The 143,067-nt window shown below is 41.2% G+C and overlaps 9 protein-coding genes across 16 annotated transcripts; 6 read left to right on the top strand and 3 right to left on the bottom strand.

The window, feature by feature from the left end:
* The first annotated feature begins 22,586 nt into the window (after nt 1–22,586).
* On the top strand, nt 22,587–25,039 carry LOC122000615 (stomatin-like protein 2, mitochondrial). Of its 2 annotated transcripts, XM_042554989.1 has the most exons (7): nt 22,587–22,782; nt 22,875–23,121; nt 23,242–23,391; nt 23,784–23,841; nt 23,934–24,011; nt 24,599–24,690; nt 24,814–25,039. In XM_042554989.1, the coding sequence occupies exons 1-7, from the start codon at nt 22,628–22,630 to the stop codon at nt 24,910–24,912; spliced, it is 879 nt and encodes a 292-aa protein (XP_042410923.1). In that variant the 5' UTR covers nt 22,587–22,627; the 3' UTR covers nt 24,913–25,039. The 2 variants fall into 2 exon arrangements, with proteins under 2 accessions (XP_042410923.1, XP_042410924.1); XM_042554990.1 differs by lacking the exon at nt 23,242–23,391.
* A 39,955-nt stretch (nt 25,040–64,994) lies between these two features.
* Nucleotides 64,995–67,272, top strand: LOC122000614 (protein ECERIFERUM 26-like). The gene is made up of 3 exons (XM_042554988.1): nt 64,995–65,248; nt 65,342–65,890; nt 66,313–67,272. The coding sequence occupies exons 2-3, from the start codon at nt 65,459–65,461 to the stop codon at nt 67,141–67,143; spliced, it is 1,263 nt and encodes a 420-aa protein (XP_042410922.1). The 5' UTR covers nt 64,995–65,248; nt 65,342–65,458; the 3' UTR covers nt 67,144–67,272.
* A 1,874-nt stretch (nt 67,273–69,146) lies between these two features.
* On the top strand, nt 69,147–73,312 carry LOC122000613 (vacuolar-sorting receptor 6-like). Of its 2 annotated transcripts, XM_042554985.1 has the most exons (12): nt 69,148–69,526; nt 69,615–70,307; nt 70,400–70,488; nt 70,914–70,983; nt 71,204–71,287; nt 71,367–71,443; nt 71,522–71,603; nt 71,740–71,819; nt 71,903–71,966; nt 72,078–72,206; nt 73,003–73,106; nt 73,207–73,312. In XM_042554985.1, exons 1-12 carry the CDS (start codon nt 69,247–69,249, stop codon nt 73,309–73,311), a joined length of 1,857 nt encoding a protein of 618 aa, XP_042410919.1. In that variant the 5' UTR covers nt 69,148–69,246; the 3' UTR covers nt 73,312. The 2 variants fall into 2 exon arrangements, with proteins under 2 accessions (XP_042410921.1, XP_042410919.1); XM_042554987.1 differs by lacking the exons at nt 73,003–73,106; nt 73,207–73,312 and adding an exon at nt 72,621–72,955 and having other exon boundaries at nt 69,147–69,526.
* Nucleotides 73,313–74,968: 1,656 nt separating this feature from the next.
* LOC122000612 (dihydroneopterin aldolase 2-like) lies at nt 74,969–78,559 on the top strand. Of its 2 annotated transcripts, none has more exons than XM_042554984.1 (3): nt 74,969–75,126; nt 77,654–77,863; nt 78,138–78,559. In XM_042554984.1, the coding sequence occupies exons 2-3, from the start codon at nt 77,667–77,669 to the stop codon at nt 78,352–78,354; spliced, it is 414 nt and encodes a 137-aa protein (XP_042410918.1). In that variant the 5' UTR covers nt 74,969–75,126; nt 77,654–77,666; the 3' UTR covers nt 78,355–78,559. The 2 variants fall into 2 exon arrangements, with proteins under 2 accessions (XP_042410918.1, XP_042410917.1); XM_042554983.1 differs by having other exon boundaries at nt 74,970–75,126; nt 77,642–77,863.
* Nucleotides 78,560–79,056: 497 nt separating this feature from the next.
* On the bottom strand, nt 79,057–85,077 carry LOC122000610 (glyceraldehyde-3-phosphate dehydrogenase GAPCP2, chloroplastic-like). The gene is made up of 14 exons (XM_042554982.1): nt 84,804–85,077; nt 84,395–84,483; nt 84,225–84,292; nt 84,113–84,151; nt 82,746–82,846; nt 82,258–82,370; nt 81,354–81,453; nt 81,109–81,255; nt 80,818–80,878; nt 80,607–80,704; nt 80,393–80,535; nt 79,606–79,689; nt 79,433–79,522; nt 79,057–79,340 (listed from the first exon to the last, which is right to left on the bottom strand). Exons 1-14 carry the CDS (start codon nt 84,903–84,905, stop codon nt 79,280–79,282), a joined length of 1,296 nt encoding a protein of 431 aa, XP_042410916.1. The 5' UTR covers nt 84,906–85,077; the 3' UTR covers nt 79,057–79,279.
* A 3,836-nt stretch (nt 85,078–88,913) lies between these two features.
* LOC122000609 (myb family transcription factor MOF1-like) lies at nt 88,914–96,149 on the top strand. Its single transcript, XM_042554981.1, has 3 exons — nt 88,914–89,148; nt 95,230–95,306; nt 95,416–96,149. The coding sequence occupies exons 1-3, from the start codon at nt 88,998–89,000 to the stop codon at nt 95,713–95,715; spliced, it is 528 nt and encodes a 175-aa protein (XP_042410915.1). The 5' UTR covers nt 88,914–88,997; the 3' UTR covers nt 95,716–96,149.
* A 124-nt stretch (nt 96,150–96,273) lies between these two features.
* LOC122000608 lies at nt 96,274–97,985 on the bottom strand. Its single transcript, XM_042554980.1, has 2 exons — nt 97,706–97,985; nt 96,274–97,188 (listed from the first exon to the last, which is right to left on the bottom strand). The coding sequence occupies exons 1-2, from the start codon at nt 97,898–97,900 to the stop codon at nt 96,673–96,675; spliced, it is 711 nt and encodes a 236-aa protein (XP_042410914.1). The 5' UTR covers nt 97,901–97,985; the 3' UTR covers nt 96,274–96,672.
* A 1,219-nt stretch (nt 97,986–99,204) lies between these two features.
* Nucleotides 99,205–108,474, bottom strand: LOC122000607 (metal transporter Nramp3-like). Of its 5 annotated transcripts, none has more exons than XM_042554977.1 (15): nt 108,348–108,458; nt 108,037–108,178; nt 107,803–107,945; nt 106,486–106,564; nt 106,332–106,372; nt 106,091–106,169; nt 105,902–106,006; nt 104,884–104,993; nt 104,257–104,438; nt 104,104–104,173; nt 103,720–103,893; nt 103,270–103,374; nt 101,125–101,256; nt 100,113–100,208; nt 99,205–99,862 (listed from the first exon to the last, which is right to left on the bottom strand). In XM_042554977.1, exons 3-15 carry the CDS (start codon nt 107,923–107,925, stop codon nt 99,551–99,553), a joined length of 1,608 nt encoding a protein of 535 aa, XP_042410911.1. In that variant the 5' UTR covers nt 107,926–107,945; nt 108,037–108,178; nt 108,348–108,458; the 3' UTR covers nt 99,205–99,550. The 5 variants fall into 5 exon arrangements, with proteins under 5 accessions (XP_042410911.1, XP_042410910.1, XP_042410912.1 ...); XM_042554976.1 differs by having other exon boundaries at nt 107,803–107,925; XM_042554978.1 differs by having other exon boundaries at nt 108,037–108,169; nt 108,348–108,451.
* A 269-nt stretch (nt 108,475–108,743) lies between these two features.
* On the top strand, nt 108,744–110,117 carry LOC121999821. The gene is made up of 2 exons (XM_042554454.1): nt 108,744–108,921; nt 109,006–110,117. The coding sequence occupies exon 2, from the start codon at nt 109,064–109,066 to the stop codon at nt 109,964–109,966; it is 903 nt and encodes a 300-aa protein (XP_042410388.1). The 5' UTR covers nt 108,744–108,921; nt 109,006–109,063; the 3' UTR covers nt 109,967–110,117.
* Nucleotides 110,118–143,067: the final 32,950 nt, after the last annotated feature.

Here is a 143,067-nt window from a genome sequence, read left to right as displayed (position 1 = left end):
CACCCCCAATTCATTTTCTTCTCTACATGGTTAGTTTGCGCAAGCAGAAATGAAACTAAAACAATAAAAGCAATAAGTAAGAACACAAACGCTAACACGATTCCTTTACGTGGTTCAGAGATTACTTACTCTCACTCTACGGCGTGTCCTTGAGGTGTACGAACCCTTGATCCTTCGGTGGATCAGTCCCCTGCAATCTCCGGCTAGAGCTTAATTCTTGGTGGAGTACAACCTCTCACAAAGCACTCTTCTTCTTTTACAAGATGGAGATTAAGAGTAGGAAGAAGAGTATGGCTTGGAAGCTTTGGACAATGACAAAGGAGTGATTCAACAATAATCAGTAACATCCTTCATGTCCCAAAGCTTTCTATAAATAGGAGAAGAGAGTTAATCATCATATCAACTCATCCAATCGACTGGCACTTCTATCAGTCGACTGGTGTCACCATTGGAGGTAGCCAACGGCTACTTCGCAGTGCTAACGGTTACTTACCAGTCGACTCGTAAAAGTACCAGTCGTTTGGTCGCTACTGGCTGAGTGAACAGAATATTTTTGTTCGCTACACTCATCCTTTCCGGAGTTGCCCTTGAAGCCCTCTTCCTCGGCCTTCATCCCTCATATACACCCGAGCCCGCGGCTCCTCTCCGTGCCATCCTTCACGTTGCCTTGAAGTCTGCTTCCTTCGGCTTCACTCAGTTGCTCCTCGTTCGCGGTCCCTCAGATGAACCATCCTTCATCGATTTCATAGACTCGAGCCATAGGATGAGCTTCCCAAGCTTAGCTCCACCAAGATCCTTATGTGTGTTTCACCAAGTCCTGCATTACTCAAACACATATTAAACCAATATGAAAGTCTAACTTAAACTCTTTGACACACACATCAAAACCATGATTGTACCGATCAAACCTAGGTCGATTGCACCAACAGGGTCGACTAGCAGCTTCAAACAAAGACTTGACAGAACAACTTATGCTCTTGTGCGCACTCCGAAAATGTCTAAACGCTAGTCCGACGATGATCAAGCCAGAAGATTAATTTCACCAAGTCATCGGTAACCAATTTCTTTTTATACTATACTTGTATGCTACATCTTGTAATCTGTACTTGTAATCTTCCGCTATTTTAGTGATTATCCATCGAAAGCGACCAACGATCGCGGGTCTTGGAGTAGGAGTCGTCACATGCTTCAAATCAAGTAAAGCCAACACGTGTTAGCGTTTGTTCTTCTTCCGCTATTTTGCTTTCTACTTCCATTGCATCTATTCTATTTTCCGAAACAAGTGGAAAAACCACGAGTTTTATTCACCCTCCCCCCTCTTGCACGCATCGATCCTATAATTAGTATCAGACCAAGCCCGCTCTAAATTGGTGAAACCACCAAACGAGCAAGGAGGTCCTTTTTGAAAAAGAAAATGATATATCATTTTTGTTTTAAAAAATATTCTTACACCTTTCGTTATTCCTCTAAATTTCTTTTTCAAAAAATTCACTTTCATTTTGTCACCTTTAGTAAGAGTTTGTCAAATATTGCATTTAACAAAATTTTGTCATAATATTTTTTTATTATTATTTTAGTTTTTTTTTTCTCAAAATTTGTGTAATACTACTCGAGTAATTTCTTTATCTCCCGCACTACTAATCCAAGACTAAGTCTTGGAATGGCTTACCAAGAAAACTATAGCACCACACACCCATACTCTTCTCCGCTGATAATTTTGGGTACTGGAAAGACCAGATAGAGTATCAACTAAAGACCCAGGTGGAGATATGGATCATGATCCAGATCGGATTTATACTCTCCACCAAAGAAGGTATGTCCATCACCTGCAACAAGTGGGATACACAAATAAGGAAAAAAATCGAGACAGATGCAAAAGCGACCTGTACTCTCCTATGCGGACTAACAAATGAAGAGCATGATCGAGTTAGAAAATTCAACAACGCTAAGGAGCTTTGGGAAAAATTGATTGAGCTTCATGAGATTCCGTCAAAACTAGAAGACCAAGTCGAACCTGAGTTCGAATCCGAGTATGAATCTCTAGAGTCAACCTCCGAAGTAGACTCAGAAGAATCAGATCAAACCAATTTCATAGCACTAATGACCAAAGAAGAGATAGTTGAATCTGAGTTCGAATTTGAGATGACAATAGACAAGGGGGAGAATCCTATCATGGATTTAAAAGGTAAAATTATAAATTCAAATTTTAATTTTCACATAACTTGTTTTAAGTGTAGGGAGAGAGAACACTACAGAAACCAGTGCCCTACTCGTAAAATTTGAATGACACATATGGAGTAGGAGAAATCAATGTTAGGAGTCCGGAAAGGAAAGGACCACATTGAATGTTTCAAATGCAAACCGATGGATCATTACAAAAGTCAATGCCTAAAAAGAAGATCCAAGAATCCAGGGGGAGAAATCAATGTTAGTAAATTTACATTACATGAATATTCAATTTTTGGAACACGTGTCGATACTCTAATCATTATTGCTCTAGTTTAGTTCCCTCTTAAAAATCAAATATGCATACTAATTATGTATTTGGTTGCCTTCCTTTGCAAGTGGTCGAAGTCCCTCAGCGGCTTCCGAATGAGCGATCGGAAAAACTCTCCCTCGGTGAGCTCCTGGGTGAAGGCGTTCACTAATACATCTGATGAGATCGCTGGGATGTCCACGACCACCTGATTGAAGCGCTAGATGTAGGCCCTCAATGCTTAGCTCGGCCCTTGTTTCAATGAGAATAAATTTACGCTCGTCTACTGGTGGCGGCGGCTACTGGCGAAGTGGTGTAAGAACGTCACTCAAAAGTCCTTGAAGATGTGGATTGTCCCGTGCAGCAATCTCTTAAACCACTGTTGTACCGACCCAGAGAGAGTGGTGAGAAAGACCCGACACTTCACCCCGCCGGTATACTGATGAAGTGTGGTCGTGTTGTCAAATTTGGCCAGGTGGTCGTCCGGGTCGGTAGTTCTGTTGTATTCTCCGATCTCCAGTGGGGTGTAGTGTCCAGGCAAAGAGTCGTTCAGAATCCCTTGCGAAAATTGTTGATTGATCCACTCGGGCGAATCATCGTCTGTTGGCGCATTCCCTTTCCTTGCGTCATGAACGGGTGCGTCATCCAAGGAAGACCCCTGATCCTTGTCCGCTCAACCTCGTTCCTCCGATGGGGTCCTAAACAACACCCGATGAAAGGGGATCGACGCATTTACTACAAGAAAATTAGATTTTTACAACACTTCAAAGACAACGCTTTTTTTAAAAAGCGTTGTCGTTTTTTTTAACAACACTTTTAGTGAAAAGCGTTGTCTATTTCTTTATTTTCTTACTAATAGACAACACTTTTTTAAAAACCGTTGTCTTTTAGTAATTTTTATGGGTCAATGACAATACTTCTTGAAAAGCGTTGTCTATTATCATTTTTTTTACTGTTGTCTATTGTTAAGTTCTCGTCTAAATTAAATCTAGAATGATACAAACCGTTGAAAAACCGCTAGGTTTCACTCACTCGCACCCCTCTCACAACTTCGATCATCTCTCGCCTTCTCCATCACTGCCGACGTCCCTCATTCTCTTCCTCTACCCGATTGGGAGAGGACAGGCTCCCTCTTCCGCCTCCATCTCATCTACAGCCGACGCTAACGCACACAATAGGAGCTTCATCCCAGAATCCGCAGGCCATCTCAACTCCTCTACCATCTTCCTCACCGTTGACGGCAAGGTCTTCTCACAGAGCTTCCAGATCTGAAAGCCATCTCACGATGTCTTCATCTTTAGCACACAGCTTCTTCCAATTGGGAGAGGCGCCACCACCGAACTCTACATCACCCTCTCTTGATTAGTAGAGGTTTTTTCGCCACCACTAGTTTCCTTCCACCTCTCCATTTCGGATTTGAAGAGTAAAGCTTCATCACTAGTCAGCAGCCCCTCTCCTCTTCGGATTTGAAGAGGAGAGTTCATCCATCCTTCAACAACCCCTTTATCTTCAGATTCGAAGAGAAGGTTTCATTCTCCATCGACGAGCAGCCATCCACTTCGTCCACAGCCTTCGCCGACAGATTGACCATCAAAGAAGCTCCATCCAGCAGCCCCCTCTCCACTTCGGATTCAAAGAGGAGAGTTCTATTCCGATCCATGCCTACGACATTGGGTTATTTCTATCTATGTTGAATTGTATTATTCTTGTTGATTGTTGAATTGTAACGTAGCTATTCTCCCATGTTTAGAATTGCATGTATTTTGCTTAATTGAATTCTCGCTCGTTATGTGTTTGATGAAATGCCTCTTTCATTAGTTAGTTTCTAAACTTGCATCTTCTTTGGTTTGAATTCTTGTGATGATTAGTTGGTTGAATGTTTTAGGTTAGATTAGATTAGATTAGTTGAATTTTGACAAATTTATTCATGTGGAAGTTTATTTATAATATTTCCTAAATTTTTACGACTCAAATTTATTCAACTTGTCCATTACCTTGTCTATAAACTATGCACTTCCAGAATCATAAACTATGCACTTCCAGAATCTTATTGAAGCTTGTCATTGGGTCGGTCTTGAAGCTATATTATGTTATTTTGGAAAGTTTCTTGGAACATAATCCATTCAAAGAAATTTGGAACTCAGGAAGTGTGGACTTCCATTGCATTTTATCCATACCTATGCTTTCTCTTTAACATCCTCGCGTCTGCTTATGGTTTAGTCACTTTATTGCTATTCACTTTATCCATTCGAAGCATTTAACTCAAATTCTATAAGATAATTTGCTTCCTGTTTTCCCTTAGTTTGCTTGCTCGACGCACATAACACAACTAGATATGTGTTCCATTCTAAAAGTTTTCTATAGTTTATGATTGGCTTCTATATCAATTTATAATTTAACCATATAAGAACTAGTGCGTTTATGGTCAACATGGTTATCCATTAGTATAACTCATTACATGTATTAGATGTTCCAAAGAGATTTTAAAAGTCAAGTTTGGATTCTTAGCTGTTAATTTGGGTGTTGAATATTTGACCCTAACCCAAGCAAGTTTATCCCGGGGCTTTCATTTTTTTTTCATTCGCTTTGTATTTTGGTTTTAAGGACTTCTATCAAATTGACTCATTTCGCTCTAATATGTTTCAGAATTTGGCTCTCTTTGGCACACTATTGTTCTTGGAACTGGAGACCTTCAGACTTTTCCAAAGCGGCACAAGGTGGTCACTTGGACAAAAGTCAGCTGAGCAATGTGTAAAACAAATTGCGTTTGTTTAAGCATCACGATACCACCATGTTGGCATGATTTCCCACCTGCAGCGGAGAATAGGAACAATTTCATCATTGATTATCCGAGTGTAGTTTTGTTTCTGTTGTACCTTGTTTATTAGAGCTGCCTTGAGAACCCACATTAAACTACTTGATCAGAATATGGAGGATTAAGATGCAGAATATAGAAAAATAAAAGTCCATGGCTGCATATATCAAGAGAGAGGTCCGCCATCATTTATCTCCATTTTCTTAGAAAATTGCATGAGCCTAATAACTTTTCTTTTTTTGTTAAAATTTGTTTGAAAGCGGAGAGCTCTCAAATAAATCTAATAACTTTGAGTGATTGGTAAGGATGTTGGATATGTATCTGTGAGAAAAAAGAGTTCTTTAATGAATCCAAACTTACGTGTTGCTTAAGTATTTTTACCTTAAGTTTTTTGATCTTTCACCGATCTATGTTTGTTTTCTTTGATACACAGGTTTGTTCTGCCTTGGTGCAACTTATAGAAGTTCGACCATCATTCCTAGAGGTATGTAAAAAAAATTATTTGGTTTTTAGGTGGATTTGTTGATATTTCTATTAATTGCCCATATTGGTTGTGTGCTTTTGCCATTCTATCTTAGACGAACATCACAATGGGAAAATGTTGTGGAATTCTAAAATAGTAGCATCAACATTTCTGCTAGCACAACCATGACATGGTAGCACATAGTGAAATGTGGATGTTGATTATATAAGATATTGTACATTAAGCCATGAATTGTTCTGCTTTTTTGGTTTATTAATTATGTTGTGTTGGTTGTTGATTTAATGCTAAGTAAATTGTCTTGATTCCTACTTCAGAATCTCAGAGTTTATAGAATCCACTAGAGATATTGTTGTTGTTCCATTTTTGTGGGTCATCAAGACTAACTTACACTTTGTCTTGAATCTTTCATGTGCAGTGCCTTTTCAGATATTTTGAAGGTGAATGGAGGTATTAAAAAATCCAGCTAAATAGCTTGGGTATGGATGATTACAGGAGCAACAACTACATGCTATGTGACACTACATCCGAACCTCATGGGTGTGACTGGGAAGTACTTCGACGAAGAACTATCAAGAAGGCTTTGGGATTTAAGTGAGAAGATGGTTAAAGTCAATGAGTGAAGAACATTCAAGTCAAGAGGATAAGTAGCATCTATAAAGATCCTTTAAGTTCATGCAATAAGATGTAGATGATAGAAGTAGTTTTCAGTGTCTCCTAATTAAAATTTCTTTGTATGCAAGTAATTATACTTGTTATAAAATGTATGGATGATAATTTATATATTTATCTTGGTTGTTTATTTAATAATATGTCGTTGATTGAAGTAGATTTATTTTCATTTATCTTTTATTTGTCTTTGGTATTAAAAAATAATAGTTTAAAACCTCTTGGATAATGTTTTTTTATGTGTTGTGAAACTGTTGTTTTTGCTAAAGAGGACAACGCTTTTTATGCGTTGTCTTTAAAAAAGACAATGTTTTTTATGCGTTGTCTTTAAAGATGACAACGCTTTTTATGCATTGTCTTTGTAAAAACAACAACGCTTTTAAAGAGTTGCAAAAGCGTTGTCTTTTCGACAAACGACAACGCTTTTTAAAACGTTGTCTTTGAGCAGACTTTTAACAACAGTGCTTTTAACAACGCTTTTTCAGTCACATAGACAACGCTTTTAAAGCGTTGTCTATTAGCTTTTTTCTTGTAGTATTGGGCGCTTCCACATACAGCTGCTTGTTCTTCCCTCGAACAGATACTTGGTCCACTCAGTCTTTGTGTTCAGCTGATCGACCTACGGCTGATGCTGCGGCCTCCTGCGCTTGGCACTCGGCCAACACTTGTTGTTGTTGTTGCTCCACTATTTTTATCGCTCGAGCTTGTATCAGCATGTCGAGCTCCTCCTGCGTCAACGTCACCATGGTGAATTGTCTAGTGTTCTCCATTTTCTCATTTCAAATGTAGGCTATGTTCCCACAGATGGCGCCAAAATGATCGGCTGTAAACCTCGTTCCGCTCTGCAAAACAACATCAATGTCGAGCAAGGGAAAAGGCCTCTGGCGTTGGCCCTCCGAGGCTCAAGTTAGTCACCGAAACTGTGGAAGAAAGTGAAGCAACAATAGAACTAGCGCAAACAGTGAATAACGCGTACCTCTGTCAGTGCCTAGACCTCCCTTTATATAGAGCTCTGGTGGGCGATGTACACGCTCCTCGAGCCATAAGCATGTTCCCCAATAACGCGTACCTCTGTCAGTGCTTAGACCCCCCCTTTATATAGAGCTCTGGTGGGTGATGTACACGCTCCTCGAGCCATAAGCATGTTCCCTAATATGTCCTATGAAAGGACATGTCAGGAAAGTGCATCTAACACTATATCTTAACAAGACATGCATATCCCTGACAAGACAGTAGAAGCTTACGCTGTACGATCCGCTTGTCGACCATGCCTGATGTCAACGACACTAACTCCCAAAAGATTGTAAAGAGATACGCCCATAGTCCCACTGTTTGGTCGAGTGGAGTAGTCGCTCGGTCGGGACTCCTCTGCTCTGTCGACATTAGGCGCTCTTCCTTGCAGTGACTGTTGTAGTGACTTGCTCCTCCCGATCGGACAAGTTCTTCGGTTTCCTCAGCGTCCTGCTGTTGTGCACTGAGCGTCTGATTGTCTTATCACATTACCCTGAGCTGGACAGGTAGTCCGCTTGGACACGTCTCTCATCGGTCGGGCACTAACTACCCCGACCGACCATTACAATCGCCCTATGTTCGGCTCTTTAATACCTTAGTGTTGACCACTTTAACTTTAACCTTCAACTTGACAATTAATCATGTATTAAGTAGACCTCCCTATATCACCACATCAACATAATTTTAATAGTTGTAGTGTCGGACCTGAGATTTTGAGACCCGAGGCAAGCACAAAAGATGGTGCCCTCAAAGCTTAATATTTATATATTTTTTATCTATATAAATATAATAATATTTGAAACATGAAATCTAGAAATAAAATATAGACAAATATCATCAAAAATAATGTCGTAAGCAAATATTAAAAAAAAATCCAAACAAATTATAAAATTCATGTTTTGAACTAGTACATAGTCATTTGAATATTATTTGTCTTGCATTTTTTGAATTAAAAGTATTGATTAATCAACTTTCTCAAAATAAACTCCTTTTGGCATATGCAACTGTAACAGGTATAGTCAGCAAAACTTGATATGCGATGTAGCCATTTGGATAACAACATTCATTATTTTTAAATAATTCAGCACACTAATCGCTCTTTTTGCTTCTCCAGGTAATGAATGTCTTATTAACTTTAGTTCTAGAAATAAATCTAATTCATCAACATCAGAACGAATTTGAAGTGAAAATCCAAAGGTTTTTTCGTACTTTTGAAATTGCTCAAACCGAATTTGAAGTGAAAAAAGATCTTGATCAATTATAAATAGGAAGTAATTAACTCGAAAAGATTATTTAGGAGATTGAGGTACCTTTTCACTGTTGATCTTATTAAATTATCTTTTTCTTCGAATGATGTGTTTTTCTCGGAAAATAGGTTCAATTCCTATTTCACTTGCAATATGTTCAACTTCAACCAAGGTTTGATCAAATCTGGATTTTGTGAACTCTTGGAGAAAAGAAATAAGCTCCTCTGTCTCTTCAATGTGAATGTTTGATGAATTTATTGATTTCTTCTCTCTTATTCAATATTTTTTGAATCTGTCAAATTCTTTTCTATATAATTACGTTTAAAACTAAAATATGATATTTTTTATAATATAAATTAAGATATGACTTATTTATCAACTATTACTTATTGGCTTCTTAAAAATAGACTCATGAACATATCCAGCTAATAAGTTTTTTAAAAAAAATTTGGTGCCCCAAAATTTTTTGGACCTAAGGCACTTGCCTCACTTGTTACACTTTAAGTCCGGCCCTAAATAGCTGAGTGGAAGGTCGTTGTTGTACCATCAATCTACCCGCGGAAGCCAAGCAACTCATTATATATATATATATATATATATATATATATATATATATATATATATATATATATATATATATATTACTTCTCGTATTATCATTAAAAATATTTGTTCATAACTTATTTCTCAAGAAGCACACTGTCAAAGAAATCTCATTCGGAACATTCACGGAACTTTTAAAATTACATTTGGCTAGAAAATTTTCAATTTGGTTAAATCAATCTCGCAGTTAGGTTTTCACGAGTAAAATAAGCATTCCGTTAATTCAATCCATAATTTAATAAAACTAATTAGAAATTGATATAATTAATTTAATTTTAATTAACTGAATCGAATTAAAATTTAAAATTGAATTAATTAAATTAAATTAAAAAAATAATTATTTTGTTTTAATCAAATTTATTTAATCTAAAAATAAAAACTAAATTTTTTAATATGAAAATCTAAATTAACTGAACTAAATTTCTGAAATAAATCGATTCCAAATAGCTACACACCTCTATTCGTAAACAGATTGCACTACCGAGAGAGCAAAAAGATGATTTCGATACTGCTTTTTCCTAAGTTATTTCTCAAGAAATATCATTCGAACATCTAATTTAGGAATGGTGAAAATGGAAAATAAATTTTGTATTTTCCTTTCCAATTTAAAAACTAATTATTCTATTATGATATAAATGTGTGCGTCGGAGACACTGTCAGTAAAATCGGCCCATAATTAACGCTCTTTCAACTTACATATTGGGGCTAGCAACGTACTCTCGGGATGGTCTAGTGGTTAGCGCATAAGGTATTGTCATCATAAGGTCTGGGGTTCAAATTTCGATAAAACCGAGATAAAATGTCTCCCTTATGTGCTAATCACTATTTCAAAAACTAATAGTTCAGCTAGTAGCCGTCCGTGATTTACCTCCTCCGTATTGGCCCTGAGACGAATTGACGGAGACGCTAGGAACAAACATATTCACCTTTTATCATTATATTGGAGTCAGCAATTATAAGAGATGAGAGAAGAGGGTAGCTCGAGCTAGCGGAAAAAGAGAAACCATCAATATTTATAAAATTTGCTATTTTATTTTTAAAACTAATTGTTTTTAATTTTTATATTTTAATAATTATACTGAAACGACCTATGAATTTAACCAAAAAAAAAAATCACAGCTATTAATTTTTTAAATTTTTTTAATTTTTGCAGGTATTCCTCTGCTTTGGCAACTCAGTAGCATCAACTCGCTTCATATTGCAAAATAAATTTAACGTATAGAAATAATTCTTTACACATAAATAATATATCTTTAAATGTAGGGATTCATGTTCTGCCTCCAGCAATTAGCCTATATATTTTCCATTGTCGCAATGATCATTGAAAGTGATGAGCTCTGAGAAGCTTCCTAAATTCTCAACTGCTTAGTTGACATAGTTTACTGCTCGTGAGTTTAATTTCCATCATAACATTTAGCATTTAGACATATAGAAATAATACTTCCATTCATTCGTAGGGTTTTAATCCTTTTCCTGAGATTTTCAAAGTGAATTTGTCCAACAGATATCTCGTTTGGACCAACCACTTCCTCCAAATATAGGCTACCCTCCGCCGCAGTCGGCGGCCCAATACTTGTAGGCGTACATCTTCCTCTACCACCACTTTAGTGTTGGATATTGGGGCCTAAATGGACCAATACGATTTTGAGGAGGAAAAATCGGAAGCCATCAATTGTTGAAAGTCGTAATTGACTTCAAAATTGAAATCTACGTTTCGCGTAGATAAATTTAGACTATTAATTTGCTCAAAACCGATTAAGGGTGAATGAGAAATTAATGTTCAAAGTCGGCCCAAAATAACGTTGGTTATTCATTAAGGAAATGCAAGGGAGAATAGTCCCACATCGGAAATTTCCGATGTGCATTCCTTACTTATTAATGATGTTGAGTTATTGGAGTTAACTCAGAAAAGTACCAGGTACTCTCTGCTCAGGGGCGAGCAGGTGCTCGCACCTGTGAGCCCGCCACCCGCCACGTGCGCAATGGGCGCTTTGTAGGCGCACTTTGCACTTCGCACCGTCACGAGGAGCATTGAGGAGCTTAAATTTATGCTCCATGTGACATTGCAATGTCTACATGGCACTCGGGTGACGTGTCAGGCTAGTACCTGACATGGCAGTGCCTATGTGGCATCCTCGTGGGCAAAGGGAGATGACTGGACAGTTGGTTGGGCGAACGGATGGCAGCCGTTGATCAACGTTGATCAAAGAAGTATGGTGGATCGCTTGTGATGCGATCTAGTGCGTTGGATCACAATGAGTCACGATCTGACGGCTTGGGATGAGACATGATCTGAAGCATCGGATCAATGGATCCAGATCCGATGGCTGATAGATCTGAGGGTCACAACTCTTAGATCTGATGGATGAGATTAAAGGGGCTATGTGAAGGGTTATAACTCTTCAGTCCGGACGGCCCAGATTAATCCACCCAAAGGTCACACCCCTCCCTAAAGCCTCTTCCTTCTGTATAAATAGAACCCTCCTGATTGGAATCAAATCACTCAACTTAATCTTCTCTTCCTCAAGTATTCACTCACTCATCTTGTGCATTCAAGAGTCCAAGAAGCCTACGAGAAGGTTCGCTGGTCTCGGAAGTCGGAGTACTACGATTCCGAGACGATTGTCGTCGTTGTATCTTGGGAACGAATTGCAACAATCCGTTAAGCACCGTAGCGGAGCAATATCGTTTACGGAGATAGTGTCGAACACTAGCCTCGACGATCAGTTTGCATACTCCGGAAGTTACCGGAAACAACAGTCGTAAACGATATTCCGCACAAACTGATATGGCTACCAACGACGTTCCAACCGCCATTCCGACCGCCGTTCCGACCGCCGTTCCGACATCCATTCCGCACGGAGAAAAGCCGGAGAAATTCACCGGAGCCGACTTCAAAAGATGGCAGCAGAAGATGCTGTTCTACTTAACAACGCTAAACCTTGTACGGTTTTTGCGTGAAGACCCGCCAGTCGCTACGGACGGTAGCAAGGCTGCTTGCGATACGTGGACGCACGGAGATTTTCTGTGTCGCAACTACATTCTCAAAGCCTTGGACAACACGTTGTATAACGTGTATTGTTCATTGGAGACAGCGAAATCTTTGTGGGAATCGCTTGAGAAGAAATACAAGACCGAAAATGCCGGACTGAAGAAATTCATCGTCGGCCGGTTTCTGGATTTCAAGATGGTGGACTCAAAGAGCGTCTCATCTCAAGTCCAAGATATGCAATTAATACTGCATGATCTGGACGCCGAAGGAATGAAGTTGAACGAGTCATTCGCAGTTGCTGCGGTAATTGAGAAGCTCCCTCCGTCATGGAAGGATTTCAAGAATTACCTAAAGCACAAGCAAAAGGAGATAGGGCTGCAAGACCTGATCCTGAGGCTACGAATAGAGGAGGATAATCGAAAGTTATCCGACTGCAGAGGAACCAAGCGGACTATAGACGATATGTCCAACCTGGTCGAGCCGAACGCTAAAAAGCCGAAACAGTTCAAGAAGAAGGCACAAGCGAAGAAGTTCAAGGGATCCTGCTACAACTGTGGAAAGGCAGGACACCTGTCCAAGGACTGCAGACGCCAGAAGAAGCCAACCAAGGGGCCAAAGGATGCTGCGAACCACGTCGCAACCTCTCTTGAGGACTTGGATCTCACTGCGGTTGTATTTGAAGCCAACTTGGTGGATACCAACCCGAAGCAGTGGTTCATTGATACTGGAGCAACTCGTCATATCTGTTCCGATAAGGCGATGTTCTCCAAGTATACTCCGATAAATGGCAGGAAGCTCTATATGGGTAATTCCACGACGTCGCCAATTGTCGGATGCGGAAAAGTTGTTCTGAAGATGACGTCCGGAAAGGAGCTAACACTCATTGATGTACTCCATGTTCTCGACATCAGTAAGAACCTAATTTCTGGAGCGGCACTAGTTAAGGCCGGATTTAGGCTAGTGTTTCAGTCAGACAACTTTGTACTTACGAAGAATAATATCTTCGTAGGAAAGGGGTACCTAGAAAAGGGTCTATTCAAAATGGTTGTAATGCATGTACTCCGAAATATTGATGGTAATAAAATAAATGCTTCCAGCTATGTTGTTGAGTGTTTTAATTTGTGGCATGATCGACTCGGACATGTGCATAATAATACTCTTAAACGTCTCGTCAAATTAAATTTATTACCAAACGTCAATGTTGACGGAACACACAAATGTGAAGTGTGCGTGGAAGCAAAAATGACGAAACTACCTTTTCATTCGGTGGAAAGGTCAACGACTCCTCTAGAGTTAATACATAGTGATCTATGCGACTTGAAATTTGTGCAAAATAGAGGAGGTAAAAAGTATTTTATTACTTTTATCGATGACTGCACAAAATTCTGTTATGTCTTTCTTTTAAGAAGTAAAGACGAAGCCCTAGAGGCATTTAGAACTTATAAAACAGAAGTTGAAAATCAACTTGACAAACGAATTAAAATAATTCGTAGCGATAGAGGTGGAGAATATGGTGCACCGTTTAATGAATTTTGTTCAGAATCTGGCATTATTCATCAAACAACGGCACCTTACTCACCTCAATCGAACGGTGTTGCCGAACGTAAAAATCGGACACTAAAAGAGATGATGAATGCCTTGTTGATAAATTCAGGCTTACCTCAAAACTTGTAGGGGGAAGCAATATTATCGGCAAATCACATTCTCAACAAAATCCCTCATAAGAAAAGTGATAAAACTCCTTATGAACTATGGAAAGGCCGCGAGCCATCATACAAATACCTGAAAGTGTGGGGGTGCTTGGCAAAGGTCGAAGTACCTAAACCAAAGCAAGTAAAGATCGGACCTAAAACGTTCGATGCGGTATTTGTCGGATATGCCCATAATAGTAGTGCATATCGTTTCCTAGTTCACAAATCAGACATTCCTGATATTCATGTGGGAACAACCATAGAATCTCGCAATATTCTTTGAAAACGTATTCCCAAATAAGAAGGGAAATGTTGAAAATGATAACAACGGAAGTTCAAACGAGAATGTCGTTACCGAACTTAGCTGTTATAAAAGAACTATTGACGATCAAAACAAAGAGTCACGTCGTAGCAAACGGGCTAGAGTTGAGAAATCGTTCGGGCCAGATTTCATGACTTTCATGTCAGAAATGGAAGCAAGAACATTAAGTGAGGCTCTATCTAGTCCCGATGCTCCAATGTGGAAAGAAGCTGTCAATAGTGAGATTGAGTCTATCATGAATAATCATACTTGGGAATCAGTAGACCTTCCTTCTGGTAATAAACCATTAGGTTGTAAGTGGATACTAAAACGCAAGTATAAAGCTGATGGATCAATTGACAAGTATAAGGCCAGACTTGTAGCCAAAGGGTACAAGCAAGAGGAAGGCCTTAATTACTTCGACACCTACTCACCGGTGACAAGGATTACGTCCATACGAGTGCTAATAGCCATTGCAGCACTGTATGACCTTGAAATACATCAAATGGATGTTAAGACTGCGTTCTTAAATGGTGAGTTGGAAGAAGAAATTTATATGGAGCAACCCGAAGGGTTCGTAGCTCCAAGAAATGAGAAAAAGGTGTGTCGACTTGTTAAGTCGTTATACGGACTTAAGCAAGCGCCTAAACAATGGCACGAAAAATTTGACAAAGTAATGTTGTCAAACGAATTCAGAATAAATGAATGTGACAAATGCATTTATGTCAAAGACACACCCAAAGGCTATATAATCGTCTGTCTGTACGTAGACGACATGCTAATAATGGGCAGTAATCATGATGTAATCATGACTACAAAGAAAATGTTGACCAAAAATTTCGATATGAAAGATATGGGTCAAGCAGATGTTATATTGGGAATTAAAATTCTCGGGACATCGAGGGATAGTTCTAACACAATCTCATTATGTAGAATCGTATTGAAAAGATTCAATGCGTACGATCTTTCTACTGTAAAAACACCTATGGATCTAAGTCAACACTTAGCGAAAAACCATGGTGAGACCATATCGCAGTTGGAATACTCTCGGATAATAGGCAGTTTGATGTATCTTACAAACTGCACACGTCCGGATATTGCCTGTACGGTCAACAAGCTGAGTCGTTTCACCAGTAATCCAAACGACGCCCATTGGAAGGCATTGATGCGAGTTCTTAGATATTTGAAATATACTATGAACTATGGATTACATTATGGAAAATATCCCGCTGTGTTGGAGGGATATTGTGATGCTAATTGGATATCAGATACAAAAGACTCCAAATCCACTAGTGGATATGTATTCACGATCAGTGGGGAGCAGTATCTTGGAAATCCACTAAGACGTGCATTGCTCGGTCAACTATGGAATCCGAGTTTATAGCACTAGACAAAGCGGTGAGGAAGAATGGTCATGAACTTCTTGGAAGATATTCCGAGTTGGAAAAACCTGTACTGATCCATTGTGATAGTCAATCGGCGATTGGAAGGGCGAGTAGTATGTATAATGGGAAGTCAAGACATATACGTCGTAGACATAATACCATTAGGCGGTTGATCTCGAATGGAGTGATTGCAATCGACTATGTTAAGTCCAAAGATAATTTGGCGGATCCTCTTACGAAAGGGTTGAGTCGAGATCAAGTATACTGCTCATCAAGAGGAATGGGATTAAAAATCTACAACTGAAAATGATGAAGTGGAAAACCCAACCTTGTTGACTGGAGATCCCAAGATCTTGGTTCAATGGGACAACAAAGTTTCAGAAGTTGTGGTTCAGCACAAGAGATAGTTTATCTCTATCCCAATCCTAGGATAAATGGGTGCTGTCCTACCTCATGAAGTGAGGTTAAGCTTATGCTTTTAGTGACTTCTATACCTTATAAGATGGAGTATGGTAGGATAATCTTGATAGAAGTGTCACCTATGTGAGAGTGAAAACAAGCCGCTTCAATGAAACACTCATGAATCCAAGATGGTGTCCATGGCCAAACGGAACCAACCATGAGAACCTAAAGTAGGTGAGATAGGTCTCTGTGTGGGTGTTATTGTCTTAATATACACAAATAGCTGAGCAGTTCAAGACATCACGTTCACTGCGCAGCCTAGTATACTCGATAGCATTCCACTACGGAAGGTTCAAAGCCACAAGCTACCTCTCCCGATGCAGTGACTTATCGATTGGACTCTTGTAAAGTGTCAGCATGCATACACGCATTACATTAATTTCCATTCATGTGGGGGATTGTTGGATATTGGGGCATAAATGGACCAATACGATTTTGAGGAGGAAAAATCGAAAGCCATCAATTGTTGAAAGTCGTAATTGACTTCAAAATTGAAATCTACGTTTCGCGTAGATAGATTTAGACTATTAATTTGCTCAAAACCGATTAAGGGTGAATGAGAAATTAATGTTCAAAGTCGGCCCAAAATAACGTTGGTTATTCATTAAGGAAATGCAAGGGAGAATAGTCCCACATCGGAAATTTCCGATGTGCATTCCTTACTTATTAATGATGTTGAGTTATTGGAGTTAACTCAGAAAAGTACCAGGTACTCTCTGCTCAGGGGCGAGCAGGTGCTCACACCTGTGAGCCCGCCACCCGCCACGTGCGCACGTGCGCACGTGCGCAATGGGCGCTTTGTAGGCGCACTTTGCACTTCGCATCGTCACGAGGAGCATTGAGGAGCTTAAATTTATGCTCCAGGTGACAGCACTCGGGTGACGTGTCAGGCTAGTACCTGACATGGCAGTGCCTATGTGGCATCGCTTGTGATGCGATCTAGTGCGTTGGATCACAATGAGTCACGATCTGACGGCTTGGGATGAGACATGATCTGAAGCATCGGATCAATGGATCCAGATCCGATGGCTGATAGATCTGAGGGTCACAACTCTTAGATCTGATGGATGAGATTAAAGGGGCTATGTGAAGGGTTATAACTCTTCAGTCCGGACGGCCCAGATTAATCCACCCAAAGGTCACACCCCTCCCTAAAGCCTCTTCCTTCTGTATAAATAGAACCCTCCTGATTGGAATCAAATCACTCAACTTAATCTTCTCTTCCTCAAGTATTCACTCACTCATCTTGTGCATTCAAGAGTCCAAGAAGCCTACGAGAAGGTTCGCTGGTCTCGGAAGTCGGAGTGCTACGATTCCGAGACGATTGTCGTCGTTGTATCTTGGGAACGAATTGCAACAATCCGTTAAGCACCGTAGCGGAGCAATATCGTTTACGGAGATAGTGTCGAACACTAGCCTCGACGATCAGTTTGCATACTCCGGAAGTTACCGGAAACAACATTTAGTACTACCAGCCTCATAAGTATCAATTCTGTGTATCAGATTATCCTACCGCTCTAAGCAGCGACGCTGAAATATAAATTTGGATCTTATCGCAAAGGATTTTAAAAACATAAAATAGTTTTCCTATTTTAATATATAAAGTTGGTGTGATTGTTTTTTCTTTAAAATAAAAATGATATGAAAAAGTATGCATAATTTCTTTTAATGAAAGTCTTTTCGCTAATCATTTGATTTAAATTGTCTCTTTTATTTATATTTGAAATTTAAAAAGAAATTTTCGTAAGTTTTTTAATATATATATATTAAAAAGGAATTTTCTTTTATTATCACTTTTAATTTTCTTTCGGTAAATTAGAGAAAAATCTCTAATCACAATGTTAATGCAATCCTCATGTAAAAAAAAAAAAATAATATTTTCACTCCCTGCATATAAATTTTTATTTGTTTTAACTCCCTCGTACAAATATCGTTACCTGATTGCCCCTCAAATTTTTTAGGTACAAAATCAAGTATATTTTCTATTAAAATTGTCACTCATATTTTTTAGATAAAAAAAATCTAAAAATGAATTTAATTCCTATTAAATTCAGCACTTTTTGAAATTTTTATATCTAAAAAGTTGAGATGACTCAATCAATAGAAGATCCATTCGGGGTAGTTCCTTGAACCCCAATCATACGTTCTTCCCTTCTCCTTGATTGAGGTGGCACAGACTGGAGGTTCCCTGCCTCTTTTCGATCGGGCCATATTAGTTGACTAGTTTCACCGAACTAACCAGAGGCTCTTCACCTTGGCAGGAATTGCACCAACCTCTTCCCGATTGGATCATACTAACCGGATTGCTCTCCGCCTCTCCTCAATCGGTCGCACCAACCAACCACTCCGATGGCACCTCTTGCCCATGCCCAATCGGGTGTGCTCCCTATTCCCAGATGATCAAGCCCAACGAAATGCATCCTTTGGGTATATTGGATAGCAATAGTTATAAAAAAAATCCCACATTGAAAACGCATAAAAAGGATCATGGGCTTATAAGGGAAATATATCTCTATTGGTATGAGGTCTTTGAGTAGAGCTCAAAAATAAAATTATGAGGACTTAGGTCCAAAGTGGATAATATCATACCATTATAAAAATATCTTAATTCTTTTGGTCCTAACATAGCCGACTCAATATGTCTTTATTAGATTATATAATTTATTAGAATTATTTGTTTATAGCTTTGAGGGCAATTTAGTCTTTTACCTTTTCAATTTAGGGTTTGTTCAGATTTTTTCTTTAGACTTTTTCTTGTAATTAACTATATAAGGCCTTGTACCCTTTATCTTTTGATTCATAAATAAAGATGACTACTCTTTTTCTTTGGCGCTAATTTCTACATGGTATCAGAGCCTTTATTTCTATCTTTTTGATAATTTGATTGAATCATTGTTAATTCGATCCACAGTTTTCGCGGATTGTACAGTTTTGATTGGGTTTCTTTTGTTTTCGCAATACTTGGTTTTGTTTGGTGTTCGATTATTCTTGAACACAATTTGTTCTTGTTGGTACGGGAAGCATCCGACGATTGAACTTTAGTTTTGATAATGGCAAAAGGAATTCAAAGTTAAGATTCCTTGTTATCTAACGTGCTTGATTGAGAATGCAGGAAAGCCCTAAGGGTTCTTAGGCAAAAGTCCTAGCTGCGGTTAGGCAAGGTGAAAACCCTAGGGGGTGGTAACCCTAGGTCTTAGGGGGTGGTAACCCTAGGTGGAGGAAAACCCTAGGGGGTGGTAACCCTAAGTCCTAGGGGCGGTAACCCTAGGTGGAGGAAAACCCTAGGGGATGGTAACCCTAGTTCCTAGGGGGCGGTAACCCTAGGTGGAGGAAAATCCTAAAGGGGGGGTAACCTTAGGTCCTAGGGGATGGTAACCCTAGGTGGAGAAAAACCCTAGGGGGTGGTAACCCTAGGCGGAAAGTCCTGTCGGTCTGGAGGACCAGGCTGGCATCAGGTAAATCTCTTGAGCGGAGTAGGTGAGGATGCGTTCCCCGTAGAGGAAACAGTAGGCGTCGGGTCGACCTAGGATTTTCGGTAGGAAATCCGAAATCAGACTCGGGCAGTCCGGAAACTGTCAGACTTTTATATTTATACTATCATTTATGTGTTATGTGCTACCTTTGTGCTGCAGGGTATTTTTATAATTAACATATCTTGTAGGAACCAAAGTGTAAAATTGGCCTCGGATGAACAGTACCGAGGCGCCTCCATGGAGCTTGGAGGCGCCTCGGGTGCAAAACCTGAGTTGGCTGCGAAGAGCTGTTCAAGGCGCCTTGGAGCTGTTGAAAACGCCTTGAACAAGTCGTTGGAGGCGCCTTGGTGAACAGTGAAGGCGCCTTGGACTGGCTGATGAAGGTGCCTTGGTGAACAGTGAAAGGTGCATTGAATAGATAAAGTTTGACCAGGTCAGTTCTGATCCACGCGGGTGATGCGGCCAGCCTGGAGGCGCCTTGGAGGGGTTTAAGGCGCCTTGAACACTCTTTATAAGAAGTGTTCGAGCAGCAGCTCAAGATATCAATTTCCAAGCTTCCCTTCTTCGACGTGCTACCAACGAGACGACCTTGACGTGCTGCGATTTGACACCGACGACCCGAAGCCTCGTTTCTTCATCTTATAGTTGTCGGTATAGTTTTTATTTGCTGCAATTATTGTAATACACAGTTGTAAGTTAATCGAGCTTACAGTTGTTGCCCACCGGAAGCGGTCAACGACCGCGAGCCTTCTAGTAGGAGTCGAGATAGGCTCCGAACGAAGTAACTCCTCATGTCTTTGTGTTTTGTTCTTTTCTTTTGTGTTTCTGCTGCTTTAACTCGAACAATTTACGAATCCGAAAAACGAAATAGCCGGGAGCGCTATTCACCCCCCCTTCTAGCACTTCTCGATCCAACAATTGGTATGAGAGCGGGGTCACTTCGAATGGGTGAAACCACCGTTCGAGCATTTTTTGTGGCTTTTTCGTCTATTTAGGCTAAAAATAAAACCTTACGCCTTTCATTTTTTTCCCTCTTAAATTGTTTTCAAAAAATTCATTTTCATCTTTTCACAATTGATTGGGATTAACGAAATATCGCTTTTAGCAAATTTTGTAATAATATTTTTTAATATTATTTTAATAATATTTTAGTATTATTTTTTCTCAAAATTTGTGAATTTCTATTTCTATCATTTTACCGTACTATTAATCCAGGATTAAGTCCTGTGACAAGTTTTTTGTTTATTTTTTTTTGTGAAAGATTCAAATGGCCTATGAAGATGGATACAACACCGCAAGCCACTTTGGGCCTGATATGGAATGAGCTAATTGTTGGAAAATTACTTCAGGTGTCTAAGAAAATGATGCAAAATGCAAAGAACATATATCCACACAACACACCAATCACAAAAGAAGCCTACTACTACAGAATGATCTTTGAAAGGTTCTTCCCATAGGTATAGAATTGCACTGCAAACCCAATTATGGACTCTCCTAACTATTGCCATGAGCATTGTCGAGATGTTGAATCCATTTGTATGTGCAGAACTCTGCAACATTGACTATGCCTGGGGGTCCTAGTGTTGATTGAGCAGAGTTAGCTCATTCTATATCAAGACCAAAGTGGTTTTTTTTGCCGATTCTTTGATTTTATATATTAACATCTATGAAAAGTCAAAAAAAAAAAATATTGGACACCATATTTGAAATCCTTGGAACATCAGAAATCCGTAGGAACTGAAATGGGTCTAATCGGAGCTCTCTAGGTCCATCAGTAGATTTCGGTCAAAACCCACTGATGGACCTAGAGAGCTCCGATTGGACCCATTTTAGTTCCTATGGATTTATGATGTTCCAAGGATTTCAAATATGATGTCAATTATTTTTTTTTTTTGACTTTTCATAGATGTTAATATATAAAATCAAAGAATCAGCAAAAAAGGTCACTTTGGGCCAGATATGGACTCATATCAGGCCCAACGTGGGCCTGATATGGAATGAGGTAATTGTTGGAAAATCACTTCAGGTGTCTAAGAAAATGATGCAAAATGCAAAGAACATGTATCCACACAACACACCACCACAAAAGAAGCCTACTACTACAGAATGATCTTTGAAAGGTTCTTCCCACAGGTATAGAATTGCATTGCAAACCCAATTATGGACTCTCCTAACTATTGCCATGAGGATTGTCGAGATGTTGAATCCATTTGTATGTGCAGAACTCTGCAACGTTGACTGTGCCTGGGGGTCCTAGTGTGGATTGAGCAGAGTTAGCTCATTCCATATCAGACTCACGTTGGGCCTGATATGGAATCATATCAGGCCCAACGTGGGCCTGCTATGAGTCCATATCAGGCCCAAAGTGGTCTCTTTTTGTCGATTCTTTGATTTTATATATTAACATCTATGAAAAGTAAAAAAAAATAATTGACACCATATTTGAAATCCTTGTAACATCAGAAATTCATAGAAACTGAAATGAGTCCAATCGGAGCTCTCTAGATTTATTATTGGGTTTCGGCCAAAACCCACTGATGGACCTAGAGAGCTCCGATTAGATCCATTTCAGTTCCTACGGATTTATGATGTTCCAAGGATTTCAAATATGGTGTCCATTATTTTTTTTTGACTTCTTCAAATGTATTAAAATGTTATTAAAAGATTCGGGGACTAATGTTATTCATATTTTTTTCAGCATGCCGATAAAAAAAGCGAAGAGAGAGAAGAGAGAAAAAAAATAGTGGAGAAAAGTGGTAGAAAAAGTTAAACTATCATGAGGGTAAAATGAGAAATGTACTTAAAAAGGTGCGTGTTTTGATAAATATTAAAGTAACGTGTTCTTTTTGGTAAATTCAGATCTCTACACGCACCCTTGGTAAATTACCTATATATATATTATCATTTTTAATATTCTTTTCCTAACTTATTTCCCAAGAAACACCATATTAAAGAATATCATTTCGGAATATTTAATGGGTTAAGTTTTTTAAACAGATTCTAAGGCAGACGGAAAGAGGGATGGCGATGCTGCTGATAGCCAAACGCCTTCCGCTCCGCTCCGCCGCTGCGGCAGCTGCCATCGAATCACGCTTCTTCCTCCGCCCAGCAGTTCCTTTAATTCCCATCCGCAAGTACCGAAGCGACCGCTCTCGCCACGACTTGCCCTTCTCTAAGTGTGACAAACCCTCTCCCTTTTTAAGACCCTTGATCTGCAAGTTTTGCTTAGATGTGATTGCTAAAGATGGATAGCTTGAATTTCTCTTAGGTATGAGCAACAGCGGCTGCCTATCAACTGGGGTGTTCGCATCGTGCGGGAAAAGGAGGTTTATGTCGTGGAGAGGCTCGGGAAATACCATAGGACCCTAGACTCTGGGATTCATTTTCTTATCCCGTTCGTCGACCGAATCGCGGGTGTGCACTCCCTCAGGGAGATGGTGATCCCCATTTCCTGCCAGTCCGCCATCACCAGGGACTATGTCAGTATCCTCCTCGATGGGGCTGTATCTGTTAAGGTTTGTCATCTTTTTTTTAATCTGAGATTTTTGAGTCAGCTCTCGTGGTTGTAATGTTATTGGCCATTTGTAATTTTATTTAATTTCTATGTGTTTTTGTTTTTGCTGTGAGTATTTTAGATTATCGATCCGATCCTTGCTTCCTATCGCATTAAGAACCCAATAAATACATTAATCCGGCTGGCAGAGGAGATTATGATTAGTGAGCTGGGGAAGATCACTTTTGACAAAATGTTTGAAGAAAGGAATGCTCTAAATGAGAAAATTATGGTGTGTGTTTCTTTTTCTTCCTATGTAATTTCATCTCCCGTCTGGCAAAAAATTGCATTCCTTCTGGACCTGACTATAATTTTTCTTTGTTGTACTTTTGTTGGATATTTGGATGAATGTTTTTTGCTCCCTCCATACTTGTGGTATTTTACAGTTGGCTATATGCTCTGCAAAGCAAGGGAAGATTATTTTATTTTGAGACTTAAAACATATATTATAGAGATATTTGGGTAGCATCCTTCTTTGAGCTGAAGTAATTTTGTAAATGTTACCTGGTAATAAGTCCATATGATAAGCCTAGGATTACTAGCAGTGCAGTTGTGCTCATGATTGCAAAACTTAAATCAATATTTTTTTGGCTTCATTTTTATCCATATTTTTCCCTTCCACAGAGAGCAATCAACGAGGCTACTTCTAATTGGGGTCTTAAATGTCTGCGTTATGAAATCCGTAAGTTGAAGGATTTATTTGTCTTTTATATTTGTGCTGCTATTGGTTTCTATTGCTTTCTTTTGTAAATATGTATTGCCTTCTTTCTGCAGGGGACATATCTCCACCACCTGAAGTGATGCAAGCTGGAATAGAAAGCAGAAAACGTGCTCAAGTTCTTGAATCTGAAGGTATTTCTGTACTATGTTAAATAATGTTCTTCATCGCAAAATGTTGTTCATAGCATGCCATTTTAGATAGGTTTATGAACAATTAAAGTTCATATTGTCAAAGTAGCAACTTTGTTAGATCTTTGAATTGTTTTGTCTGCCGTTGATTCAATTTCAAGTAAAACACTGAAAACTTATATTTAACGAGAGAGAGACAAGCTCCCATAAATATTGTGGATGGAAAGAAACATTCAGTGATACTACAATTAGAAGCAGCGATGGATCAGGTTAATAGGGCAAAAGGTACTTTTAATAAGTTAACTTTACCCTATTTTCTCATATGAACTAAGTTATCGTGCGATATTGTAAGCAGTAATTTTATGATTTTATTGCCTTTTTGAAAAGAAATATTCTTTGTGTTCTATTGTTGTCATAAATTTATAATAAAAGAACTTTTAAATTTTATCAAAACTCAGACTTGACAGTGGATGTAAAACTTGATTTTGTACAACTGTTGATGTAAGGATTCTCTCCTTTCTTTTTTTTTATATTTGAGATTCGACATTTATTAAGCTTATAAAAGATTCACTTCATTCTCCTCTTATTAGGAGAAGCTGAAGCAATCCTTATTACGGCTAAGGCAATTGCTCAGAGTCTCGAGATATTGTCACAAACCATCAATGCTCAAGGTGGTGCAGAGGTGAGATTATCTTTCCTCATCACATTCAGACTATGTCAAACATCGTGTCACTTAAATTTTGTTCTTATAATTTAAATTTGATCATTCATCAGAACTCTAAAAACGGGCTTTGTTTATCTTCAGGAAACAAGACAGAGAGTTCTTGAGCTATGCGTCCAAGCAATGGTTCACGCAGCAATAAAGCAGGGACGTATAAAACCAAATTTTAAAATAGTTCATTGAAATCCTGTTGCATGTAAGAGTTTTTTATTTACATCACTTCATCTCTTTGCATAGGAAACTAGCCATCAACTTCTGTGGATTTTAGAATTTCTTTCTCTATTATATATTTTGTTATTGCAATATTCAAGCAAATCTTCCATGATAGCTTATGCAGTAGCTATATACAAGTAAAATGATCGTCCAATCTCAACTTTAGAATGTCTCACTCAAGAGCAATGAATTTGGAAGAGTTTGTGAACACGGGGAAATAAAGAGCTGGTTTAACTAACCTTCCCAAGCGGAAGTCATTTGGCGGGATTTAATACCATACCATCTAAACTCACTTGAACCATTCACCCATTAATAAATAAATAAATAAAACCTTTTTCTATCTAATCCATCATTGTAATCCTTCTAGAACAATAACCTTTTTAAAATCTTAGGTTAAGTTGCAATCTCTACACATGTTTCCTTTTCTCTAATCTACATTATCCTTTATTTTCTATATATTTATACCTTTTTTCCTCTTTTGGTGTATTTGCATTTATTATTTATAGTTATATTCCTCTTTTGGACCACACAATTTTATATGAATATGAAATAAATAGAAATTTTAAATTCTCTAGGCACCCATTTTTAGTTTTTCCATTTTTTTAAGATCGTTAAGAAGCCTAAATTGTACAAACAAGATTCATAAATTTTAATTTTACTAGTATAGGTCAAGTTTGGCTGCCATATAATAATTTTGATCAAAATTATTATAGACATAAATTTTATTATTTTTATATTAATATAAAGAGTCTATTTTTTTATTTTTTTTGGGCAACGGATCCCTAAAATCTAGGGTCAACGCTGAATACATGAACCTAGAAGTCCTCAAGTTACATCCACTATAAATTTGCAGGAAGATAAAACGGTAATACTTGATGCAATTTCACATCCATCGCCTCATAAAGTATAATAACACGCTCGGTTAACTTCTACAAATCAACGATTCTTCTTATATGGGTCATTCCAATCCAACGGTAATACTTGAACTTCTTTCCCATAAAATCCTAGATAACGTTGGTTGTTCACACATTGCTTCTCGTCTCTTCTAACATGTTCTTTTCGGCGTTCTCTTTTCCTCTGCACTTCTATGCCTCTACTTCTTAAGCTTTGATGCGACTGATCAAGCCCATATTATTCCAAATACGGGATACCCCGTAACTATTATTATTTTTTATATTAATATAAAGGGTCTAATTTATTTTTTTTTACACCGGATCCCTAAAATCTATGGTCAACCCTGAATACATGAACCTAGAAGTCCTCAAGTTACATCCACTATAAATTTGCAGGAAGATAAAACGGTAATACTTGACGCAATTTCACATCCATCGCCTCGTAAAGTACAATAACACGCTCGGTTAACTTCTACAAATCAACAATTCTTCTTATATGGGTCATTCCAACCCAACGGTAATACTTGAACTTTTTTCCCATAAAATCCTAGATAACGTTGGTTGTTCACACATTGCTTCTCGTCTCTTCTAACCTGTTCTTTTCGGCGTTCTCTTTTCCTCTGCACTTCTTTCTTCTTGCTTTCCAGCAAACGTAGTAAGTTATTCTTCTTTCGTTTAGACTTAGTTTCATCATGACTCAAGAATCCTTCGTCGCCCGGTATGCCTCTACTTCTTAAGCTTTGATGCGACCGATCGAGCCCATCATTATTCCAAATACGGGATACCCCGTAACTATTAGATTCGTCTCCCTTCTCTAGACGACCGTCCTCATTTTCCTCCTAATAACTACATCACATTCTTTTCTGACCAAGTAGTGGCTGGCTTGCGTTTTCCCGTTCACATATTTTTCTCAGAAATAAGTCAATACTTTCATATTCCTCTACAACAATTTGTCCCGAATGACTTTGGATACATGTGTGGAATGATTATGTTGTTTTGCTTATTTGGTATTCCACCCACTCCTCACAATCTATTTTTATTCGCCTGTCCTAAAAAATCAGATCCCAGAACCTTTCTCTTCCAACATCGCTCCAAGGCGTTTTTTTTAAAGAAATATCTTCCTCAATAAAAAAACTGAAAGTCTCATTTCTTTTTCCTGGAGCTGCCTGACCCTGCTACTTGGTCTATCGCTTGACAATCTTTTTTTCCCCCTCTCCCAGATCCCGCGAGGCTTAAACAGGATCTGATCTTTACTTCTTACCTCCCTAAATTGAACAACCACTACAACAAAAATGTTAAAAGACAACGAATTTTATCCATTGTCGTAGAACCTTTAAAATCGTTGTAATTGCCAGTGTTGTTAAATGTGTGGTAAAAGACAACAGTTTAAAACCGTTGTCTTTGAATACAATAGACAACAAGCATGCAACGGTTTTAAAGTGTTGTCTTTTAATACAAAGATAACATTTTTTGCAATAGTTAAAAACTGTTGTAATTGGTAGTTTTACAACAATTTTGATCGCACGCAATAGATACTTTTGACAACAAATAAATACCATTGTCTTTCTTCAAAATTTAGTTTAAAACTATTGTCTTTAAATACTTTTTACAATGGTTAAAAAATCGTTGTCTATCTTGATTAGAAAATGTATTGTGAATAGATAAAAACCATTGTCTGATAATAATCTTTTTTCACACAATATTTCAAAACCGTTTTCTTTGATAAGAAATATATATATATATATATATATATATATATATATATTGTTCAATATACATATACTTTTTGTCCCAACAAAAAACTGTTATCTAAATACACAACTTATATACATTCACTTCAGTTAAGTTTAAAAACTTCTACAATTACTACAAGTATCCCAAGCATGACCATAAGTATTCAATCATGACAACCACAAAAGATGAGACCACAAAATTAAGTTTATACAGAAGTAGACCACAATCATGCTCTCTCCGATCCATTTTATACATACTGATCATCTAATGTAAAATTTCAGAGACTTGCAAACCATGCTTTCTCCCTTTTCTACAAAAAAAAAAAAAAAAAAAAAAAAAAAAAAGATTAAAGTCATAGCAAAAGCTAAGCTAGACTAAGAGATGCTAGAAAGATATTATAGTTTGTCTTTGCCCTTATCGTTTACAATAAATTAAATCATTTATCACAAAAAGACTCAAATAGCATGTTGACACATAATAACACTTAATTTGTATTATTGCTAGCTCTTGAATCCCAAGCAGATCACTTCATACAATTAATTAAAAATAAAACATAACTATTTAAGTCATAATTGAAAATAAAACACATAATAACACTCCGAGCATGATTTTTCAATAGAAAGGTTAGAATCAAAATTCATGTTCATACTACATGAGCAATTATAATAGTCCAAAATTTGAAGATTCAGATAATCAGCACTGTGAAGGTAAGTAAATGAGTAAAATAAGTTTCAATATTAATTTCTTTTTATAAAAAAACAAGAACAAACTAATTCATTAAACCATCTAAACTGATAATCACTTCGTGCATTCCGGAATAGGTTGTTCTAAACTGATAATCACTACAAACTAAAGTGATAATTGAAATAAACAAGCCTAAGTTAATAACTTAATTGCAATAATAAAATGAATGTGGAGAAGATTATAATCATGAATGAAAGTTTTCTAGAAAGAGCACTAGCTGCAAATATCATTATATATAGGTGTTCAAAAGTCTGCTAGTAAATTAGAGAATTATTAGAAACAAAATTTTATTATAAAATGTCATAAAGGAACAAATGATGGATGTTAAGATGTATGCTACTTCAACCTCTTCTTTTCTACACAAATAAGTAGAACATTTCATGGATTCAGAAGTAAAGCATAAATTTCTGATAAGTAAAAACGATAGCAATCAATGTTTGCATAACCACAATCTCTTCTTTTTACTAAAATAAGGAGTCAAAAAGTATTCTACTTTGAAGCTTAAGTTTCTAATATCTTTTGTATTTGTTATGATTTCAAAGTATGCATACACAATGAAAGTTACGATGGCTAGAAATGTATACAATTTTGGGGTTATGTTGCTTTAGTTGCTAACTAGAAAACCACCAGTAGACAATGGACTCAAGTTAGCAAGATGGGCATTGAACACTTTGAGTACTATGTGATAATTAATTGCACATCATTTTGAAAGCCATTTTAATAAGAAAATTTAAAAATATGCTTCACCAAAAATATGAATATTGTTGTATTAGAGTTTGAACATTGCAGAAAAAAAAGTTAATGCTTTTAACCCCAGTATTCACTAGAATTTGGATTTTACAGAGTACAAATTGTAGCATCAAATCAAGTTTGCTGCCTTTGTGATTCTAATTGAGCAAAAATGATCTTAAGCATCTCCAAATTCATTGCAAGAATATAAAGATTCATGACACAACAAAGAATGGGAAATGAGTCATAGATGCTATAATAAAATAAATAGATGTGACTCACCAACAAAGCACACAACATCTCATAAGTTGGAACTCAACCCATAACGATTTCAACATTGAATATTCGTTCTGGTTTGACTTCTTCAAAATGCTTGCAACATGAGGACAAAAATTAATGAATAAGTACCTTTCATTGTAATAATTTGAAAGCAAAATTGTGTTGATGCAGGGAATATCAGATGATCGAATCTAAGTTTTGATTATGGTAAAGGGTCTAAAGTTAAATGTCTTATTATCTATCAAGTGTGATTGAGCTTGCAAGAAAATCCTAAGTGTTCTTAGACAAAAGTCCTAATGGATTCTAGACAAGTGGAGAACCCTAGGAGAAAGTAACCCTAGGTCCTAGGGGGTGGTAACCCTAGATCATGAAAAATCCTTGGGGGAGGTAACCCTAAGTCCTAAGGGGTGGTAATCCTAGGTTATGAAAAATCCTAGGGGGAGGTAATCCTAGGTCCTAGGGGGTGGTAATCTATGTCAACGAAGTCTTGGCGGGTCAAGTATTTTGGGTGAAATTCTAAAGTCGGGGATTCTAGGTGAAAATCTTAGTGGTCGCAGACAAGGTAAAAGTCTGGACAGGTCGTAGAACGGACGTTCAACATAAAGACCTAAAGTCTTAGATGCTAAGCAAAAGTCCAGTCGGTCTGGAGGACCGGTCTAGCAAAAGGTAAACTCTTCTGAGAGGAGTAGGTGAGGACGTGTTCTCCGAAGAGGGAACAGTAGGTGTCGATTCGACCTAGGGTTTCAGAGAATTCGAAAGTCAGAACCGGACGGTCCGAAGGATGTTAAGTTATCTATTTACGTGTTATTTATCTTTAAGTCTAACTCTGTTTTGCAGGAAATTAACATTTTTATAAGGTCAGATTTGGCCTTGTTCGGTGGACCGAATCACTAAGTGAACAAATCATATTCCAGCTCGCGGTGGAGTGTTGACCAAGGGATCGGTTAATCGAACAGAAAGGTTCAGTCGACCGAATGATGGATTAGCTTCAGACTAGGTTGATCAGATCAAATAAGTCAGAGATCATTGGTGGATCGGTCTATCGAATGACAAGATCGGTGGACCGAATGGTGGGATCGGTCGATCGAACAACGTCGAGTCAAATATTGATCCCGAGATCAGTAGATCTGGATCAGATCTAGCTCAGTAAGAAAAAGAGGGTCTATAGGGGATTGGTGGTCGGCTAGAAGAGGGTTGGATAGCTAGGTCACCCCCAATTCCCTTTCTTCTCTACACGGTTAGTTTACGCAAGCGAAAATGAAACTAAAATAATAAAAATAATAAGTAAAAATACAAACGCTAACACGATTCCTTTACGTGGTTCGGAGATTGTTTGTTCCTACTCCACGGCGTGTCCTTGAGGTGGACGAACCCTTGATCCTTCGGTGGATCAGTCCCCGGCAATCTCCGGCTAGAGCTTACTACTCGGTGGAGTACAACCTCTCACAAAGTACTCTTCTTCTTTTACAAGATGGAGATTAAAAGTAGGAAGAAGAGTATGACTTGGAAGCTTTGGACAATGACAAAAGAGTGATTCAACAATAATCAATAATCACCTTCATGCTCCAAAGCTTCCTATATATAGGAGGAGAGAGTTGATCATCATATCAACTCATCTTGGCACCAGTCGACTGACACTTCCATCAGTTGACTGGTGCTACCGTTGGAGGTAGCCAACAACTACTTCGCAGTGCCAACGGCTACTTACCAGTCGACTGGTAAAAATACCAGTGGACTGGTCGCTGTTGGCTTAGCGAACAAAATGCTTTTGTTCACTCCCAGTCGACTGCATAGTCGATTGGGACAGTCGACTATCACTTCCAACAGTCGACTATCACTTCCAACAGTTGACTGTTACTTCCAACAGTCGGCTGGTTCCGGTTATACACTCACACTCATCCTCTCCGGAGTTGCCCTTGAAGCCCTCTTCCTCGGCCTTTGTCCCTCAGATGCACCCAAGCCCGCAGCTCCTCTCCGTGACATCCTTCACATTGCCTTGAAGTCTGCTTCCTTCGGCTTCACTTCGTTCCTCCTCGTCCGCGGTCCCTCGGATGCACCATCTTTCACCGATCTTATAGACTCGAGCCATAGGATGAGTTTCCCAAGCTTAGCCGCACCAAGCTCCTCATGTGTGTTTCACCAAGTCCTGCATGACTCAAACACATATCAAACTAATATGAAAGTCTAACTTAAAATCTTTGACACACACATCAAAATTATGATCGTACCGATCAAACCTAAGTCGATTGCACCGACAATCTTTCTCTTTTTGATGTGTGGCAATATGTTTAAGTTAGGCACAAATAATAACTTTAAAAATTACAACCAATATATAAACATGAAGCGTAAAACCCAAGCTCCCCCTTAACATATGTTTTCAACCTTAATTTTCAAGTTTTGCACACAAGTAGATTTCTAACTTAAATCTACCCATTTCTCTTCCTTTGACTAGAGCCGTCAATTTGGGTTTGGCCCGTCGGGTTGGCCCGCCCTGCCAAACAATTTAAGCGGGTTGGGTTGGAATTTTATCAACCCAAGTCCGCCGTGGGCCGACCCACCTAGGCCCGCGACCCGCGCGGGTCGGCCCGCTCGGGCTTGGGTTGGTCCGCGGGTTGAAAAACACATGTAAGTTAAGTTTTAGGCTAATTTATTATCTTTCTTTGTTATAATTTTGAAATAAAAATAGTACTTTTCATCCCACATAAGTACTCGTTTGTGTTCATTTATATTTAAAATACATGTTTATGTATATATTTAATTGTAGAAAACTTTTTCGAAGTAAAATGTTGAAGATATGAAATATTTTTAAATTTTTTTAAAAATTTTTGATGGGCCCGTGGGTTGACCCGCCAAACCCGCAACCCGCCTTAGAATGGGTTGGGTTGGAAATTTCCCAACCCGCCAAGTTGACGGGTTGGCCCGCCCCACCCCCGCCAAATGGTTAGCCCGCAACGGGTCGACCCGCCCCACCACGGGTTGGCCCGTCTGACAACTCTACCTTTGACACCATCAAAAAGATTGTACCAAATAATCATGCATACCATGACATCAAATGTGACTAAATTAACCAAACCCAACTCTTGACAGTGCTGGAAAACAACTACCAGTCGACTGCCATCTGTTGCAGTCAACTGACACATTGTCAATCCAAATTTCAGTCTTCTGAAGTCAATTTCAGAAATGTATAGAAAATTTCAGAAAATTTGAAAAATCATAAAATTTTGAATACATATTTCTTATAATGTTCTTTAACAAGGAAAAATATGTTTCCATGAAAATTCATCGTATTTTTGAAGTTCTAATAAAAAAAAATTCAAACACCTTGAAAATCACTCAAGTTTGTATCAATTTGAAAACTTGTTTTGAATTCCTATGTTTCAAAACAACTATATCGTAGTAAGTAAAACATAAAATTGTTTTCAAGATATTTAAAATATCCAACTATGATCTATGGACAAGATATCCATTAATTAAACATTTACTTTCCTCATAGTTGGCCTATGATCACTAAAAATTGATACATTTCATAATTCATTAATATATCATAAGCATAAGTGAATTATTTGTATCATCCTATCATCTCATATCTATGTTTAAAAAATATTGCAAGTCATTGTGAGATGAAATAAAAGTAACCTCTACTTAGCCCTCTTTATTATGAATTTCTATCAAGGCTAAGTGCTCCCCTTTAATATCTTAAGTCAACCATTTTTCAAATATTTGAATTATGATTTCAATGATTGACTAACCCAAAATCCTCTAACCCTTGAGGATTGACTTTGGCACCTAATAGAAATTCTTTCTAATTGGGTTAACTAAATATTCCTTGGGAATCCATTTTCTATCTATGGTCTTAGTTTTTGATTGCACCATAGCAAGTAGACAATGATAGGTCTTTTCATTGTTGGATTCATTGTATCCTAACCCATTATTCTTAAAATTTGTCCTTTGACTCCCAATGATCATATTTAAGATTTTGAATCCAGTTTCAAATTTTCTAAGGGCATTAGTAAGGTATTCTACCTTTTCCCTCATTTCCTATTTTCTTCTACTAAACATGAATCATTCGAATTAGTAGAAGAAGCATGCATATCATTACCCCTAATAGGCATGGATTCTAATTTTTCTTTAAGCATGCAAATATCATTTTTCAAAGATTTGTTCTTTCTTTTTGCCTTAAACAAATCATCATTTTTGCTTGAAATAATTTTAATTAAAACATGGGGAGGAAGATTGTGTACCTCACTTACTGAGACGTCTGAATCCGATATTTGACCTCCCCCTTCACTTGAGCTCGCTTCTTTATTTTCACTTGAGCTCTTACCTCCTTTATTTTTGGATGAGGTGGAGGATACATCATCAATTCCCATTAGAGCAAAATGGGACACATGGTGTTCTTCTTCCTCTGATGAAGATGGATCATCCCATGTTGCCTTTAGGGTTTTAACCTTCTTTCTCTTTTCTTTTGTCTTCTTCTCTTCCTTCTTCTTTTTTTCTTTCTTCTTCAAGGGGGGGGCATTCATCTCTCATATATCCTTCTCCTTGGCAATTGTAACAAATGACCTTCCTTGTTCTATTCTTACTTCTTGAATTTTTCCTAGCATGAGCTTTGTTAGTAGAAAAAGTTTTTAAAGTTTTTCTCATCTTCCTTACCATATATGCCTCTTGATCGCTATCCATTGAGGTACCTGACTCCTTAGAATCGGATGATGGTGAAAATAGAGATTTCTTCTTTTTCTCTTTTCCTTTATTTGCCACAAAGGCTACTCCCCTTGATCTATTGGCTTCTCCGTCTAATCCTTCAATCCGAGTCTCATGGAGCTCCATTGTTGAGAAGAATTCGTCTAGAGAATACTTCTCTAGATCCTTTGAAATGTAGAACGAGTCTACAATTGAGCTCCATGTCGAGGTTCTTGGAAAAGCATTGATAGCTTTCATTATGATGTCTCAGTTTGTAAGTGTCTAGTTAGATACACTTATTAGTCCATTTAAAATCTCCTTAATTCTAGAATGTAAAATTGATACATTTTCTCCTTTTTCAAACTTGATATTGGTGAGTTGAGTTCGAAGGAGGTCTCTTCTTGCTAATTTCGCTTCTGATGTCCCTTCATGAAGCTCCACTAGCTTTTCTTATAATTCATTGGCGCTTGAGTAGTTTCCAACCCTTGTTACTTCTTATTGGGGAAGGACATTTAGTAGATGATGTATTGCTTTTGAATTTGCTAAATGTTCTTCCCTTTACTTCTTGCTCCACCTTATTGTTTCGAGTATCTCATTGTTGTGATCCCTAGGTATTTCGAAATCATTTTCCATGATTAGCATAATATCAAAATCAGTTTCAAAAAATATCTTCATTCTCTTCTTTCACCAAGAGAAATTTCCTTCGAATTTTGGTGGGTGAATGTTTGAGCCGGCCATGTGTTGATGTTGCTTTTCTTGGCGATTAATCCATTAAAAGGATCACTCTGATACCACTTGTAGGGGATTGATGTCTGGCTAGAAGGGGGGTTGGATAGCTAGATCATCCCCAATTCCCTTTCTTCTCTACATGGTTAGTTTGCGCAAGCAGAAATGAAACTAAAACAATAAGTAAGAACACAAACGCTAACATGATTTCTTTACGTGGTTCGGAGATTGTTTGCTTCTACTGCATGGTGTGTCCTTGAGGTGGACGAGCCCTTGATCCTTCGGTGGATCAGTCCCCGGCAATCTCCGGCTAGAGCTTATTCTTTCTCGATGGAGTACAACCTCTCACAAAGCACTCTTCTTCTTTTACAAGATGGAGATTAAGAGTAGGAAGAAGAGTATGACTTGGAAGCTTTGGACAATGACAAAGGAGTGATTCAACAATAATCAATAACCTTCTTCATGTCCCAAAGCTTCCTATAAATAGGAGGAGAGAATTAATCATCATATCAACTCATCTTGGCACCAGTCGACTGACACTTCCATCAGTTGACTGGTGCTACCATTGGAGGTAGCCAACAGCTACTTCGCAGTGCCAACGGTTTGCCAACGACTACTTACCAGTCGACTGGTAAAAATACTAGTGGATTGGTCGCTACTGGCTAAGCGAACAAAATGCTTCTGTTCACTCCCAGTCGACTGCATAGTTGATTGGGACAGTCAACTATCACTTCCAGCAATCGATCAGTCTCAGTTACACACTCACACTCATCCTTTCCAGAAGCGCCCTTGAAGCCCTCTTCCTCGGTCTTCGTCCCTCAGATGCATCCGAGTCCGCGACTCCTCTCCGTGTCATCCTTCACGTTGCCTTGAAATCTGTTTCATTCGGCTTCACTCAGTTGCTCCTCGTCCGCGGTCCCTCGGATGCACCATCCTTCACCGATCTCATAGAACCGAGCCATAGGATGAGCTTCCCAAGCTTAGCCGCACCAAGCTCCTCATGTGTGTTTCACCAAATCCTGCATGATTCAAACACATATCAAACCAATATGAAAGTCTAACTTAAAATCTTTGACACACACATCAAAACTATGATCGTACTGATCAAACCTAGATCGATTACACCAACAGGGTCGACTAGCAGCTTCAAACAAAGACTTGACAGAACAACTTGAGCTTTTGTGCGCACTCCGAAAACGTCTAAACGCTACTCCGACGACAATCAAGCCAGAAGATTAATTTCACTAAGTCGTCGGTAACCAATTTCTTTTTATACTATAATTGTATGCTACATCTTGTAATATGTACTTGTAATCTTTCGATATTTTAGTGTTTGTCTATCGAAAGCGATCAACGATCGTGGGCCTTGGAGTAAGAGTCATCATATACTTTGAACCAAGTAAATCCAACACGTGTTAGCGTTTGTTCTTCTTCCACTATTTTGCTTTCTATTTTCGTTGCATCTATTCTGTTTTTTGAAACACGTGAAAAAATCACGAGTGTTACTCAACCCCTCCCCCCTCTCTCTTGCAGGCATCGATCCTACAATTAGTATCAGACCAAGGCCGCTCTAAATTGGTGAAACCACCAATCGAGCAGGGGGTCCTTTTTGAAAAAGAAAATGATATATCATTTTTGTTTAAAAAAAATATTCATACGCCCTTCGTTTTCCCTCTAAATTTCTTTTTTGAAAAATTCACTTTCATTTTGTCACCTTTAGTAAGAGTTTGTGAAATATTGCATTTAACAAAATTTTGTCATAATATTTTTTTATTATTATTATAGTATTTTTTTTCTCAAAATTTGTGTACTACTCAAGTAATTTCTTTATTTCTCGCACTACTAATCCAAGACTAAGTCTTGGAATAAGTTTCACTATTTTTTTTGTGTGCAAGATTTATTTCTTAAATGGCTTACCAAGAATACTACGGCACTGCACGCCCATACTCTTCTCCGGTGATAATTTCGGGTACTGGAAAGACCAGATAGAGTACCAACTAAAGACCCAGGTGGAGATATAGATCATGATCCAGATCGGATTTATACTCTCCACCAAAGAAGGTATGCCCATCGCCTGCAACAAGTGGGATGCACAAATAAGGAAAAAAATCAAGGCAGATGCAAAAGCGACTTGTACTCTCCTATGTGGTCTAAAAAATGAAGAGCTTGATCGAGTTGGAAAATTTAACAACGCTAAGGAGATCTGGGAAAAATTGATCGAGCTGGAAAATTTAACAACGCTAAGGAGATCTGGGAAACATTGATCGAGCTTCATGAGATTCCGTCAAAACCAGAAGACCAAGTCGAACCTGAGTTTGAATCCTAGTATGAATCTCTAGAGTCAACCTCCGAAGCAAACTCAGAAGAATCAGATCAAACCAATTTCATAGCACTGATGGCCAAAAAAGATAGATGAATCTGAGTTCAAATTTGAGATGACAATAGACAAGGGGGAGAATCCTATCATGGATTTAAAAGGTAAAATTATAAATTCAAATTTTAGTTTTCACATAACTTGTTTTAAGTGTAGGGAGAGAAGACACTACAGAAACCAGTGCCTTACTCGTAAAATTCGAACGACACATTTGGAGAAGGAGAAATCAATGTTAGGAGCCCGGAAAGGAAAGGAACACATTGAATGCTTCAAATGCAAACGGATGGATCACTACAAAAGTCAATGCCTAGAAAGAAGACCCAAGAATCCAGGGGGAAAAATCAAGGTTAGTAAATTTACATTATATGAAAATTTAATTTTTGCAACATGTGTCGATACTCTAACTAATCATTATTGCTCTAGTTTAGTTCCCTCTCAAAAATCAAATATGCATACTAATAATGTATTTGGTTGCCTTCCTTTGCAAGTGGTCGAAGTCCCTCGGCGGCTTCCGAATGAGCGATCGGAAGAACTCTCCCTCGATGAGCTCCTGGGTGAAGGCGTTCACCAATACATCTGATGAGACTCCTAGGATGTCAATGACCACCTGATTGAAGCGCTGGATGTAGGCCCTCAATGCTTACTTGGGCCCTTGTTTCAATGAGAATAAATTTAAGCTCGTCTTCTGGTGGTGGCAACTGCTGGCGAAGTGGTGTAAGAACGTCACTCGGAAGTCCTTGAAGATGTGGATTGTCCCGTGCAGCAATCTCTTGAACCACTGTTGTGCCGACCCAGAGAGAGTGGTGAGAAAGACCGAACACTTCACCCCGTCGGTGTACTGATTAAGTGTGGTCGCGTTGTCAAATTTGGCTAGGTGGTCGTCCAAGTTGGTAGTTCCGTTGTATTCTCCGATCTCCAGAAGGGTGTTGTGCCCAAGCAAAGGGTCGTTCAGAATCTCTTGTGAAAATTGTTGATTGATCCGCTAGGGTGAATCGTCGTCCCTTGGCGCCTTCCCTTTCCTTGCATCCTGAACGGGAGCGTCATCCAAGGAAGACCCCCGATCCTTGTCCGCTCGGCCTCGTTCCTCCGATGGAGTCCTAAACAGCGCCCGATGGAAGGGGGTCGGCGCATTGGGTGCTTCCCCATACAGCTGATTGTTCTTCCCTCAAGCGGATACTTGGTCCACTCAGTCTTTGTGTTCAGCTAGTTGACCCACGGCTGATGCTGCAGCCTCCTGCGCTTGGCGCTCGGTCAGCGCTTGTTGTTGTTGCTGCTCCATTATTTTTGCCGCTCACGCTTGTATCAGCATGTCGAGCTCCTCTTGCGTCAGCGTCACCGTGGTGAATCGTCTAGCGTTCTCCATCTTCTTGTTTCGGATGCAGGCTACGTTCCCACAGACGGCGCTAAAATGACCAGCTGTAAACCTCGCTCCGCTCTGCAAAACAAGTAACATCAATGTTGAGCAAGGGAAAAGGTCTCCGGCGTTGGCCCTCCGAGACTCAAGTCAGTCACCGGAACTGTGGAAGAAAGTGGAGCAACAATAGAACTAACGCAAACAGTGAATAATGTGTACCTCTGCCAATGCTTGGACCCCCTTTTATATAGATCTCTGGTGGGCGACGTACACGCTCCTCGAGCCGTAAGCATGTTCTTCAATATGTCCTATGAAAGGATCTGTCAGGAAAGTGCATCTGACACTATACCTTAACAAGGCATGCATATCCTTGACAAAACAATAGAAGTTTTCGTTGTACGATCCGTTTGTCGATCATGCCTGGTATCAACGACACTATCTCCCAAAAGAATGTAGAAAGATACGCCCATGCCCATGGTCCTGTTGCTTGGTCGAGCGGAGTAGTCACTCGGTCGAGACTCCTCTGCTCTGTCGACATTAGCCGCTCTTCCTTGCAGTGACTGTTGTAGTGGCTTGCTCCTCCCGATCGGACAAACTCTTCGATCTCCTCAGCGTCCTGTTGTTGTACGAACGTCTGATTGTCTTATCACATTACCCTAAGCTGGACAGGTGGTCCGTTCGGATATGTCTCTTGTCGGTCGGGCACTGACTATCTCGACCGGTCATTACAATCGTCCTTTGTTCGGCTTTTTAACATTTTAGCGTTGACCACTTTAACTCATTATATATATATATATATATATATATATACTTTTCGTATTATTATTTTAAATATTTGTTCATAACTTATTTCTCAAGAAGCACACTGTTAAAGAAATCTCATTCGGAACATTCAATTTAGAAGAGGTGAAAATGAAAAATTAATGATGTAGTTTCCATTTCAAATAAAAAATTAAAAAAGATGGTTAGATTTCGTACGGAACTTTTAAAATTACATTTGGCTAGAAAATTTTCAATTTGGTTAAATAATCTCGAAGTTAGGTTTTCATGCGTAAAGGCAAACATTCAATTAATTCAGTCAATAATTTAATAAAATTAATCAGAAATTGATATAATTAATTTAATTTTAATTAACTAAATCGAACTAAAATTTAAAATTGAATTAATCAAATTAAATTAAAAAATAATTATTTTATTTTAATCAAATTTATTTAATAAAAATAAAAACTAAATTTTTTAATATGAAAATGAAACAGAACTGAATTAATTGATATTTTAAAAAATAAAATTTAAATTTTTAAATGGACTAAACTAAATTTCTGAAATAAATAGATTCCAAATAGCTACACACCTCTCTTCGTAAACAGATTCCACAACCGAGAGAGCGAAAAGATGATTTCGATACTGCTTTTTCCTAAGTTATTTCTCAAGAAACATGATATTAAAGAAATATCATTCGAACATCTAATTTAGGAATGGGGAAAATGAAAAATAAATTTTGTATCTTCCTTCCCAGCAAAACTAGCCTATATATTTTCCGCCTCCAGCAATTAGCCTATATATTTTCCATTGTCGCAATGATCATTGGAAGTGATGAGCTCTGAGAAGCTTCCTAAATTCTCGACTGCCTAGTTGACATAGTTTACTGCTCGTGAGTTTAATTTCCATCATAAAATTTTGCATTTAGACATATAGAAATAATACTTCCATTCATTCGTAGGGTTTTAATCCTTTTCCTGAGATCTTCAGCGTGAATTTGTCCAACAGATATCTCGTTTGGACCAACCACTTCCTCCAAATATAGGCTACCCTCCGCCGGAGTCGGCGGCCCAATACTTGTAGTCGTACATCTTCCTCTACCACCCCTTTACTACTACCGGCCTCATGAGTATCAATTTTGTGCATCAGATTATCCTACAGCTCTGAGCAGCGACGCTGAATTATAAATTTGGATCTTATCGGAAAGGATTTTAAAAACATAAAAAAGTTTTTCTATTTTAATATATAAAGTTGGCGTGATTGTTTTTTCTTTAAAATAAAAATGATATGAAAAAGTTTGCATAATTTTGTTTTTATGAAAGTCTTTTCGCTAATCATTTGATTTAAATTGTCTCTTTTATTTATATTTGAAATTTAAAAAGAATTTTTCGTAAGTTTTTTAATATATATATATATATATTAAAAAAGATTTTTCTTTTATTATCATTTTTAATATTCTTTCGGTAAATTTGAGAAAAATTTCTAATCACAATGTTAATGCAATTCTCATGTCAAAAAAAATTTTATTTCTACTCCTTACAAAGTTTTATTTGTTTTAACTCTCTCATATAAATATCATTACCTAATTGCCTCTTAAATTTTTGAGGTACAAAATCGAGTATATTTTATATTAAAATTATTCCTCATATTTTTTAGATAAAAAAGTCTAAAAATGAATATAATTATTATTAAATTCAGTACTTTTTTCAATTTTTATATCTAAAAAGTTAAGATGATTCAACCAACGGAAGATCCATTCAGGGTAGTTCCTTGAACCCTAATCATACGCTCTTCACTTCTCCTTGATTGAGACGGCAAGGACTGGAGGTTCCCTACCTCTTTCCGATCGGGCAATATTAGTTGACTGGTTTCACCGAACTAACTAGATGCTCTTCATCTTGGTAGGAATTGCACCAACCTCTTCCCAATTGGATCATACTGATCGGATTGCTCTTCGCCTCTCCTCGCTCAGTAGCACCAACCAACCACTCCGATGGCACCTTTTGCCCATGCCCAATCGAGTGTGCTCCCTATTCCCAGATGATCAAGTCCACCGAAATGCATCCTTTGGGTCTATTGGATTGCAATAGTTATAAAAAAACTCACATTAAAAACGCATGAAAAGGATCATGCACTTATAAGAAAAATATATCTCCATTGGTATGAGATCTTTGAGTAGAATTCAAAAATAAAATTATGAGGGCTTAGGTCAAAAATGAATAATATCATATCATTATAAAAATATTTTAATTCTTTTGGTCCTAACAAGGCCGACTCAGTATGTCTTATCCATTTCCATTTAGCCTCGATAATTTGACGTTCTCCTCCTTAATGGACCCCTAATTTCCGACTCAATTATCTCAAAGGTAGAATTATAAAAAGGGGTCTACAAACGCGGACAAAGGCATATCATAATCCTTAGTTAGAATATTATTCATCTTCCTCGTAGGTTTTTTTATCTTCCCATCGAAATTGATTTGACCATCACAGTGACAACACTTTAACACCCTTGCATCATTCTAACTCTCTATCTCTCCTTACTCATCCTCAGGTTTCGATGAAATTTCCCATTACATTCAAACTCCAACGAAGTTTGTACAACTCTAGTCAACATAACTTCCAACTAAGGACAGGATCAATAGTATTTTCAAGAAAACCTATTGATCTATCAAATTCCAAACAAGTGGCACTGTGTATAAGAACTTTGCCGTCAGGACCTAGTGCAGACAATGGACGCAAGATATTTTTGGTATAATGATCAGGAATCGATTTTCAGGAATTGACGACTTGAAGTTTACCCCATCATGCACTATAAAAAAAAATTGTATTTCCAACGGGAATACCGACGGAATCTTAATTCCGTCGGTATACTTTATTTTTACCGACAGAATAAGTTATTCCGTCGGTAAATCCTTATGGTACCGACGGAAATCTGAATTCCGTCGGTAAATCAAGGATTTTACCGACGGAATAACTCATTCCGTCGGTAAAAATAAAGTATACCGACGGAATCTGAATTCCGTCGGTATCGCTCCCTAAAAAATGCCCTAACCCCTTGTTGTTTCCCTCACGCGCGCGGCCGACAGCTCCTTCATTCTCGCCGATCCCGATCGCAGGTTAGGTTTGGTTTTTTTTTCTTTTTTTTCCGGCGATCGGCATTTTCCTTTAGTAGTTGCCGCCGGCCTGTGGCCACAAGCAGCGGCGCATGCCCGCAGTGGGCTTCCTCGCCCGCAGCGGGTTTCTGCGCCCGCCAGTGGCCGGCAGCGGTCGCCTGCGGCCGCCAGCGGGCTTCTGCGACCGGTGGCGGCCGCCTGTGGCCTTCTGCGCCCGCCAGCGGTCGACTGCGGCCGCCAGCGGTCGACTGCGGCCTTCTGCGTTGGCTACGGCCTTCTGTGCCGACCGTCGTCGGCCGGCAGCTGGCTTCTGGCGGCTGTGCAAGCCGGCAGCTGGCTGTTGGTGCCGCGAGCAACTTGAAAATTATTTTTGTCACAATTTTTTAGCTAAATTTTTTTTTTTTTTTTGTAAATAGATGGCATTTGCTACTCTTCTCCAGTTGACCTACACATCTTTAGGTAAAATTTACTAAATTATATTGTATGTCATTTAACATAGTTAAATTTAGAAATATGTTATGTTAGTATGTTAATTTATAACATAATATAGTCCGTTTGTTTATTTTGTGTTAGTATCTTAATCTATGTTAATTTTTAGTTCTCAATATATTAGTTTTAGGTGAAAATGTCTATGAACAAAGCTGGGATGTACAATCGATTAGAAAAATGATTTATCAGAGATGATTTTATTACTGAAGTTGAACAGTTTGTGAACTTTGCTAAAAGTCACCCTAAATGTATGAATGGTGCTGAGTTACAATGTCCATGCAATCATAAAAAATGTCAAAATAAAGCTTTCCGTGATGAGGATACTGTAAAAATGCATATATGTAGAAATGGTTTTGTGCCAAGTTACTACAAATAGTACTGTCACGGAGAGCCTTATTTATATGAACCAATTAGACCTTCTAGTGGTTCGTCATCTAGGACAACTGTTACCGCTCCCGAAGCATCAACTAATATTGATATTGCAATGCAATCAATGGTTCATGATACGATGAATGCTGCAGTTGATTATTCCAATATAGATGAAACACCAACACCTGAATATCAGCAACTATATGAAATGTTAAAGGCTAGTGAAAGAGAAGTGTGGAAAAACATTCCCTCTGGTCATTCTCAATTATCAGCTACTGTAAGGTTATTAAATATGAAAGCAGAACATCATTTTTCATAAAGATGTTACGACGACATTTGTTAGTTGATGTCAGAATTACTTCCCACTGATAACATAATGACGGATAGTTTTTACACTACAAAAAAATTAATCAGAGGTTTAGGTTTGCCTATGGAGAAGATTGATTGTTGTATAAATAACTGCATGATATTTTGGAATGAAGACAATGATCTACATGAATGTAAAATCTGTACACACCCTCGTTATAAGCATGGTACTCGCATACCAGGGCAGAAGAAGAAAAAAATAGCTTGGAAAGTGATGTATTATTTTCCGTTAACTGCTAGACTTCAACGTTTGTATGCATCTGCTGCTACAGCTTGCCATATGACGTGGCATCATGATGCATGAGCACGATGGAGGTATAATATGTCATCCTTCTGATTCACCTTCATGGAAACATCTAGATGTTGTATTTCCTTCTTTTGTAATGGAACCACGTAATGTGAGATTGGGACTTTCTGCAGATAAATTTCAGCCATTTGGACAATCAGGGCAACAATATTCATCTTGGCCAATTATATTAACACTGTACAATTTACCGCCATGGATATGTATGAAAGATGAATTTATGTTCCTTACAGTACTTATTCCTGGTCCAACCAATCCCAAAGAGAAGATAGATGTTTTCTTACAACCTCTGATTGCCGAGTTAAATGAATTATGGAATGTAGGGTCGGTGATTTATGATGTTGCAAGCAAAACTAATTTTAGATTGCATGCTGCATTATTATGGACGATCAATGATTTTCCAACATACTCAATGTTGTCGGGTTGGAGCACGACTGGTAAATTAGCATGTCCACACTGCATGACTGATTCTGATGCATTTTCATTACCTTACAGTGGGAAGGTGTCTTGGTTTGATAATCACCGTAAATTTTTACCACTTGATCACTCTCTTAGGCGAAATAAGAAAAATTTCTTAAAAAATATTGTAGCCAGAAAACCCCCTCCACTCCATGCTTCAGGTGAACAAATCATTGAGCAAATTGATAGTTATGGATTTCTACCAGTATCACAATCTGGTTCTGATGAGATAAATAAATATATTGTTAGGATGTGGAAGTGTGGCTGGAAGAAAAGGAGTATTTTTTGGGAGTTACCGTATTGGAAGTATCTGCTTATTCAACATAATTTAGATGTTATGCATTTTGAGAAAAATTTCTTCAATAATATCTTTAACACTGTGATGAATGTGCCTGGAAAAACTAAAGACACTGCAAAATCACGCGAGGAATTAAAAGAACTAGTCAATAGACCAGAGTTGCATCAAGATGAAATTACTAATAGATTTCCAAAGGCTTGTTATACATTAGACAAAGATGGCAAGCAAGTTTTATGTAATTGGTTGAAAGAAATCAAATTTCCAGATGGTTATGCCTCAAATATGACTCGATGCGTGGATATGAATAGATTAAAGATGTTTGGAATGAAAAGTCATGACTGTCATGTATTTATGCAAAGACTTATTCCAGTAGCTTTCCATGACTTACTTCCTCAAAATATTTAGCAAACACTCACTGAATTGAGTCTATTTTTTAGAGATTTGACAGTAAGATGTATTACGATGGATGATATGCTTCGGCTAGAAACAGACATTCCACTCATATTATGTAAACTGGAGCGCATATTTCCACCAAGTTTTTTTTATTCAATGGAACATCTACCAGTGCATTTATCATACGAGGCACAAATAGCAGGTCCTATGTAGTACAGATGGATGTATCCATTTGAACGGTTTTTGAGGAAATTAAAAAATAATGTTCGTAACAAAGTAAGAGTTGAAGGGTCAATATGCAATGCTTATCTAGTAGAAGAAGCATCTTCTTTCTGCTCATATTATTTTGTTGATAGTGTGCAAACAAGACATCGTAAGTGTCTTAGAAATTCTGATGATACTTGTCAGCCGATAGATCCATCGATGCTTTCTATTTTTAAGTTTTCTGGTAAGTTAATGGGTGCATCGCTTGCTAGATGGTTAACCGAGTAAGAATATCATGTTGCAAGAACATATATACTCTTAAATTGTGAAGAGGTCAAACTATACATAAAATAAGTAAACTTCTTAAATCAAACATTTATCCTTTGTTTAATTATTGCTTGATATCCCAGTTTTAATATAATTACTTATTTTCTTAGCTTATACGAACAACAATTATATCTACAAAACCTATCAATTGGTGCAAGTGAGGTAGCTACAAAATTAGAGACCGAATTTGCATTATGGTTCCAAATATATGTAAGTTAGAAAATTTGTGAAAATTTTTGAGTTCATGTCTATTAAGAAGTGTACTAACATATATGTTACTTATTTTTATAGGTGAAAGACCATAGAATATCAAATGTGCAAGATGATAGGATAATGAATATTGCATTAGGACCCCTTCGTAAAATAAAGGTGTATTCTGGTTACTATGTTAATGGTCTTAAATTCCACGTGGCACAACGAGATTCACGGAGATTAACTTATAATTCTGGTGTTTACGTCAAAGGATATGTGGACAACAATAACACTAAGTTTGATTACTATGGTAGACTTGACGAAATCATAGAGATTGAATATCCTGCATTACCAATAAAGAGGTGTGTGTTGTTCAAATGTTCATGGTATGATCCGACCCCAAGAATAGGTACTAGAATTCATATAAATTATATTTTAGTTGAGGTTAATGCAAATAAAAGATTCAACAAGTTTGAGCCTTTTATTTTCGGAATACAAGCGGGTCAAGTTTTCTATCTTGAATACCCTACGAAGAGAAGAAGATCTAGTGAATGGTTATCTGTTTGTCGAATCAAGCCTCGCTCAACCATAGAGATGTCGAATACAATCACTGCTCAAAACCATGATGCATTTCAGAATGATGAAGTGGAGATATATTCAGTTGATTTACAACACCAATCTACTTCTCAATTACTTGTAGATGCTAATGACATTTATGAAGAGATAGATGATGGGGAGATGTCCAACAGTGAGGATGAAATTGAACTAAGCTCATCTAGCAATGAGGACATAGAAACTGTTAATGTTGATTAGATAGATGTTAATGATGATTAAATATTAACATTATTATTTCCATCGGTAAGTAATGTTTCCATAATGTTTTGTATTTATATTATCATGTTTTTAGACCTTATTATAATGTGTTGCAATGTTATTTTGTAGATATTATCATGGCAGAGCAGCAGCCTGTGGCACCCCGTGGCCACAAGGTCCTTACCGTTGTTGGGGACTCGTAAGTATATTGTCTTATTAATTATTCAAGTTTATATATAACATTAGTTATAATATATTTCTCATAACTGAATATTATTTTGTGCAGGTTCACTCCAGATGGGCACAGAGTTACCACATATATCACTGCAAAATTCAAGGAACGAGTTAGTGCGTCTGGTACTACATGGAGGCATGTAGACCAGGAGATGAAGCTATTTTATTATAATGAATTTGTGGTAAGTAAATTTAATATATTTCACATTCTATAATATAGTTATCATTTAAACTAAATGTTTAACTTATAATTACAGAAAAGATATACATGGGTGGACGGGCAAGAAGATCACTTTAAAGCTACATGGAATACTTACTGTGTCAAACTCTACAGAGATCATATGTATTACATGAGAAAGAAGGGCACTAGGCCTGCGTATGTTTCGGAGGCGATATGGAGTGCATGGACGGATACATGAGCTGCAGAAAGGTGGCAAGCTAATGCCGAAAAGGCAAAAGCAAATAGGAATACAGAGTCAGGTGGCCCGAGCACCGGAACCGCTCAGCATACGTCAAGATCTAGATCTATTGTTGAGCATACCATGGATCTGGTGAGTATAATTTAAAATTATACTTTGTAACAAATTTTGTATTTATTACCAACCTTGTATTGTTGAGCATACTAATTTTTTCCCAAATTTTTTAAATATAAGAACGTGAGCTTGCCCGACAGCCTACATGTATGGAAATTTTTTTGAAGACCCACAAGAAGAAGGATGGGTCATTTGTTGATTCTCGATCTCAAACTCTATATGTAAGATTATTAACTTTATTTCATTTGTTTATTTCTATCTTGATTAGTAATTAGTAATACAAATCAAATTGGATATTATATTATTTTTTATGCAGCAACAAATGACAGAAAGGGTGGCTCAGGCATCTCAGCCATCAGCAAAGGGTGGAGAGTCACAGTCTTTATCCACCGACGATCTAAATGAGATTTATTATTGTTGGTTGGTCCTAGGAAGATCGTATCAGTTCCACTGTACAAAAATTTTGTACAAGTGTCGAACCTTTCCTAAACAACCTATTGTGTTCTTTAGAAGTTAAATAAGGAATCGCAAACGGAACTTAACATTATTGATTCCAAATTTAACATATTTGTTCTTAATGATCTAGATTTGGATCGCAAGCGGAACTTAACACTATTGATCCAAATCAACCTATGTTATAAATTCAATTAAATATTAATTTTCAAAATTGGCTTCCAGGACTGCATAGCGAGGCACATGGCCTTCTTGGGTATGGGAGCATCCACCACCGCCTAGACAAAGCCTATTTAATTTCTTTATATAACTCTAGGTTTAACCAAAAAGAACAATCGAATCATAAATTTGAAAAATAAAAAAAAAACACAAACTCGAATAACAAATTCGAAAAACTAGAATCTAATGTCTCTTGTGTTTGGAATTCTTACAAAGAAAAATAACTAGTATGATGCGGAAAATAATTGCTAATTATACCTTCTCTTTGTATGCTAATAACCTCGAGATCTTCTGCAGTATTCCTCGCCTCGCCTTGGACGTCGTGTGGGTGACAATCCTCCAAGATGAACACCACCCAAAGAGCTTCTCCTCCTTCTCTAAGTTTCAGCCACCACAATCATAAAGAAGCAAAAGAGAGCAAAGGGAAAAGAGAGGGAGAGAGGGTCGGCCACAAGAGGATCACCAAGCAAGAGAATAAGAATTGTTATCTCATGAGGTCTCTCCTCCCCTTCTTTTATATTACTTACCCAAGGCAAATAAGGAAAGACTTTTTACAAAAATTAAAATCTTCCTCTTGTTTTTCCTTTTCCCTTTTTTATTTTTCTTTTTCTTTCCTCTTGATTGATTCAATCACCAATCATGGATTGATTGGTTTGATTGGTCGGCCCCTTGCTTCGGCACCAAGCAATAAAAGAAAAAAATCCTCTTATAAAATTTTACAAGCTCTCTTTCCTAAAGTGGATGTTAAAAAAGGAAAGTTTTAAAAAATTAAAATCATGCTTTAAAATTTAAAACTTCTCTTCTAAAATTTCCTTTTTTAACATGGTTACAAAAAAGGAAAGTTTTAAATTTTAAACTCTCTTTTATAAAACCATGAGGATGGTTAAATAAGGAAAGTTTTAATACTTTTAAACTTTCTTTTAAACCATGTGGCCTAATTCAAATAAAGAAAGTTTTGTAAATTTAAAATCTTTCTTTTAAACTTGTAGTTTTCTACAAAGAGAAGATTTTAAAAATTCAAAACACCTCTCCTATTTGAATTAATCATGGTCGACCCCTACTTGCTTGGTCACCAAGCAAAAGGGCCGGCCCCCATAGAGGAGGATGTGGTCGGCCCTTGGCTTAGTCACCAAGCCTTAGGTCGGCCCCCTTCTTGGACACCAAGATGGACTTTTCATGGGTGGATATGAAGCATTAATGAGGCTACGACAGTGACCTAGAGGAGAAATTGGTTTTGACCTTCCGACAAGCTTAAGTATCCCGTGTTCGTCCCGAGCACACAACTCAAGTTCATCAACAATAACTCATTCCACTATAGAGTAATTGTTGCACTACCGTACCAATCCCAAATTACATTATGGACTCATTCTTATCATGAGTGTGTTAGTCTCCCTATGTTTAAGATATCGAATGTTCATTAATTTAATGAGTTACTGACAACTCATTTAATTAATATCTATCTCCGAAAGTAGTACCACTCAACTTCATTGTCATATCGGATTAAGTCCACCTGCAGGGTTTAACATGACAATCCTTATGAGCTCCTCTTGGGGACATTCTCAACCTAGATAAGTAGGACACAGTTTCCTTCTATAATCAACAACACACACTATAAGTAATATCATTTCCCAGCTTATCGGGCCTATTGATTTATCGAACTAAATCTCACCCTTTGATAAGTCAAAGAAATAAATATTAAATATATGTGCTTGTTATTATATTATGATTAAGAGCACACACTTCCATAATAACTAAGAACTCGTTCTTTTATTAAGTCAGTATAAAAAAAAACTTGTCTTAATTGGTCCTACTCAATACACTTAGAGTGTACTAGTATAATTTATTAGTCAAGATAAACTAATATCTAATTACACTATGACTATTCCAACGGTTTGTTCCTTTCCATCTTAGTCGTGAGCAACTGTTTATAATTTATAAAGAACTGATAACATGTGTTGGAACCCCAAGGATGTTTTGGTGTGATCAACAAGTTAAGTTAGGTCATGTGTGTTTCTAACCTTGTGTCTAAGTGTGCAGGAACTTAAGAGCGCAGGTACTCGAGCGGAATACGCAGCTAGTGAGAAGGATGGCACGCGGTGCATCCGAGGGACGAGGTGCTGCGGAAGAGTACCCCGGTGGACAAGAAGGAAGCGTGTGGTGGTTCCGAGGGACGAAAGACAGAGCGGAAGATTGCTCGGGGAGCAAGAGACGCAGCTAGCGAGAAAGTCAGCACGGGGTGCGACCGAGGAACGAAGACTGCGGATGAGTACGCTGGCGGACGAGAAGGAAACACGCGGCGATTCTGAGGGACGAGAAGCCGGAGTGGAATACTGCTTGAGAAGACCGGAAGTTGGGTTCGGGTGAGCCCTTTTCCGGATGGCAGAGATCACCCAAGCAAGTGGATCCAGAGCGGAAGACCCGGAGTAAAGGCGAGCTGAACCGGAGCAGAGAGCCCGGACCAAAAGTCATCCAGAAGTTGACTTTGGGCCCGGGCACCTGGAGTTCCATCTTTGACCAGAACGAGTCTTTCGCTCGTTTAAACGTTGGGGAATAAAGTTTTATCCCCCCAGGTCGCCCGGGACCCTTCGGGGTGCCCCGACCAAGGCTATAAATATAGCCTTGGTCCAGAAGAACTCATTACTTGTAATTACAACGCTTGTGTGCTTTAGAGTTAAGCTTCTGTCTCTGTGCTTCAACGTTGTAAGAGGCTTATCCACCTGAAGGAGTATTCTAGTGCACTTAACCTTCCTTGGATTAACAACCACATCGGTTGTAACCAAGTAAATCTTGTGTCTCGTCTTTTTAATGTTTTATTTATCTACTTTGTTTATTTTACAAGTGTTATCTTAAAGAGTTCGAGGAAGGGTTGTTCGTTTTTGATTTTGCAGGATATCCAACAACCCCCTTTCCAGCCGACCGCAACAGTCCTACAAGTGGTATCAGAGCTGAGTACGCCTCAGAAAGACTAACTGCCGTCTGAAGCAACAAAACGATGGCCGGAGCTAGCGACTACCCACCAACATTCTTGGGGGAGTTTGCCGTTTGGAAACAAAAAATGGAGGTATATCTAAACTCAGATATTGGTATTTTTCTAATAATGAAATCTGGTTATGAAGCTCCAAAAACAACGAATGGAGAAAAACTCGATCTACGTCTCTGGAACAAGAAGCAACGTGACGAGTCAATGACAAACGGTCGGGCAGAATTTCACATTCTAACGGTAATACCAAATGAAGACCTCGATAGAGTCGGAGAATACAAAAGCGCGAAAGAACTTTGGGAAAAGTTCTTGAAACTCTACGAAGAACAAGTCGAGGCTAAATCCAACACCGATCCGTCATCTGAAGAGTCCGAAACCGAGATAAGTGCCGCAACAACCCCAACAGCCGAAGTACATCTCAAGGACACAGAAAACCCTTCTTCACTGAGCATCGATGAAGGGAGAGAATCTTCAGAATAAAGTAATTCAACAGGGGGAGAACCAACGGTCGACGAGGTAAGTAAGGTATGACCTCTACCCTCTGGACAATTGGTACAATTAATCGAAAAATTACCTAAAGATTTTTGCGAATTAAAAATTGAATCATTGAAAGAGTTTTTCGTATTAGAAAATCAATTGTCGAACACTTCTTGCAAATTAGAAATATTATCGAAAGAATTTTTCGAATTACAAAATGTTTTGACGAAAGATTCTTGCAAACTAGAAATATTATCGAAAGAGTTTCTCGAATTGCAAAAAGTTTTGACGAAAGATTCTTGCGAATTACAAATTATTTTGTCAAAAGAATTTTTCAAATCAGAAATATTGCCAAAAGATTCTTGCAAGTTACAAAATATTTTGTCGAATGAATCTTGCAAATTAGAAAAATTGTCAAACGAATTTTTACCAATTATTTTGTCAATACAATTTCTTGCATGTTTAATAATTGTTGCTTTAAAGCTAAAAGAAATAGCCTGTCGATTAAAGTATCTCGACAAACTATTAACAGAAATTAACATGATATAATTCTTCGCATGTTCAAATTTTCTTACTTCAAATTTGAAAATTTGTAATAAGTTAAAATGGAAATTTAGAACTTTCTGATAAAAGTATTAAAAAAAATAAATAAATAAAAATAAAATTAAAAATAAATGCATAGAATTTTTTTAATTATTTTACATGTTCTAAAAAAAAAATTTATGCATAAAGTTTTCTGCTGAGAAAATTCTTAATTTTGATGATGAAAACTTAGAAATTTTTCTTGACTTAGAAATATTTTCCAGAAAATCATTGAAATAGAAGAAAAAAGGGGGAGAAGAAATATTTTCCAGATTTTTATAATTTTTCTAAGCGTCAACCCTTAGATTTTTTTTTACAACCTCATTTTTTATGTAATCAAAGGGGGAGAAGAAAAAAATATAAGTCTAGGGGGAGGTAGAAATTGACAATTAAAATTTTTGAAATTTAATTTTTCTATCTTGTTGCACGTGATTGCAATATTAAATTGTTTAATTTTTATATCTATTTTGTCCCTAACTTAATTTGGGTTGATCACATCAAAAAGGGGGAGATTGTTGGAACCCCAAGGATATTTTGGTGTGATCTGTTGGTGCAACCTTAGGTCAAGGTTGACCTGGTTGACCCGACTCGAGGTGACTTGACTCGAGTTATATTTTGATGTTTGACTTGGAAGATTGTCGGTGCAACCTTAGGTCAAGGTTGACCTAGTTGAGTTGCATGTCGATGTTTGACGAGAAGAGAGTTGTATTCTTGATGTTTGACAAGAATAGGTGTTTGGGAGATTGTAGGTGCAATCTTAGGTCAAGGTTGACCTGGTTGACCTGATTCGTGAAAAGTCCAAGTATGGAGACTTGGCACTGGAAAAGTCCAAGTACGGAGACTTGGCACGGGGAAAAGTCCAAGCAGGTAGCTTGGCACGCGGAAAGTCCTAGTGAGTGAAGCCAGGCAGTGGGAAAGTCCTAACTGGGATGTTAGGCAGTTGGAAAGTCCTGGTGAGTGAAGCCAGGCAGTGAGAAAGTCCTAACTGGGATGTTAGGCAGTGTGGAAGTCCTGGTGAGTGAAGCCGGGCAAGGGAAAATCCAGATGGATCAGGGATGATCGGACTTCTGGTGTTGGAAAGTCCAAGTAGGTCAAGGGAGTGATCGGATACTTGGCACGAAGAGGAAAATCCAGATGGATCAGGGATGATCGGACATCTGGTGTGGAAAAGTCTAAGTGGGTCAAAGGGATTGACCGGACACTTAGCGGGGAGTGCTAGCAGGTCAAGGGAGTGACCGGATGCTAGGCATGATGTACCAACAGGTCAAGGTTGACCGGATGTTGGTGTGGAAGCCTTAGGTTTAGGGCTGAGAAGTTTGGATCGGGCTGCAGATCGATCCAATGATACATGGGTCATCTGATCGGTCTGGTGACCGATCAGTGACCGATCAGTATGCTACTGATGGTTATCTGATCGATCTGGAGACCGATCAGAAGGAGATCAGTGGCAAACTAGAAGAGAAGAGAAGCCTGATCGGTCTACGGACCGATCAGAAGGTTCCCTGATCGGTCTGTGGACCGATCAGGATGTTCCCTGATCGGTCCATGGACCGATCAGGGACGGAACAGAAGCGAAGGCTTCTTCCCTGATCGGTCTGCAGACCGATCAGGATGTTGCCTGATCGGTCCACAGACCGATCAGGGTTCTAGCCGTTGTGACGCAACGGCTAGTTTCTTCGCTGTTTCTTCTTCGCAGGTATAAGAAGACGAGGGCATCTTCTGTGCAATCTCTCTCTTTCTTTTTCCTTGCTAGAACTTCTGTTCTTCTGCTGCTGAAGCTTCTGCTTCAACTGAGCTTTGATTGAGCTCGCCTCCGAAGCTTCGCGTGAGCTTCCAGTCGTCGACCAGCTGCTGCGTTTGGGTTGTGAAGTTGCTGCTTCACCTCCAGTCGACAAGAAAGCAAGCAATTGGTAGAGTGTTATTGTATTTCATATTGTATTGCTTTTCTTACTGTTCTTGTACTCTTTGTTTGCTGTTGCAAACGTTTGTGGCGAGGTTTCTCCACCCACAAGGAGTATATTGTATTAGCCGGTTCTCCGGGGACTCATCCACCGACGGATTGACTGGACTCGTCCACCTTACGGACACGCCGAGGAGTAGGAGCCCTAATCTCCGAACCTCGTTACATCCTTGTGTTAAGGTTTGGTTTTCTTCTCTGTCGTTTCTTTGTATTTTCCGCTGCGCTAACACGTTTTGTAGAAAGAAACGACGATTTGGGGTCGGCTATTCACACCCCCCCTCTCTAGCCGAGTACGAACGATCCTAACAAGTGGTATCAGAGCAAAGGTTTGCTCTTCATCGGATTAACACCCGGGGAGCACGAGCTAGAGGATGGATCTACTCGGAGAAGATGTCACCATTCCACCATTCTACGAATGCGGTGACTTCGCGTATTGGAAGGTAAGGATGAAGTACTTTCTTATGACTAACATAATGAATTGGTTTTGTGTACAAGAAGGTTTTATTCCTCCGGTGGATAAGGAAGGAAAACCACTTGAGAAGAAGGAGTGGACAAGAGAACAAATTCACAAATCCGAAATCAACGAAGAGGTAATGAGAATAATTGAATTTTCATTGCCTACTAACATCTTGTGTAAGATAGGTTACAACAATGCCAAGGAATTATGGGATAACTTGGCCAAGTACCATGAGGAGAGCTCCACTTCAAGCCATGAAGAGGAGCCTAGTGAGCCAAGTAGCTCACATCATGGAGGGAGCGAATTGGGAGTTGAGGGCTACTCAACATCCAAGGAAGAAGAGGAGGAGAGTTCCTCTTGTTCAAGATCGGAGCAAGAAGAAGATTCTACCTCCGGAAGGGATGAAGAAGAAAGCTCATCTCCATCCACAAACCTAGGTAACTCAAGCTTTTTAATTCCTAGCAAATTACACATAATGTGCTTTGAGTGTAGGGAATTTGGGCACTACAAGAGTAAGTGTCCAAAGAGGGTTAGGAAGTCTCCACCGGCGCCAAAGGTCAAGAAAGCCGGAGTCCCGATATGCAAAGGCAAAGAGCACGTGGTGTGCTTTCAATGCAAGCGAAGGGGACATTATCGGAGTCAATGTCCGAGGGGAAGGCAACCCCACAAGGACAAGAAACCGAGCACATCAATAGGGGGGGCTAAGGCAAACCCTAAGGTAATCTCTAAAGTTCATTATTGCAATTCTAATAAAACTCATGCTAGTAGTTTTGTTGCAATTGTTAATAATGATAAGCATGTTAACTGTAGGAACCAATACATGTGCTTAGGAGCTAAACATGTTAGCCTAGGTAAGGATAACACTAAAAATACCAACCCTAGGATTAACGCTTCTAAAGTTAAGGAAAACCTAGGTAGAAATCCCAAGAAGACTAGACACATGCCTAGGAATATCTCAAGAGAAAATGACAAATTAACACTTGAGGTATTAGAGAGGGAAAATCAAGTCTTGAGGTCAAGACTTGATAATTTAGAAAAGGCTCTTAAAAACATGGAGAAGTCATCTCTAGGGTTTAAGAGTCAAAAACCCAAGTCCAAGGACAAGAAAGGTTTGGGTCACAAACCTAAGTCTCAAGTGGTCAAGCCCACTTATCATAGTGTTCCATTCGATTATGGAACAAAACCTAGGGCTAGGAAGACCACCACCAAGGTCACAAGGGGAGTCACCCCTAGAGTTGATCTTGATGAGTCCCAAATGACCAAGGCTTCAAAGCCTAAGAGGGTCATTAGGAGGGTTGCTAGGGAAGTCATCCCTAGTGAATATTTAGTGAACCCAATGAGCTCACATAGATATTGGGTTCCTAGGAGCATCTTCTCTATCCCATAGATGGGTTAGAGAGTGTCAACTCCAATTAGAAGGGTAGTTAACCCAACTTTGAGGAAATTGACACTCAAGGAGCATTTTCAAGGTTTTGATAACCTTTGAAAATGAAAAGGAATTATTATTTACTCCTTGAAGAGTAAATTGTGCCATATTTGAAAAATATCGATTTTAATCTTATTTGGCACAATTTAAGAAAACCTAGAGAAATACCATAATTGGGATTTTGGTTTTCTCTTAGGGATATATGGGCAATCTAGGGTTAGATTTTAAGTTAGCTAAGGCTAAGGATACTTAGATAGGGAATTTAGGTATTTTATTTGTGCTAACTTGCCATGATTGGTTGCCATATGCCATGCCATGACATCATATTTATTTTATTATCATTTGAAATGTCATGATAATGCTTAGGCTAGTTTTTATGTCATGCTTATTTAAGGTTCAAACTTTATGCCATGACATCATGACATTGACACATGTTTTCATTTATGATACCATTTTATGTCATGTCAGCATCTCTTGCATTAGTAATCAATTGAATTGATTTAAGGATGAAAAACACATTTTGATATTGAGATCAAATTTGTGTTTAGAAAATGCATGAGACCTTAGTCTAAGATACCTAAACTCATATCTCACATCAAAATTGACATGGATGTGTTTGATACACTTTAGATGTGTGTGAGATATTAGGATCATGAGTTAGGATCAAGGTGCATAGTTCTTGTACCTAGATGAGCCTAATTCAAGAAATGGAGGATCATAGGGAAAACTTGTGTACAAGTCATGTACATATAGTCCTAAGATTATGATCCTAAATTAAAGGGTTTAAAATCATTTCAAAATTGATTTGAAAAACCTTGATGAAGCTTTCCTAGTGATTGCATTCATCATTGAACATTGTGATACAAAATTGAGTTAAACTTGAACTATTTCAAAGTTTTTGAACTTTGTATCAAGATTGAAAAATGGAAGTTATTTTCATAGAAAACTATTTTTCCATGATAGTGTATGATATGAGGAATGTATCCTCAAAGTTTCGTAATTTTTGGAATTTTCTTGAATTTATTAGGAGTTTCTGATTTTCCGGAAGGGGAAATCAGAAGTTCTGATTTCAGTAGCTGGATCGGTCCGGGGACCGATCCAGGGAAGATCTGATCGGTCTGCGGACCGATCCAGAGTACTGTGGATCGGTCTGCAGACCGATCCAGTGAGTTCCAGTAGCACGAGTGCGATCTGGTGAATGGCTGATCGGTCTGGGGACCGATCAAGGCGTGCCGAATTTCTGATTTTTCAGCTGTTGTCTGAAATTTCAGTTATGGAGTTGAGTTTCGGGTTTCTAAAGGTTTGAAACTCTCCAAGACATTGTTGGTGCAATGGTCAAGGGGGAGTTGACCTTTAGGGGGAGTTTTTACCTAATTATCAAGGGGAGTTGACTTTTTGGGGGAGTTTTTACTCCTTAAGACTTTTGAGGATTAGTGATATGGGATTATCACTAAGTTGATTGTTGAGTTTAGTGTCAAGGGGGAAATTAAGAGTTTCAATGAAAGGTATGGGACTTTCATTAGGAAGAAACTCTTGACCTTGATACTCTCCTTTTTCTTTTTGATGTGTGTCAAAAAGGGGAGAGTGTTCATTGGAGAATTATTGGAGAACCCAAGTTAGGTTATCGGGTTAACCTAAGCCAGGGGAAGAATGTCAAGGAATGTTCGAGGAAGAACATTGGAATTCTTTTTGATGTGTGTCAAAAAGGGGGAGAATTATTGGAGAACCCAAGTTAGGTTATCGGGTTAACCTAAGGGGAGAATGTCCAGAGAATGTTCAAGGAAAGAACATTGGACATTGGAAGATGGTTGGAAAACCTAAGTTAGGTTATCGGGTTAACCTAACTTGATTATGGGTTTTGTCAAACATCAAAAAGGGGGAGATTGTTGGTGCAACCTTAGGTCAAGGTTGACCTGGTTGACCCGACTCGAGGTGACTTGACTCGAGTTATATTTTGATGTTTGACTTGGAAGATTGTCGGTGCAACCTTAGGTCAAGGTTGACCTAGTTGAGTTGCATGTCGATGTTTGACGAGAAGAGAGTTGTATTCTTGATGTTTGACAAGAATAGGTGTTTGGGAGATTGTAGGTGCAATCTTAGGTCAAGGTTGACCTGGTTGACCTGATTCGCGAAAAGTCCAAGTATGGAGACTTGGCACTGGAAAAGTCCAAGTACGGAGACTTGGCACGGGGAAAAGTCCAAGCAGGTAGCTTGGCACGCGGAAAGTCCTGGTGAGTGAAGCCAGGCAGTGGGAAAGTCCTAACTGGGATGTTAGGCAGTTGGAAAGTCCTGGTGAGTGAAGCCAGGCAGTGAGAAAGTCCTAACTGGGATGTTAGGCAGTGTGGAAGTCCTGGTGAGTGAAGCGGGCAAGGGAAAATCCAGATGGATCAGGGATGATCGGACTTCTGGTGTTGGAAAGTCCAAGTAGGTCAAGGGAGTGATCGGATACTTGGCACGAAGAGGAAAATCCAGATGGATCAGGGATGATCGGACATCTGGTGTGGAAAAGTCTAAGTGGGTCAAAGGGATTGACCGGACACTTAGCGGGGAGTGCTAGCAGGTCAAGGGAGTGACCGGATGCTAGGCATGATGTACCAACAGGTCAAGGTTGACCGGATGTTGGTGTGGAAGCCTTAGGTTTAGGGCTGAGAAGTTTGGATCGGGCTGCAGATCGATCCAATGATACATGGGTCATCCGATCGGTCCGGTGACCGATCAAGTGATACGATGGATCTGGAGACCGATCGGAAGGAGATCGGTGGCAAACTAGAAGAGAAGAGAAGCTGATCGGTCTACGGACCGATCGGAGTTTCTGATCGTGCAGACCGATCAGGATGTTCTGATCGGTCCATGGACCGTCGGAAACAAGCGAGCTTCTTCCGATCGATGCGGACCGATCAGATGTTACTGATCGGTCCACGCATCGATCAGGTTCTAGACGCAAGCGGCTAGTTTCTTCATTGTTTCTTCTTCGCGGTATAAGAAAGCGTCTTCTTCGTGCAATCTCTCTTTCTCTTTCCTTGCTAGAAGTTTCTGCTTCAACTGAGCTTTGATTGAGCTCGCCTCGAAGCTTAGCGTGAGCTTCCGTTCGACCAGCCGCTGCGGTTGGGTTGTGAAGTTGCTGCTTCACCTCCAGTCGACAAGAAAGCAAGCAATTGGTAGAGTGTTATTGTATTTCATATTGTATTGCTTTTCTTACTGTTCTTGTACTCTTTGTTTGCTGTTGCAAACGTTTGTGGCGAGGTTTCTCCACCCACAAGGAGTATATTGTATTAGCCGATTCTCCGGGGACTCATCCACCGACGGATTGACTGGACTCGTCCACCTTACGGACACGCCGAGGAGTAGGAGCCCTAATCTCCGAACCTCGTTACATCCTTGTGTTAAGGTTTGGTTTTCTTCTCTGTCGTTTCTTTGTATTTTCCGCTGCGCTAACACGTTTTGTAGAAAGAAACGACGATTTGGGGTCGGCTATTCACACCCCCCCTCTCTAGCCGAGTACGAACGATCCTAACATGATCAACAAGTTAAGTTAGGTCCCGTGTGTTTCTAACCTTGTGTCTAAGTATGCAGGAGCATAGGAGCACAGGTACTCGAGCAGAAGATGCAGCTAGCGAGAAGGACGGCACGCGGTGCGTTCGAGAGACGAGGTGCTGCGGAAGAGTACCCCGGTGGACGAGAAGGAAGCGTGCGGCAGTTCCGAGGGACGAAAGCCGGAGCGGAAGATTGCTTGGGGAGCAAGAGACGCAGCTAGCAAGAAAGTCGGCACGGGGTGCGACCGAGGGATGAAGATTGCGAATGAGTACGTTGGTGGACGAAAAGGAAACACCCGGTGATTCCGAGAGACGAGAAACTGGAGCGGAAGGCTGCTCGAGAAGACCAGAAGTTGGGTTCGGGTGAGCTCTTTTCCGGATGGCAGAGATCACCCAAGCGAGTGGATCCGGAACAGAAGACCCGGACCAAAGGCGAGCTGAACCGGAGCAGAGAGTCCGGACCAAAAGTCAACTAGAAGTTGACTTTGGGTCCTGGCGCCCGGATCAATTCCGAGCGCCCGGAGTTCCATCTTTGACCAGAACGAGTCTTTCGCTCATTTGAACGTTGGGGGATAAAGTTTTATCCCCCCAGGGCGCCCGGGACCCTTCGAGGCGCCCCGACCAAGGCTATAAATATAGCCTTGGTCCATAAGCTTTTTAACAAACTCATTACTTGTAATTCCAACGCTTGTGTGCTTTAGAGTTAAGCTTCTGTCTCTGTGCTTCAACGTTATAAGAGGCTTCTCCGCCTGAAGGAGTATTCTAGTGCGCTTAACCTTCCTTGGATTAACAACCACATCGGTTGTAACCAAGTAAATCTTGTGTCTCGTCTTTTTAATGTTTTATTTATCTGCTTTGTTTATTTTACAAGTGTTAGCTTAAAGAGTTCGAGGAAGGGTTGTTCATTTTTGATTTTGCAGGATATCCAACAACCCCCCTTCCAGCCGGCCGCAACGGTCCTACAACATGATCTTCTGTGTGTGACACCACACACCATGTTATCTACGATATAAATTAATTGAACAACTACATTTATCATAAATGTAGATATTATTGACCAAAAGTGATTCTTTATTTCAAAATAAATGTTACAAAAGCTAGGCTTTTAGTATACACTCTAACAATTATGATGTTGTCGGTGGAAGGACAAAAAACCCCACCCTCTACGGCCTTGGCTCTCAGGCCAAAGTGGCATTTGATCGTTTGAGGAATCCAGTAGGTCGTGCTAGTTCCTCTTCTTCTAGTGAGATGCAATTTTTAAGACGTGAAAATCAAGAACTGCGTTCTCAAATGAAATCAATGGATCAGAGGATGGCTGATATGGATCAGTGGAGAGCTGATGAGGAGAAAAAGAGAGCTGAACGTGACAAGAGTAATGAAGATCTCATGGCCCAAATGCGGACGATCGTGGCTTCTTTCACCCAGGCATTACAGGGTTCTGAGTCACAGGAGACTCAAGATCCATCAGACGGTAATCGTTAGTTTTTTTGAGGTTTGTTCAACTACACTTTAGTTTTTTATTTATTATATAGAACGTGAGCCTGTTTTGATATTATAACATGTTTATTTCTAAAGGTTTTATTACTATATGTTTCAGGAGTCACGTTCAGTTCTATTTACATATTGGCTCTTCACTACATCATTTACTCATTTTTGTTCAGGTATTATCATTTCATATAAAATTCGTTATACATATATATGCAAACTGTTTATTTATATATCATTTTGTATTTGCCTTTCTACAGGATTTTTTTTATGATTTCACGTTCTTGTATTATTTGGACTACATTCTAGTTCGGTATGTATTATGCAAACTTGACTTTAGATATGGATATGTGTGGAATATATATTCTGTAGATTTGGTTAGCTGGATTGTATGGAAAATGTTTTTTTTGGATTTTATTAGTGTGTGATTGTCATATGATATATCTATACATGTGTGGATTAAATTTAATGTAGATTATAATTGTTATGGATTGTATTTGTTGTGTGGATTGTATGATACCATCGATTGTGATGGTTTGTTTATATATTTAGAAAATGTATATGGGAACAGCGTGTAAACAGGATGAACCTGCAGATTTTTTTTTATTTTCCGTCAGAATACCGATTGAAAACGTTCCATCGGAAATTATCGAAATCTAGTGGATTTCGATAGATTACTGACGAAAAAGTTGATTCCATCGGTATATTTAAAATTTCCCGACAGAATAGTATGCTCCGTCGGGAAATTTACAACATTAATCAATCAAATATTTTCTACTAATACCGACGGAAACTTAACTCTGTCAGTATATTTACCGACGGAAATTAAATGTCCATCGGTAATCTTGGGCCGGCGGATATTTTACCGACGAAAAATATTCCGTCAGAGGTCTGTCGGTATGGGCATATACCGACGGAATACCGACAGATATTTCCGTCGGTAAAACTATTTTTTTTTGTAGTGATGTACCTATAGTCTATGTACCTCCCTCCATATCTATGAGACCGATACTAGAAGACTGCTAAAATAACGGATCTACATTTTTTCAAGGGCAATCAAGAACTTGCATCTTTTTAAAAAAAAATTAACCTTATAAGCCTACTAAATTTTAAATTATAATATATAAAAATTAATTATAAAATTATAAAATTAAAATCGAACCTAGTTGAACTGGTATTACAATGTATAGCATAATATATAATTAATTATATGTTTTAAAAAATAATTATACAAATTTTTAAGATCCATTAGGAATGATATGGAATTCAATTTCTTTTAGAATTGGAATTGAATTTCATGTTTTGGAATGATTTTTTAGTTAAGAATTGATATGGAATTCAATTCCAATTCTATCAAACAAGGCAAAAGTAAATCACACCTCTTTATGTATGATTTAGGTAGGGAATTCAATTCTCCATATTATGTCCATTGTACCCTTATTCTCTCTTCTTTGTAAAAAAAGAAAAGAAAAAAGAAAAAAGGATAAAATGATAAAACATAAGAATTCCATAACTTAAGTTGCAATTTATTCCAAACATGAGAATTGAATTCAATTCCTTATGAAATTCAATTCATGACTTAAGTTATTTCCAAACAGGGTGTAAATTATCTTTGTTTCAAGTTTCATGGTTACAGTATATTAAGGTCTCCTTGGGATTAAGGTAGGGTGATGTTGTCTTCATTTAATCTGAGATTAAATCTTAGTTAGTAGTTAAGTATTTGTCCTTTTTTATGTATTATTCAACTATCCAAATTTATTAATTATTCATATTTTATCTTTCGTGTTGGTATGAAACGGACTGATAGAGATATTGGATGAGCGAATCACTTTTTCCCTTAAAAAAGTAACAATCCTCCCTAGTCCCTATGATACGAAATTATATGCAGTAAGAAATTATCAAAATTTTGAAAGAAAAAAAATAAATGTAAACAGATTAATTCGTATCATCCATTTCATGTTACATTTTTGCTTTTTTTTATTAATTATATTTTAAACATCACATCAACTAATTAAATTGTATCCACTATTGAAAACTTTAATTTTAATAAATCGACAGATCAACCAATTTATACGGCAGCTCATACAAGTTGCCTACGGTTTAGTCCATCATAAATCGAATCAAACAAATGAATTGAATGAATCCAAATCAGATATAACAAAAATAAACATATTTTCATATTAATACCTTGATTGATTGATCTGGTCTAATTTTAAAAATATTCGGAGATATTGCTTTAAGAGGATTGAAACTGAACTTTCTGCCTCTTCTGTCTCTCGTTTTTAAGAGAATCAATAGTTAGTCGTTTACAGATTTTTGTCTTATCAATCAAGTCAATAAAATTCATATTAAAACAAAATCCAAATGTACTCTAATTTTCTAAAAAAAGAACAAAATTATTGCACTAAGCTTTCAAGCCTTGCAAATCACTAGCTGAAGCTGTTAACTGTTGTTATCGCGCACTGAAAATCTTCGCATTTGAATCACACTGAATAGACCGATATATGGCGCACATTTAGAGTTTGATCAGGCATGAGCTTTTTATTATGTGATTCAGAATCTCAATTCAAAAAAATCTAAAACTTGACAAACACAAGTTTATATATAATTATATGAATCAGGTTGGGCAGAATCAGGTTGAAATAGTGATAGTGAAAAAGGTAAAAAAAGAGTTGCAGCGAAGCTATCATGGACTCTGATCCGGTCCGAAAATCATGAAAAATACTAGTTAAGATGTGACTTCTAGGTTGATCGTGTATAGATTCTGTTCCGCTTTGCAACACAAGAAATATTCCTGTCGGACCATAGAAGGGGTTCTGATGTTAACCCTCCGACATTTCAGTCAGTTATCGGAATAGTAGAAGAAAAAAGAGCAACATTAAACATAAGCATGAATAGTGAATAGCGTTGTCCCCAGGGCGTAACACAGTTGGAGGTGCATGGTCTTGTGGCCGAGAGATCCAGGGTTCGATGCTCGGGGTATTATGGCCTGGGGTTAATGTCTCTGACATGCGCTTTCAACTGTGTACTTGCATTTACCTCTCTCCATATCCGTGGGATCGGCTCTAGGAGGCCGCTGATGTAGCGGTTCCATATTATTTTTTTTTTGAATAGTGAATAACGTGTATCTCCACCGGTACATGGACCCCCCTTATATAGTGCCTCAATGGACGACGTGCACACTCTTCAAGGCGTGTGCACTTTCTCTAAACTGTCCTATGAAAGGACATGTCGGAAAAATATCTCTGACACCATACCTTAACAGAGCATGCAAATCCCTAGCAAGACAATAGAAGCTTCCGTCGTACGATCCGTTTGTTACCCATGCCCTCTTGTCAGTGACATTATCTTCTAAAGGGATATTAAGAGATACGGGAATGATCCCACTGTTCAGCTGAGTGGGGTAGTCACTCGGCCGGGACTCCTCTGCTCGGTCAACCTCTGCTACTTTTCCCCCATAATGACTTGGTTCAGTAGATTGTCTCCGCCCGATCGGACAAACCCTCCAGTCGCCTTAGCATTGCTCCAATCCCTAATGAGCATCTGATGTTTTTGTAGTAGTGCTCCTGGTCAGACGGACGATCCGCTCAAACAAGCCGCTTGGCCGATCGAACAATTCATTCCTGATCGATGATTGGAGTCGCTTTCCACTCGGTCATCTTTGATGGAACCGTTGACCGTCGTTAACTATCTTAATTTTAACTTCCACGTCGACTGTCATCTCCACCTTTGACTCACGCTTGATGAACCCCTTTTATCGCCATATCACACTCCATTACTGCAAGGATGAGCATCTTCGAAAACAACTGCCAATCATAGTCTTAACTTAAACCTACCCCGAAACTTACAGCATTCGAATCATAATGCTTAACTTATCATCATGCATAAGAGACATGTCTTCATCTTAGCTGAGGCCCATGACAACTCGCTGTGTCTGATTAGGTGTACCGTTACAATTATGGATAGATGTCTGTCACTACTCATCGGTCACGTAGACAAATGAGCTTTTAAATGCTAATTATATCCCCTAATTCTCCCAACTACCACTACTGTTTCCCCTTTTTTTGCGTGTGTGTTTTCTTGGCTTTGGGTTAGTTTCAGTCGAATCACACTGCAAATTTCCATGACGAAGATGAGAGCGGTGGAAGTTCTTTCCAAAAGGAATTTTGCCTAAGAAGGCCTAAAGCAACAGCTAACAGAACAGAGTATGATGTTTCATAATTAATATTCACGAGAGTGGTTCCTTCATAAAGATTGGCCCCCAACTCTTTTTCATCTCTTTCACGCCATAATTGGAGTAATCTACAGAGTGGCAGGGAAAAATTAATGCTGAAGCTTGAAGCTTGCTGTTTCATCAACTTTATGGGCGTAAGATTCTACTGCTTTCCGTCCATTTTTAAGCAATTGACGATTTTACATCTTGGAAGTTAACGTTGAGCATCATCCATTTCTTACTTGAAGTTTCCAGGTTCTGTCAAAAGGTTTCTTGCCATCGACCGCTCCCTCGCGTCTCTATAAGTGCACCACTCTTTCTCTGGTATTTGTATTCTATTCTTTGTAAGAGCTACGAGCCAAGCCATGGGCGTCGAGCAGGAAAAGTCGGCGGTCTACGGCCACATGTTCTCCACAGTCGTGCCGGGCGACGTCACCGGCGAGGCCGTCGTGCACGAGCTCGCCGACATGGACCTCGTCACGAAGCTCCACTACCTGAGAGCTGTGTACTACTTCAGTCAGAGTGAGGTCGTCGACGGGCTGGCCATTACCGACCTCAAAAGGCCCATGTTTCCGTGGCTCAACGTGCTGTATCCCCTCGCCGGGAGGATCCGGCGAGCGGAGGCCGGCCGGCCTTTCATCAAGTGCAATGACTGCGGACTGAGGATCGTGGAAGCCAGTTGCAGTAAGACGCTGGAGGAGTGGCTGGACGCGGAGGACGACCCGAGGTGGGGGAGCCTTGTGCCGGAAAAGATCCTCGGTCCAGAGCTGCCCTTCTCGCCCTTGGTTTACATCCAGGTGATGATTTCCAGCTCCTCTTTGCTGTTAGCAAATCGACTGCCTCTAGTTTAGCTTAATTTCTTAAAGTAAGACATAGAAACACATCGAACAGAGTCGATATTTCAGATTTGATTACTGGATTGCAAATAGTAAATAGTAAATAGCAACGCAAGCGCATTCAGTGGAATCTAGTTCCAAATTAGGTGACCAACAGTCAACCACTGCACTGTGTGCAGTGTGTGTGTGTCTGATTCTGTAATAATATTCGTGGTCCCTGCGTGAGTTTGTACAAATCAATTAATAATCGACTTGAAGTTGCTCGGTGGGCTTGAATTTTTGCTGTTCAAAGTGTCGTAGTGACTGCAAGATAGTTTTTAAATCAGTTTTAAGCTGATACTTATCGAACAGGCTTACTTTTGAAACTGCTACTTGTCGAACAGTTTACAAGGTTTAAATGTGGAGGGATGGCTATTGGATACAGCTGGTCTCATGTTCTAGGAGATGCAGCGTCAGCCACAAACTGTATCAATCTCTGGGGAGACTTTCTGAATGGCAATGATCCACCCACCAAACCTTTTCAGCTGAGCAATATGCAGAACACTGCACAAGACTATGCACCTCAGAAAGCACCAGCTTCAGTTAAGCAAGTTGAAATAGCTAACGACTGTTGGTTGTTTCCTAACGCCTGTAAAATGGCAACACATTCCTTCAAGGTCACAGAAACTGAGCTTGACAAGGTGCAAAAGGGGCAAAAACTCCAGTTTGAACTGATCGCAGCTCTCTTCTGGTTGTGCTTGTCCAGAATTCAGAGTGGTAAGGAACTCAAATTGGCAACCATATGCAGACACGGAACTCAAGCTAAATGCAGTGACATGCTCAGCAATAACATCAGAACAAGCACTGTCAAATTAGACTCTTCGGCTGCCAGTGTTGGATTGTTTAGACTAGCAAACCTCATCGTTGAGCAGGACATGGATGAGTTGGAGTCAGTTGAACAATTGGTTGACAGAAATAGTGGTAAGCCAGATTTTCTACTTTATGGAGCAAATCTCACTTTTGTAGATATGAGAGGAATCAACTTATTTGGACTAGAGCTCAAGGGTCAGAAGCCCGTAAAAGTGGACTTGAGCATCGACGGGGTCGGCGATGAAGGAGCAGTTTTGGTGCTTCCCTGTCCTCAGAGAAGTGATGTAACTGTGATGGTTATACTGCCAGAAGATCAGATACCGAAGCTGCGTCGCGTTCTTGATAGTGAATTTGGCATCGCGTAAGGTTTGTTGTTGAACTTTAAGCCTAGCGTAGCTAAAATGTGAAGTGAAGTGAATGTTGCAAAGTTACTAGTTCAGACACTTGTTTGTCTAAGTAATCCAATGTGTCAACCTACATGTTGGCTTCTGTTACAGTTCATTGTGTTATTAGTTTTATGTATGCTGTCATTTAGCTTAATTCACATTCTGATAGTAAAAAATGAGCACTTATAAGGTTTGGAAGAACTAGATTAGTACAGTATTATGAATATATAATGAATTGGAAGATGAACAATTACTGAACTGGAAAGAAAAGTTCACACTGATTGTCGCTGAATGTGACTTGCACTCATGGACACCGCAGCAATAAATAGCTGCAAAGAAGATGGAACGGCATGACAAGAAAGGGCTTGTGATAAGAGATGTTCATTGTTGTAGATGATGCTACGATCATAATGAATGTTTGAATATATGACATTCTACCGCAATATGAACCAAATACTACAGCGCCTAAAAGGGGTTGTTCGCATATATAGAATCGATGAAAAATGATCAATGAACAAGTTACAGCAAGTTAATTTCGAATTGAAATAAAGAAGGTGATCTACCATTGATTTGAGCTCTTCCTTTGTGCTTATATAAATCCATCCAATCAACACAATCAACTGAAACATTCTAGTCTTAACTACTTAACAGATCCAATCGGTTCAATCCATCCAACTCTATCGAACCACTTGATTCAACCAACAACTATCCCACTCTATCATCCATCTAGTCAATTTTTAGAAACTTACAAGTATGACCCTAAATAAGTCAAACGAAGTATACATTTAGTATCTTTTTTTAGAAGATATTATATTTTTATTTTTTAAAAATAAAAAAATAAGATTATATTAAGAAAAAGTTAATAAGTAAATTTATTTAAAAATTATTCATGAAAAATAATAAATCTCTAATATATAAATTCATTTGGTATTTAAATTTATTTATTAATATATTTTATGGTATTAAACAAATAATTTTTATTTTATCAACTTAATATCAAACTTATTTACAGATATTTTAAATGATTAACTAGGCTGAGTAACATTGAGCTTAGGATGATCGACCTAGTTTCATAAAAAATTTTCATCGATCACTGGAATAAATCAGAAAGCACTTATAGCGGGTGGCCCAGAAGCCCCAACATCCCTTAGTTGCGAGTCTCATTTGGAGGAAAAATCCCTATAAATATATCGTAACTAGAATTAAACTGTGGATGTCTAGGAGACAACTAAGCGTCCTTACAAAAATGATTAACCGGGTTGGGAATGTCGAACCTAGGGTGATCGGCTCAGCACTACGAAAGTTTTCCATCAGCCATCAAGATAAATTAGGAAACATTTGTAGTAGGTGGCCCAAAAACCTAACATCCCTTAGTTGCAAGTCACGTTTGGAAGAAAAATCTTTACAAATACGTTATACGTTCCCAAAACTATGGTATAGTGGTAAGGGCGCTCAATGGTCTCTCATGCATCTACAGTTCAAATCCTAGCTACAGTCTATTTATAGGATTTTTTTCTCTAAATGAGATTTATAACTAAGAGATACTAAACTTTGGGTCGCCCACCGCATGTAATTTTCGAATTAACCTCGTGATCGGTGGAAGTTTTTCGTAAAATTAAGTCTGACCACTCTAGACTCGATGTTACTTAGTCATTTTTAATTTGGCTACTATACTCATAGCTAATACTCACTCTAATTTATCTCTAAAAAAGATAGATCTGCTACCTTAACGGCTCCCCTAGTGCCGACCCCACGGATATGCACTCTAATTTATCTCTAGACTCGATGTTACTTAATCATTTTTAATTTAACTACTATACTTAATAGCTAATAGTCACTCTAATTTATCTCTTATGTATTTTATGTTATTAGTCTAAAAATAAATTGACAAAAACTGCTAGAACGAGCAGATCGTCTTTTTTGTCATGTTATTTACGGATATTTTGTTCCTTTTTATGGTCCGGATAAATTAAGAAATCACCATCACTCACCAACTCCACTTCAATCATCTTCCTTCTGAGTTTAACCCTTCTAAGCAAATACTTACCGGAGAAGAGAAGAAGGGAGGGGACGCTCGAGCACATGGCCGACCTCCGTGCCTTGTTGGTCGTCCTGACGATGATCAGCTCAGCGTCGGGGCGGTTCGTGGTGGAGAAGAACGGCGTCAGAGTGATACGGCCGGAGCACATCAGGGGGCGGCACGAGGGCGCCATCGCCAACTTCGGCGTGCCGCACTATGGCGGCACGATGGTCGGCGCGGTGATGTACCCCGAGAAGAACTCCACGGCCTGCGACGCCTTCGGAGGCACCCCCTTCAAGTCCAGGACCAGGCGCCCTGTCATCCTTCTCGTTGACCGAGGAGGTACGCAATTCATGAGCTGTTTCTTGCTACTATGGCACTGTTCAATGATCCTGACGTAGCGTTCCCACCCACCTGAATCCTGATCCAGATTGTTACTTCGCTTTGAAGGCATGGAATGCCCAGCGAGCCGGTGCAGCTGCGGTTCTAGTGGCTGACAACGTCGACGAGCCCTTGCTGACCATGGAAGACCCAGAGGATGCTCATGCCTCGGAATACATCGAGAAGATCAATGTTCCCTCCCTCCTCATAAACCGTGAGTTCGGGGAGACCCTCAAAATGGCGCTGACCGAGGGGACTGACCGGGTTATCGTAAAGTTGGACTGGAGGGAGTCGATGCCTCACCCCGACGAAAGGGTCGAATACGAGTTCTGGACTAACAGCAATGACGAGTGCGGCCCTCGCTGCGACGAACAGATGAGCTTCGTCAAGAACTTCAAGGGCCATGCGCAACTGCTCGAGAAGGGAGGGTTCGCTCAGTTCACTCCCCGCTACATCACCTGGCGCTGCCCTGAGGCCTTCAAGCTCAGCAAACGATGTAAGTCTCAGTGCATCAACAGAGGCAGATACTGCGCACCTGATCCTGAGCACGACTTCAGTGAGGGGTATGAGGGCAAGGACGTAGTGATTGAGAACTTAAGGCAGCTCTGTGTTCATAGAATCGGGAATGCAACAGGTCGGCCCTGGGTCTGGTGGGATTTTGTCACTGATTACCACGCCAGATGCTCGATGAAAAACAAGAGGTATAGCAGAGATTGTGCAGAAGAGGTCGTCAAATCCCTTGGCAAGTCTATCAACCTAAAACATACCATTCCAGTTCCTTGATCGTCTTGATAGACAAGGCTTTTTCTCAGATGGCTCAGCTTGATGTATCAGGTTTGCCTCTGGACAAGATTGACAAATGCATGGGGGATCCAGAAGCAGGTGTCAGTAATGACGTACTAAAGATAGAGCAGGAACTCCAGGTACTTCAAACTGAAAATTAGTCAACACAGATTTACCATTAAACTAACCAAGTAACCTATGGAACTTTGATTAAACTGAAAAAGAAGACCAATAGGGCATTTTACATTAAAACTGATGGAAATTTGATAAGGATATCTGTGCATTCGTCGGAAGCATAACATTTCATCAAATGTGCAATAAAAACGATCCAACAGTTTTTTGAACCTGAAGTTTTAGGAGTTCCAATCGCATGGTGATTAGATGCTCAGTTAAATTAATTTATTGCATCCTCAATTTCTCATGCACTTTGACACAAAAGCAAAAAATTGTACAATGAGACTTGCTCAATAATCACACAACACGAAAGTACTGAATTAGCGGTGTGGACAGATTACTGCATCTTTCAAGTAGCCTAGCTGATATGCTGAACATTTTCTTATGGTAGCTTGGGCATGGTTCTCGTGGAGATATCACTATTCTACCCACCTTAGTCATAAATAACGTTCAATATCGAGGTATGACTTATGATCCCTTGTCTCTCATCTTAAAACATCTGAATTTCAACTCATAATACAGTTTATATTTTGATGCCTAAGGTTCTATTGGATTTGATTTAAACTAAGCACATGTCTAGAAAGGTTTTGTCATTGTTATTAGCAAATGACTAGTATTAATTAAAAGCATTTTATAACATTAGTGCTAATAACAAGACTATACTTTTCTGTCCACAAAAAGGAAAATTAGAGAGGAGTGCTGTGCTGAAGGCTATATGTGCAGGATTCAAGGAGTCTACTGAACCTCCTGTGTGCTTGAGTGGAGGTTTGCATGACTATTCATTTCTACTGAACTGCATGCCAAAACGAGTGGGTGGTTCATGCTTGCTTTATTCTTTTTTTAGATATTGAAACAAATGAGTGCCTTAAATCAAATGGTGGTTGTTGGCAGCACCCAAAATTAAATATCACAGCCTGCAAGGTACTTTGTCATTAATCACATTGTCTATAGGATTTGAAGTTGCATTTTAGATAAATTATGTCAATTTCAATTCTTTAGGATACCTTCAGAGGTAGACTCTGTGTATGCCCTATAGTGAATAATGTCCCATATCAAGGAGATGGGTACGCATCCTGTGAAGGTAACTACTGCTCTAAAAATAAAAATAGTTGTTCCTTGACAGCCTTCTATATTCTCAACCATCAGCAAGCAGAATTTTAATAGTTTATTAGGTCTGCTCATGAATTTCTTCTCCATTTTGTATAATGGATATTCAGCGGTTGGACCAAGAAGATGTACCATGGGAAATGGAGGCTGCTGGACAGAGACTCGAGAACAAACTTATTCTGCTTGCTTGGTAGCCTAATATATTCCTGAATTTTCATTTTATAATTTTGTCCCTCTTAGCTAAACCTATAAATTTTGATCTTCTGCTTGAAGGATTCAGAGTTGACTGGTTGCCGCTGTCCTAAAGGATTCCAGGGAGATGGCTATAAATGTGAAGGTATTTTGTCAACTGTCACATTTAATTTTCAGAAAATGACTCCTAACATTTCCATTGTAGATTTCGATGAAAGTTATAAGAATAATTGTATATGTTTACTGTATGTGATAGATATTGATGAATGTAAAGAGAAGCTTGCTTGCAATTGTCCTGAGTGTCATTGTAAGAATAAATGGGGTGGATATGACTGCAATTGCAAGGGTGACTTGTTGTACATAAAGGAGGAGGACGCATGCATAGGTATGAAAAGCTATTAATGAAAACAAATTAACCATAAAAAGTTGTAGATTTATATCACACAAATGAATCTTAAAGATCTATCAATACTGTTGGTGAATATGATACTATCTATTCTCAAAGTTCTAAATGTGCCTTTTATGAATCAGAGTATCTAAGTTTTTAGAGTGGTACATTTCTGAATGAGTATAATAGTAAAACCTTGCATTGTAGTTACTAGTCAATTGGTAATGAACATTTGAATTTGCAAAATATGAAACTTCACATTAAACAAGATGCCCACTCTGCATTCCTATAGACTAAGTCTTAGATCATTATACTTTGGAGTACTTATCCTAGGAGGTCTCTAATTAGGAGGCCATCATCAAACTCTCTGTTGCTGTCATCTCTATTGACTGGGGAACACTCTTCCTCTAGGCCAGGGTGAGCAGTTTAAAGTTGCAAAAAGAGACGAGGAAAAAGAGTAAGAGCGGTCAGACGGAATTGGAGTAGTTGGAGATGAGGTGAGTGGACTCCATAGTCCCAAACAAGTCAGAGTAGATGGGAAGAGGGTGAGGGTATTTTCATCTATTTAGTGGAGGCGTCTTGTTCCAGAAAAAACAACTTGGGAGCTCTCTTTAGCAACTACTGATTAGATAAGATCCCTACTAGGGTAATTGCTCTTATACTTTTCATCTTTCTCATATTGTTTTAGATTTCACTTTATGGAGAATCACCTATCTACTTGGTATCTATAATAAACTTTCTTCTTTGGGCCTAACAAAATCACTAACTATGTTAATTTTCTGTTGCAACACAGTTAGGAACAGGCTGAGGTTTGGATGGAACTTGGCAATCCTAGTAATATCATGTGTAGCTGGTGCTGGACTAGCTGGCTATATATTTTACAAGTATAGACTCAGAGTAAGTTTGTGAATCCCAACTCGACTCGAAAACAAACCCAGCTAAAATTTTCTCTGATTAATAGTTGAAACTTTGATACTGTAAATCTTCTCTTTTGCAGTCTTACATGGACTCTGAGATAATGGCTATCATGTCTCAATATATGCCACTTGATAACCACGCCAATGAGATTGAATCTTCACAACAACATTCAACAGCATTATAAGGTTCCTAGTTATAGGTTCATCCTGTTGCTTTCCTTGAAACATTTCTAATAAGCTTTTGTTTCATGTTTGCAGAAGAAAATCAGATGTATACTCGCAACAAGAATAGTTCAGGAAGAGAAATTATAGTGTTGTGTTCCTAAATTTTCTTGTCAATCAAGGTTATATTTTGTCAGCTATTGATTTCATAAGGAATAGATACTTGTTATGGAAAGTGAATACAGCCACACAAAGGCTTCGTACAACACCAATCACCATCTCTTGTTGGTGTGCCAATAACAGCTTTTCTGTGTATTTGTTTCTTGTTTCTAGATCCCCAGTGAAATAGACCATGACAGTGAAAGGAAATTTTATGGAACAAGAAATTGCGTGTATTCAAGTAATTCAACTATTTGTCAACTTAAATTGCATCTTGTATCTCAATCATACGCACTCTAAGGCATCAGGGTTCATCATGCCTTGAATCCAACTAAGGTTTGGCCCTCTCTAACATCGACAAGTTAGGTCATAGTTAAATTACTATCTACAACTAAGAACTTGGTGAGAGTAAAAGATTATGGTAACAAGAAGCCTCAAATTTCAGAAGAAACTTGGAATTTTTACGTGCATCATTTTCAACCTGCAAGTCTCTATATTTATTTATCTGATCGAAGATTGGAAGTAGGTGAAAAGAAGCATCTTAAAATGAACGGCATTTGGACCAAATCGACAGAGAGTTTGCTCATTTACCTTTAGTTTTAGTTCCATAATATGCGATCTGGAAGAGGAGAACCTTCCCAAGGAGTATGGTTGTCGAGAACGAAGAACCAAATCGAGCTAGTGGTTTGTTTGCATTCAATCTGCGGCAGAATGGAGACGATGCACACGATCTGGGAAGAAAAAGAGAGACAATTTTGTGCCATCCAATTGAGTAAATCACAGTGATCGAGCTGCTTTAGTGGCAATTAATGTTATAAATGAGTTGACTTGGTAAAAATTTATTTGTGTTCGTTTAGTACACATAAGATCAATTAAATGAATAAATTTTAACGATTCGTTAAATTAAACGAACAAACTTGAATACATATGTATTTTGTTCATTAATATTCATGAACAACTTTCGTGAATAGGGTTCGTGAACACCGTTCGCGAATAATTTTCGTGAACAATGAATAATATTTGTCTAACCATGTTCATAAACTATGTTCGTCAATGAAAGTCATATTCTCTAACACGGAAATAAAATAAAAAATGTTATGAATAAACAAGTTTGTATCATCAATCTCAATAACCAATCAACAAGTTTAAAACGTAAAACTTTTAAATAATTAAACAAGTTTAAATTGAGAGATCGATAACATCTAAATCAATCAAATTCAACCTAAGCTTGAACCAAGCACATAAAAAAAATAAGTCAAATTTGAACAATTATTTTAACAGATTGACTATAGGCTCTGCTTGACTAAATTTAATTTAATTATCTTATCAAATAAACTTAAATATAATAAAATTTAATTCAACTTGACTTATTTATAATCTTAATAATAATCATCTATTATCCAAGTGCTAACTTGATTATGCGGAGTGTTCATGGTTAATTACCAATGAAAACCAAGGCTATTGTTGGGCCTGGAACTAGTATAAGGCCCATTATTGCTGTGCCTATAAAAGTAGAAGCAGCGCTCCAGGTAGGGCACATTTAGCACAGCAGCGCTCCAGGTAGGGCACATTTAGCACAGCAGCGCCTACGCGTAAGCAATTCGCCACCCAAAAGATCAGCTGAACGCAGTGAGTTCGCCGGCGGCTATCGGGACGTTGTCAACGCAACAAAGTCAAGCGTACGCCTCCCTCCCTCCCTCCCTCCCTCCCTTCTCCAGTTAGTTGTGTTGACTTTTTTCATCTCGTGCGATCCGTTTGTTGTTATGCTTCCCTGAAATTTTTTATTGACGGAAGAATTAAGAACAAGAATGCAATGCTTAAAAAGATCTGTGACCAATTAAATCAGATTTTACAATCGAGTATACCTTTTTAGCTTGTCTTAACAGTGAACTGATGAATTCATTACAAGGCAATGCAGTAGATTTGACACCCAGCTTTGGATTAGAACTTTTAAAAAGTATTTTGAGGGGATTTTTTTTCACCTTATGAAGCTTTCTCGAGCTGTGGAAGTGCCTTGGGATACATGGAATGCCTAAGAGCATGTACAGAGAGAGTTTTGGTTGTCAGATGAGTGTCTGAGGTTAGATTTAGTTTGCTTTGTCCATTTATTTTGAGAGAAGAGTATGTACAATGACAATTGAGAGATTTTATATGTGAGGTGCAGGTAACAAGTTGTTTGGGTTTCTCTATGCTTTTTTCCCCCTATCATATCATATAGATTTGAATTGTTTTCTTGAAGTTAGCTTAGGTCGAACTATATTGCAACATTTTTGTCGCTTTTGGTATCGTTGTTCCTATCTTGGTGTGTTGGAGGAGATTTTTTTTTTTTTCTAACTATACATAAGGTGTTTGGCAGGTTGCTTTAATATGATAAATGAAGATCGTGTCTTTTGATTTTTTTAGTGAAAGTGATTGTGTCTTTTGATTTTTAGTAAGGCTCAAAGTAATCTGTAAGCACTGCCACTCATTTTTTTGCCATGCCAGTTGTGTGCCTTGCAAAATTCCCTGCAATTCTCCATTTAGAATAAAGTTGGGTTTGTGTTGTCCATAAAACACCCCGAGACTTCCCCTACATGGTATTTCAAGACTCTCCTTAGTTCAACAGCATCAAAGTCATCTCCCAATGAAGCATTTAGTTCCATGCGCTACTAAGAATTTGAAATGTTGGCATCCATGTGAGTTGTTGGTTCAGCCACACTCCATTCCATAGCCTTGGCATATACTTGGACCCAAGATATAATTCTCCGTGGCCATTGTATGGAAAATCTAGCTCTGTATTGCAGACATGCTCATTGCATCATTTCCAGATCAACAAACAGGCAGCCTGAACAAAGTCACACAGTTCACTCTTAGAAGTACCTCAGTTGGATGCTGCAAATTCTTCATAAGCCAAACCTTGTGATTGGATTCACTTAAAAATAAGTATGCTATTATACCATCATATCCTGCAAGTGCAACATATGTGCTACCGTTTCTTCTTCCTTCGGGCTATAAACACGGCAATTGTGCTAGAAATGTGGAGCTTACATCATTTAGAATTTGTTAATAAACCATCTTTGTAAATTTTCCAAAAGAAAAGATGGATTCTGTGCGGCCATGCCATTTCTAAACTCATTTTCAATCATCGCTGCCAACTGAGGATGAAACATTATCTTGGTTCTCAGAAATAGGTAAGCAGTCTTTACAATGCTCATTACCAATCTTTTGTCAGTAGTGCTGGTCCCGCTCTCCTTAAGAAGAGGCCACAATGAGAATTTAGCAACCTGTGTAATAGGAAGAAAGGTAGCCAATCCTATATTAGTTCCCACCGCCATGTCCCATCTGCTCGAACCATTGAAGCTACTGTCATCTGCACATGTTCGGCTGAATTTTCTGTCATTGAAGAATTCTATAGCAGCACATCCATTTCCCCACTGATCAGTCCAAAATTTAATCAGTTAACCATCTCTGAGCTTCCATGCATAACCACCATGCAGTTCTCTCCAAGTGGAAAATACATTCCTCTGAAATATAGAGTAGACTTTTGTCCATGAAATATGGTGTTCTTCCTCTTCCATAATTGTCAACGACCACTTGAACCCAAATTTGTCTATTATCTGAAATGATGATGTTGCATAACTTCCCAAGCGAGGTTAAAATTATGTTCTTTCGTTGATTTGATTCAAAACCCACCTGCATATCATAGTATCGTCCCATATGAAAGTCTAACATATTTTGTCCAACTCTCTACATTCATGTTGCAACAACACGAGTGTGTTGCATATGTAAGAATTGCATTGGCTTCTTTCGTTTATGTCACATGTCTGGTCATGCTGGCCTTGGTTAATGTGCATTTTTTTTCCCATCCTGACAGTTTCTTGTTCATTTTATCTATGGCATCTGAATATATATGTTGGGAACCTCTCCTTCTTGATAGATAAAATCCAATATCTGACAGGTTTTTTTGGTGACTGCATAAGATTGCAAATATCTGAAGATAGATCTATTTGTAAACCTCGAACCAACATTTTTCTAGAGCTCAGTTTTGTGATAATGATGACTTAATGAAAGCATGTTTAAGTGAAGTATGGTGGTGTTTCTTCTGGCTGTCAATTCGTGATTGAGTCTGATACTTCTTATCTTTCTGTCATTATTATACTCGTTAACTAACATAACAACTAAATAGTTGAAAATGTTTGATTACATTGAGTGAAGGCATAATCACAGTTGCTAGGTAGTTATGGATGAATCTGATTTTGTCGACAAAGACAAGCTGATACTGCGAGGTTTACTGTTCCATGGATTTCATGGTGTGAAACAAGAGGAAAAGACGCTTGGCCAAAAGTTCTTGGTGGATGTGGATGCGTGGTTAGATTTAAGCAAGGCTGGTGAATCTGATGATTTGCGTGACACTGTCAGCTACACTGATATATACAGGTATCCCTTACTTTTATAATTCAAATTTTAATTTGCAAAAAAATGTAATCGTTGATGTTCATATTTACTTTAAGGTGGGAAAAAAAGGTGATACTTCCTCTATCGTTCTCCCATCAAATTTTGCTAATTCATCTTTTAAAGGTAGAGAGAGGGGAAAAAAAATAGAGAATGAGTATCATGTGCATTGCAACTTACCTGCAATTTGAAAATACCTGTTGCAAATTGGGTACTGGGCTTCTGGATGACTTTAGATGCATACATTATTGTGGTGCAGGATTGCCAAAAAGATTGTTGAGGGTCCATCCCTTGATCTTATTGAGTCCGTGGCTCACCTGATCGCAAAAGATACATTGCTTGGTTTCTCTCAGATCTCCGCGGTTCGGGTAAAGGTTGTGAAACCCCATGTAGCTGTTCTTGGCACTATAGACCATTTGGGTGTTGAGATCACGAGATTTAAGAAGCATGATTGTCCAAGCCAGCCTCGAGCATAACTCGCACTCCACAAGAACGTCATTTATATCAAGGATCCATGACTGCTAGCAAAACTGTATCCGACTTCTTTATATGCATTTAGACCGTATTGATGATAAAGTATTCTGAATCTGTAACAGATATTATGTGTTTATGGCACGATCAAGTTGTTCCACCACTTGTGTTTCCTTATCAATGTTTAAAATCGTAATTTATAATTTGTTATTTAGTAGGCTTGGATATTTTGCAGTGACATTCTGGAATATCAATTAGCTTACAAAATGAAATTAGAATTGTATAACCATACTTTTTAGGGGTCGTTAATTAGATCATACTTTAGTACGACCGAAATTCCTTTCAATTAAAACCATCTTATTTATAAACTTAATTTAATTGTTTCTGAAGATAAATTATTATAATATTTTTCTTAGGAAGGAAAATGTCAAAGACTAACCCCGGGCTTGGTATTGATTGTAAAGGTATGGTAGTTTACTTGTAGTCGACAGGGTCAGGGTTTGAGTTCTAGGGAATGCATTTCCTGTGTTCGTGCTCTTGTTGAACCTCCTATCATCTGGCTAAAATGCAGATAAATCTTTGAGGTGGGGTTGGAAGATCAGTCCCACCTGAAAGATTGAGATCAATCTAAGAATATAACACCAAGAATCCTGAAAAATGATGACGTGACAATCTGAAGGCTCTAACAAAACAACTAGATTGCATTATTTGAGTAAACAATTCGATCTGTGAATTTGCTGATATCAAAAGTTTTGTTTAAACATAGCAACTAATATTTTAAGAATACCAAGGACAGTACATTGAACTACCAGAAAGAATATATTTGAGTATTTAACATCAACACAAACAAATGGGGTGCTTGGTCCATATATATTGTAAAAAATTGAATTAGCAGCAGCATCTCTATACGTCCGGGTTGGATAGCACATTTTAGTATTTTGCTTTTGCATTCACCAGGGCCATATGCTCTATTAGGTCCAGCACTCGGTTGCTGAAAAAACCCAGCAAATTTAGGTTTCTGTTGTGAATTGTTGAGATCAAATCGGACTTTAAATTTAAGGTACAGAGTGTCATAGTCCTAACCTGTAGCCCCACTCGTTGTCATACCATGAAACGAGTTTCATAAAAGACGTACTTAGTCCAATTCCAGCCTTGGCATCAAAAATGCTTGACCTGGCAAAAAATAAATGGTATTTATATCATCCGTAGTGATTGGCAAAGTCTAGAACACCATGAAACAAACTCTTTTTTTTTACCTTGAATCACCTACAAAATCATTAGAAACTACATCCTCATCTGTGTATCCAAGTATGCCTTTAAGTGGACCTTCTGATGCATATCTGAGACATTCTCAAATATCAGCATGTCCATCCCATTGTAGAAAAGAGGAAGACAGAAAAATGCATACATAAAATATATACATAACTGAAAACAAACAACCTTGTTCCTATATAAAATGTGTGCTCAATATTAGTTTTCAGAGAACCAATTTACACAATGCTCTCTTCCCACTAAACATAATTTTTTATAGGAGCATATAAAATAGTAGCCAACTTCTAGGGGAAAAAAAAATCAAACTCCAGTAACTAGTTTCCATTGCATTCTATCTGTATATCAGGACACTGGGAGCAATTTTCTCTACAAACGAGCACATATCTAGTTAATGACCCTATTAGGCCCTTGTCTAACATTGGATGTTCACAGTTAAAGAAAGACTAACACTCAATGGGCTCAGCCTTCATTTTACAAACTATAGCCCAAGTTGGTCAGATAGAACCAGAGTATAAAACATGTAAAACAGCTGGAAAAAAATCATGATATTTATGAAAAATACAGAGCTGATAAAAAAAACTAAGTCATTTGCAGGATTTCAAATGTAATCAGATATCTATTAAGAAAGACACCAATAGTAAACAGAATGCCCCCATCTGCATTTTAATTAAAACATGGCATCCCATAGTGATACTCAGTTAATAAGCAACTGAACTACAACAAACAGCAAAGACAATGACAGAAAATTATCTAATTCTAGCTATCACTTACTTAATTGCTGCCTTCACATCCTCATATGAAGCACTTTTCTGAAGCCGACAAGTTAAATCCACGACAGAAACATTGGGTGTGGGAACTCTAAAAGCCATCCCAGTCAACCTCCCATTTAGCTCAGGAAGCACTTTTCCAACAGCCTTAACACGAGGATGGAAATTATTCAACATGAATGTTACAAAAAAATGTTGCAACAAACTTTCAATCACACCTTTGCTGCACCAGTTGAGCTAGGGATAATATTTTGGCCAGCACCACGCCCCCCTCGCCAGTCTTTATTTGAAGGGCCATCAACTGTCTTCTGTGTTGCTGCAAAATAGAGAGGGAAGACATAAATAAGTGAATAAAATGTATTTCATTCTGAAAAGATTATGAAGCATGTTCTGATAATTATGATCATTCAGCAGCTGAAGAGAAAAAACCTGTGGTTGCATGAACAGTTGTCATAAGGCCCTCCACAATGCCAAACTCCTCGTGTACCACCTGTAAAAAGTGAAAATTGATGGAACTGATTTATCAAGAGAATAACAAACATACATCACATTATAGAATTGTAGAGGAATCACATATCAATAAAAGACAATTATCAAAGCTTTACAAATTGCATAGCAGTTAACATTAGCTTTAAAACTTACTTGTTACAAGGACATGGCTCAGTTTTTCATGAAGTAGGAAAAAGAGTAAATGGCCCCAGTTTTCTAGAATAAGCGTACCTTGGCAAGAGGAGCAAGACAGTTTGTTGTGCAGCTTGCATTAGAAACAATATCCATGTTTGGTGTGTAATTCTTCTCATTCACTCCAATGACAAACATAGGAGCATCAGCAGATGGGGCTGATATAACCACTTTATTGGCACCAGCCTAAAAGGGAAAACAACCAGGAGAATAGTTTGGTTAAATTTGGACAGAAAAATGCTTTATAATGAAGTTCAGTGTGGAAAAAACAGAATCAGGCAGACCTTCAGATGAGCTGATGCTTTATCCATTGTTGTAAACACACCAGAAGATTCAACAACAAATTGGGCACCAAAATCACCCCATGGAATTTCAGCAGGATCTCTGGGACAAAAAATATTTGGTCAATGCTGACTTCAGGTTACACTACTCATTGGAAGGAAACCAACAAAACACCAATTGTTTTGATTAAATTTCCCTTTAATCATTTTATATGCATTAGCCTATGCATGCAATTACAGCATCAAATTGCCTGCAACTACTTTCAAGTTTCAAGTCCTAAAATAAAAACAATGTCCTTCTGACAAAGTAAAATTTGTATAAGAAGTTAATAATGCTGCACATAAAAACTAAAGTTCTCTAGTGTAAAGTGGATTTAAGACAGAAAGCAGTCAAAGAAGTTAAGCTGAGTTAAGATCAAATATAGCTATTTACAACTAGATGAGTTGTCCAGCAGAAAAAATGTATGTCAAGCTTGTTAACAGAAAGAATAAACCTCTGATAAGATGCCCATCTCTTTTGTTGTTTTACAATACATTTTAAAATGTTATCAAGGAGTTAAGCTTCAGCCTCAAAATTTACACCTTGCCACCTTCAAAATCGTAAATGTTATTATCACATTACCATTCCTTATTCTGTCATTTACAGGTCATTCAGGTTTCAGTTAGCTATAATCAAGCATCCCATTCGTATTGGTTTGCAAAATACAACCTTATCAGTCATTTCACAGTTTTACTAAATTATATTAGAAATTTTAACAGAAAATGTTCATTAAACAAAAGACAAATTAATTCCTATAATCTAACCATATAATATGAGAAAGTAACAACAGGAAGAAACTGTTTAAGAGAATACAAAACTGTGACGACATTTTATATAGACCAATCTCAGAAATAACAAATGCAATACCTTTTGTTTGTAACTGCAATTGTTTTCCCATTGATCTCTAAGGTGGAAGTATCCACAACCTTAATTGTTCCCTTGAATATGCCATGTGTTGAGTCATACTTAAACATATATGCCTGAAAAAAAAATCACTCTATTAATTAATAATACATACTTACTAAAATCTGTATGATAAATATGCCTGTTTGTTCTGATAGATGGAAGAAGCTTCTACTCAGATATAGTTTTAAATATACATAACTAGGCTAATGTAAATCTTGGCATGAGGGAGGTTAAAAGATAAACATTACACTTGGAAAAACATGCAAAAATAAGAATGGCTTCCAAAATGATCTCTTTTTTTCATTCTTCTTCTACATTAGTTTCTTGTAACAGATGCAAATGAAGTTTTGGATGGATTCATGTTGAGGGCTGATAAAATGTAGATGCATTTTGCTAAGCATAATTGTTACTTCTGTGGGTTTTTCATAAATATTGCTGACAGTTCTTACCATATACTTAGCGTCAATGAATGGATCATTTACAGCTACTACTTCAATATCATCTCTGGTAGTGGCAATACGCAATACAAGCCTTCCAATACGCCCAAAGCCTGACAAAATACACTTCAGATGCTCAATGCGATAGAGACTAATTGCAGCAATACTTCAAAATATATCAAAAGAAAGGTTCAGTAAGGAAACTCAAACTCCATATCCAAGAATCAAAGTTGTCTAGTCAAATATTGCCGCTAGAATACACGAGATGAATGTATTAGATGTTGTCACAGGCATATGAAAAAATTATTTCATAAGAATCATTTACTAGTGAGTAGTGACTACTTTCCCATTCAAAAATTCTATAGTGCATTAATGATGGAGATTTAAGTTAGGATGGATTGCTCATATGAAAATCTAAGCTATTCCAACGGCTGAGCTACACATTTATAAGCAAACTAGCAGCTTCACATGTGAGCAGACTGGAACTAGCCTAGCATGTGATTTCTATTTTAAGTTTCAGGTATTTATTCTTAATAAACATATATCATGATGCTAAGGGCATCTCCAATGCAAGGTTTTTAAAGAGGTTTGAAAAATGAAAAAGATGAACAAAAAGGTTTTAACTATTGTGGATGCAAGGTTTGAGCTTTGTATTTTAAGAACAGTAGTGAAATTTCAAAGCTGCTTTTTTCTTTGAAATTTATGTAATATGCATGTAGCCATGCAATTACATGTTATTAATTAGACCACTTAAAAATTATTTAAAACTTTTTAGAACTCTAACTATTGGAGTTGTTTCAATAGGTTTTTAGAATGTTGATGTGGCATGATGTGGCATATTGGAATCATAAAAAAAGCTTTTGTAGAATTTTAACCATTGGAGATGCCCTAATAACTTCCTTGTTTTAAAAGACGTGTAGTCATATCAGCCCAATAAGGAATTGTTTTATGCTATCTGTCCATCCATCCACTAACAAGCATGCGATGCAGTATCATCCTTGGAAATGTCCACTCCACGGAAATCATTATCTTTTTTAGGAGCATGGCATCACAGTTTGCTCATATTACCCACGAGTAATAAAAGAAATTGAACCTACATTAATCATTCCCTAAACCCACTAGTTGGTAGTAAAACAAATCAAAGAAGATTTAGTATGTTTGCTGAAATCAATGACGACAGTATGCAATAAATACTTTTGTCAACAAACTTAATGGAATCACAGAGCAGATGACAAATGTGTCTTGCCATATGCAGTCTTCATATTTTTATAATGAAAGTAAATTCTGTCTCAGATACAGGAATTAAAAATTTGATCACTTGAAGCCGAATGGAGATAAAGTAAATGACACCTAAAGAGCTAAAGCTTAACTGAACTAACCATTAATGCCAACTTTTGTCTTGCCACCACTCGAAGAACCTAAAAATAAAATGACATAAGTATATAAACAAAAATACAAATTTCTTTAACAAGTAACAGAGACACAACTTACTTTTAACGTAAGGAGGGGCCTCAGTTGCTGTGGCCTCGATAGGCTGATTTCTTCTCGCACCAGATTTCCTGAAAGCGTGAGAAAATCCCTCTTACACTCTTTTTGAAGGGAACAAAAAAAAAATCATTCAAATTACTACAGGAGGAATGTAAATCGGGAGCGGAACTTACTTTAACGAGCACACCTCCCCCGAAGGAAGTGAAGAACCGAAAATACTCGAAATGCTGTCTGTCGATTTAGAACTCCGAATACAAGATACCTGGGAGAACATGAAGCTAAGCATCAGTAAGCGAAAGCAAAACACAAGTTGAAAACGAAAATTATGAAATGGTCAGTCAACTAAATGGGAAAAGAAAAAGACTTGGCAAATTTCAGATCTTACAAAAGCAATGAACAATCGACTGTCAAAGTAGATAAAAGGAATTAACTCGGGGATTCATCTCGTAAAATGAATATAATAACAAAGCCTAGCGAAGCAAGACGAGGAGAAAAATCTTTTCAAAAAGCAAAGAAAAGAAAACGAACAAACAGACGAAAAAAAAATGGAGACAAGCAAATGGAGGAATTCCGGGATCGGACCTTGAAGGAAGATTTGCTAGGACTTCCGGAGAGAGGGATGAAGCGATCGTTAGATCCTCCAAGCGCCGGAGTTGCAGATCTGAGAAGAGACGAGAAGGCCATCGCAGAGGTCGTCCTCTTTCACCTCTTCTCTTTTCTTAGCTTTAGGGAGAAACGGAGGCAAGAAAAGCAGCGACGTCGGCGAAAACTCGAGAGTTCTTCGTCTATTCCCCTCCGCCGGCTCGAGCGGCGCCCTTTTTACGCCTTCAAACGGAACGCCTACCAGTTACCTCGGCACGGCACCCACTCTTCGAATGGCTTATCGGATCCTAGTGGAATCGAACCCGCAACCAATAAGAATATGCGAATCTTCCTGGATTCGTCCATCATTTCATTGTACTTCGAAAAGAACTAAAATTAATGAATTCGATACCCGAACGAACCCGACCCGTGGGATGAAAGCAACTCGCCGAATGCGGCTGCGAGACACCGAGTGGGTCCCGTTCCAGGCGACAACGAACCAAATGAGGCTAGCGCATACACAAATTCTAATATATTTTAATGATACATTTGTAACCATTGCTTGTAAGGTCTTTTTTTTATAGCTAGCGCGGTGTTATCATCATGAGATCTGGGATTTGAATTTCGGTAAAATCGAGATAAATATCTCCCTTATGTATTAGTCATTATTTCAAAGGCTAGTAGTCATCCATGATTTACCTCCTCCATATTGATCCTGGGACGGATTAATGGAGATGCAGACAAAGATGTTCCACATCCATCACATTTCTATAGCGTAAATTAGAAATGACATCACTTAATCGTTGGATGTCTCATCTAATTGACCAACTTATCTTCGGACTAAATATTGCAATGCCGAAAACAATTTGTAATTGTTGTTGGCTTCATATCAAATTTCCAAGTCATGCTAGCAAAATCAATAGCATTCAAAATATTATTTTTTTCAGGATTTAGTGTATTTGCATTTGAATACAGGATACAAGTAATCTCTAGTGTAATTCATAGGTTTGGATTAAAATTTGAAAATTAATGAATATTTATCACAATTTTCACTTTTAATAAATTTAAATATGCTAAAAAAATGCCATGAGAACACACATAAGTAAGTGAGTGATGTATAGAGATGCAAAATGGCATGAGAAAACATAGAGCTGTAAATAAGTCAAGTCGAGTGGAGTTTTAGGATGTTTAAGCTTGTTTGATAAAGTAATCAAGTCGAGCCAAGTCGAGCTTAAAATGAACCAAGCTTTTGAAATGAGTGTTCGAGCTTGACTTGGTTTATTTTTATGAGCTTGAGTTTGTTTGAAGCTTGCCTTGAACTTGGTTCATTTTTTAGCTTGGTTCAAGTTTGGCTTGAGCTTGGTTCGAAGTTGATTCGTTTAGATGTTATCGAGCTCTCAATTTAAGCTTGTTTGATTGTTTGAAACTTTTAGTTGTTTGATTTGTTATTGAGCTTAATAATTTAAATTTATTTTATTTTATTTTATTATTTATTTAACATATTTAAAAGGATTTTATTAATAAATATGATTTGTGAACATTGTTCGTGGACGTTGTTTACGAACATTATTCATGAACGTTGTTCACAAACGTTAACAAGCTGAACACATATGTGTTCAAGCTTGTTTGTTTAGCTTAACGAGCTGTATTCAAGTTTGTTTATTTAATTAATCTTGTGTATATTGAATGAACATTAATAAGTTCTTACTAAGCCGAACACCAAGCTTGTTCATGAACGTCTAATTCATTTAAATCAACCTAATTAAATCTAAATCATACTAAACATTAATTCACTTGAACTTACACGGCATGTCCAAATTTCCTCTTTGCAAATTTATTCATATTTATTGTAATTGTCATTTGTCAATATCATGTATGAACTATCCACCTAGATTTTCTTCACGCGAGTTAATTCATATATATCTTTTGACTTATTCTTTTCAAGCTATATGGTTAAATGTCTTATTCTTGATTCTTTACGTGTTGACAAATTTGTTTGATGCAATTAATAATTGAATAAATTCCAACTAAGACGCAAAAGGTAAGAAATCTAAAGGTCAACTAGTCTATAAATAACCAAAAAAAAAAAAAAAGGACTCAAATCATTTAAAAAGCGTGTGGCTTCATCTCTAAATTAATGACAAGGAAATGCAAACGAAATTGGTTGGAAAGGAGGAAATTAATGATTTTGCTAAAGTCATATTTGAGTATTTGATGGGTTTTGTTTTGTCAACATCTCACCATTAATCTTGCACTCTTATGGAAGCCCGAATGAAATCGTTTGGCCATTTTTCTCCTCTTATCAATTGAAGAAAAAAAAATCCTTTATTTTTAAAGAACTTGTGTGATTTGCACGATTTCATTGATGAGAATTTTAAAGAACTTAATTAAAGATGAACTTGGACAAATGGAGAGCCGTTTAGAGAAGGATGGAGTAACTCATCATCTACTAAGTTTTATCACTCTTGGAGTTGAATTTGATGTAGATATATAGTTGAATTTTCAAAGATCACAAAGAAAGATGACAATCTAAATGATCTCCTTGAGTTATCTTCCTTCCAATATGCATAGGATAGTTTTGGAGGAATTCGAAGGTGAGGGTTATCACCTTTTACTACCGACAAAGAAAGATGACAAAGATGATTGACAAAGATCAATTAAGCTTTCTTTATCTCGAATGGAATTCATTCTTTTTCTTAATCTACATAAGCTTAGGATATTATTTTGCTTACAAATTCATAATTAATCTATCAATTTTCTTAATAAAACCTTGAGATTCAAAGTGATGATCTATTAAACTTCACTAATATATTGAAGCATATGGTTGGATCTTGAGAAAATAAGTGATAGTATTTATATCCATTACACTAAAAAAAAATTAGAGGGTTTATATATGGTACCTTTAATTCATAAAGGTGAAAAAGAAACGTACAGAATACAATAATCACTCCTAATTAGGAACGCAATAAAATACGATTGAAAATAATATGTATTATTTAATTAAGCTAATTTATTTTTCATGTTTATATTTAGTTTTTAAAGATGGTTTAATTAATAAAGTGTAAATACTCCATTTCTCTATCTAGCTCACTTAGATAGAGCACCCACTTATATTTAAAAATTTTATCTTAAATTTTAGATAGGATAGTTAAAATATTTTTAAATTAGTTACCCTATTCATTCTATAAATATTACATTTATGAATATTACTTTTCTAAATTTAGGAGATAAATTTTAATCCCTAAACATTATAGAGAAGAGAATAAAAAAGAAAGGTGATATATGATGTAGTGAAAAATGGATATCTAAATTTAATAGTAATTATTTTTACCATAAATTATATATTTTGAATATATTTAGGATAAAGAAATCGACATGGGTACTCTAAGTCTAGATTACATTGCCTAATAACTCTTCCCAATCCAACTAAATTTGTCTAATTTTCTGGATCAAGTAGTGCTTGTTATCAATCATTCGATTGGATCAATATATCATATCTAGCTACCTCGTCCATCTTATTCAACTCATCCCATGTAGTTATCCAATTCACTCTATTTACCTAAATTGTTATTCGTTCTGACACCGATTAATAAGTGTGGCAAAGATGAAATCGTCATCTTGACGATTCCTCTAGGATGGCCTTACACTTTTTAGAAGAGGATAAATCACGAAAGATTTCACCTAATAATAGTAACGGATGCATACAGATGAGTCAACAAATGAGATATTTTGTACCCGTTAGGAATCCACCTTAGAGATATCTGTGGCAACAATACCCCTTATGAAATATTGTGGCAAAAGACGAATACGTTCGCCCCCAACGCCAACTCATCTTAGGACCAACACGGAAGAGGTAAATCACGAATAACTACATGCACTACGTGAGGTCATGGGGCAACACTGATTAATCAAAGTCCAAGCCTTCATCTCATATCAATTATTGTGCTAAGTTTTGGTAAAGAATTGTTCAAACATAGAATTTAAGGTCGAGAAGCTTATTAATTATTATATATTTTCCTCTATAGATATATGACTACGCTTTTCTCTAACCACATGTCTATATATATAGAGAGAGAGTTGCCTTCCTTTAATTTTCCACCCTTTTGGCTTTGATTGTCTGAAATATATATATATATATAGGAATGAGCCTTCTCTTCATCCTTACCGAGTGATCATACGCTTTTGAAGAAGAAGATGGAAGAGGATTTGATGAGGATGCAGAGGACATTGATGGAAAGAAGAAGGGTGAGACAGTACAAGAAATCTGATGCTCCGAGGATGCGATGGACGGAGGAGCTTCATCATCGCTTCGTTGCAGCAGTCGACTTGCTCGGAGGCGAAACCAGTAAGTTCTTGCTGTTTAGTCTTTCTCCGAGAGCCTAAGGAAACGAGAATTATATTGTCTCATCGGATATGATAGTGAATTTCGATAAGCTTCTTTCAGTTTTTTTTTTTTTTTTTTCTGTCGATTGGAAAATCGAGGGGGAAGAAACACTTAACATTAATTATATGAATAAGAAATGAAAAGAAAATGTGCAAGGAAGAAGTCAAAACTCTTTAATTGTGTGCACAACTTTGACTTTCATGTTCAGTCGTTTTTTGCTCTTTAATATAATTGACACCTAGCGTCGAAGAGTCAACCTTGTGATCTGGTGTTGAATTAATACGCAGAAAAACCTGGAAGAAGCTATATATATATATATATATATATATATATATATATATATATCCGATAATTATATATATTGATATATATATATAGATATCCGATAATGATGGAGATAACGCATTATGTCATTAACTGAGAGAATACTACGAAGAAGAGATTGACACCTGATTTTTTTTTTTTTTAATGCATATCGTAAAAAGAATAAAGGATAACGTTAGAATAAGGATAAAGAAGGGTTCCTAGTATAGACATTCCGATACTCAATTTAAAACAATAGTCGAGCAAAAAGTTGAGAAAAAAATAAATAGTAAAGTGGATGCGTGCGTATTTTTAGCGTGGAAGGATGTACTTGGCCAAAGGAGATGACTCCTTTTTATACTAACCCTCAGAACCCTCATAATTATGAGGTGTCAGAGAATGTTTGGTATCAGAATATGTCGAATAATGAAATATGTACAACCATCATTCGAGAAAGGTTATGTTTAATGCACATGAACTATCTTTTGTAACTCTCATATTAATGAGGCGACTAAGAATGTTTGATATCAGACTATGCTAAGTAATGCCAGACAATGGAAGTTGTATAGTCATTCTCAGAGAAAGATTCTGTTTTCTGTATATGATTTGGTGGTGAAATATTCTCTATTGAGTATATTATTCTCTGATTGGTTGTTGTGATTCCCTGATAATGTTGTCTCCTGAAAGTAGTCCGACCGTCCTAGTAGCTGATCGACTATATGCTAGGAGGCTTGTACATGAGAAGTGAGAAACTAATCCCCGAAGACCTGACAGGCTTCATAGTCGACCGACCATATATAGAGTGTCTTGGCGCTTAGAAATGGGGAACCACGTCCCGGAAGTCTGACCGGCTCTTGGACCAACCGGCTATATATTGAGAGTTGTATCATAAGAGTGAAGAGCTAAGTCCATTAAGTCCGACCGCCTCTTGAGTCAACCGACTATATACTGAGAGTTGTATCGTAAAAGTGAGGAGCTAAATTCTTTAAGTCCGATCGGTTCTGAGGTTGACCGACTATATACTAAGAGTCCAGTGCTTGAAGAATGGGAGGCTAAACTCCGTAAATCCGGGCGGCTCTTAGTCCGCCCAAATTAATGCCAAGAGTTTTGCTCATATGAAGAATGAAGAGTATTGAGTGGAGCGCTGAGTCTTGTATATCCAGCCAGCTATTGGTCTACCCGAGTTAATGCCAGGAGTTCTTCTCGTATGAAGAATGAAGAGTATTAAGTGCCGCGTTGAGTTCTGTATGTACAACTGACTATTGGTTTGTCCGGGTTTATGTTGGGAGTTATTCCCATAAGATATAAGGAGATGCGCCCCGTAACCCCGGTCAGGTTCAAGTCCGCCCGGATTTATATTGGGGGCCTCGCTCCTGAGAGGTGGTTCACCCGGATACGTGTATCTTTACTTTGACAGCCACCTCACTTTGACTGTCATATCATATTAACCATTGATTTGACATTATCTCTGGGTCCACTCACAACATCTATATCACTAGCCTCCCCTTCAAGTCTAGTTAAAGAAAGTTCGTGACCGATTGATTATACCTGAGTCTTGTCTCCACTTGCTCGTCTGACCAACTGGTTTGATTGACTAGCCACGCATCTGGTCGCCCATTACTATTACCATCAATTGTATCTTTCTTGGAAAAATGCATATCAGAAGCTGTATATGCTAGGTAGTCTTTTTGTTCCAATCACACCCCAAGATAATTTTCTTTAAGAAACTGTCTTCCTTTAATAAGGGATAGAAATCTCATTTGGCCAACCGAATGGTGGTTGGACCTTCCTCCTATTCCCAATCTAGGAGACTACAAACATGATCTCGATTTTGTTTTTGCTTCGGAGAGGATGATCAGCCTACAATTCAATATTCCTCAACTGCTACATGAGAGATTCCTCTACTTGTTTGGATTGAGCCCAGTCTGAACTGCACTTCTCTTTTCCTTTTGTAAGGATTAATAACTTAACCTTCGTGTCGGTGGACATATTTTTCTTGGCTCTAACTTCTAAATCTCTACAGCTGGAGGAGATTGAGTTGAATCTGTAAGAGCAACTTCTTTTAGCTGAACGGGAGCATCAATCAGCCGGTCCTTTTGGAGAGGCGTCCGATAGCCGGACGGGTGATATTAGTGAGGCTCTAGCTATGGAAGGAAAGTTGCTCTTTGATCCTCCAATATTACTAGAAGAAATTCCTCCCGTCGAAGCAGAAGCACCAGTGAGGCTTAGATGTAGTCTCATCCCTATCACACAACCCCTTCCGGAGCGGAAATCTCTTCCTATTGTGTCTTCCCCCCGACCTACGTCCACGAGGGCTCTAGCTTCATCGTCCGAGCAGACGCCTTCAGCTCTTCCTTCTGGCAACCCGATTTGAGAGGAAGTAATCTTCCACCCAAATGAATCTCTTGCCGCCCTTGCTCCTCGATTGCCCTTTGTCCTACCAACCACCCTGTCTACAAGGGCTTCCTCCAACAGACCAAAGTGCAACTGTCAGTTTTCGGTTGCTTATGACGTGCCCTTGGCTCAGGGGGCTAGTGGGTAATCTCGCCTTCGGATCCATCACTAGCCTATGGTCGGATACTAGAAGGGGTCATTAACAGAAGCTTGGAAATTGACAATGACTCGACCGATGGACCACACTACATTACAGATGACAGATGGGTTTGCCTAGGATTTACCACAATAAGTTTCTGCTGGCCTACTACCTCTTTACTAAAATATTACTAATGCTAATGATGATTTTTCTCTAGTTTTGGAGAGTCGGGATGAGCATAACCTAAGCCCTAGTGGACCTGACCCGAGAAAAACAAGTCGTTGAAGGGGCGGGTAACACAATTTGAGTCATTTCTAGTCGCCACCCTTACCGGCCAACTAAGTGAGCTAAAAAGGAAAATTCAGGAGGCTCAAGAGTTGGTGAGGGCTGAGGCGGTGAAGGCATAGGAATTGGAGACTATCTTGAAAACAAGTGAAGTCAATCTCTGATTGGAAATGTAAAGGACAGCCTAGATGGTTGAAGAGAAGATTCTTGAAACCCAGAGCCTCTTCGACAAATTAAAGGAGATAGAAACGCCCCATGTATCCGAGTTGGAGGTGATAGAAACTTAGTTGATGATCAAAACTCTGCTGATGTCTGAGCAGTAAAAGAGCCTAGACTCTAGAGAGTAGAAATAGACTCCTAGCAGGTGAAATTGGAGGTTGCACGATCCGAGCTGATAGCGTCCAAATCTGAGTTAGCAGGGACCACATATGAGCTGGTGGCTTCCCAGGCAAAGCTGGAAAATTATTAGTAGGGAGAAGACAAGCGTTTTGAGGCTAGGAAGATGACCTACTTCCAATCCCACGATTTCAACATGCAACTTGGCACCTCCATCAACAAGATATTTCTTTATGGAGCAAAGGGAGCCCTTGAACAACTTTGGAAGATTGGTTATCTGGCGTCTAAACTTCTAGCTCGATTTTTGAATCATCAAAAGCTTTTAGATGAGCTTCCACCAAGTGTCTTTCCAAACTTTAAATGATATATCTTGTACTTTAACTTCTTCTGTGGGATAAGAAAGAACTTATGCATGCAATTTGAATTTATTCAAATTTTACTTGCCTTATAACTTTTCGTTGTTATTTTACTAAGTGTATATAAGTACTTTGCATGTTTGAGTAGTGGGATGACTTAGTCTTTATCTTTGTATTTACCGAACGACTCATAAGATCGAGCGCACCCGTACGAACACTAGAATGCTAGAGCTTCGATCAATCCTGAGATTAACTGAGCTTAGGAGAACGACATGCCAATCTGTTCGGAAGAGCCACTAGGATCTTGAGCCTTTCCCTTTCGTGGATCTCGAATGAGAACGTCTCCGGAAAATGATTCTTGAGGCCTTTTTAATGAGCCCATCTCCTCAAAAGGAATGCAGAATAATGTACGATGATATGCAACGAGGGATGGTGGCACAAGCGACAAATTGATTGGTTGTGCAGGTACTTGTATGAAGTCAGCCGTTAGTGGGGGAGGGACCGACGAGAACGCAATTGCACCTTCTATTCGGGTCCCTTGTTCGGTGTGAGAGCCCATCATCAATGCAACCGGATCATGAGGCAAAGGATCGTCGGCTGCCTCTTGTTGTTGTTGTTGTTGCACTAACTTTTAAGCTCAGGTTGCTATCAAAAACTCCAAATCTTCCTGTGATAAGGTGATTGTAGTGAATTGTCTAGTCTTATCCATCTTCGCATTTCAAATTCATGCGAAGTTCCATTGACTGTGCTAAATTTGATCTTGTCTGAAAATGATGAAGATGACATGTTGGATAGATGACTCTGTCGTTAATTGGAAGAAGACTCTAAGATGAAAAAGAGATGACACCTAAGACTCCTTCCCGACACTCCTTCCTGTGCACACCATAAAGAGAGCAAAGGGGAGTATTAGAGCAAGAACCATGGAGGGAGTCCCTGGTGGAGATACTTCGACACTCAAGTTAGAATAGTAGTCGAGCTAAAAGTAGAGCAGAAGATGAATAGAGAGTGGATGCGTGCGTGTTTTTCAACATGTGAGAATGTACCTGGTCAATGAAGATGACCCCTTTTATACTGGCCCTCAAAACCCCCGTAAATATGAGGTGTTAGAAATGTCTGATATCAGAATATATTGAATAATGGAATATGTACAACCACCTTTTGTGGAAGGTTCCGTTTAATGCACGTGAACAATCTTTTATAACTTCCGTACTAATGAAGCGACTGAGAAGGTTTGATATCAAACTATGTCATGTAACGCTTGGCAATAGAAGTTATACGACCATTCTCGGAGAAATGTTTCGTTTCCTGTATATGCTTTGTTGGCGGAATATTCTCTGATGAGTAGCTGTTATTTTCTTATAGGTTATTGTGATTCTCTGATAATGTTGTCTCTTAGAGGCAATTCGACTAGCCTAGTAGCCGACTGACTATATGCTAGGAGGCTTGTATATGAGAAGTCGGGAATTAAGCCCCGAAAGTCCAACCGGCTTCATAGTCGATCGACTGTATATAGAATATCTTGGCGCTGAGAAATGGGCTATTGGGCCGATCAGTTATATATGGAGAGTTATATCGTAAGAGTGGGGAGCTAAGTCCCTTAAGTCCAATTGACTCTAGGGTTGATCGACTATATATTGAGAATTGTATCGTAAGAGTGAGGGGCTAAATTCTTTAAGTCCTACCGGCTCTGGGGTCGACCGATTATATACTAAGAGCCTTGTGCTTGAAGAATGGGGGGCTAAACCTAGTAAATCCGGCCAACTCTTAGTCTGCTCAGGTTAATGCCAGGAGTTCTACTCATATGAACAAAGAATGTTGAGTGGGATGCTAAGTCCTATATGTCCAGCCAATTATTGGTCTGCCTAGGTTAATACTATAAGTTATGCTCGTACGAAGAACGAAGAGTGTTGAGTGGGGCACTGAGTCCTATATGTCCAGCTAACTATTGGTTCATCCGGGTTTATGTTGAAAGTTATGCCCATAAGATATAAGAAGTTGTACACCCCGTGGCCCCAGTCGGGTTCAAGTCTAGTAAGATTTATACTGAGGGTCTCTCTCCTGAGAGGTGGTTCACCATGATACGTTCACTCTTATTTTGATTGTCATCTCATTTTGATTTTAATTGTCATGTTATTTTTGACCATCGATTTTACAATATCTCTAAATCTATTCACAACATCCCATATCATTATGTATTATGTTGACATACACTTGTTCTTCTCTTTGCAGGAGCAACACCAAAGAGAATTATGGAAACAATGGGTTTAAAAGGAATAAGCATATCTCATGTTAAAAGCCATCTACAGGTACGTACCCTTACAGGAATTCTATGATTCACAAAGAAAGATCAATCTATCCTAATGATAAAAGTTGAATGTTTTAATCAAAGTTGGGAACTAATGCAATATCTAACAGATGTACAGAAGTTGGACGAGCCTTCACAACATCCCTGATCAGTGGCAACCACAAGAACATCCTTGGCACGAACTGGTCGCTCTCGCTCACACAAGGCCATCCTTCGAGGCGACTCTTCGAGGTCGCGCAGCAAGGAACACCATCCCCAGCGCTATTTCAAATGTCAATAGCCTCGGTCAGCGTTGGAGTAGTTTAGGAAATTTTGCAACATCCCAGGACGAGAACGACGAAGTAGTATTGAAGAAGCAGCACCAGTACTTGAACCTAGAGCTGACCATCTCGTTACCATGCAGCTCTTAATTAATTCGAATACACAATATGTCAAACAAAATTTTCTGTCCCAAAATCCTTTCTGATGATGCATCATCCAGATAGATTTTGGAACGGAAACTTCTGTTGGGCCATGCTCTATGGATTGTACAAGACATGAATGAGTTAGTGCAGTGTAATTTATGAAATATTTGAAATAAGCAGACTTTATAACTTGGCCCAGCGCTGCGATCGCGGGGCAGTCCGAGCAATGCGGCGTTGTGAAATGGTTCACGCGGGGGAACAAAACAAAAGCGAGCATTGAATGCTGCTCCAACGTCGCCTATGGATCGACGATGCTTGGGCCACAGCCAATCGCATTGAATGCCGGATATCGACACGCCACATTAATGCTCGATGGGGGACGTGATGCAGCAAACCATTAATGCGCAGCGAGCCGCATATACACATAGGCACACGCAGAGCAGGACGACGCCATGAATGACGAGCGAGGCCCTTTTGACCGCGCGTGCCCATGCCCAGATTAATTAATGTTTTTCCTTTAATTTTGTTGGTTTGGTTTTCAAACCACATCCACATCCGCAGTGAAACTGTAAATGGACTGTTTATTCTCTTCAGCAGTAGCCGTAGTCCTCGGGAATATCTGTTTTACCTCATTTCTAAACATTTAATTTATTACCAGGAGGAGGCTCTCTGCATGCTGCATGCACCGCAATCACGCAGTGTGGCACCTGCGAGAAGGGGCAAGGACATCCAAAAATCGCCTGCGAGGGGCGGCGGGATTAATCACTCCCGGAAATGGTGGCTAAACGATGCCAAAAGCTGGTGTGTGTACGTATTTATCGGCGAATTTTCCGGCAGCAATTGACACACTGACGTGGGATTTTACAGCAAAACTGCAAAAGCGAGCTACTGGAGAGAGAGGCGGTTTCCTTTGTTGCTCTTCTTCGTGGATCCGTGGCAAAATTTGAGGAATTCGGTTGGAGATCATTCGTTGCGTTCGGTCTGGAAGGAGAAGTTGAGGTCGATACGGGGCTTCTTGTTGGTGCCATTGACCGGCACGTGCGCCGCACACCTCGGGCACCGCGGCTCCACCTTGCAGATGAGCACGTAGAGGAGGCACTCTGGGCAGGCCGCCGCCGCCATCGCTGGCTCGCCGTCTGTTTCGTCGGGTTCGTTCGGCCGCCGCTTGGCGGAGGAGGAGCTGGTGGTGATGGTGGTGGCGGGGGCAGAGGACGAGGAGGACTGGGAGGGGGAGGGTGGGGAGGCGGAGTCTGGGAGTGGTACTGGAGCTCGGCCGTCAGCGGCCAGGCGCGACTCCCTCTCCAGTGCCGATTTTACCTTTTCCAGGGTGCAGACACTGTGGTACGCGGCGGCGGTCGCGATCGGATGGGGCTTTCGGCTGGGGGATGAGGCGGAGAGCCACGACGGCGCGAGACTGAGGTCGTGGAGGTGAGGAGACGCCGGACTGAGCTTCGTCTGTTGATGGGGTAGCATCGCCGACTGCGACCATGGAATTAAACAAAAATTATTTGAAATTCTGAAAAGAAAGATCTCTCACTCAAAAAAAAAATGATGATTTAACTTCAAATAATGTACGGCGGTTGGGAATTCTTGGAAGAACGAGAGATCTGAGTATAGAACAGAAATCGAAGGTTCACAATTAGGATAAAAAAAACGCATTGGTATGAACAACTCTAAACGAAATACTTGGTGATTCATCGACAGGAAATTCATACGAGATGAATGAATATAATTCGTGGTACGATCGACGGGGGTTTTGTAGCCACTAATCGAAGAGGATTGTCGCGTAGAATTGATGAACAAGATCATCGATCCGTCCCCTGGCAAATTTGGGGGAGAAGAAGGAAATTTATCCCCTTGTTCTACATATTCTCACGAAACCGAAAGATCCAATTCTGCGGAAGCCCACGAGGAGCCCGGGGGATCGAATCTCAGCAAACGGCGAGCACAAGGGAAACAAAGCGAGGTCGATTAAGGTATGGACAACGAGGCGTACCGACGTAGCGAGGCATATGTCGCCAGAGGCCCGGATCTGAAGCTCAAGATTCACTTCAGCTGCGGCGACGGCAGTGGCGGCATCGTTGTCGCCGCAGCTACCGAGCAAGTCGAGAGTGACGAGCTCCGTCTTCCCCTCTCCTTCGTCCTTGTAGGTATCCACCATTCGAGAGAAGGAGCTCACCTCCGCCACCATCTCCACCTCCTCGGCCGTACGATTTCTTTCTCCGGAAACAAAAAGGCTGCACTCTGCGGACGATGGCAAGCGAACAGAGGAGATGAATGACGAAAAAGGGCGTGAGGCAAAAATCATATATACCTCTTCATAAAAACTTTGTGGACATTTTTGAAAAATTGTCCAGTTTTTTCCTGTAATTTTTACAAATTGGGACGGAGAGTAGGTGATCATCGTTTGACGAAATTCCAATTTGATCCGTGGAGGTTCTCTCAATTTAGAATTTACCCCTGGTACCTTGGTACGGCCTCGGCGGGACAGGATAGAAAAAGGGAAAAAAGAATGGAAAACATTTATATTATTAGTAAATAATTATAATTGAGGGGTGAATTTATTCGTTGCGACTCGATCGTTGATGAATGGCTGTTATGATTATTAGTAGTAGTATTGGTACTAATCTGTGTATTTTAGTTCATATTTTAAATTATTTTATTTTCAAAGATATTATTTTATTTCACCCATCAAATAAATAAATAAATAAATATATATATATATATATATATATATAATAAATTTTGAAATGAAAAGATTTTGGAAGTTATGGGTTGGATGGTTTAAATGGGTAGGAGCATTAATTGAGAAAGGCAAGTGGATTGGGATTGATGATGCTAGTTAATTCAGATGGATCAATTCAGTTATGATTTAGACGGGCTAAATGAACCATGCATAGTAATAACTTGATAATTATAATTTTTCGATTTATCTTCTTACGGTGATCATGATACATGATCAGATGAAATTGATCACGTAGAATCATTGGGATGACAGATTTTATCTTTACTACCATCGATAAGTTCGTTGAACTAATTGCAACAGATAAGCCTAGTGGGCAATTAGGTTAGTAGAGTTAAGCACTCAAGGTGAGAATGCATTTATCTAATTGGTTGGACCATGTGTCTCGATCATGTAAGTCCAACTTACTTGTCGAGTAGGTTAGTCATATCAAATAGATCAGTTAAATTGAGAAAGTGATCCAATTAAATAATTAAACCAAACAAGTCGAATGTCCCAATTTGAGCAAGCAAATCGAAATGTCAATTGAGTCAAACAAGTCAGGTTAGTCTATCAAATTGAGAAAGTCAAATAGGTTGATCTAACATGTAGGCCAGATCAGGTGGATTAGTTGCATTGAAAGGATTAATTGAATCAAACAAGTAGGTTGGATCAATTAAACTCCACGAAGAGAGCTATACGATTTAATTGACCATTAGTACCACAAAAAAATTCATCCAATGGGTTGTCAATTAGTACGACAAAAAAAATAATTATTTCTAAAAGGCAAAAAAACACCTTGAATTCACCGAATTTCTAGAGTAGCACCAAGTATTACAAAGTGAAATCCTATATATATTTTTTCCATGCGTATAAAAATACTGTTAAAGTTTTCAAGCCTACTACTATCATAGGTTGAGGCTTGAAACGAGCTTGACACTATCACTTCATAGAATGAAGCAGACAAACTTCAGATATAATTCCTCCCTTCTGTGTTAGTTTGCTGTTTTCTTTCACATTTAGGGCTAAAAACTGCAGTAAAGAAAGCAGAAATATCAGTCCACTAAATTCAAGAATGTTGAGGCACACTTTGCTTGGCTGGAAACAGCAGGAAGTTAACTAGTCCAGATCCTGTGTGGATCTTTTCTGTGGAAGTTGCATATTTGCAATATCCTCTCGCGGTAAATTGTACACGGAATTGTTAGCATCGTCTTGTAACAATGGTTGAGTTGAGTTCCTATTTCTCCTGAACACCAAGTACAATATTGCAGCTATGTAAATGAGCATGGCTGAGAACCCAAAAACTCCAGCAAATACAATGCATACTGTTTGCAACCCACTGTCCAAAAGCAAATTAACAAAACCAGTGACGAGATAGTAGGTATTGATGATTACAATCAATGAGCTTATTAACCATGCGAGTAATGCCACCTGCAGCAACAGCAAAAATAAATAAATAAATATGACGTCTATGAAAGTTGAATAAAAAAGAAAACCAGATACTAGCTTTTCTATGCATAAATATTTTTTTAAATGCTTTATAAAAAAAGAGTGAAGTTTTTTTTTTGGTCTTTGAACCTACAAAAACTAGTTAATATATAACTGGACAGTGATTTACTGGAACTACAATCACCATCTTGGTTCATATCTTGTGACAGTAATGAATGCGGTGAAAACTTACCCCAATAGAATTGGAATATGAACCCATCTTGGTCTTACTGTTGGTAAACTTCAGAAGTGGGATTAGAGCAAAAGGAAGCTCAAATGATAAAATCATCTGCAAAAAACTGACTACATATTAGGTTGATTAGAACATAATCAAAAGGATAGAACAGGCATGAAGACACCCTTTCACACATGGCCATACAAAGGGGTGCCTGTTTGTTTGCATAAGAATGTTTTGGATTTGTGTATGAATATTAAGTCACTATTTTTTCCCTTAATAATTTTGTAGCACCTAAATTACAGTTTCGTATCACCTAGATACAATTTAGTGGCACTTATAATATAATTTAGTAGCACCCATACTAAAATTTAGTTGCACCTGTAATACAATTTGGTGCCACCTATAATACAATTTAGCAGCACTTATAATACAACATGGTAATAGCTAGGGTATAATTTTGGTAGAACATATAACATAATTTAGTAGTACTTATAATATAATTTAGAAACACCTATAATAAAATTTAGTAACACGCCCAATATAATTTGATAGAAAGTACAATACAACTACAACATAATTTGGTAGCACCTTAAAGATTCTTATTTCAGTTTCCAGATTTCATGTCTATGAGAATTCAATGTTTTTCCTAAGAGTGAATGATAATTGTAAACAATCAATGACTGGTCTAAAGGATAGAATTTAGAACAGACGCAATGTGAGGAAAAAACTCTATTAAAAAAAAGAGAAAAAAAATCAAGTAAGATTAAATGAATAAACAAATTTGATGTTATTATACATAGTATCATCAGAAACTCATAAACCATACCATGTTCCACATAGATTAATGAATGACATTTAATTCATGAAAGAGATTTTGTAGTTGCAGAAATAGATTCTGTTGAATTCATCTGGTCAGTATTAGTCTGCTATCTCACCATTCTTTGGTTTCAACTTAGGAGTACTTTGGTTTTACCAACTATATGTTTTAGTGGGGTGATCATTATGGAAAAGATAGTAGTTCATATACCGAAGAGATGATAATCAATTTTCCAGCTGCTGCAGATCCACCAATTAAAGCAACTATCAGACTAGGCACAATTGCCAAGGATCGGGTCAAAAGGTTCCGTATCCATGGTGGGATCCGCAGATCAAGGAATCCCTGGAGAAGGAAAACGAATTTCATTTAATACTAATATAAATCAAATACATAGCTATGATTCACTTGCATATGGAAAGCACCAACTGAAAATTTGGAGACAGTTCAAATTTTCATATCATTACGCGAAATTTCTACAACGGCAAAAGCAGAATGTTTTCCCCCTAGGATGCTTTCAGTTATCAGCAACTGAATGCCTGTAAGAATTGTTTCTGCATGCTACTATATATAGATAACGGTAGGAGACTTTCCTATTTAAGACAGATTGGCAGGAATACTTAAGACAGGTTGGCAGGAATTGGATCGACAATGACAAACATTAACTGTGTTCTTGCAGGGTTCAGATAGAGATGACTAAGCATCTGTTTCAAATGAGTAACTACACAAGGCTGGGATGGTATTGTATTTCCATCTGCTGTGATTTACCTATGTCTCAACCAAGGTTTAAAATTTCAACTTGTGCCAAGGTTTCGGTCCCAGACCAAAACGATATGGTTTCGATATCATATTGTGCCGATACAGTTTCAGTATTTTTTTTATTTATATATAGTAATTATTAGATAAATATGTTTATTGTGTATAATTTAAAAATAAGTTGTATATTGATTTTATATAAGTTGTTTGAGCAACTTAATATGGTTAGAAAAAATAATTAAATATAGTTTTATTTAAAGATGTATTAATTACTCGAATTAAAACTGATACATCATAATTATATAAATTAATTGTTTATTCATTTAATTAATTATTAGTTTAAATCTTATATATTTAAAATAATAAAAAAACCAAAATATCAATTAAACAGAAAAAAATATAAAATAATAATAATAATAATAAATTATCATAATATAAATATGATTTATTCGAATTTTTTTATAATTTTTAAATATATTTAAAACAGTAAAAAAGAATTTTTTATAATATCAATTAATAAATTATTTTTTAAAATTTTAAATATATTTTTATATATATTATAGGGATAATTTAATTAGGGTTTATAAAAGCATATTCAAAATATCACATCTCCAGTTAGGAATTGTTTAAATTAATTAATTTTTTTTTCTTTTGCACAATACGTGTACTGACACCGTGATCCCGCGAGCAGTGCTCGCATGATGCTTCTGCCAACGGCGGAGGCGTCGCATGACGCTTCCGGCGGCGTGAAGGCGTCGATCACGGACAGATGACGAAGGCAAAATTTGTTCGCCTACTATGCCGGTTTCGCTTCCTCACCGGAACGGTAAATTCCGACGGTTTCGGGCGGCAGGGCTCGGCACTTCAAATCCTAGTCTCAACATATCAGTATATTTGAGGTGAGCCGAGGCAGTAAAGAATTCAAGAAAATATTACCCATCTTATGTTAAGCATGGATTAGGACCATATGGCGCAAAAGAAATGACATCATTTTTTAGAAATGATAGATAGGACTCATTGTCAATTTCTCAATAGATGTAATTACACCAATCTCTGGTCTTGCAGGCTGACCATCAAAGATATACACAAAGCTGAAAATTTCCTGAAGAAACTGAAAATCGGAGGATATATTTGAATCGGCATCAATGAAGCAACATCAACTGTTCCACTGAACACTTTAATTTTAGCGATGAACCAGTAATGACTACTTTAATACCAGTATCAAAAACAAGCTGCCATCTTCACATTTTGTTTGACTCAACAAAATTTCACTCTTCTTTTGGAATAGCAAATTGCAATGCATACTTCTTATTTGTTCCTTTATCTTTCTATATCTTTCATATTTCTCCCACCAGCTGTCTCTCTTTATGAGCTATTTATCTTGAAATTAGCATTAGGTCAGCCATACTTGGCAAAATCTTGTACTTGTAAAATTAATTAACCATAAGTAATCCATGAGACAGAAAAATGGTTTGCCATTGTGCTTACAATTCATCTATTTCACAAGATAAAAAAGGTTTTTATATTATCACGATATAATCATGCATTGCTAAGTAAAAATTTTAAAAATGCCAATAAGTTGAGTGATAAGAGAGTGATCACCTGCATGACATATTGTCCAGCATATGTTCCTGTTATAGTAGAACTCTGACCAGATGCCAGTAAGGCTACTGCAAATAGCTTGGAACTCCAGTTTCCAAGAACATTCTTGATGAGAAAAAAAAATGTGTAGTCAGCTTATCTTACACAATCACAGTTAACTTGAATGACGAATCACCTCTAACATGAGGCAGACAACAATAAGTGATAATTCAAGCTTGGATATTCCAATTCAAGTGAATAAGTTATCAGTTTATACGCAACTCACATTGCAGTACATTGAACCACACTGTTGGCAAGAATATTGGAAAATAAATAATGTTCAATTTTGAGTTTAAAGGCGCTCTTACTCTATTCTTGTTATATCAAAATTATAGAATTGCATTTTCATGCTCGTGATAACAAAGAACTGGTGTCCAGTATACATTCCAAAACAGTGTTAGTCATGTATACCTTCAAGAGAAATGATGCTTTATTGAGGTCAAGGTCATTGCAGTTTTGCTGATCTTCAGGATTTAGATCTTTAGAGCTACAAATAGAGCCACTTACAGAAATAACAGATACATTAATAAGAAAGGTCACTGCAAGAGCAAATGCACTTTCGATATTGTAAAACCTGCATGCCTCCTGTAGAAGGAAGACATGATAAGTGATCGATGATAGTTGAGAATTCTGATAAATATATAAGATAGCTATACTGGCAATTCCTACATATATGTTTCCAAATTTTCTAACTTACAAATGAATTTATCTTCTACAACTTGTACAGCATATGAAACTAAAAAATGGATGTAGGAAATAGAAGAACAATGGATAGGAGACAAAGATAGTATTCACCTTGACCCCACGAACTGAGCGTGGTATTTTCCTGGAGAGTACCAAAGCTGAATGTAGGAAAAGGTTGTGCCTGATATCACATATCATGACCTCAAAGCTGCATCTGACATAATATAAGATAAAACCCTGTTGTCTAGAGAAAGTGAAACTTACGGCATCACCATTGCACCAAGTAGTGAGATAGCAAGACCTGTGGCACCATTTCCTTTAAGCTGGGGGACAAAAAGTCCCTTCAAAATTTCTGAAGACTTTGGCTTTGCATAAGTAAGTTCAGCAAAGAAACAACCAGCCATTGTGAATACCAGAAACGCTATAAGTAATTCTAGTTTCCTCACCTGCAAGATGTTTTAGAGATACATTGCATAAAGGTGTGAAGGACCAAGTTCAAGGGAAAGTCATGTTCATTTGTAATGTAGGTATTCTGCTAATTTTATTCTGCAATGATGAACCAAATTTCAGTTCCACTTCATTGGTGACTGCTTCTTACTGAAAATAAACTTGGTGGCTACCCAACAAATTCTGATATAAAATCTTTTGTCAAATCGAAAAATGACTACACTAATTAACTATAAAGCATCAATTTGAGGTTTTTGATATAAAAATTGAGAAGGTTTCTTTAAAAACTTCTGAATACAATATTTAAGAAATATGCACATGTAAATAAAAAGAGGATAGTCCATTGTAGCCAAGGAATAGTAGAAATCCCACTGATCATAAAAGTAGGCTTGTGAATAAAACCACTGTCAAAAAATACTAGTGCAACTGTTAAAGTCACCTTACCCCATACTGTTGCAAATATAGCAGTAGCAAAGTACTCAGCCCCGTGATAAGAACACCACACCATACAGGTATCTTGAAGAGCATATTCAAAGCAAAAGCCGTTCCAATAACTGCAAAGAACAAGGAAAGCAAGAGCATACAGGCATTAGTGTGGCCTTCAAATGAAGTTGGCTTATCAAAGGTGTGACTTAGGCAAGTGACTCAGATTTGGCACTGGGGCTAGTGGGGAAGCATTTTGCCTGACTCAAAGCTTGTATCATCATCCATAAGTCTGCATAGCAGATCAATTAGGCTACTCTCATTCAATATGTTCTAATATTTAGAATCACGTCATATATGAAATAGTGCCCATGTAATATATCATAGAAATTTATTTACAAGCAATCAAAATTTTGACTTGATTGGCCGATCTACAAAGTACAAACTTCATCCAAATCAGGTTTATGAATGTGCACCCAATTTACATGGCCCATTATAGCATTGTTGTCATTATTACTCATGTTAAATGACAATTATTTTGTTGTAGTGATTATATTCAGCTCAAAGTACTTATAATCATTTTAGGAATAAGTATCATGCTTAGTTCCCTAGTCACTTATAACCACTTTAGGAATAAGCATCATGCCTAGTTCCCTAAACAAGATAGGCCTTTGGCACCACAGAACACTTAGCAGAAGCACCACTAATAAACTGAGGAAATTGTCAAGAAATATAATGGTTGAATTATAAATATGAGTGACAATGCAACAGAAAAGCACTTCAATATGTGGGAGTCTCAACCATTGTACAAAATACTGAATATTGCTTTGTAATAAAGCAAATACGCAAAGCCCCTTCTATTATGCATACAAAAATGAACCTTTGAGAATAGTAAATTTTAACAAACTAAACTTTAGGCTATACATTTGAAAGGTTAGTTCTTTAAAAATTTGCTAGATTAGCAACATGAAATTTTTAAAAAAATATATCAAGGTGGTCTATGAAAATATTTGTTTCATGGCATGTGAAGTGTTAATACCTTCAGGAATATCACATGCAACAACTGCAAGTTCAGCCAGAATCCACAGGATAAAGTTAGGAACCCTTGTGTATTCAGCTCTACAATGCTCAGCTAAATGCTTCCCTGTGAGTGGAGATTTCTTTTGAAATTTGAGAGATACTGAAGCATGCACAACAAGGAAATTTGGGACCCTCTATGACAACAGACCTGTCACAACTCCTAGCTTGGCTGCAAGTGACTGAATAACCAAGGCAGAACAGGAAGCCAAAAGTATGATCCAAAGTAACTGGACGATAGAAACAAATACTTATTATTTTAACACAATAATTTTCAGATGAAAATGGCTTCGGTTGAATCAACAAAGTTATTAGTCATTGCAAAATAGGACCTTGAATTTGAATGCAACAAACGTAGAAATAAACTATATCAGCTGAGGAAAAATGTGCACCTCATACTTGAACTGTGCACCTGACTGTAAATCTGTCTCAACTGTATACCACAAAACATTAAACAATGGTTAGCTGCAGAAAGTTCAGCCTGGAATATGATGGAATACAAATAGCATATGTGAAATAATAAGAAATAAAACCAAAATAACTTACAGTTTCCAGGATCAATATATGCAATAGAAACAAGGAATCCTGGGCCCATATATGCAAACAAAGATTTCCAACTTTTTCTCTAGAAAGCAACCATGCAGAAATTACACCACTCATACATACACATGGTTTGATAAAAAAGAAGAAAAACTTTTATTAGCATATCATTATTTTGTGAAGGTTTCCATTAAGAGTAATATTCTAGAACCATGACCTTTCTACTTGAAAGATACATCTTGTTGATAAAACATAATTTCTTCAATTTGGTGCAACATATCCAATTGGCAATTAGTGATGTCACAGTTTTAAAAAATACAAAGATCAAAGTTGATATTATATGCTCAAGTGTCTGCATTAGATCTTAAACAACCTTACTGATATCAACTAAAACAACCCAAAACTAAACAACAACATCAACGACCAATATTAGTCCCAACTATTGGGGTTGGGTACATGGATCTATCTCTTTGTCAAACTCTATGGAAGGTTATATTACTAGTATTATCTTATTTAAATAAGGATAAGATGGATGGTCACGAGGTAAACATATCTAATTGGCAATTAGTGATGTCACAGTTTAAGAAAATAAGAAGAAAATCAAAGTCAATATTATATGCTCAAATGTCTCCATTAGATCTGAAATTTCTTCCGTTTAAGACAGATATGGTCGATGAATTGATTACATAATCCAAACATACTGTTGTCAATTTTTTTTTAAAAAAAAAACTTGAATTAAAATTGTGAAGTTAACATAATAATATTATACATGGATACTGTAGTATAATCTGACTGAAGTCCAAATCATATTGCACTTGCACCACATATAATCTCTTTTTTTTTCCGAATATATCGATTGGATATAACCAACCAGATCTATCTCTAATCCATTGCATTCTTAATGGTGGTGACTTGATGAAAGGTGATATTGCAATATGCAAAGAACTTACTCATTAAAATTTATTATTACCCAACCTTACTGATATCAACTAAAACAACCCAAAACTAAACAACAACATCAATAACCAATATTAGTCCCAACTATTGGTGTTGGGTAAATGGATCTATCTCTTTGTCAAACTCTATGGAAGGTTATATTACTAGTATTATCTTATTTAAATAAGGATAAGATCGATGGTCAGGAGGTAAACACTTTTTAAATATAATTTGGCCGTCAAGTATAGTTAAACACAGCCCTACTTTTACCAGGATTTAGGACCGGTTTGGTGTTTTGAACTGAAAAAATCTGAAACCAAAATACTCAAATGATGAATAGGTATTTGAACAAAATGATTGAGATAATCTCTCAAAGTAAAGTTATACCTCAGGGACAATGACCTGACCCGTCTCAATACTCTCGATGAGAGGTAACCCATTACCATGAGAAACACCGCCATTTCCAATGCTCGTGATAAATTGTGAAGGTCGGGAGCTACTGATCTCCATCTGTGATGATACAACCGGCCCTTTGAGAATACCAATCGACAATGCATCAATATATAGTAAAGCACTCAATCCAATTCAAAGAATAACTTCCATCAGATTAGTGTTGACAACCTTTTCAAAAGAATGGCGTAGATCACAGAATAACGAATCGAGTGCCACTCCAAATAAATGTAATAAACCAGCATAAAAACAAATCCAACACAATCCTCAGATGGGACGCCATTCCTTTAAGCAACGCAAAGGACTGTACAAACTAGTTTGGAAAACAAAAGGGACGCCAATCAGTTCCAAGAAATGTACCATGAGCCAAGGCAGGAGAACCGCATAGCATTCGACGACGATGCCAAACAAAAAGCAGATTAAAAGAAACCACTTGGAAGCGCGGTTGGAATCACGAAAAAAGGAATACGAATAAATCAAACCTTGGGTCCTCGAGGCGTGAGGTTGAAGGCAACCGAGAATGCTTACCATCCCTCCTTACAGCGCCTGCTAAAGGGATTTCGTCGCTCTGCCCCTAGCAACCGACTCTGCTCTACGCTAGAGTCTATAACTCACTCCGAGTAAAACGAACCGGGTTTATTTGCGATGGGTTGCGATCCGGTCCGTCGCAGTTCGATTTAGCCGAACCAGCGCATGAAATGAAAAGTGTGAACTATCTAAAAAATATTGGGAAATGAAAAGTGATTTTAAATACGAAAAATGCAATTGGATAATTCTTTTACGCGTTTCGCCCCAGAGCATTTCAAGTAATTATCGAATAACAGAAATAAACGGACACGATTCAAACTGAGAATAAATAAAAAAAAACGCCCGTAATCATAAATATTAAACTGTTCGAGAGCGACCCTCGTTCCACCAACACCAATTTCAATTAACACGTTCTTTTCTTGGCAGTTGAACTTGCGATTGAATCAAATTAAAGAACAAGTCTTTGGTTTTGATAAATTTTCAAGAAAAACTGCCAAATCCTTATTTATGTCCATAGCGATCCCAAAGGTGAACCACTTTAATCATCATCTGTTCCATCTTTTCGCACCTCTGTTTTTTTGGTTTTTTTATTTCTTTTTTGCCCTTTTCAAGTTTTCCGTCCACAGAATCACGCAATGTTTCAGCAGATCGATAGCTTTCTAGCTTCACGATGATAGACTGGACCGCCGGTTGCTTCGGCTCCAACGATGGCGGCATCGTCGGCGGCGGCGGCGGCAGACGGCAAGTGGTTCGGAATGTTGTCACTTGCTTCTACGTGACTAGTCTGTCGATGAAGAAGAAGGAGGTGCTCATCATGGTCACATGGCAGAAGAACAACGGCGACGAGCCCTCCTCCGTCACCGTGATCGTCGACGACGATACCTCCGCCGCCGCCGCCCACTTCGAGCACCCCCGGTGCAACTCCCAGATTCTGCGGAAGAAGGGGAGCCGCTCCTTCTTCTCCGGGGACTCCATGTTTCTTCTCCTCTGGGATATCTCCGCCGCCAAGTACGGGCCAGGTTTCTCGTCGGAGCCCACTAAGGACTTCTACCTCATCCTGGCGGCGGACGCCGAGCTCGTCCTCCTGTTGGGCGACAAGGGGAAACATTACGTCGACAAGTTTCCGACGGCCCCCTTCTGGATGTACAGCCGGTACGAGCAAGCGGTGGTCCCGGCCTCGGCGGCGGTGCACTACTCGACCAAGGCCCGATTCCGCGACGGCGGCCAGGAGCACGACGTGTCGGTGATTTGCAGAGTAGATGAGCGCGACGCCAGGAACGGAGAGCTGTCCATCGCCGTCGACCGGAAGAGGGCGATCCACGTGCCGAACGTGGGGTGGAACTTCCGGGGGAATCAGGCCATCACCGTCGACGACGGGTCGGCGGTCGTCGACGTGCTCTGGGACGTCCGCGACTGGTGGTTCCACGACTCGTCCGGCGGCGGCCTTACGACGTTCCTTTTCCAGGCGAGAAGCTCGCCAGAGAGCGAGCAGCCGTGCTGGTTGCCGGAGGAGGCGGCCGCGACGGCCGCGCCGCCCCCCTTCACTCTATCGATCATAGTCTCCAAGAAATAGTGAAAGGCTGACGGCGCACTGTTATTTCTTCCTGTTAATATCATCATCATTTTGCCAACAACTTTTACTGCAGAAATGGACTTAACTCTCTGTTCATGTTCTACCTTTGTGAAATCACAGACTTCAAAAGGCTTTTGGCTCAATCCATTCGATTCTAACTTGATATCTTGACTTGAAACACAAGGATGAAGTTAGAAAATTAGATAAAGATTAGGCCATTTGAATTTGGGAGAGATAAGAACAAGAAAAGAAAAGATGGTTGCACAAGCAATTAAAGCCAGCCTTTATATCTGTTTTTTGTGGTCCTTGAAAATAAATCATCACAGTGGGCTGTCACATGTTCCTGTTTGAAATAACTGGAAAGTAAGAGGATATCTGACAATGATCTCATTCAACCTTTTTACTAGTTCAATGAGTCTTTTTTTTACTAGTTCAGAGATTGTCCAGGAAGATTCAAGTAAGGCTGCTTCTTTAATGCTAGGCAAAAGGATGAGGAATCTGCTTTTTTTTTTTTTTCTTGTTTTTTTACTTCTTTAAAGGGCTTTTCAGAAGGGAACCTTCCTTGGGCAATGATTTTTGTTAGCTTTTTTTTATAAAGCTAGCATAAGCCCTTTAGCCTGATTAATTATAGAAATAATCAATACGGTTTCATTGAAATTTTTTATTAATCATGAGGTTAAATCCGGAAACATTTATAATAGAATTCATCCGATATCCCAGATTTATCTAGCGAAAAATATAGTGTAACATGTCATAATTAGGAATCAAACAGGTGGCATAGTCCTTCGGCCTGATTAATCCTAGAAATAATCAATTCAATTCCATAAAATTTTTTCATCTGCCATCGATCTAAGTCCGAAAGTATTATAACAAGCGGCTATCCAATATCTCAGATTTATCATTTCACTAAAAAAAACATATTCTATTGATATGGATATATGGTAGAGGGGTAATTAAGTAGAGATGGGAGGACATTTTGGTTTTTTCGCGGGTTAGGGTTTTAAGAGAGGAAATGGGTACTGGGGGGGGGGGGGAGGGGCGTTCGGGGTTTTCTCTCCGTCGTCAGGGAGAAAGTTTGGTTCCCTCTTGCTTCTCGCCGGCGCCAACGCCGACCTCCACCACTGCTCCTCTCCCTCTCCTCTTCGTGACATCGGCGACGACCACTACTCCTTTCCCTCGCCTTCCTCTCGATGCCATGGCTGCAGTCGTTTCCTAATCCACGTCGGCGACGACCGCCCCTCCTCTTCCTCTCCCTCTTCTGGCTAACGACACCGACGACGCCCAGTAGCATCTCGGCTGCTTCCCTCCCTCACCAGCGACGATGTCATCTCCTCCTTCGAGTTCTCTCGACCACCGCCAATGAGCCCCTCTCATCGCATTCACCCTAAGCCCGGACGTTGTGAGGTTCTCCATTGCATTCCCTCGCCAACGTAGGCACCTCCTCTTCTCCTCTTCCTCTCTCCTTGGCGACTACCAGCACATCCAGCAACAAAGCGTCGCTCCCCACCTTGTCTCCTTCACCGTCTGCACCTCTGCGCGCTATATCCGACCATCTCGACTTGCTTCAGCACTTAGGGGTGCCACGGTTGCCCACTACAACCATGCCTTTCACGTTGCAACAGCTGCCCCCTTCGCGTTACGGCTGGTGGTTGCCATCGTTAACACTCGGACGCTCATCCGGTGTAGCTTTCTCCTCGTCATATGCCCCTGACCTGTGTGCCGTCATTGTGTTCCAACCTTGTGCCGATCTGGCTTGTACACTGTGGTCCACCCTAGCGCGGTTCCTATCTGTGTGTTTTGTGTCGAGTCCTCTTGTTGTTGTTATTTTCCGGCCTGTGTGCCAAGATTCTATTTTAGCCTACACACCGATATTTTAGCCCGGCCTGCGTGCTGATATTTTAACCCGGCCTGCGTGACGAGGTCACATATGATTTCGTGCCGCCCCTTCCAGCTCCATGACGCATCCGGCTCCGCTTCATCAGATTCATCTCTTCATCCAGTTTATCCATCTACTCTTCCGGGACACGATAACTCGACCAGCGTCCCATCCGAGGGCGCCCCTTGAGCCAGGGTACGTTTTCCGTACTCACCCCTCATTTATTTCACTATTGTATTATTAGTCTGTTACTTATATATTCGTTGGATTTGCCTCGAGCCTCTAAGTATCAGAGACCGGGATGACCCGGTCGCTGGCTACAGGTAGCATTGACCAGAGGACTTCTGGAGACTTGGCCAACACAGAAGTCATCTCAGCACACCCCCCCCCCTCCGGGACACCACGACTCGGTCAACATTCCATCCACCTCACCCGCCGGTCCATCTGACTCAGCTTTCGGACGGGATCAAATTTGGTGTCATATGTGGGAATCTCCTTCACCTGTTCTGGAACGTGAAGATGGACGACGTCGAGAGGTTCTCTGCCATTATCACAGTCCCGGAGGATCCCGACAGACATATTATCTTCTACCCTCACTCCACGGGTATTCGGGAGTTGAGGGATCGAGCGGAGTTTCAGCTGGCCGACAGGTTAGTTTTTCCATTATGTTTTTTCCCTGACTCCACGGGTATTCGAGATTCAAGGGACCGAGACAAACCCTTAGCCGGTTGGCACGACTCCCCGATCAGGTACGTTACCAGCTCTGCTCCCTTTTTACGGTTATAGGAGCTGCTATAGCTCCCTGTTAAGAGAGTAAGATCCTAGTACTTGATCAAAGACTAGGGCCTTCGATTTTTTATCGGACACTAGGGGCCCAGCTCCCCACTCATACACTAGGGACACAGCTCCCCGCTCTTACACTAGGGACATAACTCCCCGATCATTGACTCACAGTATGACTTCCCGATCAGGATCTAGGGGTCTCACTCTTTGATTACAGACTAGGGGTCTTACTCTCTGATCCTGTCCGAATGCTGAATCAACGGACGCTGGGCACGTGGCGCTCTCCGAGTCGCTGATGTAGATCTCCGGCTAGTCGTACGAAACTCCGGCGAACTTGCACAGAAGTCGGGCCGGGAAGGGGTTCCCGGCGGCGACCCTCCGACGCTCAAGTCAGGCAAGCAAGTAGTGAAAAAGTGGCTCCAAAGATGTCTTTCGCGTACCTCCGGCGAAGTATGAGGCTCTTTATATAGAGCGGTGAAAGAGCTCCTGCACGTCCACCGAGGCGCATACGTGTCCGTAGCCCATACCTCGGTATGTGTCTGTCAGAAAGCTTACCTGACGCCATACTGCTACAGTCCAAGCACGTCGTCGATGGGACAACAGAACACCCTGTTGTCAGACTCGTAGTACGCCCTAGCCATAGGACTTGACAGCTGTCATAAGATGTTCTTGTCCTTCTCTACCGACCACAGGCCAGGGCGTCCGGCAGGCCGGCTGGACGGGGAGTCCGTCCGGCCAGCCCTCATCTTACGCGCCGGCCGGACGACACTCACATCACGTCCGGCCTGCCGTTGGCATAGATATGCTGGGGATATTTTCGGTAGGGTGCTATCTAGGGACTTTTTAGCAATATGTCACCTTCTTTTAGGCCTTCCGCTCGGCTCTTTGCTACTGTTCCATTGAGCGTCGGAACCCTGACTTCTGTCGGGGTGACTTTTGTCATCGGCTATTCACCGGTCGGTCGGCCGGGAGGTCGGCCCATCCTTCTCCGGTCGGCCACCTGGCCTTTTGACTCCCGCGTGGCATTGACCCCTCAGAATGGGGGTCCCCTGTTCTAACCGCCGGATCACTTGTCTCCCCCTCAAGTCTAGTCGAAGGAGGTGAAGTCCGACTGACTGGACTGCCGATCTGACTGAGTAACGACCGATACATTAGTCCGCTCGGCCAGGCTCAGGGATGCTCATCCGTTCGACGGTATCTTGCCCGTGCCTTGTTTTGCCTTGGAATTTATGCCGAATCTTCTTCTCTACTGCCAACCACGTGTGTTGCGTGTGATACAGGGCGCTCATTAAATGTAACCCGTATCTTGCTGACACGTGGCAATCTTTCTTTTGTCAGGGTATGGCGGTGGCGTCACCTCCGATGGGACAGCCGCCGTTTGAAATGAACGGCTGGATGATGACCTCGTTCTTCATGACCTAAATCGGACGGCTAAGGCCATACGGGGCAAACGTTATAAATCTTGCGGCCCCCTCTCTCCGCCGCCTTCTTCTTCATCGACCTTCGACCCCCTGCTGTTGTTTCTGCTCCGGCGATCCTTATTCCCCGCCTGTTTGGTGCGCTCGCCATCTTCTTCCTTTCCTCGATCTTTCTCGTACCCGTAAGCCTTCCTTTTCAGCTCCCCTCCTCCTGTATTGCTTTCTTTTTCATTCTGTCGGCATTCTCTTTTAGTTTTTCTGTCAATATCTCTTCTGTTTCGACCATGGCGAGTACTTCTACGCCTACAGTCGGCGCTCCTAGTCTTTGGTATACGACTATGGAGAGCCGATTCGATGAAGAAGACGCACTGGGTCTCATTCAAACGTATGAAATTCCGGCGGACCATGAGATAGTTGTGGCTACTCCTTCCGATCGGCTTAATGATCCGCCGCCCGACACCATTTGCTTCTTCCGTGATCAATTTTTGGTCGGGCTGCGCTTTCCTCCACATCCGTTTATCATCAAAATATGCAACCACTTTCGCCTCCCGCTCGGCCAATTAGTCCCAAACTCGATTAGGTTGCTGAGCGGGGTGATAGTCCTTTTCAAATTGAATGATATCCCCTTGGACCCCCAAGTCTTTCACTATTTCTTTTACCCTAAACAATCCGAGTGGGGGACCTTCATATTTCAATCTAGGTCGGGTTTCGTCCTATTTACCAACATGCCGAGCTCCAATAAGCATTGGAAGGAGCATTTCTTTTTTATGCGTCTCCCCGAACGGCCGGCCTTCCGAACGAAGTGGCAGACGGCGGTGCCGAATCAATCGGGTCTTGGCAAATTCAAGAGTCATCCAGCGTATCTTCATGCGGCCAACCAGCTGGTCGGCCAACGTTACGATATCGACAAGTTGCTCCTTCCAGGAGTAATGTACATATTTGGCTTGTCTCCCATCCAAGCCGATCTGCCTTGTAGCATGAGTAAGCGATTCTTATCCCCCTTTTTCTTTTGTTCTAACTGATTTATTCTTTGTTTCTGCAGCTGAAGTTATGTGGCGTGCTAAGGCAACCGAAAAGCTCAAGCTGAAAGCCGCCAATATTGAGGCGGTGAAGGACAAAGAGGTAGCCGAACGGGGTTTGGTTCTGGCCGGCTCGACAACTGAAGGGAGCGAGGGAACTCAAGTTGCTCCCGAGGCTTTGGCCGCCCGCGTCTCCACTGACGAGGTCGCGGCCAATATCACAACATCGCCCAGGCCGAGGATGAAGGCCGATCGGCTGACGAGGCACCTTTAGTGACTCGTAAACGCCGTCGGCTAGAGCAAGCCGCTCAACAACCTCCACCAGGAGAGCAGCTTTCCGAGCGGAGCTATGATGCTCATGTGGTTTTTGAGGCGGTCTCCTCGGAGCACACTCCGACTCAGCTTGACTTGCCGCCGACCATCACTGAGGCGCAACCTTCCACCTCTCAGACTCTACGTCGTCTTAGGCGACTGGGCGACTACCCGGTCCCGATCGGCAAGTCCTCTGGCCATGCTGCTGCGTCTCAAGATGATTCGAACGGCCCGAGGGTGATTAAAATTGTCCTCAGATTTCCCTCGGAGGAATACTTACTGGCCGCCGATCGGCCATCTGTTCTCGAACAGCAGATCACCCTCACCGGTCCACTCGCCAAAGTTTGGGAGGACGCGCGCGTACGCGTCGCGCTCATGTCCCCCAGTCAGCTAGGGGACAGTAACCTGCAGCAAGCGACCGGGGTATGCCTTTCTGCTTTACTGATATTTTTTATTTTAGTTTTTAACTTAACTGCCTTTATTCGCAGAGTTGGGTAGAGCAGATCGCAGTCATCAATCGACTGGCTGAGCTGGAGGAAGAAATGAAAAAACTCAAACTTTCGGAGGCAAACCAAGGGCAATCCACGGCTGCTTTGGAGAAGAGCAAAAAGCTTTTGGAAGTCGAACGGAAACGTGCTTCCGATCTGGCGAGCGAGGTCGCTCGGCTTGAAGCTGTGGTCAAACAACGGGATAAAGAGATTAAGACGGTGACCACTCGGAAGCGCAAGGCCATCGATGACATGGACCTAATGAAGGTGGAGATCAGAGGGCTAGAGCAACACATCAAGGATCTAGATGCCCTTCTGGCCACCGAGAAGGAGAGCCGCTCGGCCGATCTGCTTAAATTTGAAAGAGACTTGAAGGATCTCCATGCCACCAACGATGCTTCCCGAGCCGCGCTCAAAGAGTATCAGGAGGGGGAGTCGGCTCGCTCTGACGAAGTGAGGAAGGCATTTGTCCGCTCGGACGACTTCGGAGAGAAATTCACTGACAAGATTTCCCTCACTTTCGAAGAGGCGATTAAGGCGGCGGTGGATTACTTGAAGACTAAAGGTCACCTTCCCGCCGAGCTGACCATCCCCCCAGAGGATCTGGCTACCGTGATGGGCGTCATTCCTGATGCTCTTTTTGATTTTGACGCGTGAGGAGTGTTTTTTATCAACTTTTTTGTATCCTCGCCGTTCGGCAAAACTTATTTTTGCTGTAACTTCTTCTGTTTGTCCAGTGTTTGACGTAAATAGATCATCTTTCCGTTCCTGTAACTTTTGTTTTGGTAAGAAAATTTTCTTTCGTCATGTTTAAAGTGTTCTTTAAAACTCCTCCGCTCGGCTTCATACTCTAACATGGACTAAAGTCGATTGTCTTCAAAAAACGTCTTTCGCCATGCGACTGCGTAGCCGCTCGGCGCGCGAACGTCACTCGTTCACGTGCTCACATCTTTAATTCTTATTAACCATCTTTTGCTTTGCACCTTACCTTAAAGGGGTTTTCCATATATTTTTGCTAAGCGAGCCGCTCGGCCGTATTTTGGCCTTAAATAACAGGCTCTGTCGTCGGTCGGCTCTTACTGCTAAAATGTATCACGTGGATGGCTATCCGCTCGGGGGTTTTATAGACGCCGGTTCGTCTCTCGATTTTTAACATCGGAGCTCGACGGTCTTCCGCTCGGACGTTTATAGACGCCGGCTCGTCTCTCGATATTTAACGTCGGAGCTCGACGGTCTTCCGCTCGGACGTTTATAGATGCCGGCTCGTCTCTCGATATTTAACGTCGGAGCTCGACGGTCTTCCGCTCGGACGTTTATAGACGCCGGCTCGTCTCTCGATATTTAACGTCGGAGCTCGACGGTCTTCCGCTCGGGAGTTTATAGACGCCGGCTCGTCTCTCAATATTTAACGTCGGAGCTCAACGGTCTTCCGCTCGGATGTTTATAGACGCCGGCTCGTCTCTCGATATTTAACGTCGGAGCTCGACGGTCTTCCGCTCGGACGTTTATAGACGCCGGCTCATCTCTCGATATTTAACGTCGGAGCTCGACGGTCTTCCACTCGGGAGTTTATATACGCCGGCTCGTCTCTCGATATTTAACGTCGGAGCTCAACGGTCTTCCGCTCGGACGTTGATAGACGCCGGCTCGTCTCTCGATATTTAACGTCGGAGCTCGACGGTCTTCCGCTCGGACGTTTATAGACGCCGGCTCGTCTCTCGATATTTAACGTCGGAGCTCGACGGTCTTCCGCTCGGACGTTTATAGACGCCGGCTCGTCTCTCGATATTTAACGTCGGAGCTCGACAGTCTTCCGCTCGGACGTTTATAGACGTCGGCTCGTCTCTCGATATTTAACGTCGGAGCTCGACGGTCTTCCGCTCGGAGGGTTTATAGACGCCGGCTCGTCTCTCGATATTTAACGTCGGAGCTCGACGGTCTTTTTAAGGCTAACTTTAATATAGCCGGTCGGCGAAGATATTAGCCATCTTTATAATTTTGCTTCCTGCATTACAAGGGCATAGGCGACCGAAATGTATATAAATTTACATTTAGCGCACCTTTCACCCAACTCGGATAACGTACTCCCGGCCGAACGGCTCGGGGTCTTCTTTGTCGAGCGCTTGGCTCAGGTACTGTACTCTTGGCCGAACGGCGCGGGGTCTTCCTCGTCCAGCGTTTGACTCGAATATTATACCTCCGGCCAAACGACTCGGGGCCTTCGTTATCGAGCGCTTGGCTCGGATATTATACCTCCGGCCGAACGGCTCGAGGCCTTCGTTATCGAGCGCTTGGCTCGGATATTATACCTCCGGTCGAACGGCTCGGGGCCTTCGGCATCGAGCGCTTGGCTCAGATACTATACCTCCGGCCGAACAACTCGGGGCCTTCGGCATCGAGCGCTTGGCTCAGATACTATACCTCCGGCCGAACGGCTTGGGGCATTCATTATCGAGCCTTTGGCTCGGATACTATACCTCCGGCCGAACGGCTCGGGGCCTTCGGCATCAAGCGCTTGGCTCAGATACTATACCTTTGGCCGAACTAGACCCGACCCCGGGCCGGGCCCGTAACCGGGTCAACGGGCCGGTTGCCCGTTGACCCGGTTCGCCGGGCCGGTTCCGGTTCATTAGGTGTAAAAACCGGCGAACCGCCGGTTAACCGGCGGGTTGAACCGGCGGTTCAGCCGCAAAAATTTTTTTTTTTTTTTTTTAAAACGGCTTGAACCGCCGGTTAACCGGCGGTTCGTAGCCGTTGGGAGGGTTTTTTTAGGTATTTTTTTTCAACGGTTAGGATCATTTGACCGTTTTTTGATCAATGGTTATGATTTAGTGTCCGTTACCATCAAAACTCTATAAATAGAGAGCTCATTTCATCATTTTTCACACACATCTTCTCTACTCTTAATCTCATTTTCGTATTCTCTAATCTCTACGCGCTTTCGTTTTCAATTACAATGGAAGGAGGCCGCGGAGGTGCATCATCTCGAGCTCGGAAGGGAAAGCAAATAATGAATCCGCGGGAGGAGGACCCCAACATTCAATCTACCGATGATGAGATCGAGCATCTTCCGAATCCGACACCCGAAACACAAGGAAGTACCGATGCAATTACTTCTAAGGTTCGGGAACTTCCTCCTCTAAAGTCTTCTATTTTTACTAAACATTTTGAGAAGGTCACTCTTCCGTCGGGAGAAATGCGTGCAAAATGTAAGCACTGCAATGCTTCCTACAAATTCCAAGCCGGCGGCGGCTATGGGTCGTTGAAACGACATGTAGAAACGAAGCACCCGACGGAATATGGACTCGACCGTTCTCAAACACAATTATCAAGATTTTCTTCAACTAGCGGTAGTACCGATTCCGGTTTATTTTTATATTCGGATAATAAATTAAGAGAATCATTAGCTAAATTTGTTTCCGTAGAACATCTTTCTTTTAGTTTTGGATCTAAATGCACATTTGAAGATTTTTGTAAAGAATCTCTTAATCCATATGCTAAACGTGTTCCTAGGACGACACTTACTCGTACAATTAAAAAATTAGTAAAACAAGGAAAAAAGAATTTAATTGATGAATTTAGTAAATTAGATAATAAAGTTTCTTTATGTTTCGATATTTGGAGTGATCACTGGCAAACACATTCGTATATGGGTGTGACTTGCCATTGGATCGATAACTCTTGGAACCTCCAAAAAAGATTATTAGCTTATAGAGTTTTTGATGAATCACATAATGCTCATAATATCGCACAATTATTATGTTTAATTTTAGAAGAATATGGTTTAACTCATAAAATATTTTCAATATCATTAGATAATGCTAGTTCTAATACCGCTTGTATAGATGATCTAAAATTTGTTTGTCAACCTATTTGATCCTGTCCGAACCAGGGGTCAACGAACGCTGGGGATGTGGCGCTCCCTACTAGATCCTCAGGTGCTCCGGCGAACCTGCAACAAAACCGAGCCGGGAGGGGTGTCCCGGCGACGGCCCTCCGACGCTCAAGTCAGGCGAGGAAATAGATGAAGTGGCTTCAGAGATCCAGACGTGCGTACCTCCGGTGAAGAAATGGAGGCCTTATATAGAACCATCGAAAGAGCTCGGGCACGCCAATCGAAGCAGTCATCTGCTTTAGACCATACCCAAGTATGGGTCTGTCAGAAGAGCATATATGAGGCCATACTGCTACTGTATCCACCTCTCCCTGATGTGACGGCGAGATCTTCCATCGTACAATCTTGTGTACGGCCTAATCATCAGACATGCCTTCTCTGACATCCCATATCCCGAGACAAGCGCATAGGCCGCTCGGCTACCTTTGTACCCTCGCCCTTATCTTGGCCGAACGGGCAACCCGCTCGGCCCTTCGGTCCCAGCCGATCGGGATCCCGCTCGGCCCTTCGGTCCTAGCCGATTGGGATCCCGCTCGGCCCTTCGATCCTCCTGCCTTAGCGTCGGAAACCCAAGCCCATGGATGAGTTATCTCTAGCTCCGCTCGGACCATTACCCGCTTGACCAGCCTTCCATCCGTCCTTAGGCTGGGACCCTTCAGAGGGTGGGCCCCCCATTCTTACCGCCGGATCACTTGCCTTCCCTTCAAGTCTAGTCGAAGGAGGCAGTGAGTCCGACTGACTGGACTATGTGTCCGAGCGGGCGGTCGCCGCCTTTCAGTCGCTTATAATATCCCTGGGGCCGTTCGACCCTTCTGCCAAATTCAGCCGCTCGGCTCTTAGTTATGGTTGTCTTGTCGCTCAACGTGGATGTTTGCTTGTCTAAATCTTCTCGAAAATCACGCAAATCCTCTTCATTAAGGCGAAGCGTGAGCGGTATGGGCGCATTAATTGCGCTTAGTGACAGAACGCCACGTGTCGACCATTGTGTGGCGGCGGCGTCACTTACGATGGGACGCCCCCGTTTAAAATGGACGGCCCGATGGCGTCCTTGTCTGTTGTGACCTGGATCGGACGGCGTAGGCCGACTGATCCCGGCTGTATAAAGCCTCAATTCTCCTCCTTTGCCGCACGCTCGCTCGTGCTTTCTCCTTCTACCTCCTCTACCGCTGCAGCCTCCGGCGATCCAGTTCCACTTTCTGGCTGCTACCTTCTCCCCGGTGATCTTTTCCGTCCGTTTCCTTCTCAGTGAGTCTCCTCCCTTCGTTTACAAGGTCTTCCCAACTTGTTTTGCCTCTTTTGCTCCCATTCCTTCGATTCCTTGCTATCTTTTTGCTCCTTCGAGATGACAAGCTCCTCCGAACCCGCTATTGGTGTTCATGGCCCTTGGTATCTGACCATGGAAAGTCGGTTTGATGAGGAGGGTGCTCGGCGCCTTGTTCGGACGTATGGGATTCCCGATAACTATGAAATAGTTGTAGCCGACCCGACTGACCGGCCCCATGACCCCCCGATCGACACCATTTGTTTTTTTCTAGACCAATTCCAGGGCGGCCTTAGATTTCCTACCCATCCCTTTATTTTAGAGGTTTGTAACTATGTGCCGAATTCCTTTAGATTGCTGAGCGGGGTGGTCGTCCTCTTTAAGCTGCACAGTATCCCTCTTGACCCCAAAATATTCCACTTCTTTTTCTACCCTAAACAATCCGAGCCGGGCACTTTTATCTTCCAAAGTAGAATAGGCTTTAGATTTTTTTGATAATATGCCGACCTCCAACAAACACTGGAAGGAGTTTTTCTTCTATATCCGACTTCCCGAGCGGCCAACATTCCGAACCAAATGGCGGATCATTGCATGACTCGGAGCTCGGCAAGTTCAAACCCAAATTTATCTTCATGCGGCGAATCGGTTATCCGGTCGGTGATACAAGATCGACGATTGCTTCTCAAGGGGTGTTGTATATTTTCGGATTGTCTCCGTTCGCAAATCTCCCTTCCGCATGAGTAAGGATTATTTACTCTCTTAGTCTTTTGTCTAATTGATTTTAATTTCTTTTACTGCAGTCATGTGGCGCTCCAAGGCTACCGCTCATTTGAAATTAAAGTCCGTGGAAATTGAAGCGGCCACCAAAAGAGAGCTCGCCAGCGGGGTCTCATCCCCAGCCGCCCGGCAGCCCCGAAACAGAAGCTGCCCCATCCGCTTCAACGGAGGTTGAGGCGGATCTTGTTTCCTCGGCCCCTGCCGAGTGGGCGTCCCACAGGTCGGAGATCCACCATTGGAGGTTTGGCGAAAGCGTCGAAGAGACTCCAGCCTTCCGCCGAACCAAGAGGGGCAACCACAGGCGCCGATCGGCGTAACCGCCTGCTCGCACGCCATCACAGATCGGGACCCCGTGGCCGCCTACCGCACAGCCTTCCGGCTCTCCTCCCGGACTCGTCGTCGCCTCGTCGGTTGGGCGAAACTTCCACCATAGGGGAGTCCTCTCGCCAGGCGGCTAAAGCCGTCCGACCATCCGACCATCAAGACTACCCTCCGATTCCCATCGGAGGAATATTTACTGTCCGCCGATCGGCCCTCGAGCCCTGTTCACGAAATAACCTTGACGGGTCCGCTCGCCAAGCTTTTTGAGGATGCGCAGATTCAAGTGGCCCTCATGACGCCCAAGCAGCTCGGCGACAACAACATGCAGCAGGCCACTCAGGTAAATTCATTTTTCTTCCCGCACCATGCTACTGTTTGGTCCCTGATTTCATTATTTCCCTTACAGCGTTGGGCTGAGCAAATCGCCACTAGCCATCGGCTAGCCGAGCTGGAGGAGCTCCTGGAAAAACTCCAAGTGTCGGGAGGTCCGTCTGCTGAGCGAGAGGAACAAGCCTTCGAGGCCGAACGGAAGAAGTCTGTCGACCTGGCTACAGAGGTGGCTCGGCTAGAGGGCCAAGTCAAGAAGCGCGAAGCGGATGCCAAACGCGCTACTGCCCGGAAGAAGCGAGCGGTAGCCGATTTGGACAAGATGAAAGTAGATGTCCGTGCGCTAGATCAGCGATCCAAGGATCTGGAGGCCCAGCTGAACGCCGAGCGAGAGGACCGTTCGGCAGAACGCACAAAGGCCGAGGTGGACTTGAAGGCTGTCCAGGATACCTTAACCGCTTCCAGAGCGGCACTTAAAAAATATAAGGAGGGAGAGCCGAACCGCCTAGCAGCAGCGCGCCAAGAATACCTCCGCTCGGAGAGGTTCGGCGCAAAATTCGGCGGCAACGTCTCTTCTACTTTCGCCGAAGCGGTCAAAGGTCACCATGACGTACTTGAAGAAGGGTGGCCACCTTCCCGAGGGAATGCATATTCCCGCCTCCGACCTGGCGGCCATGATTGATGATATCCCGGACGCCTTCTTTAATTTTGAAGATCCGGAGTGAGGCGAGTTCTTTCAAGTGCTTTCTGTATTTCATCCGCTCAGCGGATGCAAAAATTTTTGTACGTGTCGTTCGGCCTCCTTATGTTCCTTTGCTTGCATTTTTTGTTTGCCCTTCATTGTCTCGTTTTAGTGTGTTGCTGCTTATTCGTAGAATCAGTTGGACTCCCCTAGCTTCCTACTAAACGACCGATCGGGTTAATCAATTGACTTGTTTCCTCAGAATCGTTTAGCGCTTGGCTATGCTAATTGCCTTTAGTGAATGCGAAGTGTTGGTAAACCGACGGCCGATCGGCCTTAATCAGTCACGATGTTTAACGACGGGGCTCGTCGGCGCGGATGTTTATAGCCGATCGGTGCGGCTCTCGATCTTTAACGACGGGGCTCGTCGGCGCGGATGTTTATAGCCGATCGGCGCGGCTCTCGATCTTTAACGACGGTGCTCGTCGGTCTTCCGCTCGGGGATTTATAGCCGATCGGCGCGGCTCTCGATCTTTAACGACGGGGCTCGTCGGCGCGGCTCTCGATCTTTAACGACGGGGCTCGTCGGCGCGGATGTTTATAGCCGATCGGCGCGGCTCTCGATCTTTAACGACGGGGCTCGTCGGCGCGGATGTTTATAGCCGATCGGCGCGGCTCTCGATCTTTAACGACGGGGCTCGTCGGCGCGGATGTTTATAGCCGATCGGCGCGGCTCTCGATCTTTAACGACGGGGCTCGTCGGCGCGGATGTTTATAGCCGATCGGCGCAGCTCTCGATCTTTAACGACGGTGCTCGTCGGCGCGGATGTTTATAGCCGATTGGCGCGGCTCTCGATCTTTAACGACGGTGCTCGTCGGCGCGGATCGCCGGCTCGTCTCTCGATTTTTAACGTCGGTGCTCGACGGCGCGGTTATTTATAGCCGGTCGGCGCGGCTCTCGATTTTTAACGTCGGTGCTCGACGGCGCGGTTATTTATAGCCGGTCGGCACGGCTCTACGGTTTAACGTCTGGGCTAGACGGCCTTGAAGGCTAACTCCTTACCAGGTCGAGCGACCTTGGCCTTCATAACTTATCTCGCGCTTGGACAGTCTTTGTGCCCGGCCGAACGGCACGGGTCATTTGATTGCGAATCCAATCGGCTAGGAGGCCTTTACTATTCGGGCGCTTGGTTCGGATAATCCATATGCCCTTTTCAACTAGCTTGGAGAACGTACTCCTGGCAAAACAGCTCAGGGTCTGCTTCGTCCGACCGGAAGGTACTGGGTCTTCGATCTTCGAGCGCTAGGCTCGACCCATTTACCTCCGGCTGAGCGGCGCGGGGCCTTCGTTCCTTGATGACGATGCCTTATATTTGTTCTTTTGATTTTTCATTTCTGCATTTCAAGTATTCAGTCGAAAAAAATACACAGGATGATTTACAGTGATACACCTTTCATCCCGCCCGGTAAGGCTGGAGGTGGTTTGCGCTCCACGGCCTATCTAGCTGCCGGCCGTCCTCATCCTCCAAATAATACGCGCCCGAGCAGAGCTTTTCGATGATTTTGAAGGGACCTGCCCACGGAGCCTCAAGCTTGCCGACGTCGCCGACCGGCTTGACTTTCTTCCAGACAAGGTCGCCGACTTGGAATGATCGGGGAATGACACGCCGGTTGTAGTTTTGCTTCATCCGTTGACGGTATGCCATCAGCCGAACGGATGTCTTGGCACGCTCTTCGTCAACCAAATCCAGCTCCATATTCCTCCGCTCGGCGTTGCCTTCATCATAACACTGGACCCGGACGGACTCGACGCCGACTTCAATCGGAATGACCGCTTCACCGCCGTATACCAGGTGAAAAGGTGTAACGCCCGTTCCTTCCTTAGGAGTTGTTCGGATGGCCCATAAAACGCCCGGCACTTCATCCGGCCAACTTCCTCCCACGTGGTCGAGCCGAGCGCGCAGAATACGGAGAATTTCCCGGTTGGCTACTTCGGCTTGACCGTTGCTTTGGGGGTAAGCCACGGACATGAAGTGTTGTTCAATGCCATAGCTTTTGCACCAATCCTCTAGCACCTTCCCTGTGAATTGCCGCCCATTGTCGGAAACCAATCGGCGAGGGATACCGAACCTACAGATGATGTGTTGCCATATGAATTTTTTGACCATCTGTTCGGTGATCCTAGCTAGTGGCTCGGCTTCCACCCACTTGGAGAAATAATCGACCGCCACCAGCAAAAATTTCCTCTGCCCGGTCGCCATCGGAAATGGACCCACAATATCCATTCCCCATTGATCGAACGGACATGAAACGGTTGATGCTTTCATCTCCTCTGCCGGTCGGTGCGAGAAGTTGTGATACTTCTGGCACGAAAGGCATGTAGATACTGTCCGAGCGGCGTCTATTTGTAAGGTTGGCCAAAAGTATCCAGCTAGCAAAATCTTCTTGGCTAGTGATCGTCCGCCCGGATGTCCTCCGCACGATCCTTGATGTACCTCCTGGAGGATGTAAGCCGAGTCTTCCGAGCTCACACACTTCAGCAACGGGCGAGAGAAAGCCTTCTTGTAGAGCTGATCACCGATGAGTGTGAACCGACCGGCCCTCCTCCTGAGCAGCTGGGCTTCTTCCCGATCGGCCGGTGTGGCTCCCGAGCGGAGGAACTCTATGATGGGTGTCCTCCAGTCGCTTGGAAATGTGAGGCCTTCCATCCGGTCGACGTGCGCCACCAGCAGTACTTTTTCAATTGGTTGCTGAATGGCGACCGACGTTATAGAACTTGCTAGTTTGGCCAACTCATCGGCTGCCTGGTTCTCCGTTCGGGGAATCTTTTGAATAAGGACCTTCCGGAAAGTGGCTTTGAGTTTTTCAAAGGCTTTAGCGTAGAGCTTAAGCCGAACGCTGTTGATTTCAAAGGTACCAGAAAGTTGCTGAGCGACCAACTGTGAATCCGAATAGAGTGTCACCCGACCGGCTCCTACATGCCGTGCTGCCTGCAATCCGGCTATGAGAGCCTCATACTCTGCTTCATTGTTGGTGGCTTTGTAGTCCAGCCGGATAGATAAGTACATCTTTTCTTCTTAGGGTGAGAGTAGCAGTATTCCAATCCCACTTCCGAGCCGAGTGGAAGACCCATCCACATATATCCTCCACATAGCTTCCAGCTCTGGCTTCTGCACTTCGGTCACAAAATCAGCCAAGGATTGCGCTTTGATCGCCGAGCGGGGCTAATATTGGATGTCAAATTCACTTAGTTCTGTCGTCCACTTGATGAGCCGTCCGGACGCTTCTGGATTCAACAGCACTCTTCCTAGTGGACTATTCGTCTGAACGATGATGGTGTGAGCCAAGAAATATGGTCGAAGGCGCCGAGCGGCTAGAACTAAAGCAAAGGCCAACTTCTCGAGCCCGGTGTAACGAGATTCAGCATCCTTCAAGATGTGACTTAGAAAATACACCGGCTGCTCTTCGCCGCTCGCCCTCACAAGTGCCGAGCCTACAGCATGCTCAGTTGACGACAGATACATATAAAGTGACTCACCCCTGATCGGCTTGGCAAGTACAGGCAGAGAATTTAGATATGTTTTCAATTCTTCAAATGCTCGGTCACATTCTTCATCCCACTGGAACTTAGTAGCCTTGCGCAGGATCTTGAAGAATGGTAAGCTCCGGTCGGCGGTTTTGGAGATGAATCTGGACAAAGCGGTTATCCGACCGGTCAACCGTTGCACTTCCCTTGTATTTCTGGGAGGCGGCATGTCTTGCAGAGCTTTCACCTTGCTGGGATTGGCTTCAATTCCCCGCTCGGTCACTATATATCCCAAGAAACGCCCCCCTTTTGCTCCGAACAAGCATTTTTGGGGATTTAACTTGACTCCATATTTGCGTAGCGTTCGGAAGGTTTCTTCCATGTCCTTGAAGAGATCGGCCGCTCGGACGGATTTGATAAGAATGTCGTCCACATAGACTTCCAGATTACGCCCGATCTGCTCCTTGAACACCTTGTTCATCAAGCGTTGATAGGTGGCCCCGGCATTCTTCAATCCGAACGGCATCACATTATAGCAATATGTGCCTTCGAAGCTTACTTTTTCTTGATCTTCTCGAGCGGCCCTGATGATACCCTTGGTAGGTGTCGAGCATACAAATTAATTCGCAGCAGAGTCCACCAATTGATCTATCCAAGGCGGGGATAAAAATCTTGGGGCATGCTTTGTTTAAGTCCCAAAATCAATACAGACTTGTTGCCCGGCTTGAGACTAATACTACGTTAGCCAACCAACCTGAACAGATTTCGATATGGCGGCCTGTCGCTCGACCTCCGCTGATGATGGAGTTCGCTCACCGAAATCTCTTTTCTCTGCTTTATCGCGCGTCCGGTCGGACATGCAACTCATGTTGTGCTATGCTCGGCGAGATTCCGTGCAATTCATGTGTCGACGCATTTAATACATCATGATTTCAAGGCATTGGATCGCCTCCTCCTTCGCCTCTCCTCCGGATCGAGGCAACAAAAGTCGTGGCCTCCGATCGGGTCGGATGAATCTGCACCTCCTCTTTTCCTCATAAATTAAAGCGGGTGGCTTTTTAGTGATAGCATTTACCTCGATTCGAGGCGCCTTCCGAGCGGAGTTGGATTCTGCCGGACCATCTCTATGTAACACCGCCGAGTTGCTAACCGATCTCCCTGTACCTCTCCCACCTTGTCTTCGACGGGAACTTCATCTGGTGGAAGGTTGAGACGATTGCTCGGCCGGTCGGCCCAAAATGACATTGTAGGACGAGGAGAATCGACCACCACAAAATTTATTGTCTGGTCCTCCGAGCGGTTCCTCTCCCAAGAAGGTAGCCACCGGATCTGTCAACAACTCATATCTGTGAAACCCAGAGCGGGTTGTCATGGGAAGCTACTCGATCAATTTGGTCAAACGCCTTCTTGAATATGATGTTGACCAACTCCTGTGTCAACAAATATGCGATGAATAGTGTAATTTGCTATTATTAATGAGCGGGCGTCGTGGGGCACTTCGACCTTCTAAGTCCCCGGCCCGAAAGTGATTTCCGCCCACTTGCCCGCTCTTGGCCGCAACCGACTGCGTGGATCCGAGGCTGTGACTTTCTTGCTCGGTTGGAATCTCCTCGGCCGGCCCACCAGCAATAACGTTGATCTCGCCTCGCAATATTGCTCCTATTCTCCTCTTCCCGAGCGGACGGTCGGGACCGTTCTCGGACGCCTGGCGATTCTCCTGTGCCGGTCGGGCGCCTGCCGGTGGTGCCGCTCGGTGCGGGTCCGGTCGGCTTCATGAGTCCTTTGGCTCCTGTCGGTGGGAGGTGACCGTCGTTCGACCTTCCCGGGAACGGATTGGCCACGAAGGGAAGACTTGACAATCCTTCGTGTTGTGCGATCCGTCTGGAAGGAGCAGAACATAGGGTCCACCTCTTCTTTGGCTTGGCGAGCGGCAGCCACTTCTTGTACGTGCGATGGGGATCGGGTTGCTTGGCTCTAGGTCCTCTAGGTGGTGCTGAGCGGCGGCTGCTTCCGCTCGGCATGAATAGGTGCCCGCTCGGTAGTTTCCTTTTTCCGGGCGGCTTGTGCTTCTTCCACGTTTATGTATTCGTTGGTCCGATGTAGCATATGATCATAATCTCGGGCGGCTTTCGGATGAGCCGGAAGAAGTCCCCATCCACAAGGCCCTGCGTGAAGGCATTCATCATCGTCTCCGATGTGGCCGTTGGGATATCCATCGCCACTTGGTTGAATCGCTGGATGTAGGCTCGAAGCGATTCTCTCGACTCTTGCTTGATGGCAAACAAGCTGACACTTGTCTTCTGATAACGCCGACTGCTAGCGAAGTGGTGGAGGAAGGCTGTTCGGAAGTCCTTAAAGCTAGTGATGGATCCGTCCGGCAGCCTCCGAAACCACCGTTGAGTCGATCCCGAGAGAGTTGTAAGGAAGACGCGGCACTTTACTCCATCTGTATATTGATGGAGTGTAGCTGTGTTATCAAACTTACCCAGATGATCATCCGGGTCTGTTGTTCCGTTGTACTCGCCGATCGTCGGAGGCACGTAGTGCTTGGGTAGAGGGTCTCGTAGAATAGCCTCCGAGAATTGGCGATTGATCCGCTCGGGATATGAGTCCGCCCGGGGGGCTTTCCCTTTTCTGTCATCCCGCCTTGGCATTTCGTCTGAAGAAGAGCCTCTATCTCTTCGAGCTGGTGCGGCTTCAGGGGTGCGGAATAAGGCCCGATGGAACGCGATGGTGGCTTGAGGTGCTTCCGCTCGGCCACCCGACGCAGATGTTGCTTGTTGCTCCCGCCGCTCAGCTGCCTCTTTCTGTTTCTGCTCCACAAGTTTGGCGGCCCTCATCTCGACCAGAGCGTCCAACTCTTCTTGTGAGAGTGCCACATTGTGTATCCTTCCAGCCTCGTCCATTGTCTCTGTTCGGATGCAGGTGCGTTCCCACAGACGGCGCCAAATTGATCCTGTCCGAACCAGGGGTCAACGAACGCTGGGGATGTGGCGCTCCCTACTAGATCCTCAGGTGCTCCGGCGAACCTGCAACAAAACCGAGCCGGGAGGGGTGTCCCGGCGACAGCTCACCGACGCTCAAGTCAGGCGAGGAAATAGATGAAGTGGCTTCAGAGATCCAGATGTGCGTACCTCCGGTGAAGAAATGGAGGCCTTATATAGAACCATCGAAAGAGCCCGGGCACGCCAATCGAAGCAGTCATCTGCTTTAGACCATACCCAAGTATGGGCCTGTCAGAAGAGCATATATGAGGCCATACTGCTACTGTATCCACCTCTCCCTGATGTGACGGCGAGATCTTCCATCGTGCAATCTTGTGTACGGCCTAATCATCAGACATGCCTTCTCTGACATCCCATATCCCGAGACAAGCGCATAGGCCGCTCGGCTACCTTTATACCCTCGCCCTTATCTTGGCCGAACGGGCAACCCGCTCGGCCCTTCGGTCCCAGCCGATCGGGATCCCGCTCGGCCCTTCGGTCCCAACCGATCGGGATCCCGCTCGGCCCTTCGATCCTCCTGCCTTGGCGTCGGAAACCCAAGCCCATGGATGGGTTATCTCTAGCTCCGCTCGGACCATTACCCGCTTGACCAGCCTTCCATCCGTCCTTAGGCTGGGACCCTTCAGAGGGTGGGCCCCCCATTCTTACCGCCGGATCACTATTATTGGAGGTTTATTTTTTCATATTCGTTGTGTATGCCATGTTTTAAATTTATGTGTTCAAGATGGTTTAAAAAATTTAGAAAGTTATATTAAACCAATTAGAATTGCAATTTCTTATTTATGGTCTCATCCATCTATAATGAAACAATGGGGTAGGTTTTGTAAAATTAATGGAATGAGACCTAAAAAATTTCCACGTGATGTACCAACACGTTGGAATTCAACATACCAATTATTACAAGATTCATTTCAATATAAAGAATTATTATGTTCATTTTTTGCACAAAACACTAATACTAATATATATTTATTTTCACAACAATGGAATATTTGTTGTAGTATTTGTGAAATTTTAAAAGTATTTAATGATGCAACCGAACAACTTTCCGGTGTTTATTATCCCACTGCTCAATTAGTTTTAGAAAATTTTTCTAATATAGTATTAGTTTTAAATGAACATATTAATAATGAATCTTTATCTCCTTGCATCTTAGCTATGAAAACTAAATGGGAAAAATATTTTTATTTAATTCCTGAAATTTATTTAATTGCATTTGCTTTAGATCCTAGATTTAAATTAGAAGTTTTACAAGAAATGTTAACTTTATAATATGATGCTTTAATTCCAATTAAAAATTCTTCTTCCCCTGATCCAGTTAATATTATATATAATGTTAGAATTTATTTATATGATATTTATAATCAATATTATGCAAAATATGGAACACAAATTAATATTTCTGAAATTCAACAAACTACTAGTAGTAATTTAAAACTTACAAAAGCACAACTCTTATTAAAAGAACGGACAAAACGTCCACGGGGATCCTCAAGTTCCACACAGGAACTTGAGAATTATTTTACGACTTCTTTTGATTTTAATGAAGCAGATAGCGAAAACTTCGATATCTTAAAGTGGTGGTCACAGAAGGCTCAGAGCTTTCCCGTTCTCTCCGTGATCGCAAAAGAAATTTTAGCTTGTCCAGTGTCAACTGTTGCTGTGGAGCAGACGTTCAGTGTCGGCGGCAACATATTAGATGAACGACGATCAACTTTGTCTCCCGACTCCTTGGAAGCCCAAGCATTACTAGACGATTGGACCAGAGCGGAGAAAAGAATCCAAGGAATGCAACTTTCAGATGACGAAGTTGAAGATTTTGATACTGAAGGAACAAATACGACAGGAACAGGAAATGGAAGTGAATGAAAATGTAAAAGGATAAAAAATGTAAAAGAACTACGTGGGCTTTGATTCCCCTAAAGGGATACATGGGCAACTTAAATAAGTGCAAGCCCTTTGTTTAATAAATTTTAATTTCTAATTTTTAATGTTTAATTTTTAATTTTTTTAACATATTAATCTTGAACCGTGACGAACCGTGACGAACCGTGAACCGAACCGTGAACCGGCGGTTCTGAACCGTGAACCGTAACCGTCTTGGGCGGTTAAGGTTAAGGGTCGACCTGCCTGGAACCGTCGAACCGGCGGTTCCGAACCGTCGAACCGTCGGTTCCGAACCGTGGTCAGGTCTAGGCCGAACGGCTCGGGGCCTTCATTATCGAGCCTTTGGCTCGGATACTATACCTCCGGCCGAACGGCTCGGGGCCTTCATTATCGAGCCTTTGGCTCGGATACTATACCTCCGGCCGAACGGCTCGGGGCCTTCGGCATCGAGCGCTTGGCTCAGATACTATACCTCCGGCCGAACGGCTCGGGGCCTTCATTATCGAGCCTTTGGCTCGGATACTATACCTCCGGCCGAACGGCTCAGGACCTTCATTATCGAGCCTTTGGCTCGGATACTATACCTCTGGCCGAACGACTCGGGGCCTTCATTATCGAGCCTTTGGCTCCGATGATATACGCCTGGTCGAACGGCACAGGCCTTCTTTCGGAAAATTATGATGAATTCTATTCCCGAAAGAAACTATATCTGAAAGACAACCTGCCGATCAGCATAAGATCTGACTCAATTTCTCAACTCCCGAATACCCGTGGAGTGAGGTGTATACAATGTACTCGTCGAAATTTATCAAGGCCAGGAGGATGGCGAAACTTCCCGGTCGGTCCTCCATGGCCGCTCGGCCCCCCCAGAGGTGGAGGCGGCCTGCTGCGTTATCTTTTTACTTGAGCCTTCTGCTCCTGTTGCTCCACGAGCCTAGCTACTCTTGACTCTATCAGAGCGTCGAGTTTCTCCATGGAGAGCGTCACCGTGTGCTGTCGTCCAGCCTCGTCCATTGTTTCCGTTCGGATGTAGGAGCGTTCCCACAGACGGCGCCAAATTGATCCTGTCCGAATGCTGAATCAACGGACGCTGGGCACGTGGCGCTCTCCGAGTCGCTGATGTAGATCTCCGGCTAGTCGTACGAAACTCCGGCGAACCTGCACAGAAGTCGGGCCGGGAAGGGGTTTCCGGCGGCGACCCTCCGACGCTCAAGTCAGGCAAGCAAGTAGTGAAAAAAGTGGCTCCAAAGATGTCTTTCGCGTACCTCCAGCGAAGTATGAGGCTCTTTATATAGAGCGGTGAAAGAGCTCCTGCACGTCCACCGAGGCGCATACGTGTCCGTAGCCCATACCTCGGTATGTGTCTGGCAGAAAGCTACTGCTACAGCCCAAGCATGTCTTCGATGGGACAACAGAACACCTGGTCGGACTTGGAGTATGGCTTAGCCATAGGACTGTCATAAGATGTTCTTGTCCTTCTCTACCGACCACAGGCCGGCTGGACGGGGAGTCCGTCCGGCCAGCCCTCATCTTACGCGCCGGCCGGACGGCACTCACATCACGTCCGGCCTACCGTTGGCATAGATATGCTGGGGATATTTTCGGTAGGGTGCTATATAGGGACTGTTTAGCAGTATGTCACCTTCTCTTAGACCTTCCGCTCGACTCTTTGCTACTGTTCCATTGAGCGTCAGAACCCTGACTTCTGTCGGGGCAACTTTTGCCATCGGCTATTCACTGGTCGGCCGGCCGGGAGGTCGGCCCATCCTTCTCCGGTCGGCCACCTGTCCTTTTGACTCCCGCGTGGCATTGACCCCTCAGAATGGGGGTCCCCTGTTCTAACCGCCGGATCACTCTCCAATCAGGGACCAAGGGCCCAGCTCCCCGATCAGGTGTACTACAAGCTTTGCACCCTTCACCATGAGGGTCTACATCCTCTTACTGCTACAGGATCTGCACCCTTCACCATGAAGGTCTGCATCCTCTTACTGCTACAGGTTCTGCACCCTTCACCATGAGGGTTTGCATTCTCTTACTGCTACAGGATCTGCACTATTCACCATGGGGTTCTGCATTCTTTTACTGCAATAGACACTCCACTCTATTATTACTATATGCTCTGTATTCTCCACCTGTTTTGCGTGCTTTTTATGTCTACAGGCTCTACTCCCTTCACCCGCGGTGCTCTACTTCCTTCTATTGCTACAGACTCTGCTCCCTTATATGGCTATGGACTTCACTCCCTTTGACGGTCGAGGCTCAAATTATTCTTCTCCCTAACTCCGTGGACCTTTGAGAGTCAAGGGATCGATACTATTTCTCTTACTAACTATACGGGCATTTGGGATTCGAGTCAGCCGGTTGACATCACTTCGCCATCAGGTATGATAAAGGCTCTGTCCTCTCATATTGCTATGGGCTCTACTTCTATGGATTTCAAGGCTTATCCTCCCCCGGTCGGGGTCGAGTTATCGCCACTGGTCTCGGACCAGAGTATCACCACCGACCGGTCTCGGATCAGAGTATCGCTAACGATCTCTCGGTCGAGCTTCCAGACTAATTCCTGGTCAGGTCTCCAGATCAAGTCTTGGTCAGACCTCCAAATCAAGTCTGGGTCAGACCTCCAGATCAAGTCTAGGTCAGACCTCCAAATCAAGTCTGGGTCAGACCTCTAAATCAACTCTGGGTCAAACCTCCAGATCAACTCTTGATTAGGCCTCCAGAATGTTTCTTGGTCAGGCCTTCGAATTGTTCTCTGGTCAGGTCTCCAGATCAAATCCTACTCAGATCTCCAGACTCTCGCCCCAGTGCGAGTTATAAGTGAGCATGCTCTCACGCCTCCAGACTCTCGTCTCAGTGCCAGTTATAAGTGAGCATGCTCTCACGCCCAACGACCGGCAGGTCGAGTCCCAGTCTCTCGATTCAGTGCGAGTTATAAGTGAGCATGCTCTCACGCCTCCAGACTCTCGCCTTAGTGCGAGTAATAAGTGAGCATGCTCTCACGCCCAACGACCGGCAGGTCGTGTCCCAGACTCTCACTTCAGTGCGAGTTATAAGTGAGCATGCTGTTACGCCTCCAGACTCTCGCCTCAGTGAGAGTTATAAGTGAGCATGCTCTCACGCCCAACGACCGGAAGGTCGGGTCCCAGACTCTCGCCACAGTGCGAGTTATAAGTGAGCATGCTCTCACGCCTCTAGACTCTCGCCTCAGTGCGAGTAATAAGTGAGCATGTTCTCACGCCCAACGACCGGCAGGTCGGGTCCCAGACTCTTGCCACAATGCGAGTTATAAGTGAGCATGCTCTCACGTCTCCATACTTTCATCTCAGTGCGAGTTATAAGTGAGCATTCTCTCACGCCCAACGACCGGCAGGTCGGGTCCCAAACTCTCACTTCGGTGCGAGTTATAAGTGAGCATGCTCTCACGCCTCCAGACTCTCGCCTAAGTGCAAGTTATAAGTGAGCATGCTCTCACGCCCAACGACCGAAAGGTCGGGTCCCAGACTCTCACTTCAGTACGAGTTATAAATGAGCATACTCTCACGCCTCCAGACTCTCGCCTCAATGCTAGTTATAAGTGAGCATGCTTTCACGCCCAACGACCGATAGGTCGGGTCCCAGACTTTCGCTTCAGTGCGAGTTATAAGTGAGCATGCTCTCATGCCTCCAGACTCTCACCTCAATGCGAGTTATAAGTGAGCATGCTCTCACGCCCAACGACCTCCCGATCGGGATTCCAGACTCTCGCCCCAGTGCGAGTTATAAGTGAGCATGCTCTCACGCCCAACGACCTCTTAGTCGGTGCTCACTGCTCACTTACAGCTCTGCCTGACACTCATCACACTTGATCCACTTGCCACCCGACCCCGCACTCTCAGTTCACATTTTCACTCACCACTGTTGCTTGGTCGGCACTTACTGCTCACTTGTCGCTCTGCCCGACACTCATCATTCATATTTTGCTCACTGTTGTTGTTCGCTGTTGCTCGGTCGATACCCACTTTCCTCCTTGGTTGGAATTCGCATAACCGCATGATTGTTCTGCTCCCGTTCGCACTCCATCCACATGCTCTACTCGCGCTTGCGCCTGACCTACATGCTTTGCTCTCAGTCGCTTTCAGTCTCTAAGGATTTGCGCCTAGCTTGGCTCACAGAGCCTTCACTCCCATTCACGCTCGATCCACGGGCTCTTCTCCTATTTTCATTTGGTCTCAGGCTCCGTGTCTAGTGTCTACCCAGCACACAGGCTTCGCACCCACTTGACATTCTTTCGATCACACGACCGATCTTCTCTTAGTCGACCGACCAGCATCGCTTGGCCATCTACTCGAGCGTTCGCTTTGCACCACTCGACATTGTTCGATTGCCTGGTCGTGATTGATTGTCGCTCAGTCGACATCTTATCGGTCACGCATTTGATACCGCTCATCGTCTTTCGACCCGCTCAGCATTTTTCGATTGCTAGATCAACATTTTTTGATTGCCCGGTCGCAATTTTACTGTCGCTGTGTCGATATTTTCCCGGTCGCGCTCACGGTTGTACGCGTCGATCCGTCTCTCTATTGCCAGGTCGCGATTTACTGTCGTTCAGTCGGCACTGGTTCGGTCACGATCATGACATTACTCGTCCATCATTCTCTCTATCGCCAGGTCACGAATTACTGTCGCTCGGTCAACATTTTCTAGGTCACGCTAAATGAGTCTTTTTTACTAGTTCAATGAGTCTTTTTTTTTTACTAGTTCAGAGATTGCCCAGGAAGATTCAAGTAAGGCTGCTTCTTTTATGCTAGGCAAAAAAGGATGAGGAATCTGCCCTCTTTTTTTTCTCCTTTAAAGGGCTTTTCGGAAGGGAACCTTCCTTGGGCAATTATTTTTGTTAGTTTTTTTTTTTTTTATAAAGCTAGCATCAGCCCTTTAGTCTGATTAATTATAGAGATAATCAATACGATTTCATTAAATCTGGAAGTATTTATAATAGCATCCATCCAATATCTCATATTGATCACCTCATTAGAGAAAAATATACTGTAATGTGCCATAATTAGGAATCAAACATAGGCATCATAGTCCTTCAGCTCGATCAATTCTAGAGATAACCAATTCAGTCCCACAAAAAATTTTCATCCACCATCGGTCTAAATCCGGAAGTATTTATAACAAGTACCTATCCAATATCTCGGATTTATCATTCAACTAAAGAAAAATATCCTATTTTGTGTCTAATTGGGAATCAAACATAAGTACGTATTTGAGAGAGTGCATGGGTGCCCTGTCATTACATAATTGTTTGGGGCACAATGATTATTATTTGTGACAAAACGTGGCTTGCTCATTCCAAGCGCCCGCCCTATAACGAGATGAAAAAAAATAAATCATAGTAATCAAATGACTTTTAATTGTTTGGGGCATAATGATTATTATTTGTGACAAAATGTGGCTTGCTCATTCCAAGCGCCCTCCCTATAACGAGATGAAAAAAAATAAATCATAGTAATCAAATGACTTTTCTAAGAGGAGGAATTTTATATTGGATAATTTTATTTGAGATAGAAATTTAAACTTTAGAAAAGGAATTTTAAATTTAACCTTATCAGTTGAATGGCCTGAGCGTGAAGCATCCACAACTGCCCTCAAGTAGGGAACACAAGTCAATCTTAATTCTATGTAATTTGGATCCTGAATTTGCACTAACTGTGTACTTACATGTGAGAATAAATCTTTTCTCATGTATTTGTTCACAATCATAATGCAAGTGAAATAATATAAACTAATCATAATGTCATAGAATTACCAATACGAGACTAAAATTCTCGTGCACAATGAAATATTCTCCATCCACCTCTAGATTTATATTTACATTTTTAACAATTTATTCTTCTAAAAATTTATTCCATCAAAGGTTCTATGTCTACTCTCATATATCAACTCGGCTATGCGGCATCTGAACTCGGCTATGCATCCATTTATAAAGAGGTAAATTAAAAAACTAAATAACTCACTGATGCAGATACAGTTTAGGGTATAGAGGTAAATAGGGAGGAAGAGAGAGGTAAGGGGGTCTTTTCACTATTAGGGCATTAAGAGATGAGGAGGGGGTTCGTGCAAAAGGAGGCTGGTTCATGAAAATGGGGCGCCGCCAATCTTCTTCCTTCTCCCTCGCCGGTGCCAGAGTCTGCCGTCGGCTTCTCCGCTCCTCCACCTCCTGCCTCCGGCCTCCTTCGTGCCTTTTACGCCGCCACCGAGCAGAGATGGGAAGTTGTTGCCTACACCTGGTCCATCGCCACCGGACGGACCCGACGCCTCTCTCCCTCACGCTCACAGTCACAGCGTCCAGCGGCCTTTGTCGTCGCCGAGTCCAGCGGTCATTGTCGTCGCGTATAGCGACCACCACAGCCTCTTTCAGCATCCAGCGCCGCCTCCTCTTTGTTGGTGCGGTTAGCACTAACGGTCTAACTCAGGTTTTGATGAATGACAAATCGGGTTAAGTTAGGTTTATTGTGATCTAACACTCTGACCGAGTGTGCAGACGAAGTCCAGACAGGTCGACGGGCTGACTGGATGTCTGGCACGAAGTCTAAGCGGGTCGACGGACTGACCGGACGCTTGGCAAGAAGTCCAGCTAGGTCGACGGGCTTGACCGGATAGCTGGCGAGAAGTCCAAGTGGGTCGACGGGCTGACCGGACGTCTGACAGGTAAGTAAAGGTATCACTGGAAGGGAGTGACTGTGAGGACGCGTTCCCGGGAAGGGAACATTAGGCGTCGATCCGGCTTAGATCCATTTCGGATCTCTAAGTCGAGATCGTGACTAGATTCCGGTCTCGGAAAGACGGAATCTAAGTCATACTTTTTATGTCAAACTTTTGCTAACACTCTGTTTTGCAGGATATACACTATTTATTTGCCTCGGACTAACCTTGTCTTGCAGGAAAGCTGGTTTCTGGAGAAAGGGAGGTGATTTTTATCCAGATCGCGCGTTGCCACGTGGAGCTCGCTGGTTGGACCTGCCACGTCTCACCAGGGCGCCCCGAGCCTCATATAAAAGGAGGGTCAGAGGGGAGCTTCAGAACAACAATTCAAAGAGAGATCTTCTACTGCTTGCCCTACTGCTCTGCGCTCCTGCAACGCTAACAAAGCTCCGACAACGCGCTCTTTCTTCTTTGGTTAATTTTCTTGTCGATATCGCTTTAATTTCATTAGCATTTCAACACTTAGTTTGTAATAATTTTTCGAACTGCTAGTGATTGCCCACCGAAAGCACCATTGTGTGCGGGCCTTGGAATAGGAGTCAACACAGGCTCCGAACCAAGTAAAACTGGTTTGTGTTAACATTGTTTTTCTATTTCCGCTGCGCGTAACTCTTTTCGAACGAATTTCGTAATCGCTATTCACCCCCCCCTCTAGCGAAACATCACGATCCAACACTCTTCCGGCGGCCGACTCCACCTCCAGTGGTCAACACATCCGCCGGCAGCCACCTCAGCCTCCCACGCCCACCGCCGCTGCATCCAGGAGCCATTGCGGCCGCCAACAGCCACCTCTTCCCGCGTCTGGTGCTGTACAGTGGCTACTGTCGTCGCCGCCAGTGATCGCTGCCGCCCACCGATGCCACTTCCACCGTCGCCCGACCCACAACCTCCAGGACTTGTATTGTGCTTGTTGTTTTATATTCCGGCCATCAAGCCGTTGAGTTATTGGTATGGTCTGGCCTGTGTGCCATGTGCCGGCCTGCGAGCCGAGAGGGTGTTCGACCTTCGTGCCGCTATTGTACTCCGGCCTTCGTGCCCCTATTTCAGCCTGCGAACCGATGCTGTGATTAGACCGCTCGTCATCTTACAGATCCATGTCGCGTCCAACTTGGAACCGCAGGAGTGAGTTACTCATCTGGTGGACGTCTATCTACTCCTCACGACCGAGGTGACTCAATCAGTGCCGCAACCAGCTCATCCATCCATCCGAGGGCGCCCCCTGGGGCCAGGGTACGTCGCCATACTCATTCTATACTTATTTTGTTGTCCTATTATTATGTGGATGCTTATATGTTCGCAAGACCCACCTCGAGCATCGAGGTACCAGAAATCGGGGCAACCCGATCACTAGTTGCAGGTGTTGTTTACTAGAAGACATCGGATGACTTGGTCAACACAGGAGATAGCTCATCAACCAAGTCATGGGGATGCGGTCAACCTTCTAGGCGCGTCACATCGACAGGTCAGTCTTCTCAGCTTCCCGACAAGATCAAATTGGCGTCGTCTGTGGGAACGCACTTGGTCTGGAATTTGAAGACGGACGACCCGGAAAGTTCCGACATCCTCATGGCCTTGAGGGGTTTCGACGAGTATATCATATCCTCCTCACTCCACGGGTATTCGGGAGTTGAGAAATTGAGTTAGATCTTCTACTGGTCGGCAAGTTAGTCTTGCAGTTATATTCTCTTTCGGTCATAGAATTTATCATAGTTTCTCGAGCGAAGACCCCGTGCCGACCGGCCGGGCGTATATTATCCGAGCCACCGGCTCGATATCGAAGCCCCCGCGCCGATTGGTCGGGTGTATATTATCCGAGCCTCGAGCTCGATGTTGAAGCCCTCGCGCCGATTGACCGGGTATATATTATTCGAGCCCCGAGCTCGTTGTCGAAGACCCCGTGCCGATCGGTCGGGCGTATATTATCCGAGCCACCAGCTCGTTGACGAGGACCCCGTGTCGATCGGCTGGGCGTATATAATCTAAGCCACCGGCTCGATGTTGAAGCCCCCGCGCCGATTGGCCGGGTATATATTATTCGAGCCTCGAGCTCGTAAGCGAAGACCCCGTGCCGATCGGCCGGGCGTATATTATCCGAGCCACCAGCTCGATGTCGAAGCCCTCGCGCCGATTGGCCTGGTGTATATTATCCAAGCCCCGAGCTCGTTGTCGAAGACCCCGTGCCGATCGGGCGGACGTATATTATCTGAGCCACCTGCTCGTTGACGAGGACCCTGCGCCAATCGACTGGGCGTATATTATTCGAGCCACCGGCTTGATGTCGAAGCCCCTGCGCCGATTGGCCGGGTGTATATTATCCGAGCCCCGAGCTCGTTGTTGAAGATCCCGTGCCGATCGACCGGGCGTATATTATCTGAGCCACCGGCTCGATGTCAAGGACCCCGTGCCGATCGGCAGGGTGTATATTACCTGAGTTGCAAGCTCATTGTTGAAGATCGTCGAGCGGCGACGTTAAACTCCAGAGTCGAACCGGCGACTATAATTTATAAAAACCCCGGCTTGAAGACCGTCGAGCGGCGATGTTAAACTCAGAGTCGAACCAACGACTATAAAAACTCCGGCTTGAAGACCGTCGAGCGGCGACGTTAAACTCCAGAGTCGAACCGGCAACTATAAAAACCCCGGCTTGAAAACCGTCGAGCGGCGACGTTAAACTCCAGAGTCGAACCGACAACTATAAAAACCCCAGCTTGAAGACCACTTCATGGACCAGCTTATTGGATCTTCTAGCTCCCCCGTTCGGGGTCGAGCGGTCTTCACTGGTCTCAGACCGGCTTTGGATATTCTATCTCCCTCGTTCGGGATCGAGTGACATCTATCTCCCCCGTTCGGGGTTGAGCGGTCTTCACTGGTCTCGGACCAGCTTCAGATATTCTATCTCCTCCGTTCGGGGTCGAGTGACATCTATCTCCCCCGTTTAGGGTCGATCGGTCTTCACTGGTCTCGGACCAGCTTCGGATATTCTATCTCCCTCATTCGGGGTCGAGTGAAATCTATCCCCCTCGTCCGGGGTCGAGCGGTCTTCACTGGTCTCGGACCAGCTTCGGATATTCTATTTCCCCCGTTCCGGGTCGAGTGACATCTATCTCCCCCATTCGTGGTCGAGCGGTCTTCACTGGTCTCGGACCAGCTTCGAATATTCTATCTCCCCCGTTCGGGGTCGAGTGACATATATCTCCCCCGTTCGGGGTCGAGCGGTATTCACTGGTCTCAGACCATCTTCGGATATTCTATCTCCCCCGTTCGGGGTCGAGTGACATATATCTCCCTCGTTCGAGGTCGAGCGGTCTTCACTGGTCTCGGACCAGCTTCAGATATTCTATCTCCCCCGTTCGGGGTCGAGTGACATCTATCTCCCCCGTTCGGGGTCGAGCGGTCTTCACTGGTCTTGGACCAGCTTCGGATATTCTATCTCCCCCATTTGGGGTCGAGTGACATCTATCTCCCCCGTTTGGGGTCGAGTGGTCTTCACTGGTCTCAGACCAGCTTCGGATATTCTATCTCCTCCGTTCGGGGTCGAGTGACATCTATCTCCCCTGTTCGGGGTCGAGCAGTGTTCACTGGTCTCGGACCAGCTTCGGATATTTTATCTCCCCCATTCGGGGTCGAGTGACATCTATCTCCCCCGTTCGGATCGAGTGGTCTTCACTGGTCTCGGACCAGCTTTGGATATTCTATCTCCCCCGTTCGGGGTCGAGCGGTCTTCACTGGTCTCGGACCAGCTTCGGATATTCTATCTCCCTCATTCGAGGTCGAGCTATCCCCGATGGTCGCAAACAAGAGTATCTCAACAGGTTTCGGACCAGAATATCTCAAAGGCTATGCGCCCATTCGGCTCACTACCTGCGCGTCCATGCGCCTTCGACTCACGAGCTACACTCCAATTCATCTCACGTACGATACGCTCGTTCGATCCATAGCTTTCATTTCTATGCGCCCTCGTTTTCACGAGCGATGCTCCCGCTTAGTTTTTGGGCTCCGCTCCCGTCCGACGCTATTTCATCGCTTGCTCAGTATTCGGCTATGTGCGCATTTGGCATTCGACCAATAGCTTTCCTGACAGTTGTTCGGCACTGTTTTTCGACGCTCGGTCAGCACTCTCATAGCCGTCCCGATTAGTATTGCTCGGCCATCCGTTCGGCCACACGCTTAAACTAGGTCGCACGATCGACGCTCTTTAGGACGCCCAGTCACTTTTATAGTCATTCGGATAACATTTTGCGAGGCTCGATTTCCATCCTTTCGATCGCCCGGTTGACATCTTCGAGGTCGTGCGCTCAGTATCATTCGCTTGGCATCAGTTCGGTGGCCGACTTGGTATTATTTCTCGTAGTTCGCTCGTCTTTGCTACTGTCTCTCGTGCGACACTCTTTTGATTGCTTGATTCGCATTTTTTCGGGTTATCTGATCGACATCTTCTCGATTGCGCGCTCGATCGCCAATCTTTCTACCTATGCTGCCTTATCTCCATCGCCCGGACTGCACCATTTCTCGTAGCTCGCTTGGTACTACTTGAGTCACTTGCGTGGCCTCGCCACTGCTACTTGTTCGTCGTGATAAGACGAGCCCCGTGATCTGATTTCACGTTCGGTAGCGATTCTGTTTTGGGTTTGGTCTAGTCAGTCGAACTCGCGCCTCCTTCGACTAGACTTGAAGGGAAGGCTTGTGATGCAGATGCAGTTTAGGGTATAGAGGTAAATAGGGAGGAAGAGAGGGGTAAGGGGGTCTTTTCACTATTAGGGCATTAAGAGAGGAGGAG

Source organism: Zingiber officinale, chromosome 7A (assembly GCF_018446385.1).
Source record: "Zingiber officinale cultivar Zhangliang chromosome 7A, Zo_v1.1, whole genome shotgun sequence".
NCBI lineage: Eukaryota > Viridiplantae > Streptophyta > Magnoliopsida > Zingiberales > Zingiberaceae > Zingiber > Zingiber officinale.
The sequence above is the reverse complement of the archived record's forward strand: the minus strand, read 5'-3'. Positions and strand labels throughout refer to the sequence as shown.

Bases quoted from the DNA above. Each gene is read 5' to 3' on its own strand.
- LOC122000615 (XM_042554989.1), top strand. From the start codon at position 22,628: ATGGCGATGCTGCTGATAGCCAAACGCCTTCCGCTCCGCTCCGCCGCT. The intron at 23,122-23,241 runs GTTTGTCATCTT...TGAGTATTTTAG, and splicing joins ATGGGGCTGTATCTGTTAAG to ATTATCGATCCGATCCTTGC. The intron at 23,842-23,933 runs GTAAGTTGAAGG...TTCTTTCTGCAG, and splicing joins ATGTCTGCGTTATGAAATCC to GGGACATATCTCCACCACCT.
- LOC122000614 (XM_042554988.1), top strand. From the start codon at position 65,459: ATGGGCGTCGAGCAGGAAAAGTCGGCGGTCTACGGCCACATGTTCTCC. The intron at 65,891-66,312 runs GTGATGATTTCC...CTTGTCGAACAG, and splicing joins CGCCCTTGGTTTACATCCAG to TTTACAAGGTTTAAATGTGG.
- LOC122000613 (XM_042554985.1), top strand. From the start codon at position 69,247: ATGGCCGACCTCCGTGCCTTGTTGGTCGTCCTGACGATGATCAGCTCA. The intron at 70,308-70,399 runs GCAAGTCTATCA...TTGATGTATCAG, and splicing joins AGAGGTCGTCAAATCCCTTG to GTTTGCCTCTGGACAAGATT. The intron at 71,288-71,366 runs GTTTGCATGACT...TTCTTTTTTTAG, and splicing joins TCCTGTGTGCTTGAGTGGAG to ATATTGAAACAAATGAGTGC.
- LOC122000612 (XM_042554984.1), top strand. From the start codon at position 77,667: ATGGATGAATCTGATTTTGTCGACAAAGACAAGCTGATACTGCGAGGT. The intron at 77,864-78,137 runs GTATCCCTTACT...ATTGTGGTGCAG, and splicing joins AGCTACACTGATATATACAG to GATTGCCAAAAAGATTGTTG.
- LOC122000610 (XM_042554982.1), bottom strand. From the start codon at position 84,905: ATGGCCTTCTCGTCTCTTCTCAGATCTGCAACTCCGGCGCTTGGAGGA. The intron at 84,293-84,394 runs GTAAGTTCCGCT...TCACGCTTTCAG, and splicing joins GGGGAGGTGTGCTCGTTAAA to GAAATCTGGTGCGAGAAGAA. The intron at 79,690-80,392 runs GTAAGTGATAGC...AGAATGTCTCAG, and splicing joins GATGTGAAGGCAGCAATTAA to ATATGCATCAGAAGGTCCAC.
- LOC122000609 (XM_042554981.1), top strand. From the start codon at position 88,998: ATGGAAGAGGATTTGATGAGGATGCAGAGGACATTGATGGAAAGAAGA. The intron at 89,149-95,229 runs GTAAGTTCTTGC...TTCTCTTTGCAG, and splicing joins CTTGCTCGGAGGCGAAACCA to GAGCAACACCAAAGAGAATT. The intron at 95,307-95,415 runs GTACGTACCCTT...AATATCTAACAG, and splicing joins ATGTTAAAAGCCATCTACAG to ATGTACAGAAGTTGGACGAG.
- LOC122000608 (XM_042554980.1), bottom strand. From the start codon at position 97,900: ATGGTGGCGGAGGTGAGCTCCTTCTCTCGAATGGTGGATACCTACAAG. The intron at 97,189-97,705 runs GTACGCCTCGTT...CCATGGTCGCAG, and splicing joins ACATATGCCTCGCTACGTCG to TCGGCGATGCTACCCCATCA.
- LOC122000607 (XM_042554975.1), bottom strand. The intron at 106,565-107,802 runs GTATAACTTTAC...GTTGCTTTCTAG, and splicing joins GTCAGGTCATTGTCCCTGAG to AGAAAAAGTTGGAAATCTTT. The intron at 100,209-101,124 runs GTATATGAACTA...AGTTTTTTGCAG, and splicing joins AATTGATTATCATCTCTTCG to ATGATTTTATCATTTGAGCT.
- LOC121999821 (XM_042554454.1), top strand. From the start codon at position 109,064: ATGATAGACTGGACCGCCGGTTGCTTCGGCTCCAACGATGGCGGCATC.